Source organism: Zingiber officinale, chromosome 6A, assembly GCF_018446385.1.
Source record: "Zingiber officinale cultivar Zhangliang chromosome 6A, Zo_v1.1, whole genome shotgun sequence".
NCBI lineage: Eukaryota > Viridiplantae > Streptophyta > Magnoliopsida > Zingiberales > Zingiberaceae > Zingiber > Zingiber officinale.
This window is the reverse complement of record NC_055997.1, coordinates 78,900,847-79,045,025: the sequence shown is the minus strand read 5'-3', so window position 1 is coordinate 79,045,025 and position 144,179 is coordinate 78,900,847. Positions and strand designations below refer to the sequence as shown.

At 39.9% G+C, this 144,179-nt stretch overlaps 5 protein-coding genes and 1 long non-coding RNA gene across 10 annotated transcripts; 4 read left to right on the top strand and 2 right to left on the bottom strand.

Moving 5' to 3' along the window:
• The first annotated feature begins 27,346 nt into the window (after positions 1–27,346).
• On the top strand, positions 27,347–33,240 carry LOC121996678 (calcineurin B-like protein 1). Its single transcript, XM_042550719.1, has 9 exons — positions 27,347–27,497; positions 27,567–27,718; positions 29,017–29,099; positions 30,328–30,387; positions 31,234–31,342; positions 31,416–31,468; positions 32,313–32,393; positions 32,470–32,582; positions 32,915–33,240. Exons 2-9 carry the CDS (start codon positions 27,640–27,642, stop codon positions 32,976–32,978), a joined length of 642 nt encoding a protein of 213 aa, XP_042406653.1. The 5' UTR covers positions 27,347–27,497; positions 27,567–27,639; the 3' UTR covers positions 32,979–33,240.
• Positions 33,241–33,595: 355 nt separating this feature from the next.
• On the top strand, positions 33,596–36,688 carry LOC121996677 (putative casein kinase II subunit beta-4). Its single transcript, XM_042550718.1, has 5 exons — positions 33,596–34,053; positions 34,207–34,425; positions 35,532–35,641; positions 35,718–35,883; positions 36,359–36,688. The coding sequence occupies exons 1-5, from the start codon at positions 33,843–33,845 to the stop codon at positions 36,487–36,489; spliced, it is 837 nt and encodes a 278-aa protein (XP_042406652.1). The 5' UTR covers positions 33,596–33,842; the 3' UTR covers positions 36,490–36,688.
• A 692-nt stretch (positions 36,689–37,380) lies between these two features.
• On the top strand, positions 37,381–85,331 carry LOC121996676. The gene is made up of 24 exons (XM_042550717.1): positions 37,381–37,619; positions 40,693–40,862; positions 40,962–41,736; positions 45,991–46,103; positions 47,225–47,433; positions 57,393–57,512; positions 63,590–63,718; positions 63,804–63,929; positions 67,685–67,740; positions 67,827–67,926; positions 69,629–69,746; positions 69,891–70,103; positions 71,992–72,316; positions 77,736–77,829; positions 79,687–79,795; positions 79,913–80,181; positions 80,314–80,441; positions 81,305–81,539; positions 82,450–82,638; positions 82,726–83,018; positions 83,109–83,310; positions 83,397–83,636; positions 84,588–84,670; positions 84,847–85,331. Exons 2-24 carry the CDS (start codon positions 40,796–40,798, stop codon positions 84,992–84,994), a joined length of 4,341 nt encoding a protein of 1,446 aa, XP_042406651.1. The 5' UTR covers positions 37,381–37,619; positions 40,693–40,795; the 3' UTR covers positions 84,995–85,331.
• A 1,694-nt stretch (positions 85,332–87,025) lies between these two features.
• LOC121994105 (E3 ubiquitin-protein ligase ATL4-like) lies at positions 87,026–88,210 on the bottom strand. Its single transcript, XM_042548262.1, has one exon. The coding sequence runs from the start codon at positions 88,125–88,127 to the stop codon at positions 87,099–87,101; it is 1,029 nt and encodes a 342-aa protein (XP_042404196.1). The 5' UTR covers positions 88,128–88,210; the 3' UTR covers positions 87,026–87,098.
• Positions 88,211–127,602: 39,392 nt separating this feature from the next.
• LOC121996675 lies at positions 127,603–132,067 on the bottom strand. Of its 5 annotated transcripts, XR_006116138.1 has the most exons (5): positions 131,444–132,067; positions 129,667–129,814; positions 128,784–128,832; positions 128,247–128,312; positions 127,603–128,151 (listed from the first exon to the last, which is right to left on the bottom strand). It is a non-coding gene; the product is annotated as an uncharacterized LOC121996675 (long non-coding RNA). The 5 variants fall into 5 exon arrangements; XR_006116137.1 differs by having other exon boundaries at positions 128,247–128,832; XR_006116136.1 differs by having other exon boundaries at positions 127,603–128,312.
• A 246-nt stretch (positions 132,068–132,313) lies between these two features.
• Positions 132,314–135,587, top strand: LOC121996674 (ATP synthase subunit delta', mitochondrial-like). Its single transcript, XM_042550715.1, has 2 exons — positions 132,314–132,675; positions 135,026–135,587. The coding sequence occupies exons 1-2, from the start codon at positions 132,400–132,402 to the stop codon at positions 135,368–135,370; spliced, it is 621 nt and encodes a 206-aa protein (XP_042406649.1). The 5' UTR covers positions 132,314–132,399; the 3' UTR covers positions 135,371–135,587.
• Positions 135,588–144,179: the final 8,592 nt, after the last annotated feature.

Below are 144,179 nucleotides of genomic sequence, written 5' to 3'. Positions count from 1 at the left end.
TAAATATGTGCAAATTCTAGAATTGATTCAAATTGAATTCTTACCTCAACAAGGTCAACTAAGCACTTCCATTTGACTCACATTACAAATTGTTTTCATCTAATTAAATCAAGAATTGAATCAAAGAAGGTTCATTCTCATCTAAACATAATTAAACTCCACCTCATAAAGTTAACAACAATTGAGCATAATTGATTCAAATTCTTAAGCTTACTAATTAACCAATCTTATACATGATCAACAACATTTCACTGAAGTAAACAATCAATAGCTCAAATTAAACATCCGACATTTAAACTTCATCACAATCACAACAAATCTAACGAATAGGACTAAAGGTTCTTCTAAATTCATGAATTGAACCTAAGCACCAGCTTATAGAAACCAAAGTATCATTCAATTCACATTCATAATAATAGTTAAACTCAAAAGCTCAAACAAAGTGATGTTGAACAAAGGATGAAATCAAAATCTCAAGATAAGCATTCAACAATCAAACATGATCACCGTTGGTGCAATCGACCTCCATGGTTTTAATGTCAGACAAATATGTTTAAGTATGTTTAAGTATGGAGCTTGATCAAGAGAAGTCCTAGTTGTAGGCTAGGCAAGGAGAGAAATCTCGATATGTCGTGGAAGCCAGGTGGATAGGTCTGGAGGACCTGATCCCTGGGTAGCCGAATACTGAGTCCTAGTTGTAGGCTAGGCAAGGGGAGAAATATCGGTATATCGTGAAAGCCAGGTGGATAGGTCTGGAGGACTTGATCCCTGAGTAGCCCAATACTGAGTCCCGGTGAGTGAAGCCATGTTGAAAAAAATCCTAGGGGGTGGTAACCTTAGGTAATGAGAAGTCTTGGAGGAGTGAACTCCAAGCAAGGTTGATCGGATGGTTTCCCGTCGACCGCGCGCGGTCGACTGGACTAGCGGATCTCGGTAAATCTAGGTTTAGGTTTATCATTGTATCCTGTATTACTATTATTACTGTTGGCTAATGTAGTATTGCAGGAAAAGTCTTAGTGGATCGAGCGATCAGACACTGAGCAGGCAAAAGTCCAAACAGGTCTGGAGGACTATGTTAGGCAGGTAAGTTGAGGTAAGCAACTGGAGGAGCGACAGTGAGGTCGAGTTCCCGAAGGGAACAACCTAAGGTCGCTGATCCAACTGAAGAAACCGTGAAGGTTTCCAAGTTAAGATCAAGACAGTTCTACTGTATAATATTACTTATGCATAATATATTATTACTGTTCTAACTTTTGTTTTGCAGGAATATTGTTTAACTCTGTTTTGCAGGTTTGGCCTGATCGGTCAACCGAATAGGAGGATCAGTCGACCGAACCAGCTTGACTCAGACCAGAGATCAGTTCAGATCAGGAAAAACAGAGTTCAGTCCAGTCAAAGCTGATCGGTCGACTGAACCAGAGGATCGGTCGACCGAACCATGAAGACTCAGCACTGGACAGCTCATCAGCAGTGATCAGCAGAAAAGGGAAAATGGGCTGATCGGTCGATCGAACCGGAGGACCGGTCGACCGATCCAATCAGAATTATTTGCGGCATTAATGAAGATCTCAGCTTATTTCGACGAACAGGGAAATAGACTGTTCGGTCGATCGAAAAATAGGTCCGATCGACCGAACCATTTATGAACATTTACTACAAAAGATCGAGCCAGCTTCTATTTTCGGCGAGGAAGGAATGGAGCCGGGTTCGGTCGACCGAACAGAGGGATCGGTCGACCGAACACTCAAGGAACTTATAAAAAGTGCTCGAAGTCAGAGGCTACGATGAGACTTTCTGATCAACTCAAGTTCTATTCTGCAAGCTGTTCGTGCTTCATCAACTCTGCAAGTCATTCCGATAGTGCCGACCCAGCTTCGACTTTCAAATCTATTGTCGGTATCTTTTATTTTGTATTACACTTAAATTCATTTAAGTTAGTAGGAGTGTTACTATCTTAAACATCTTTGTATCTATACGATCTGCTTCTTTCCGAGGATTTCGGAAAGAATGGTTATAGTGCTTTGCCCATCGGTGCGGTCAAGGACCGCAGACCTTCGAGTAGGAGTCGAGCTAGGCTCCGAATGAAGTAAATAATTTGTCTCCCTTTTACTTTCCTTTGTTCATGACTTTGATTTAAAAGATAAAGAAAAGTTTTAAAAAGACGCGATATTCACCCCCCCCTCTATCGCACTAATTCGATCTAGATATAACATAGATTGAGAACTAATCTTGTAGATTAAGCAAGATCTACATTGCAAAAGTTCAAAGAAATCAGATTACAAAGCTAAGAAACGGAATTACAAAAAATTCAAACAAAAATTAAATTGCAAAACATAAATTGCAATCTAAGCTATCAGATCTGAAGATCTGAGCAAAGGTAACACAAATGAAAAAAAAACATAAGAACAAATAATATTCCACAATCTAAATCCAGAACCAAACCTCTCCTCTCTGTTGTGAAACAGAATTGCCTCTGGGAACACCCTTCGGGCAATCTCTAGCGAACTACATGCACTCCTAGCTTACTCAGATGATGCTCGTAACTTCTGGGAACGCCCTTCGAGCTGGGAATCACCTAAATTCGTCGGCCATCGAAGAACAGAGATGCTTCAATCAATTGATCAGATCGATTCAATAGCATGCTAATGAAGATGGAGGGGAAATGATGTAGAAGCTTCTGGGAACACCCTTCGAGCCTCTATGAATAACTAGAAACCACAGATCTGGGGAACATCCTCTAATCTGTGATTACGATGAATCGCAAAAGCAGAAATCCAATTCACGGACTGGGGAACACCCTCTGTCATTCTCTACCCTCGTGTGATGAACGTTGGCAGCTCAGTAATCGTCGGCGATGAAGAAATCCAGCTCACGGATATGGTTATGGGATAGAAGCTTCGGGCGTCGCTGAAGAAGAAGAAAGATGAACAGTGCCGAAATCACGAAAACACCCGAGCTCATCAAAGTCACTGTAGCTTCTCAGGTTTTAAATCTTTCTCACATATGATCGGACAGTCCATATTGCTTCGAGTCTTGATCAACAATGAGAACCTCTTAGATCTAGATCAAAACTTCTGGATCTTCATCAAGGGATCTGCTCCTCATTAGGTTGGATGGGTCAGATCTTCAGTAGATGACTTAGATATGCTACGATCGTGGATGAATGGTCCAAATCACTCCAAGACTTGATCGTCTTGGATAACCCTAGATTTGAGCCCAAATGTGGTCTAATATGATCGAGTTAATGTCCCTTTTGATACCTACAAAGAATATATCGAATATTAACATCAAATACCATGATTATAAGCTAATTTGTAATTAAATTCAAGATTAAATGCAATTAATGGAATATGATGTAAATATAAGTTCAATCTATGATAAGATCATTAAAAATATACATTATGAATCAAAAGATTGTAGTAAAATCATGGTTATCAAATCCCCCACACTTAGTCTTGGACGCCCCATTCAAGTCAAGAAAAAACCTAAAAATCATCTCCACAATAATTCCCTAGCAATACCTAGAAGATGGTAAAAGATAATTAACTAAGGTCATCTTAAGATCACAAACAATCATGAATACAATCCAAATAATAATCAGTAGGTATGGTAGTTTCAATCAAATTGGAAAATTAAGCAAGTTGCAATCTCACAAGGTATTCCCCTATTCTAACTCTCACACTCAAGCATGCATATAAGTGGAGCTCAACTCAATGTCACTCACAACATTTCACTACCATAAGCTTGCTTATTTTCTAATTCTCCACCACTATAAAACATAGCATACATGAATCAAAAGGATTTATCAAGAATTGAAATGGAATAAAAAAGAACAATGAAAGTGAATGAAATAGGCAAAAGAAAAGAATTTAATGAAGCAAATGAGAAGATGAGAGTATTGGAGAAATATACTTGATGAGTTGACCAATTTGATGTGAAAAGAGATGAATATCATTTGTCGTTACCAATTCAAAAGATCAAGCTAAACTCTCCTTCAATTTGATAGCCATCCATAATTCTTGATACTCTATCTTCACACTTGATACTCTTTGTCTTGCCACTATTTTTTTTTCACTTCAATTCTAGCACTTTGAAACTAAAACAATCTCACATCAACTTATGAAGAAGAGCTCCTCCCCCACACTTAAAATGTTGTACGTCTTGGACAATAGAGCACAACATCCAATCCAAGTTAATACACCTCTAGCCAATGTTTTTTTTCTTTCTTCATTTTAAAGGATCTATCTACTCAATTGTAAATGGTTCCTAGCCCTTGCTTAGCTGGTATAGCACAATCACTTCGTTTGATTGAAATCCCAAACAAAATATATGCCCAGCAGCAGCAACATCCATAAATTCAGCATCTCAAACTTTAAGTTTCTTCATGTTTAGAGAACTACACAAGGAAGTGGGCACTCCACAGATTGAAATTAGCATAAACAATGTTCCAATCCAATTCACAGCTCAACTCTCAACTCTTAAGCCTCTGTTTCTATTTTATTCTATCAGCAAATGTCATTTATGTCTTGAATATCTTGAAGATTTGAAATCACCTTGTATCACTTATGAACCAAATCAAAATACTGAAACATCAACAACTCCTCACAACTGATTTCACAGCAACTCACAGATTTTTTTTTTTATAGATAATGCTCTCCCCTTGCTTTGCCTATTAGTTTGGCACCAATTAATAAAGCTCCAAATTTCTTGATATAAGAAAATAGCTTCACAAATCTACATTCAGGATACCAGTTATGTAATTCCTGCACTAAAAACGAGTTCAAATCAACCACTTCTTCTCTTGCTGCTCTTGTTCTATTTTATTTTATAATGTAACTTTGTAGGAAAGGTAACTGCATAAACCGATGCCAATTGAATACTGCAATTACAAGGGTTAAAGTATGTTGTAGAATAGTAGGTGATGGAGGGAGTGCAACAATATAATTCTCATCTTGCTGATTTCTGAAACTTCATAATACTGATTTATGTTCAACTGACAGGGTCGTATTTCTCCTTCTTCCAGATTTTTTTCTTTTGTTTCTTTGCACATTTAAAACTGGCAATGAGACTTTTTAGGAGTCAAAGTTTAGTTTCAAAGTTTCAACTTCCAGCTACAAATCTGGGCACAAATTTAATCCATCTCGAACAATAAAACTCATCAAGATCAATTCCAAGTTGATACATCAGTTTCCAAAGTTGATCTGCAGCTTCCTGTTTTTTTTTCTTTTTCATTTTGTGTAAACTTATCCTTCAGATGTCACTTGTTTCCTAAACCTCTTGAGAGTTGCCTCAACTACAGATCAATTTGGCACACAATAGACCAAGTTAATGTTGTTGCAGATTTACTGATAAAGAACAGGTCCAAAGAATTCTGATTCAGCCTTGGTGTTCCTTATATGATATCATATCAGATATCTACATTTCCTGCCTTTTTAGTGTCACACCATCATCATAGAATCCCTAAACTAGCTTATAAACATACTCTCAATTTAGCACCATATGAATCAACCACACTTGTGTTGGTTGCTATGCGAAATATCATACCGATTCCCCTGTATAAAAATTTTGTACAAGTCCTGAACCTTTACTAACAACCTATTGTGTTCTTTAGAAATTAAATTAGGAATCGCAAACGGAACTTAAAATTATTGATTCCAAATTTAACTTATCTATTCTTAATGGTTTAAACTTGGATCGCAAACGATGCTTAACATTATTGATCCAAATCCACCCATGTTACAAATTTAATTAAATATTAATTTCTAAAATTAGCTTCCAAGACTGTATGGCGAGACACTAAGCCTTCTTGAGTATGAGATCATCTACTACCGCCTAGACAAAGCTTTTTAAAGAAATTTAATATTTAATTTCCTTATATAACCCTAGGTTTAACCAAAAGGAACAATCGAATCACAAATTTGAAAAACAAAAAAAAACACAAACTAGAATCACAAATTCGAAACCTAGAATCATATGCCTCTTGTGTTTGGTATTTCAAAACTATACAAAGAAAACTAGTATGATGCGGAATAGAATTACTAGTTATACCTTTCTTTGTAAACAACAACCTCTTGATCTTCTATCGTATTTCTCTTCTTATCTTGAAAGTTGTGTGGGCAATGATCTACCAAGATGAGAACCACCAAAACAACTTCCTTCTTGCAAGTTTCAGCCACCAACCTTCAAGCTCCAAGGGATGCAAGAGCAAAGTCTCCTTTCTCTCCTTCTTCTTCTAGTAAGAATCGTCCACCAACAAGAGCTCCAAGAGAGGGATGCACCAGCCACTAAAGAAGAAGAGAAAGAGAAGAGAATTGGGCCGACCACACACCAAGGAAGAGAGGAGAAATAATAGAAGATATGTTGTGAGGTGAGGCACCTCTACCCCCTCTTTTATATTCCTTGGTCTTAACATATAAGGAAATTTAATTATAATTAAAATTCCCTTATTCTCCTTGCCATTGGTTAATAAGGAAAATTTTATTAAAAATTCCTTTTAACCCTTTACATGGCCAGCCACATTAATTGCTCCAAATAAGGCAAGTTTTAAACACAAAATTAAAACTTCCTTATTTGTTTCCGGAAATTTTAAAATAAAATTTCTCTATTAATTTTTCCCTTCATGGTTGGTTATAAAAGGAAACCTTTATAAATTAAAATCTCTCTATTAAAACATATGGATGATTTCCAAAAAGGAAAGTTATCTTTAAAAATAAAATCTTCCTCTCAATCAACAAATAAGGAAAGATTTCAAACCTTTCTCTTAATCATTTGTAGAAACTATAAAAGGAAATATTTAATTTTTAAACTCTCTTTTAAATCATGGCTTCCACATAAGGAAAGATTTTAAAAAATAAAATCCTTTTAATTTTTACATGGTCGGCCACACTAAGCTTGGACTCCAAGCTTACTTGGCCGACCACCTAAGGTTGGGTAAGAAAGTGGATATAGATGGGTATAACTCTTTATAAATAAGAGGCTACGATAGGGACCGAGAGGAGAAATTGGTTTTGATCTCCCTATGAAATTAAGTTTCCCGTGTTCGCCTCGAGCAGCCAACTTAATTTTATCAATAATAATTCATACCACTAAAGAATTATTATTGAACTACCGCACCAATCCCAAATTATATTTTGGGTTCCTTCTCATTATGAGTGTATTAATCTCCCTGTGTTTAAGATATAAAATATCCACTAATTAAATGAGTTACTGACAACTCACTTAATTAATATCTAGCTCCAAGAGTAGTACCACTCAACTTCATTATCATATCGGACTAAGTCCACCTGCAGGATTTACATGACAATCCTTATGAGCTCCTCTTGGGGGCTTCATCAACCTAGATTACTAGGACACAATTTCTTTCTATAATTAATAACACACACTATAAATAATATCATTTCCCAACTTATCGGACCTCTTGATTTATCGAACTAAATCTCACCCATTGATAAGTCAAAAAAATAAATACTAGATATATGTGTTTGTTATTATTGTTGGGATCTTAGATGGCTAGAGGGGGGTGAATAGCCTCTTTGAAAACTTAAACACAATCTTTCTTAAAGAAAAACTTGTTAGCACAGCGGAAGTAGAAAACTAAAACGAAGGAAGAAAAACACACATAGCAGACACAAGGATATACGAGGTTCGGGGATAACTTGCCCCTACTCCTCGGCGTGTCCGTAAGGAGGACGACTCCTTGATCTTTCGGTAGATCACACCCCGGACAAAATCCGGCTAAAGATGTCTCCTTCTCGGTGGAGCAACCTCTCAACAGAGTCTCAGTTGATTATAGAATTAAGCACAAGACTTACAGTGGTTGAGAAGAATAATTAGATGAGCTTACAGCCACGCGGAGAAAAAACAGAGCAGAGAGCGCACAACGACCTTCTTAGCAAGGAGCTCACAGCTTCACCAACTTGCTTTCTCAAAGGATTGATCGAAAAGAAAACAGAGAATTCAGTTTTTTTTCTGAACCTCTCTTCTTCCTTTTTATGTCTCTCTGCTTTATTGGCTCGAATCACCGCCGCCTGCAGAATCGCTGCTGCCAACAAAGCGTAGCCAATCACCTCTCCTCCTCATCTGGTTCTCTGAACCCATGCCAATGGAAATCACTGGCGTCTCTGGATACGAACCAATAAGTAGAGGTCAAACTGAGCGCAGCCTAATCGCAATCAGATTCGCCAGTGAACGTTGATACCTCAAATGCATCTGTTGCAGCAAATCACAGTGAAAAGAGCACTTGCCTTCTTCTCTTAATGAAGCTCAATTTGAATTCAACCATGAGAGTGTGACCTGCAATCTGCAAGCTAAAAAGACTCACAGCAGATGGTTAAAAATAGATGGGTGAAAACAAATACGGCAATCAGAAAAAGTGCATGCAAAACAAACAATACCGTGGGTCGGTCTGCAGACCGATCCACGCTTCTGATCATCGCCGATGCGGCGGGCCGATCGGGAACTAATCTGATCGGTCCCGGACCGATCGGATGTCGCTCTTTCAAATGCGCACGATCGGTCTCGGGCCGTCGGTAAAATCCTGATGAACTGCGATCGATTTACGATCGATCTGCGACCGATCGATGTCGCTCGGTAGCGATCGATTCACGATCGATCGCCGGACCGATCGGTGTCAGTTTCCTTTGGATCGATCGACCGATCCGACTTCTTGACTCGATTGGTCGAGCCCTCTCGACCTAGTCAGAAAGCGAGCTCCTAGCCCTCTCCGACTTCATCCGGTCCTAGAGAACGAGCCGAGCCCTCTCGACTTTGCATGCCAAGCTTCCTTCTTGGACTTTTCAACACGGATGTCCGATCACCCTTGATCCATCTGGATTTTCCTTGCCAGCTTCACTCACGGGACTTGCACCTAGCTTCACTCACTAGGGTTTCACTGGTTTCACTCACCGGGATTTCCAATCTGCTGGCTTCACTCACGGGACTTTCAACTCTGGCTTCACTCACGGGACTTTCCAACCGCCTAACATCCCGTTAGGACTTCCTCAATCAGGTCAACCAAGTCAACCTAGATTAGTAATTAATCTGAGTTAAATATCTGATACAAACTTAAATCAGTGTCAACAGCAAAAGAACATCCAGGTCAGACTGTATCAACAATCTCCCCCTTTTTGTTGTTTGACAACACGATTTAAGTTTAGATCAGAAATGCTCATATACCCATAATTTTTAGGGAAATCAGGATCCTCCCCCTAAGACGGATATACCTTAGTTATCTTCTCCCCCTTTTTCATATTGACTCGATGAAGTCAATTCATCACTTAACTTAACTTAGTCGAATAGGTGCGAATTAGGTAAGAGGATTCAAAAAAGACTCAAAGTCATCCTCTCCCCTAAAATCAACCTTTCATTCATTTCTAAACTTAGTTATCTTCTCCCCCTTTGTCAAACAACGAAAATGTGCGAATTAGGTAATAAGACTCAAAAGACTCCCCCTTAACCCATACTGTCTTGCACCTAGAGTTCCCTCTAAGTGTATAATATGACAGTAAGAAAGAGATAATATACAATCAAGTCATGGCATAGGAACAACATATTAATATGAACTGAAGCATAAGGAAAAATGAGAAATGGACAAATGAATAGCAAAAATATATGAGTAGCATAAGTATCCAGGTCAGACAAAGATATCCAACAAATATCATCCAACATACAGACAGGCAACATAACACATAGAATGTATCAATCAATTTCATCAACACGAGGAACATCATCATCATCCGCGGGAGGCTCGTAACCCTGAGGCGGCATGCTGGAGCTCGAAGGTGGATGGCCCGAGAAATGCTGCGGAGGTGGGTAGTTGGCCATCCAGCCCAGAAGTAGCTGCTGCGTCACCAGATGCTGACTGCGCAAGTCATCGTAGCGCTGGTCGATCCGAACACGCAGTCCATGGAGCTCAGCAGCCAGTAGCTCATCGTGTCGATCAAAGCGACTCTCCAGCTCGGCGATCTGCCAGCGCAGATCAGGATCGGCCTCTCCATCGTCAGCAGCAGGAGCAGCAACAGGAGCAACCTGTCGTGGAGGTCCCCGTGGTAACTCACCTAGTGCTCTTCCATCCTTCCACCGAACATCCCCATTTTGTCCTATGATTCCAGACTTGGAAAATGCCCGTTTCCCAAGTCTGCAATCCTGTCTGACCATCTTGAGTATTCTACCCTTAGAGACATCAATCTGAAGGGTCTCGAGCCAATCTGTAATTATATGCCCATAAGGCATATAAACAGTGGAGCTGCTAGGCTGAGAATAAGAGATGATCGAAGAGTAGATACTCGACATGATATCAAAATCGAGACGCCGACGTAAACCATAAAGCATAAGGCGGTGGTATGGTGGGATCTCCGATAATGGTTTAGATGTGATAGGTAGAAGGCAGTTCGTGACAATCTTAAAAAGAATGTAGTCTTGAGGAGATAATCTCAAGGCTGCAAAAGTAGGGAAGTCAACATCTAGCTCATCTAGTCCATCAGGTCTAGGGTGTCCAAAGAAATACTCATAGATAGAGTCAGGTGATACATCAAGTGGAGGAGGTAATGACTCTGGTAAATCAGGATAAATAGGAAAAGGATCTCCTGAACACATACGACACCCTAGATACCCAAAGAATTCTCTGATGGAGAAATCGATAGTTTGTTTAGCGACTCGGGTTTTATAAACACCATCACTGTTCTGATGAAGATTATTATAGAACTCAGAAACTAGGTCAAGGTTGATGTCCCTTTCTAAGTAGACTACCGAGTTAAGTTTATAATAGGCTAGGGTTTCGGATACAGAGGGACAAAATTCATCCATGTACTTTCGATCCACAGATCGACATGGAAGCAGCTTGAATGTCCTCTGTTGAAATGCTTGCTCAAACTGGCGGTTCAGGAATCTTGAAGAAGAAGAAGGTTGAGGTCGGGAGGGTGCCTGGGACTTGGATTTCTCAGGTGACTTAGATTTAGAGGTCCCTTCACCCACTACTTTCTTTCTAAGGGTTATCAAAGTGGTAAAATGGGGCAATGAGTGAGCACCGGAGCCACCAGCACCAAAAAAAATATATATATGTTGAGAAATGAAACCGAACTGCCAAAGTTTTAGAGAGGTAGAGAGTTACCTTGGTGCCATTGAACTTTTGGCTAGAGTTTCAGAGTGCTAGAGCTTCAGCTAGGGTTCGGCTAGAGGTCCGCGTGCAACGAGAAGAGAAAGAGTGAGGTGAGGGAAGGAGTCGGCTAGGGTTCTGCGTGAAAGAGGAAAAGAAGAGATCGGGAAGTTTTAATGGTTTACTGATGGGTATACAGTTGATGAAATGATCGGACGGCTGTCCGATCAGGAGAAATCCTGACCGATCAGGGAACGTCCTGATCGGTCAGGGATAGTCCTGATCGGTCGTGGAGACCGATCAGGGAAGCTCCTGATCGGTCCCCGGACCGATCAGAGGTGGATCAGTGTGCCAAGCCTCCTGATCGGTCGTGGAGACCGATCAGGGAAGCTCCTGATCGGTCCCCGGACCGATCAGAAGTCGATCAGTAACTGCTGATATGTGCCAGAACCACTGATCGGTTTGCAGACCGATCAGATATCGAAGAACTCTCCTGATCGGTCGTAGAGACCGATCAGTGTCTGATAATCAGTGACTTTAGTCTCTGAAATTCGTATCGACAGCTCTGAAACTTGGTTCAACAACTTCCAAGTTCAGAACCTAGGATCTGAAGAGCCCACAGATTATATTCAGTGATACCAATGAATATTTCCTAATGATGAGCTCTAATGATTTTGAATTATCAAGGGCTCGAAAGTTTCAGACACTTTATAACAAATGTGTTGAATCTCAAAGTTTTAAGAGAGAAGTTTGTGTTAGTTGTTTGCTGAAACTATGATTTATAGTGAACCAAGGTAATAAATCTGACTCAGGCTATCGGTTCACGATATATCCTTCCTATGAGTAGCTATAAGTTTGTCAAAATATGTCACATTTCTTCACCAACTTGTCCTATTTTCAAACAAAATCAGGAAGGTATCAATCAAGGGTATCAATCAACACATCAACCAGGTTAGATGATTTCTAGACACAGATCCAACCAAGATTCCTTGGTTGGAATATATGAGTAAGATCTAGGAGCCAAATACACATGAATTATGTAATGGCCTTCCCCATACTCAATTTATGTCTCTTCAACCTAATTATTCAAGGGATGCATGATACATTTTGAATAATTTGGTTGATCCTAGCATCTCACCCCATTTCTAGCAAACAAAAATATTTTGTTAAACCTTATAGTTTGTGTGAGATGTCCCCAAGTTGCCCAAATTAATTTTCCAATTTCTCTTGTCATTTTAATGGTCCTTATTGATCATGATGTGGTCAAAATGACTTATTGAGCCAAACACATTCCCAATTCCCTCCTTAAATGACTAAATTCATTTTCCGGAAGGGGTTTGGTGAAAATATCGGCTAAGTTTGACTTTGACTCAACATATGTGAGTGCAATGTCTCCCCTAGCTACGTGATCTCTACTGAAGTGATGACGCACTTCAATGTGTTTGGTCCTAGAATGATGGACTGGATTTTTCGTTAGGTTTATTGTGCTAATGTTGTCACACAACACTTGCACTCCTTTATATGAAAGTCCATAATCTTCTAGAGTGTGAATCATCCACAACAATTGTGACACACTCTCTCCCATGGCAATGTATTCAGCCTTGGTCGTGGAGAGAGCAACACAATGTTGCTTCCGACTTGACCAACTAATCAACGATGAACCTAAAAATTGGCAACCCCCACTAGTGCTTTTCCGATCCAATTTGCATAATCGGAATCGGTATAGCCTATCAAATCAAAAGACTCCGTACGAGGGTACCACAGTCCTACTCTAATTGTGCCCTTGAGATATCTTAGAATTCTCTTAACTGCAGTTAAATGAGATTCCTTGGCACAAACTTGATATCTAGCACACATGCCCACAGCAAAAAGTATGTCCGGTCGACTAGCTGTGAGATATAGAAGACTACCGATCATGCTTCTATATTGCGTTAGATCAACTGGTTTCCCACTCTCATCATTGTCAAGATGAGTGTTTGTCGCCATTGGAGTGGACACTTCCTTAGAGCCACTCATGTTGAATTTTTTGAGCATCTCTTGAGTGTATTTCGTTTGATGGACATAAATTCCATCTCGAGTTTGTTTGATTTCAAGTCCAAGGAAGAAAGTCAATTCTCCTACTAGACTCATTTCAAACTTACTTTCCATGTGAGAAATAAATTTATTCAAATAGCCCTTGTTATTTGAGCCACAAATTATGTCATCGACATACACTTGGGCTACAAAAATGTTTTCACCATCTCTACGCAGAAATAGTGTTGGGTCTATTTAGCCTCTTACAAAACCCTTTTCTAGTAAATATGTTGACAACCTTTCGTACCAAGCTCGTGGTGCTTGTTTAAGCCCATAAAGTGCTTTCTTGAGCTTGTACACGTGGTTTGGAGCTTCGGTATTCACAAACTCCGGTGGTTGTTCAACATAGACTTCTTCTTTAATAAAGCCATTTAAGAAGGCAGATTTAACATCCATTTGATAGAGCTTGAAACCTCTATGTGCAGCAAAAGCTAGCATCAAACGAATGGACTCTAATCGGGCCATGGGAGCATAAGTCTCATCATAATCGAGACCTTCGACTTGACTATAGCCCTTGGCTACAAGTCTTGCCTTGTTTCTTACAACTTCTCCCTTTTGATTTAACTTATTTTTGAAGACCTATTTAGTTCCAATAATGGTGGTCTTCTTAGGTCTCGGAACTAAGTCCCATACTTGGCTCCTTTCAAATTGACCTAATTCGTCTTGCATAGCTATGATCCAATCAGGATCGTGCAATGCTTCATCAACTAGTCTTGGTTCAATCTCTGAGATTAAGGCAACCTCATTGGACTCATTTCTAAAGAATGATCTAGTCCTAACCCCTTGTTGGATGTCTCCCACAATCTGGTCTTGGGGATGACTAGAGGCTAACCTAGACTGCCTTGGTGTTGGCGGTGCCTCATGAGTGGTCTCACTCGGCACAGGCGAGGACTCAGTATCAGGCAACGGGTCTGCCTGAGTTCTTTGTTGCCCTTGCTCATCATCATCAGAGTCAATTTCGACTCTTTCCATGTTTGGATCATTCAAACCTAGCCTTCTAAGTTCGAATTGAATTTCTTCTACATTCCTTGATTGATTATCAGGGATTTCTTCGAAAGCTACATCCGAGGACTCTTCAATCAATTTAGTCCTCTCATTGTAGACTCGATAGGCTTTGCTGGTAAGAGAGTACCCGACCAGTATCCCTTGATCAGCCTTAGCCGTGAACTTCCCAAGATGATCCTTGGTGTTCAAGATAAACACCTTACAACCAAACACCCTAAGATGTTTAATTGTAGGCGGTTTCCCAAACCAAAGTTCATGGGGAGTCTTTCCTAAAAACCTATGTATTAAAACTCGATTTTGCACATAGCAAGCTGTATTCACAGCTTCAGCCCATAAGTAGCTCGGTAGTGAGTACTCATTGAGCATGCTTCGTGCAACCTCTTGTAGGACTCGGTTCTTTCTCTCCACAACCCCGTTTTGCTGTGGGGTCCTTGGAGTAGAGAACTCATGCCTATATCCCTTTTCTTGACAAAACTCTAAAAACCTATGATTTTGAAATTCCCCACCATGATCACTTCTAATGGTTTTAATTGTTGTCGATTTTTCATTTTCAGTTCTTCTACAAAAAGAAATAAAAATATCTATAGTTTGGTCCTTATGTTTCAAGAAGAAAGTCCATGTGTATCTAGTAAAATCATCAACGATTACCAAGCAATATCTACTTCCATTCAATGATATTACACTACTGCAATCAAATAGGTCCATGTGCAATAAATCTAAAGCAGTAGATGTACTTACACCTTTATGAACAACTTTTGTTTGCTTACCCTTTTGACATGCATCACATAGTTTGGTCTTGTGGTACTTGATGCTGGGTAAGTCTCGCACTAATCCTTGGTTGGCCAACTTCCGGATGTTCTTCATGTTTACATGTGCCAACCTTCTATGCCATAGCCAAGACTCTTCTTCTTTCGACATGAAACACTTAATCAAAGCATTAGTAGCACTTTTAAACGATACTTGATAAATATTATCAACCCTTGTGCCTACTAGTACCGTGTCAAGTGTGTCAATGTGTTTAACCAAACATTGACTTGAATGAAATTCAATTGTGTAACCCGTATCACACAATTGACTGACACTTAGGAGATTAAAAGTCATCCCCTTGACTAGAAGGACATTCTTGATATGGAGACATTCGGATATATGAATGTCTCCAACTCCTACAACCTTAAGGCTACCATTATTACCAAAAGACACATTACCTCTACTTTTGTTTTGAATGGTTGTTGATTTGTCCCCGGTCATGTGCTTGGAGCATCCACTATCAACAAACCAAGTTGATAGATGCTCCCCCTCGACCAATGCCTACAAGACACGGAAGATAGAGGTTTTAGGTACCCAAATCTTGGGACCTAACGCTTCTACAACGAAAGACCTAGGAACCCATGCCTTGATCATACCTTTCCTAGTTCCATGAGCCCTAGAAACATGTGATCTACTATTTTGAGTTCTAGACATTAGAGAAATGAAACTCGACTCCTTGGGTTGATACCCTAGCCCGGCCTTGTTGTAGACTGCCCTTTGGGCATTTAGAATAATGTCTAGAGTCTTAGAGCTAGTTGAGAACTTCTCAAGCATTTTCTTGAGTTTCTCAACCTCACCCATTAAAGCCTTGTTCTCATCCTCAAGGACTTCTAGATGTAGGTCATCGACGTCATCTTCCCTAAGGGTCCTTAAGGTTTTTACTTCTTCTTTTAACAATTTATTTTCTGTTTTTGACTTTTTAAGCAATGTAGATAAGTGAGTGATAGTCTTATAACACTTTTCTATATGAAAAGAGGTTACCTCTTCATCATCCGACGATGATGAAGCCGCGGTTGAAGCGTCGCTCGAATCTCCCTCACTTCCGGAGTCCGAAACCTCCCTTGCCATGAGTGCTAATTATCGTGTGCTCTTTTCCATCTTCTTCCTCCGATGAGCTTGATGAGGACTCATCCCAAGTGGCCTTGAGAGCCTTCTTCTTCTTGACTCTTTCCTCCTTCTTTTTGGCTCGTTCCTCCTTCCTCTTTAATTTCGGACACTCGCTCCGAATGTGTCCTTTCTTGCTACACTCATAACATATAACATTAGATTTATCAAAATTTTGATCATTAGTTTTACCTTTTCCTTTGTATCTTCGGCTTCTTCTCATAATCCTTCTTACGAAGTTCGCCATCTCACTTGATGATGATCCACTTTCATCATCGGATTCGGAGGAAGAGGTGGATGAGGAAATCTCCTTTTCCTTCTTCTTTTCCTTCTTCCTTCTTCCATCCTTGCTCTTTGGTCCTGCAAATAAAGCAATACCCTTCTCTTTTTGACCTTTGTTAGCAAGCTCATGAAGTTCCATCTCACAGAAAAATTCATCTAGTTTAACAATGGAAAGATCCTTGGATACCTTGTAGGCATCCACCATAGATGACCACAAGGCATTCCTAGGAAAAGATTTAAGAGCGTACCTTACTAGATCGCAATTCTCCACTCGTTCGTCCACAGAGTGTAGACCGTTGATGATCTCCTTGAATCTACCATGAAGTTCACTTACCGTTTCATTGTCCTTCATGGTTAGATTTTGGAGCTGATTCAAGAATAGGTCCCTCTTGGCAATCCGAGAATCTCGAGTTCCCTCTTGAAGCTCGATGAGTTTGTTCCATAGGTCTCTTGCACTCGAGAACGGACCTACCTTGACGAGTTGGTCCTTGGCGATTCCACATTGCAAGGTGACCATAGCCTTGGCATCGGCTTGTGCTTTGCGGAGTTGTTCGGTAGACCACCTTGACGAATCGAGTTCCTTACCTTCTTCATCCTTTGGTGGTGTGAAACCTTCCTTGACTGAGAACCACATGGCAATGTCGGTCTTAAGGTAATACTCCATGCGGCCCTTCCAATATTGAAAATCTGCTCCTTCGAAGTAGGGTGGTCGATTTGTGCTAAAGCCTTCCTTCATAGCCATCCTTGTTTGCTCTTTTGGGTGTTAATCCGAATCAAAGAGCTCCTTGCTCTGATACCACTTGTTGGGATCTTAGATGACTAGAGGGGGGTGAATAGCCTCTTTGAAAACTTAAACACAATCTTTCTTAAAGAAAAACTTGTTAGCACAGCGGAAGTAGAAAACTAAAACGAAGGAAGAAAAACACACACAGCAGACACAAGGATATACGAGGTTCGGGGATAACTTGCCCCTACTCCTCGGCGTGTCTGTAAGGAGGACGACTCCTTGATCTTTCGGTAGATCACACCCCGGACAAAATTCGGCTAAAGATGTCTCCTTCTCGGTGGAGCAACCTCTCAACAGAGTCTCAGTTGATTATAGAATTAAGCACAAGACTTACAGTGGCTGAGAAGAATAATCAGATGAGCTTACAGCCACGTGGAGAAAAAATAGAGCAGAGAGCGCACAACGACCTTCTTAGCAAGGAGCTCACAGCTTCACCAACTTGCTTTCTCAAAGGATTGATCGAAAAGAAAACAGAGAATTCAGTTTTTTTTTCTGAACCTCTCTTCTTCCTTCTTATGTCTCTCTGCTCGAATCACCGCCGCCTGCAGAATCGCTGCTGCCAACAAGGCGTAGCCAATCACCTCTCCTCCTCATCTGGTTCTCTGAACCCATGCCAATGGAAATCACTGGCGTCTCTGGATACGAACCAATAAGTAGAGGTCAAACTGAGCGCAGCCTAATCGCAATCAGATTCGCCAGTGAACGTTGATACCTCAAATGCATCTGTTGCAGCAAATCACAGTGAAAAGAGCACTTGCCTTCTTCTCTTAATGAAGCTCAATTTGAATTCAACCATGAGAGTGTGACCTGCAATCTGCAAGCTAAAAAGACTCACAGCAGATGGTTAAAAACAGATGGGTGAAAACAAATACGGCAATCAGAAAAAGTGCATGCAAAACAAACAATACCGTGAGTCGGTCTGCAGACCGATCCACGCTTTCTGGATCATCGCTGATCGGTCTGGAAGACCGATCAGGAACTAATCTGATCGGTCCCCAGACCGATCATATGTCGCTCTTTCCAAATGCGCACAGCTTCTGATCGGTCTCCAGACCGATCAGTAAAATCACAGTAGACTACTGATCGATTTCTGATCGGTCTGCAGACCGATCAGTAATCGCTTAGTAGCCACTGATCGATTCCTGATCGGTCGCCAGACCGATCAGGTGTCCAAGGTTTCATTGGATCGGTCCAGTCCGGGTCGAGCCCTCTCTGACCTAGTCCGGAGAAACGAGCTCCCTAGCCCTCTCCGACTTCATCTGGTCCTAGAGAACGAGCTACCGAGCCCTCTCTGACTTTGCATGCCAAGCTTCCTTCTTGGACTTTTCAACACCAGATGTCCGATCACCCTTGATCCATCTGGATTTTCCCTTGCCTGGCTTCACTCACCAGGACTTGCACCTAGCTTCACTCACTAGGGTTTTCACCTGGCTTCACTCACCAGGACTTGCACTTAGCTTCACTCACTAGGGTTTTCACCTGGCTTCACTCACCAGGATTTCTAATCTGCCTGGCTTCACTCACCAGGACTTTCAATCTGCCTGGCTTCACTCACCAGGACTTTCCAACTGCCTAACGTCCCAGTTAGGACTTCCTCAATCAGGTCAACCAAGTCAACCTAGATTAGTAATTAATCTGAGTTAAATATCTGATACAAACTTAAATCAGTGTCAACAGCAAAACAACATCCAGGTCAGACTGTATCAACAATTATATTAGGATTAAGAGCATACACTTCCATAATAACAAAGGTCTTGTTCTTTTATTCAGTCAGTATAAAAAGAACTTACCTTTAATGATCCTGCTCAATACACTCAGAGTGTATTAGTGTAATTTTATAGTTAAGATAAACTAATACCAAATTACACTACGACTATTCCAATGGATTGTTCCTTTCCATTTTAGTCGTGAGCTACTGTTTATAATTTATAAGGAATTGATAACATGATTTTTTGTGTGTGACACCACACACCATGTTATCTATAATATAAATTAATTGAACCACTACACTTAGCATATAAATGTTGACATTTGACCAATGTGATTATTTATTTCACAATAAAATATTTACAAAAGGCTAGACTTTTAGTATACACTCTAACAACTTGTTACTTCAAAATCCAGGGCATTAGATTCAGCTTCACTTATCTTCACTAATGACCAAGAATTCTAGCAATCCAACAGGCTTTTTACACTCCTTTCCACTTCACTTGAAAATTGCAATAAGAATTGATGTTTAGTTTTTGAAAATTTCAGAAATTGTGGTCTTGAGGTTTGCAAAAGAAATCTTAGCACAAACAACTTCACATCACTTGCAAATTTTGCTGCATCTTAGTTGTCAATTGTAAAAATCAGAAACATGTATGAACTTTTTGGATTAAGTTTCAAAAATGTTGCTCACATGTCCATTTCAAAATGGCTACAGATTCTTTGATACAACTAACAACAGGGTTAATTATAACGTCTATCCCTTTTAAAATTTTCTTGTCACCGATTTGATTGTTGAATTGATTGTGATACAAATATGATTCGATAAGATATGGAAACTTGACAATTCCGTACCAATCCAATTAGGCATTTTCAGAAATCACAGCCACTAAATTCCACACTGCTTCCACAGCAATAACAATCATTCTGCTGATTTTTTTTTAACTGCAGTTGAGCTGGACAATTCCAGCAATTTCTTCCATTGTTCATGCATGCTTTAAACCATACAAGAGTTCAACTCTAATCCTTCAATTTCAGAAAACTACCCCTAGCATTCAACAGATAAAGGATCAAACTGCATTCTACAGTAATCCAACTGATCCTTGAACATGTTACTTAGTTCTTTTCCTGAACATATTGATCAAATTGAATTGTATACAAACACTTCAGTTTCACACTGCTACATTCTGAAATATAGAACTCCAATAGTTTATCATTTTGATAAATTATCATTTAAGACGAGTGTCAATGAGCCAAAAGAATTGTAAGTAAAACTTGCTGATAAACAAATATAAATCTTTTATCCTGGTCGAACGGGTAAGAGACTGCGGACGCCTTTATTTCCTCGATCAGTCGATGTGAGAGGTTGTGATACTTCTGGCAGGACAAGCAGATGACAACCGTCCGAGTGGCATCCTCTTGGAGGGTCTGCCAGAAGTATCCGACCAGCAGGATCTTTCTTGCCAGTGATCGACCGCCTGGGTGTACTCTGCAAGATCCTTGATGAACTTCTCGTAGTATGTAGTCGGCATCCTCCGACCCGACGCATTTAAGTAGAGGCCTAGAGAAAGCCTTCTTGTAGAGCTGATCTCCGATCAGGGTGAATCGACTAGCTCTCTTTCTTAATAAGTGGGTCTCCTCCTGATCGGACGGTGTAGCTCCCTACCGTAGAAACTCTGTCAGCACTGTCCTCCAGTCGTTTGGGAAGGTAAGTCCCTCCATTCAATCAATGTGGGCCACTAAAGACACCTGCTCGATCGGCTATGATATGACGATCAACGATAATGAGCTAGCTAGTTTAGCCAATTTGTCTACAGCTTGGTTCTCCACTAGGGGGATCTTCTGTATTACAACCTCCCGAAAGTTGGCCTTCAACTTTTCGAAAGCCTCATCATAGAGCCTGAGCCGTGTGTTGCTTATCTCGAACGCCCCGACCAGCTGATGAGCGACCAACTATGAGTCCGAGTGGATGAGAACCTTGATGGCTCCGACATGTCGGGCAACTTGTAAGCCAGCTATAAGTGCTTCATATTCGGCTTCATTGTTGGTTACACGGTAGTCTAGCCGAACGGACAACTGCATCCGCTTCTCTTAGGGTGAGACGAGCAATATTCCGATCCCGCTCCCCTGCCGAGTGGCCAAGCCATCTACATATATTTTCCAAACGGCCTTTGGTTCAGGATTCTATACCTCAGTGGCGAAATCCGCCAAGGAATGCGCTTTAACGGTCGTTTGGGGCTAGTATTGGATATCGAACTCGCCGTCGTCCATTTGATTAGCCGTCCGGACACTTCTGGATTGAGAAGGACCCCTCCCCAAAGGACTGTTGGTCATCACGATGATGGAATGTGTGAGGAAGTAGGGGCGAAGCCTCCGAGTGGCGAGCACCAACGCAAAAGCTAGTTTCTCGAGACTAGTGTAGCGGGATTCAGCATCTTTCAATATATGACTCAGGAAGTACATCGGCTGTTCCTCGCTGTTCGGCCTAACTAGTGCCGAGCCGACCACATGCTCGATCGAGGATAAATAAATTCTGAGTGGATCGTCGACAGTTGACTTAGCCAATACAGGCAATGAATTGAGATACTCCTTCAATTTTTTAAATGCCCGGTCACACTCTTCGTCCCATTGAAATTTGGTGGTTCGATGTAATATCTTGAAGAATGACAAGCTCCGGTCAGCTGACTTAGAGATGAATCTGGACAGTGCTATTATCCGACCTATGAGCCGCTGAACTTCCTTCAAATTTCGGGATGGCGACATGTCTTGTAATGCTTTCACCTTGCTGGGGTTTGCCTCTATGCCCCGCTCGGTGACAATATAGCCCAGAAACCGTCCGCTTTTCGCGTTAAACAGACACTTGCTTGGATTCAGTTTGATTCTGCACATATGTCAGCTGCTCGGAGGGATTTAATTAGTATGCCGTCGATATATACCTCTATGTTGCGGCCGATCTGTCGTCGAAACACTTTATTCATCAACCTCTGATAAGTGGCGCCAGCGTTCTTTAGTCCGAATGACATGACATTGTAGCAATAGGTTCCATCGGCTGTGATGAAACTAACATTCTCTTGATCTTCTAGGGTGAGTGACACTTGGTGGTACCCTTGATACGCATCCAGCATGCATATTAGCTCGCACCCGGCAGTGGAGTCTACCATCTGATCGATCCAAGGCAGCGGGTAGAAGTCCTTCGGGCACGCCTTGTTGAGGTCCTGGAAGTCGATGCAGACTCGTCAATTGTTGCCCGGCTTTGAGACCAACACTACATTCGCAAGCCAACTCATGATTTGACCCTCACGTATGTGGCCGACTTCCAAGAGCTTCTTTATTTCCGCTCGGATGATCAAATTTTGTTCAACACTAAAGTCCCTCTTTCTCTGCTTCACCGGCCGAGCGTCTGGTCGGACATGAAACTCATGCTACGCGATGCTTAGTGAGATCCCAGGGAGCTCATGCGTTGACCACGTGAATACATCGTGGTTTTGTTCGAGACATGCGACCAACTCTGCTTTCTGCTCAGCTCCCAGGTCGGACGTGATGAAAGTAGTTGCCTCCACTCGGCAGGGGTGGATCTATACTTCTTCCTTTTCTTCATAGACTAGAGTAGAAGGCTTTTCAGTGATGGCGCTTACCTCTAGTCGGGGAGTCTTCCGAGTGGACTGGGCTTCGGTTTTGACCATCTCGACATAACAGCGCCGAGCGACCAACTGGTCACCTTTGACCTCTCATACCCGGTCTTCTACTGGGAATTTGATCTTTTGGTAGTACGTTGAGACTACCGCTCGGAATTCGTTGAGGGTCGGACAACCCAGAATGACGTTGTAGGCTGAGGGGGTATTCACCACAATGAAGTTTGTGGTCCTGGTCCTTCTAAGCGGGTCCTCTCCTAGTGATATGACCAACTTGGCTTGGCCGATCGGCAGAACTTCGTTGCTGGTGAACTCATATAGTGGGGTCATCATCGACAGTAGTTCGCCTCAGTCAATCTGGAACTGATCGAAAGCCTTCTTGAAAATTATATTCACCGAGCTCCTTGTGTCAACAAAAATCTGGTGAATTGTATAGTTGGTGATTACAGCTCGGATGATGAGAGTGTCATCGTGGGGGACTTCTACGCCTTCGAGGTCCCGGGGTCTGAAGCTTTCGAGCTCGCTCGGCCTCTCCTGGCTACAACCTATGGCGTGAATGTCCAATCGCCGCGCGTATGATTGCCGAGCTCGGTTAGAGTCTCCGCTGATCGGCCCGCAGACGATGATGTTTATTTCTCCACGAGCGGCGTTGCTTCTGTTTTCCTCCTCCCGAGTGGATGACTTATTTTGCTCGCGAGAGGCTTGGGGAAGATCGACACTTCCCTCCTGCTGATGGCGATGGTGCCGCTCGGCTGGTCTTCTCGCGTCCTCTCGTCGTCAGGCAGATTGGTGCTCATGTCGTCGATCGGGAGAGGGAGATTGACGCCGATAGACCCTTGGGGCCGGCTTGGCAATCGACCCCAGGCTACGACAGTCCTGTGTGTTGTGTGACGCCGATTGATGAAAAGAGCAAAACATAGGCGTCCATACCATGCCTTTTGGTGCCTTTTGCCGATCGGAAGCCACATGCTGCACTACATGGGCCCTCATTTCTTGGTGCGGTGGACCTTCAGCTCTCGGCCCCTTGGCGGTTGGTGGCTGACCGACGGTCACCGTTCGATTGTCACCGAGGGCTCGGATGGTGGCTCCTTCCTTCTGGTTGCCTGGGCCTCCTCCACGTTTATATACTCAGTAGCCTTCTTGAACATATGGTCATAGTCGCGGGGCGGCTTCCTGATGAGCGACCGGAAGAAGTCTCCCTCTACGAGCCACTAGGTGAAGGCATTCATCATGGTCTCAGATGAGACTGAGGGAATATCTATAGCTACCTGGTTGAAGTGTTGGATGTATGCTGGGAGGGTTTCTCTCGGCCCTTGCTTCAAAGAGAATAGGCTGACGCTTGTCTTTTGGTAGCGCCTGCTGCTTGCAAAATCCTTGAAGCTTTGTATTGATCCGTCTGACAGTCTCATGAACCATCGCTGGGCCGAGCCGGACAGCTTTGTGAGAAAGACTCGGCACTTCACCCCATCTGTGTATTGGTGAAGTGTAGCAGCATTGTCGAACTTTCCCAAATGATCATCCGGATCGGTCGATCCGTTGTATTCTCCGATTGCCAATGGAGCGTAGTGCCTTGGCAATGAGTCTCGAAGTATTGCTTCAGAGAACTGGTGGTTGATCTACTCGAGAGACGCGTCGGCTCGGGGCGCCTTGCCTTTCCTTGCGTCCCGAGCGGGCGCTTCGTCTAAAGAAGATCCCCTCTCCTGATTTGCTTGCGCAACCTCTTAGGGCGTTTGGAACAGAGCCCGATGGAATGGAATAGGCGTGGGTGGATCTTCTCCATGCGTGCTGGTTAGCAGTCTATTTTTTCCCCACATAGAATATTGCTCCGGTCGGTCGTCGTGAGCCACTCGGGCCCCAGAGGCCAACGTTGCTTGTTGCGCCAATTGGTCGGCTAGTGCCTTTTGCTACTATTGCTCTACTATATTTGCCGCTCATGCTTGTATTAGTGCGTCGAGCTCCTCTTGAGTAAGCGTCACGGTATGAAGTCATCTAGTGTCCTCCATCTTCTCGGATCGGATGCATGTGCGTTCCCACAGACGACGCCAAATTTGATCCTGTCCGAGAGTCGAGGCGATGGATGCTGGGGACGTGGCACTCCCGTTGACCGTTGGACTTCTCGTCAGTGAAACCTGCAACTACAACAACGTCAGTGCCGAGCCAAGGAGGGGTTCCTGGACGATGGTCCTCCGACGCTCAAGTCAACCACCGGCGATGTAGAAGGAACGAGGAAGCAAAATGACAGGGTAACTGTAGCTACAGTAAAGATTATGCATACCTCAGTCGAAGCTTGGAGCTCTTAATATAGGGCTCCGGGGAAGTGCGTGCATGATCTTCGAGGCGGGTACACTTCTCAAATCTTCCTCTGAAAAGACATGTCAGGAAAGCGTCCCTGACACCATACCTCAATGACTCGGGCATATCCCTGACATGACAGTGGAAGCTTGCGTCGTACGATTTTCTGCCCGTCCATGCCGCCAACCATGCCGTCTATCGGTGGCGCGAGTCCCCACGAGGATATCGGCTGATCCTCTTTTTGTCTGTTCGTGGGCCAAGTGGGATGGTCGTTTGGCTAGCCCTTGGCCGTTCGACAGGTCCGACCCTTTGGAAGCTCGGTCAACGCTCAACTGTCCCGAGCTATGTCTGAGAGTGAACGCCGGTTCTGAGGCTCAATGCGAGTCCAAGCGGGTTGGCCACTCGGCGTGTATCTTGTTCTGAGCGTCGGAAGCTCGGTATGCGACCGAGCTGTGATAATCATCTGGTTGATATCAACTCAGCTGTCCTTCAAGCCGGTTGGGCGAGTGGGTCGTTCGATCGGCTAGCGGTACGGGGCGTTGACTGCTTGGACTTTGACCTCCACCGTGTCATTGACCTCTCCGCTGAGCGAGCCCCTCCTCATCACCGGATCAAAAATATATATACAAACTGGTTCTTACACTTTCAACTATAAAAAAATGTAAGGTTTTAAGACCCATTTCCATAATTCATTTTAACCTAATCCACAAAAACTAACATTCAATTCAATCATATAAAAACCGAAGATTAAAACTTATTTGTATACAATTTAATTTTTTCCCCAAAGATTTTCTAATGATTTAAGAATTTTTTTATTCAAGAACTAAAGAATAAAAATTTGCTATCAACTCGTCTTTGAATAACATAAACCCAATCAGAAAACTAAACTTCAAATCTTATCTTATTCACAAATATACTTTTATTCAACCGCACAAATTTTGAGCATCATACTGCTTGAATTAGGTACAATACTCTGTTTATTGATAATCACTACAAAATGTCCACATATCTAATTCTTTCCTTGAATTGAGAAAGATACAATACAAACTCATTTATAAATTTACAATTTCAAAATAGAAATCGAATTTTATTCAACCTCAACTTCACAAAATTGAAAACATCCATGACCTAAAGCTTCTATTTTTCGCATAATAATAATAAATTAGTCAAAATCTAGGGTAAAAAATTATAACTTACCGATGATTCTTGGGTTGAAGGTGAAAGTAGGGTTTTGACGATTCTCCGATTTCTACCTTCAACGACGATGAAGACTTTAGGGTCGGAGTAAGAGGAGGTTAGGTCATCGCCGATGGTTTGAAGGAGAAGTTGGGAATTGTGTCATCGATGGCTTAAAGTCACGGTGCCTCGAAGTAAGGGGAGGGAGTGTGTCAACAGCTGAGAGAGAAATAAGTAATATTTGAGAATTTTAATTTAATAGAGGGTAAATTGATAATTTTATATGAGTTAGAGAGTTGAAACAAATAAATTGGTTTGATCATGTACACAAAGACTAAATATAAATGTCCAGATTTGCATGATAATTTGCTATGAATTCAAATTCTTATAACTTTAAACATTAAATATTATTATACGAAGGTATTTACTAACTTAATAAAAATTATTATAAATGGATTAAAATCACTCTAAAAATAATTATAATAGCTACTTAAACTATACAATACTAAAATAATATGGTATTAAGTATTGTAATACTACACTAACTGTTATGTATTGTAATAACTATCACACGTTATTACAAATAAAGTATTATTTTAAGAATTCTTAAAAGGAAGTTACTATGTTTTTTTTACTTTTGTCCCAATTAGAATCGTTCCATATGATAAGGAATATTCTCGTAGAGTCGACTGTCCAGTAAAGTTTTATTGAGATGCTTACATTTGAAATCTTACCCAGAAACACAACCCGCTTTGTTATTGATATCTTTGTTGGGACCCGTCTTTAATGACAGAGGTAAGATTGTGGAAGGGACGAAATCCACCAACCCACGTGCAACGACTCCAGTCGCGACTCTGCAAAGTTCCAAGCTCGGCACGAAGAGCGGATGGTTCGCCAACGCTGTTTATACCCACCCACCAATTGGCCATCGGCGCTCGTCCGGCCCCGGTGTACGTCGCTCTCTCGTCGACCATTCCTTGGTGTTGGGGGACCGCCGTTCCGGTCGAGAGGATCCAAATTCCAACCAAGCTAGGGCACTCTCGTAGAAGGGAAAAAGGCGCAAATATTGCTACGTTTCGCTTTCCTCCTCTCTTTCTCTCATTGTCTCTGTCGCCAGTCTCGTCGCTTCCTTCGGCGAAGTCATCATGGAAGCCCGTCAGGTCGGCACTTGATAGAGATCATTCTAGGGAGGTTTAAATTTTTTTTCCTTTCCGTTCTGATTGTATCCTTGTTTTTTTTTGCACTCCCTTTCGAGTATCAAGACTGTCATTAGGTTTTTTTTTTAATCTCTGTTTGTCCCTTATTGGTATTTTTTTTAACCTTGTACGGTTAGATGATTGAGAAAGTAGGTTGTTTTCTTGTGGTTTTTATTTTTTATTTTTATTTTTTAATGTTTTAGTTGGCATTTGGTCGTTTTCGAGCATAAAGCTTTAGCTTGATCTATTGTTCGCCTTCGATTCTTCTTTTTGGTCCCTGAAAAAGGCTTCTGCTTTTTTTAATCTAGGGTTTATAGTAGTTGTGGAGATCTAGAAGATATTTGGTTTGATCTTTTTTTCTGTTAAATTTGATGAATGTAATTTTTTTCTTATTTTTTTTTTGGTACTTTTAGATGACTTGGCTGGATCATCGAGAAGGCTGCGTGCTGTGAATTCAAGGTCTAGGGCAGTTTATAGCTGTTCTAAATGGGCTGTTTTCAATCAAAGGGTCGAAGGCAATTCCCAGGATACGAGGACCCCGTTTTTCTGGCTTCTGAGACAGCATGTAATTAAAATTTATTCTTGGTTTCCTTATCGTTGGAAAATTCAACTTCAGATTTATGAACGATAGTTTTAGCTTTCAACCCTGAGTTTTATCTTAGTTTTTGATTAAAAAAAAATTGAACTTTGTTTTTTCCAGATTGACTGCTGCAGAACTTTAGGCATATTGAAGTGATCACATGTTTTTGATCTAGGTGTTATCTTCTATTAGCGACACTGGGATGGGGTTCCATTAGTGAAAATTACTATCTTTCATTTGTAGTGAAGAGAGAACACAAGTCCTCCTTGGATTAATTGAGAAGAAAATTCAAATTTTGTTGATAGATGAAGGAGAAGTTAATGTTTGAGATTAAACTTGCCTTGAATATTACTGTAAACACATTACACTTTTCCCTACTCCTATAAACTTGGTCTCACTCAAGATAAACTCATTCCTAAATACTTGGCCCATGGTGGACCAACGCCCTAAAAGAACCAATTAGAAATGTGACAATGTGACTTATCCTGACAATTATCCTGCTCTTGTTGATTTAGAACTGAAGTTTTGTTCAAGCACTCATCCATAGTTGAATTGGTTGCTGAAATGAGAAAGAAGCACATAACATCTATTCTCATGCTTAATAAAATTATTCTATTTTCTAGATCTCATGCTTGATGTGTTTCAATGAGTAACAAAATTATGTAGCCAACCAAAAATAGTTCCCTGTTACTAATATATGTGGTCATGGTTTGAATTATAAACTTTAGCTTTCTTTTTTATATGTGGTCATGGTTTGGATGGTATCATATTGTGTAAATTATTTCACGATTTCCATTGTGCGCCATAGCTGGTAATTGGGTAGGACTCAAAATAGGTTATAGTGAGTCAAAATTACCATGTTAAGTGGATTCCTCTCATGCCACTAGCCTAGATTTTCTGATCGATGTCTTTTCTATTGTCTATACTAGTGGAAGGGATGGAGCTCGCACAGAGGGGGGAGAAAGAGGATTAAGAGAATTAGGATTTAGGGTGGTGGGGAAGGGGGAGGTCACACCATTGTATCAAACTGCTTATGTATTGTATTATTGCTGTAGAAATACTACAGCCTAGTCAGTGTGGTATAAGTTAAGATCCTCATGCACCACATTTATGGGTCAAGCGTATTGTGATCTAAACTGCTATTCTTCTTACTGCTTTGATTTGTTTGTGTGACAATAATGCACATGGAGATTGCTAGATGCCATTTTACTGAAATCCAGTTCTCTTAGTATTCTTCTGATGGAACATAAGCTGGAGTATTCATGTATGTTCTACTGTTACAGTCACTGTCAGTGAAGTTGAGGCATTGTTTGAACTTTTCAAGAGCATTAGCAGTTCTGTAATAGATGATGGATTAATCAACAAGGTAAACAAGATTCTGCCATCTGTTCCTGCTTTCTTCCATTATGGTTATGTTCCTGAGCGTTATTTTCATTGATGAATTGTTATTTTCATAAATATTCTGGATTACTGACTTTTATAACTAATTTTATCATTTCATGTTCTCTTGAATGACTAGATAGGATTATGGTTTCCCGTTTTCATTGCCATAATTACCAAGTTTTCCCCTCTTAAAACATAATGCTCAATGTTGGTGCTTCTTAAATTAAGCTGATCAAAGATGACATTATGACGCTGGGAGTGTACACGCCATTCATGTACTCCTTGCAACTACTTGAAATGCTATGTAAATGTAATCTTTCTGAAGATTAACCAGTTGCAGCTGGCATTTTTTCATCCACAAGGACCACAGCAATCAATGTGACTAAAGACTCAGGTCTTTCATAGTTTACTGGCTTTGTAAAGATTTCTGACATCCCCAGATGAGATTCTGTGTATCAATATTTGAGCACGTAGTTACTAATATAATTACTTTGCAGATAATTTATATTTGATATACAGCTACCAAAAATGACAATGTTATCAGTTGACACTATCCTGTATTTCAATGAACGTAACCAATTTTAGTCCCTTCGAGACGGTCTAGTGGCTAGCGCATGAGGTATTGCCACCATGAGGTCTGGGGTTTGAATCTCGGCATAGCTGAGGTAAATGCCTCTCTCATGTGCCGTTCATTATTCCAAAGGCTAGTAGCCACCTGTGATTTACCTTCTCCGTGTTGGCGGAGGCGCTGGGGGCGAGCGTTGTCGCCTTTTGCCACCATGAACGTAACCAATCTTTCACTCATTCAATGAAATTTCAGCAAGCTAAACCAACACTCACAACATCAGCAATTTGCTTGCTGCTTTATCAAAGTGAGTTGAAGATGAGATATCCATAAGTTTATCTCAGTTAGTGATGCCAAATGGCCATACTTAAACATTTCTTAGGTTGGTTGGTGACGTTTGTCTTATCAATAATTACATTTTTCCTCTTTCTTGTTTTTTCCCTGTTATTTCATGTAAACTTGCTGTATATTTATATTTTCAGTAGGGCTCATGTTCTGCATACCTTGTATAGCTAGTTAGTGTATGCCCTTCTTGCTAGTTGCTTTGTATATGCTGATTATGTAATGCTGATCTGTTGAGGTTTCCCTTGTAAAGTAACAAATTATTTACTATTTAGAGTGTCTTGATTACATGCCTTTTATGCAGGAGGAGTTCCAACTTGCGTTATTTAAAACTGGAAAGAAGGAAAATCTTTTTGCAAACAGGGTACTATGTTATAAAGAGCTCCTAGTTCATATTGTCCACATTGCTATCCAAAGTTATCAAGATCTGTTTTAATGTGAATAGGAATTTTATCAACATTGTTTCATTAAATGGTATGCAAATTTCTTGTCAATTGTGAATTGCATGTAATCTAGTATCATATTGTGATCACTAACACAAACTGCTTCCTCTTCAAGCTTTTCTTGTTTGTTGCCATGATTTGAGGATATTTAGGTTTGTGAAAAGCTAGAGAAAGATTGTCTACATAATTGTGAGATATCAACATGCTAATGAAATCTATTTATTTTTGATCAGATTAAGAATATGAATTGCAAAAATGATTATGCCTTATTCTGCTGGGAAGCATATTAAACCAGACCTTAATTTTTCCAAATATAACCATCTTTTTGGGGGCATGCCACTACGTTGTGGATTCTGACAATATGCTACTATATTGTAGAGGCTGATGACAGAGTGTATCCTGTTAATTTGTCACAAGATTCTCAAAATGACACTATATATATCTTTCTTCTCTTCTTGCTTTTGTCATTTAATTAATAAAAGATGCCATAAATTGGGTAAATTAGAGCTGTTCTTACATTTTCTATACTCTTTTGCTAGTTATCACTTACATTTTCTGGCAATATGCTACTATATTGTAGAGGCTGATGACAGAGTGTATCCTGTTAATTTGTCACAAGATTCTCAAAATGACACTATATATATCATTCTTCTCTTCTTGCTTTTGTCATTTAATTAATAAAAGATGCCATAAATTGGGTAAATTAGAACTGTTCTTACATTTTCTATACTCTTTTGCTAGTTATTACTTAGAAATTTTGTTTGCAGATCTTCAATCTATTTGATGTAAAGCAAAAAGGTGTTATTGATTTTGGGGACTTTGTTCGAGCGCTGAATGTTTTTCATCCAAATGCTCCACATGAAGACAAAGTTGATTGTAAGTATTTATGGGTTTTATGGAATATTTGAATCACTAGGAATCTTATTGCAAACTTCATTTTAATCTACAGTTTCCTTCAAGCTTTATGATCTTGATGGTACCGGCTTCATTGAAAGGAAAGAGGTATCTTGATGAATGGTTAATTGTTGATTAACACATGGATTATGGACAGTTGGTAGATGCTAGATACAACTGTATAGAGGACTTTATAAATTGAACTCTGACATTTGAATTTCAAATTTGTTTTATGTCTAGGTTTATTGATCTAGTTTTTCTATAGGTCTGAGACAAGCAATTACTCCTTGTAATATGCTTTAATGTTTTTGTAATGCTTTATGTTCTATTGCATAGGAGCGACACCTTCTGAGCGAAGAATTGGTAAGATAAGAGGAAACTATTTGAGAAAAGAACCAGATCAGTACATTTTACTGAAGTTGTAAATATATAGTTTGAAGACAGTAATATAAGAGCAAATTATCAACTTTTACCATGTAATAGAATTGGTGAGGATAAACATTGGCTGCAGAACCCTTACTATGGTTTGGTAGACTAGATCTCCCTCTTAATAAGCCTGTTCTTTCTAAAATATTCTGGTTGGCTGTTTCTTGCCAGATTTTGTATCAACAACTGCATATAGGTTGAAAAAATTAGTCCAAAGGAAATGGCTATGCGTTACTTGCTATGGAAGTATTTAAGAACACTCCCAGCAGTTGTATATCAAGATTAAGATGGAAACTTATGAACTCAATCCTCATATCTATTTCTTTCCTTCTTCTTTTCAATTTCTATATTCTGTAACTCCTGCTGGATCATAACATGCAAAATGCACGGCAAATGCTAAGTTTCCCAAATGAAGCACTAATTAAGCTCATGCATTTATGATTAATCTTATTGATTAATGCATTAATCTTCTGTTTTATTTATGATATATTCAAACATGGGCCTTGCCATTTAATCTGGTTGGCAGGTGAAGCAGATGCTGATTGCTCTGCTGTCTGAATCAGAGATGAGATTGGCTGATGAAGTTGTGGAGTCAATTTTAGATAAGGTTTGTTGCCACATCTGATTTCACAATTGCAAGAAGTTAGCAAAACCTCTAACAATTCGTACATTTTCTTGAACAGACATTTCAAGAAGCTGATGCTAATCAAGACGGAAAAATAGATAAAACAGAATGGGAAAATTTTGTCTCTCACAATCCATCGTTGATGAAGATCATGACCCTTCCATATCTCAGGCAAGTGATTCTGCTGTTAGGAAGTAAACTGTATTGCTGAGGATTCTTTGTTCAATGATTGATGTGTTCCTTTTCTATACCTTTCGTGGTTCCGCACAAATACCAAAATTATCAAAATGATAATTAAATCGAAGAATCTGCTTATCGCCTTTAATTATCACAGAAGAATTCTGTTGATGTTTCTTCCATATTCATAAACCATTTCTTGTTCATGTTCAAAATTAGCTGAAAATTATCCTACATTTGGAATAGTCAATATTCGATTTGGATTATTGATACATGTGCAAAAGCACTTCACTCTTAACTCGATGTGCGACAAATCAAATGTGCAGGGACATAACTACAACTTTTCCAAGTTTTGTGTTCCATTCTGAGGTCGAGGACATTGCTACCTGAAGAATATTGTGTTAGCGTAGACTAGGAGTTTATAAGACAATAGGCAGCTGCTATCCCATGAAGAAAAGGATCAAACTAGCAATGAAATGATCGTCATTCTGCAAAAGTTTTCCAGCCAAAAGCTTCATGATACATTTGTGTATTAGATACGCACAAGCTTCCAATATTTCTATTATCCATTTGGAATGAACTGAGTGCTTTGGATTGATAGTGTTGTTTAAGTTTTTTCAACGAGGTTATACAAATTTTTTATTTCTGAATTTGTTCTTTGAATTTGAATTTTAATTCTGAAGAGCACATGTGACCTTTTTCTTTGTTTTTTTATGCTCAATTTACTACCATTTTACGTAATTCTTCGAGATGTGCTTAGAATAATATACAATTACGTGAAATTCATACTAAAGAAAGATTAAATCTAATGAGAAATTCACAGTAGGTAATCAATATATTATATATTTATTGGGAAGAAAATTCTTCGCTCGGATTTTGCCCAACTTGGACTTGAGGGAAGCTAAAAAAAAATACACGGCTAAAATGACATGACTACGTAATGGGCCGGGTCATGAATCGCAAAATTCCACGTACAGCCGTACTCGTTATTAGATCGCTACCGCTCGTTCATCAAACTTCGTCCTCTCCCCCGTTTCTCTTCCGTGAGAAAGAGCCGGAGATTTGTACCAATATCCGCTTCTTCTGCCTCGAATTCCTTCTCCCGTTCATACAAATCAATGGTTCCATGGCACCAGTTATGGTGATTTCTTCACACCATAATGGTTTCGATCGTTTTCATTGCGTAATGGCGCTTTGAATCAATTTTGAGCTGTGGTTTGGGATTAGGGTTGGCCTGATCGGCCAGTGGGAGATATGTACAGGAGCGGGAACGGATCCAAGGTGGAGGCTGGATCCTTGGATCGGAAGCGGATCAATGATGCGCTCGACAAGCACCTAGAGAAGTCCTTGCCGTCGGCCTCAAGAGGCTTGGTTGGCAAGGATAAAGACAGGCTCCCACTAGCCTCTTCAGCCTCCGGGAAGCAGCCGGAACACCTTTCCGTCCCAAAAAACAAGGGTTCCGACGGTAAAGTTTCTTCCTTGAGAGGTCTACTTTTGAAAAAGTTGATTTGGAACCTTATTTTGGGACATTAAGCTAGAATCAATGAGTAGTCAATCTAGATATTGGTAGAGTTTTGTCTGTGCTTTGCCTAAATTTATTTTGCATATGTTATCGCAGAAGAGTCAGAAACAGATAGTGAAGAATCTGATATCAATGGTTCTGACGGGGAAGACACATCTTGGATTTCATGGTTCTGTAATCTAAGGGGGAATGAATTTTTCTGTGAAGTTGATGAAGAATACATTCAAGATGATTTCAACCTATGTGGAATAAGTAGTCAAGTTCCTTATTATGATTTTGCTCTTGATCTGATCTTGGATATCGAGTCTTCTCATGGTAAGCTTCACTAATGCGTCTACAGAATTTCATGAATGAACACTATTTTTCCCATCTGAATTTAAAAATAGGTACATTGTAGATATCTACCTTTTCAATTTTATCAATATTTTTTTTTGTTCTTTTTAGTCCTTCATTCCATATTTGGCGAAATACAATGAGTGGATAATCATTCTTCCCTATATTCATGTTTTGAAGACATGCACCTTATGTGCTAGTCATTATTCCAAAGGCTAGTAGCCGTCCGTGATTTATCTCCTCCGTGTTGGCCCTGGGACGGGTTGGCGGGGGCGATGGGGGCGAGCGTATTCGCCTTTTGCCATCATGTTTTGAAGACATGCATCCTTTATCTTTTATTTAGTTTTATTTTTTTCATGTATGTTTTTGTTCCCAAAAGTTTCATCAACCAATGTGAGCAGAGAACATAAATTGCTGGACACATGTTCTGTATACTTCACTAGCTTTGCCACTATTACAAGCTTAACAAATATATATTCTCTAAGTTTCATGAAAGCACACTGGTCAACGATGCTCTCTAGAGAGACTAAAGCATTTACTGACTAGAGAATTGCTTTCCTTGTCATGAGTAGTGAAAATTGTTTCTTGAACATTGCAAATTCTTAATGTTGTGTCGAACAACCAATAGATTTTGCATACATAACATTTGCATGCATGACATCTAAAAGCATAGTAATGAAGAATAGTAGTATGATAGATTAAGTGCATGGCCCAGATACGTAGCATGATAGATTAAGTGCACGACCACATACTTTTTTTGTTTGTAGATGTTTGAGGAAGGGGAGCCTTGATGCAAAAGTTATTGCTGTGTGACCTAGAGGTCACGGGTTTGAGTTTTGGAAACAACCTCTTGCAAAATAGGGTAAGACTGCGTAACCCTTCCTTGACCTGCATTGGCGGGAGCTTCGTGCACCGGGCTGCCCTTTTTTGTTTGAGAATGCCATATAACCCTTCTCTGACCTGCATTGGCGGGAGCTTCGTGCACTGGGCTGCCTTGTTTGAGAATGCCATATATGTGTCAATTTCATATAAGCTTTTTTGTGCATATATTTGTGGATAAATCTCTCCCTGGATTTCAAACTGACCAGGAGACATGTTTACTGAGGAACAAAATGAGTTAGTTGAATCAGCAGCAGAGATGCTCTATGGCTTGATACATGTTCGATATATATTAACTAGTAAAGGGATGGTTGCCATGGTAAGATCTTGATGCTGTCAATGTTTTATCATTACTTAATTGTTCAATTGTGATGACATAATTAGTGGCAACCTAGCTAGAGAAATACAAGAACTATGATTTTGGAAGATGCCCTCGAGTTTACTGTAGTGGTCAACCCTGTCTTCCTGTTGGGCAATCAGACATTCCTCGATCAAGCACTGTGAAGATTTATTGTCCTAAATGTGAAGACGTATACTATCCAAGATCGAAGTACCAAGGCAGTATCCTTTCTCCAACTAGTTACTTAATTTTCAGTTATGTTTGTCTATGATAAGTGTTGAAACCAACTGTTTCCCTAGTACAATATTTAACCTTCTAAATTTCAATGCATAATAATTTATTTATGGTTCTTGTCCTACAGTCTATTGATGTTAAGAGAAATGGTCCATATGTTCTTATAGCAGAGTATAAATTTAGCAGTAACGCATATGTGAATATCTGAGAAAGTATTTTGCCTCTTAAGAGTTTCAGAATCATCAAATATCCTCCTGTGTTTTCAAACTCTTGCTATTTCACCTCTAATCGTTAATACTGTTATTTTACTTGACGGAAAGTGATGAGGCATATATGTGGGGTATGCAACCCATGCCATTATTCTGTTGTATTTTGATGATTTAAAAACTCAAGATGAAGTGGTACGAAGTTATCCAACTGCTAAGCTGCCCTATGAAAGTTTCCTTGACCTTGCTTGCACAGATATTGATGGAGCTCACTTTGGGACAACGTTCCCTCACTTGTTTCTGATGACATACGGGCACCTCAAGCCGCAAAAGCCATCTCAACGGTACGTTCCAAGGGTTTTTGGCTTCAAACTTCACAGGCCATGAGGAACAAGTCAGGCAGCAAGATGAATCATATAGTAAACTCCTGACTTCAACCAGCATCAACTATTCTCTCCATGATTTAGGGTATTTACTTTGTTGAGTTGCCCTATCACAGCATCATTCCGCTTGCATCTTAGTCCTGTTAAAGCTACCGAACGACTATAACATCGTATGGTTTATTTATTCTATGGTTTGCCATATATATTCGTCTTTAAGATCTCGTCCTAAGTCTTATTAGTTACTTTCCACACAAACCGATAGTTCAAATAACACCCAAAGATAGGGTATGGCTTCATCATCAGAAGTATGGCTTTACTTTCTTCCCTTCCGCTTAGTTTGGTTTCAAAATGGTCCGAGTGATGCACAAGAATGAACAAAATGATTTAGTTACTCCATTGCGTCTCCTACTCATAGATAGACAAGGTGACACAAATACATAAAAATGATTTATTTGAATACTAGGAAATAAAGCTGACCACATTAATTGGGAATTAACAAAATGGAATAGAGCAATTGAATTAAGGACGTTAAAGTTAAACGATTGATAATGAAACACAAGAGAAGCATTAATTAAGGATAAATGGGAAGGAGCAGCGGGGTTAGGAGAGTAACGGAGCTGACCACATTTTTTTGTCTCTATTTCTACTATGGCCCAAAGTCCCGATTAAATAAAATTTTATCTTCGTGAACTAATCAAAATTTATACATCGTCCAATGCAGGGCAGCAACTTAGTTATTTTTCTGAACGTAAAGTCTATATTCTGACGTCCAAATCGGACGACGTCACAGTAGATAAGCCACAGCGTGTAGAGGATCTGATCGTCCACGTGTAATACACGTGCAGATCCCAGCAACGTATGACAAGTATATGCGAACTTGCGAAGGAAAGCCAGCTCTCAGTTGGACTAACGCCGAGACCAGGAGAGGAGTGGAGAGAGAGGAGAGAGAGGGAGAGAGAGAGAGAGAGAGAGAGAGAGAGAGTCTTCAGCGAATGCCTATCTATAAGACGGGGGCGGCGAAGACGGAGCACAGCCGGCTGGAGAACTGACGTCCAGAGCGGGAAGGAGAGCCGCGCCAATCTAGGGTTCGCATCGGTCGCGTGATTTTGTTTTCTTGAATCGGAACCGGACGAGGTGAGCTTGTTCATCCTCGCCGATCGCTTCTATTTTCTTGATGAGGTGGTTGTCGGGGCGATGCCATTCGGCGTCGCATTTTTTTTGGGATCGCTCGTTCATTTTCCTTCGTCAATTTTTTTCTGATGTTCGCTAGGTCTTTTAATCGCACGCTTGTCGGATTCACCCTTTCGATGTTCTCTCTCGCTCCCTTCGTATGGTTTACGAACTGTGTATTCGGTACTTCGTAGTGTAGCTTTTGGATTTCCTAAAAAGTTTGCTGTTTATTGGCAAAGGATAAGATAATAAGAAGAAAATAGGACCAGAATTTTACTCTCCGAGTGTAGTTTTGGTTCCATAAAATAGTTTTAGCGTTGATCGAAGTCTTGTGTCATCTCACTGTTTGGTGTGCGATCATGTTCAACTAGCGAATAAGGCCAGAATTCAAGCGATGAGTGGAGACTATATTCTATTCTCCCTCTCAAACTGAAGGTGCTGCAACTAGCATCTTCAGTTTGCATTCATGATTCAACACATGAAGTTATTTTAGACGCATGAAGTAGATGTTTGGCCTGAAAGATGAAAGATGATCTATTGAAAACCTTCAAGATTACAGGATGCTTGCGAATTCTCAACCAATTAAAGATTTAAATCAATGCACAATGTCAGATTGAACAATCCACTTGGCCTGGATGAACGAACTACACCTTTTCACAGGATTACACGATAACTACTGTACCAGTACTTCCGATTTACTGCCCCCACTAGATCAAAAAGCTCTCTTGGCCTATTAATGCCTGTCTGAGCATTTTCACAGGATTATGGGATAATTGCTACACTAATGCAGCACTTTTGAATTACTTGTTTTTCTCCAATCGTTTATCTGCATGTTTTTGCAGCATTGTTGAATAACTAAGAATCGTCTGATGAAGTGATTGATAATGTGATTCATCGGATTGAGAGGTGCATTGACAGTGGAAGATTCTGATCTTCAGTTCAATGTGCCTAATCTCTGAAGATAGTCATGAGATAGCCAATGACGGCATGGTTGATGTTTAAATTTGCTGATGAAAGACAACCGTGAAGACACAAATCAATTTGGGAAACACTGATGAAGATGGAGTAATGAATGCCATACGCTGTGAAAAGATAGGTAAAAAGTGACAGCTGGACCAAATTACCTGAACTTATCAAACCGAGAGATTGAGATTATGACTCCAAATAACTTCCTTTTTCTTAATAGTTTCTTTTCATTTGCTCTGGTTCAATCAACCATAATTTTCCTTCTAACCAAGGTTGTTTTCGATTTGCCTCCTTTTCATCAACTACCTATTAATAGTGTAGTTCATCATCTGCCATTATATGCATAAGAACCCATTGATGATGTGGTCACATAGATGTCAAAAAGATGCAAGTAAAAGTTGGTGTCTTAGTAGCACACAGTATGCCCTTGCTATGATGATCTCCAATGCATTTAAATATGTGCAGAACTTGTGATATGCTTTGGGAAGCTGTAACTGGAGGATGACTGGCTTGCCGGTTTAGTCAAAACACAACCAAGAAAAGTAGCTGGTGATGGCCTAGGTTGGAGACATGATGTTGCCAGAGACAAGTGCAGAATCTAGGAAGTTTGTCTTTCCCCTTCATTAACTCACAACAAGAGGACAATAGAGAAGGATCTTCTCCCAGGTTGGAGGTTGGCGTTGACGCCTCTACAAATAACATTGACAAAAACCTGGTTCAACAGGAAGTTATGGAGTTCATCACCCTTCAAGATTGCATGAATATCTTTTTGAGCAGATTTGGTTCTTTGCAGCCACAACAAGGCAGGATCTACTTAAGCAAATCAAAGAACTGGACAGTCATAGGGATCAACAGAATCAATCTAAATATGACTAGTTCCCAGTGTTTTGAATATGACTTTGATGAAGTTTTTTCAGTGCTTTAGTATGTAAAATCTCTCTCTCTCTCTCTCTCTATATATATATATATATATATATATATATATATAGGGAACTAAGCATTCACCTACTCAGTTTTCAATTAGTTACAAGTAGTATTTACAAAGACACCAAGAGTTTTAAGCAGTCCTGAAACAAATCTGCTAAGTTATTACAATACTTGTCATGCAGTATCAGAGAAGTTGTGAGCACTACTCAGCAATGTGGGAGCTCACATAACTTGGATAATCTTTAGATGTGTCATGAACACCATCAAGCAACTTGGACCCAACCTCTTCAGAGCCAAGAGCAATTTGGACCAAATCTGCATAAACTCTGGCATATCAGAACTGAACACCATCAAGCATCGAAAGTGCTAGATGCTATGAAGCCTTGCTTGAATAGAGTTGACCACGTTTCGTTTCTTTGCCCAGATGCCGAGCAGCATCCACCCATGCTCTAGTCGATGTTCAGCTCATTCATCAGAAAAGAAAGAGCAGAGCACATAGCGCCATCCTGCTTGAACACATGGACAGTAAAGAAAATGTGATACCTGATATTCCTCAATCTGCTAGTGCACAGCACAAGAATTCCCCAAGTGTTACTCCCTTTCTTCTGAGTATGCCCTTAGTATTTAATCTACCATACAAAAACTTTAACCTTAATTGCAGAGTTGGAAAACCAGATCACCTTGTTCCAGGGATCCTCCAAGCTCCCCTATGCATCAAGAACTGATATGGTCAGGAAATAGAAAAATTTCCTACCAAACACCTCCAACTAGCTTCAACAAATTGCCCCAGGTCCAAACTTCTCACCATTCCACGTAGGGATAGCAGTTCTTGATAAGGAATAGACCTGCTGAATATGAGTCCTAGTTGTATTCCTTATGAGAAACAAAAGCTTGCTTAGATTTTCAATCTTGTGGTCTGAGTGTGAAACATCTTCACTGTTCTAACTTTGCTTAGGAGACATGCTTTATTTAGATGATCGAACATTTTGATTTTGAACTACTAAATAATTTATTGATGCTTTTTGAAAACTCTAAATTTTTCATTCGAATAGTGTCATCCATTTTGTAGTTATATTTACTTGTCTATATATTGCTCAGAAACATTTCTATCAATTCACCATCTATGGAAATGAACAATTGATAGGCCGAGTCTGCTAGTGAGCAGAGGATGCATGAGCATCTGAAGTTCCCTGTTTGTACAGAGGGCGCATCACCGTTGAGAGCACCTAGCTTTTCAAAGCTATCTCATGCCTGAAGCACTAGAGAAGAGGAATCTCCAAACAAATAAGCAAAGTCTGAATTTCAGTGTTTATGGTACGAAGGCAATCAGTTTGCTAAGTATGCAGTATGCTTGTTTAATTTTTTTCCTGTATTCCACTCTAAAATTTGGGTGTTTGTGGTGGTATCATGCAGGAAAATTTTGTATTTTTATACTTTTACTTGGACTTGAGCATTCTAAGGGTATAAGTTCTGGAACCCTGTTTCCGGATTTCGTTGGAGCATACAGTGAACACCTAGTGTATGACAATGAAGATCCGTTCTGTTTATCATATGAGGATACTTCTGTCTCTTGTCAGGAATTAAAAGGATTTGGAACTTTCAATACAACTTGCCTACTAAACTCAAGTTTGTATTTAGATGGAGATCTCTGTGTATATGGGTCAGGTAGCATTGAGATTTCCCCTCACGTTTCCATCACATGCCTTATTAAAGGATGCTCTGTTATCTTTCACATGTCTGGAAGCATTAAAATTAGTGAACATGCAAACATAGTAGCAGGCTCTGTTAGGTTAGTTGCTAAAAATCTTGCTTTGGATCACCATGCTACAATAAACACGACATCCTTGGGTGGATCACCACCTTCCCAGACAAGTGGCACCCCTATTGGTTATGATGGTGCTGGTGGAGGCCATGGGGGTCGTGGTGCTTCTTGTGTAAAAAGTAACAAGACTAATTGGGGCGGGGATGTTTATGCATGGTCAACGTTATTTAGGCCAAGGAGTTATGGGAGCAAGGGAGGTAGCATATCTGCTGAAAACCAATATGGAGGTGATGGTGGGGGCTGCATTCTCTTCAACATTAATGATACATTGCAATTGGATGGATCAGTTACTGCAGAAGGCGGACAAGGAGGTCTCAAAGGAGGAGGTGGATCTGGAGGAAGCATCATTGTCCATGCATTCAAGCTGTGAGAATCCCTGCTGCTCTATACAAACACTTTCTATTTGCTTTCTGTTATCCTTCTAGGTTTACTTGTGAATTTTGATAGTTGCCTCTATTGGAATCCATATGCTTGTGAATTTGATATTGTAAGATTTTAGTTTCTTGTCAATAATATGATATGTTTAGTAGCGCTATTCATCTTTGTTTGACATTAGTTGCAGGCTTTTAGAAAGTATATGCAGGCAACATGTTGTCGGGCTAGTGCATAGTTCATGTCTTTTATGGATGCAGATATATTTACAATCATTGTTGAATTGTTTTTTGCCATTGCATTCATCTTGTTTCAACATTAGATGCAAGCTATTGGAAAGTGCATTATAGATAGGAAGCGTGTGGTTGCGTTTACACTTCTTGATGCATATGTTATACTAAAGCATTTGCAGATGAATTGCATTCAATTAAGAAAAATATTTTAGTATTAATTGCATTTGGGAAAACGTAATTTTTATAATTAGTAAGAAGTTTCTCAAAATAAAAAATTATATGAATAATTTATTATAACAAAATAGAAATCATATTCAAGTTTCTAAAGCTTATCTGTAAAACTTGTTTTTTCTAAACTATTCTCTTTATAGCAGTGGATCTTTTCCCTTATAAATGCCTCAGTTCTTTATTAAATTGAATATGAATTTGTTTGATCCAGTTGGTTCGTTTGCCTTTTTTTCCCTTCTAGTCTATCTAATCTATTTCAAGTTGTGTAAAGTTTGACTTAATTAATAAACTAGCTTAATATTAGCAATAAAATTTGAATGTGATTGACTATATGTTTATGCTGGTATTTCTGGTGCCGTGAAGCACTGGGTACACATTTGGTGCATATGCAGTTGCATGAAACACTTTTGAAACATTATTGGATTCTTTCTAGTTAGTCCATCTGCATCTGTTTATTCTAATATGATTCATCCTCTCCCTGTAGAGTTCTGAGGATGGTGACTGTCCTAATGATTAAAGAGATCGGATTTTTTTATTTTTTTATTTTTAAAGTTGATTGCATTTTGTGTTCTTTGAAATTGTTGCATTTTTAAGCAACACAGTTTCACATCTTCATTTCTTGTTCATATTTATGTACAATTTCAGAGTTGTTTTCTATCTTGAGAACTTACCTTGGAAATTCTTTGTAAAGAGTCATGCAGCCATTACTCTTCTCTTATATTTTCAGGAAAGCTAGTTATCATGTTTGACATTGTCTTGTAATTAGGGAAGACACTCCATGTTCTAGTAGTGTTCTGCACTACTTTAAGATGTGATGCTTATCGAGCTCAGAGCAATGACCAAAGCAAGAGTCCAACCTTGTGATTTTTTCCTGTATTCTGTTCAATAACAAAAACTACCATAAGATCTGAATAAATGAAAAATCTATAAATTTATATGGGTTAAGCGTTATGTAAGACTCCTTTCATCCCAGCCCTTGATCAACTCTTTTCTACTAGATCTTAAATGTGCATCATGCTAGTTGCATGCTTCTTGTCACAAAAAGTAGATATAAGAAACAAAGCTACGTATGAAAGTGTGTATTTCAAGGATGCTGTTGCATTGTTTGCCCATTCTCGGAATAACTGACCTTCACCTTGGGTTCTGCCTTCAAGGGATCTTCAGGATCAATTGCTTTTCTCTTGAGCATATAAGGGATCCACACAAAGCATTTGTTCCCAGTCACCAGTTGCATATTCACAACAAGATTCTTGTTCACCCTCAACAAGAGTTTCAATTGCTGATCATCATTCAATTGACAGTCCAGGCGCATCATCTTGGCATATCAAAGCGTTTACATTTTCCATTTTTTTTTGCTGTTATCTTTGTTCTTCTCAGTTTATCGAAGTGCACACAGATCAATCAGTAACAATTGTAGTCAGTGGTACCTCGAGCATAGAATCAGTGATCATTGCTTTCAAGTCTGACATTTGCCTTTCATGCATCAACTTTGATTGTTTGGATCATTGTCACCTGTGGCTCTAGGTGTTGATGGTAACCATCTTCTCTCTAATGTTGTGTTCTAATGTGTTCCTGATTCCTTTCGAACATGAATTACTGTCCTTAATTCCATCACCAAATGCCTCTCTCATGTCTTTATTCAATTAATTATACCATTAAAGAGAGGTTAGTTTCTCTCTCTTTCTCATTCAACATCATAACCTCTCTATTCCATCATCTTCTCTCTTCCTACATGTTTCCTAGTTGCTCTTCTAATGGAGTACATGCCAATTTTTTTTCTTTCACTCGCTTCTACCCTCTTTTGCTTCTTCATATTTGATGTTTGACCTATTTTTCGTCTCTATATTTAAAATACATTAGAATTTTTTTTTTTTCATATTTGCTTACTCCAATCCTTGGGGGTATTAAGATTAAGAGGTACTAAGGAAACTAATGAATTAGTAATACCTTCACCAAGCTTCTCATCTTATTTAGAATATTTTTCCTATTTTGACTAGCTAAGCACGAATGATATCTACTATTCAGTTCCAAACTGTTAGTATATGTACACCTTAGAGAATGCCAGAATAAAACTTTCAAATTGCATATTGAACTATGCTGATGACACTTGACATCTGATGATGTGGCTACATTAGAATTATTTATTCTTTGCATCACACCTTATGATGTGATATCACTGACCACCATATATAATGACATTATGCATGACAAAATCGCCCCCACGGGTTAGCTGAGATGGTAAGTGGTAGGGTTGATGACACATAAGGTCTAGGGGTCGATTCTCAGGGTTGGTGGGGCGTAAATCCCTACAACCCGTGTAAAACTCACCCCACCTACCATTTGCCTTCTCAATCACCATGATTTACCTCCTCCGTGTTGGTCCTAGGGCGGATTGGCGGGGGCGTTGGGGGCGAGCGTATTCGCCTTTTGCCACATTATGAGGCAGATTGGCGGGGGCGTTGGGGGCGAGTGTATTCGCCTTTTGCCACATTATGCATGACAAAATCTGATGCTATTGATTACTTCTAATCTCATTGTCTCTTAATTGCTTTCTGTGATGTCTGATGGTATGTGCTTTTGCTTGCCAAGTAGAGTACCCATCAAACTCCTGGGGACATATGTAGTCACAACAAAGAAAAGTTTATACTTCAATCAAACATCCTAATAGAGATCCCTCATATTTCTGTTGAAGTCTCTACCATCGGATGAACACTTTGTCTATCTCTTATGCTAATTGCTCCACCCTCTACAAAGACCTACATGCATTACTCTAAGAATTTGGCAATCTACACTTTGATACCACTTGTACATCACAAATATTCTAATACCACTTATTGTGTCGAAAGCTGCACTACGATTGCTTGTCAAAATCAATACTAACAAAAGAGCATTGGTAAGGTTACTTTCTATAAAAGAAGATACTGGAAGTCATGCCTTCAAATGACCCACTCTATATGGAAATCCAATTCTTCTAGAAGGTATAATCTTCAGTATTGTGAATCAGTGCGGTTGAATCTTTCTCCTGTGGTAGAAAAAAAACAAATGCACAATGAAATAACAAAAACAATACAAGGTGGATCAGTCTTAGTCTACTCCATGGAGAAAAGATATCAAGTGTATATAATATGCGAGCAAAAGTAGGCTTCTTGCCACCTCATTGGGCTACTACACTGGCCGACCCTTCTTGCTGTAAAACCCCAAAGCTTTTGGATAATGTCAAGTAAAAATACTGCTATTATCTTTAGGAAGGACTAAAAAGAAATGAAAGATTATGGAAGCTAATTCATTCTAACACTAGTATGTATCCAAATCATGCAATCAAAAAATGTAGCACTTGAAAAGTTTGTCGTTAAAAATTAAGGTCTCATAAGTTGAAGGGAAAACAGGTGGATTCAAGTTTTTTTATTACTTCCATGATTAAGGATGCTGTGTAGTCAGTGGAAGACAGCTGGATAAGCCTAGTTAGGTTCACAAAAATTATGCTTGTTTCATTCTTGTAAAACATCCACCCATTGAGGGTATGCTCCAGCTATGGCTTTAATAATGTTAAAAATGGTGTCTAAATAGGCTCATAAGAATGACACATGGAATGGCTTTTCTAAAAAAAGTAGCATTTCCACATCTTTTACTCTTAACTCCATTCATGTCACTTATTTTTTGCTGTAGAATTACATTTACGCTATAGTCTTTCTATTGTTGTAGTTGTACATTACATTCTTGCAAATCATACTGTGTCTTTTTGAGTTCTATAATTGCACACTCATCCACTTCCAACCTCAATGCTTAGGAAGGGAACTGGTATTATTAGTGCCGCTGGTGGAAGTGGATGGGGTGGAGGTGGCGGTGGACGAATCTCTCTAGAGTGTTACAGCATACAAGACGTTAAGATCACAGCTCATGGTGTGTACTACTTGATGTATTAAATTCAAAGGATATCTTTCCATGATATATAATTAATATGCATATTTGGTATAAAAATCTTTATCTTTCAATTTTCAACTCTCACTTCTGTTTAGACAGGTTATTGTTGAACTACTTTTATGTGGGATTTGCTGAAGGTGAACTGCTGGTTGATATTTAACCTCTTAATTGGTTCTACAACTCAGCATGTTTCTCCCAAGCACTCCTCTAGCTGTTTGGGTTGATATACTGACTGTAACTTTAAGCTTGCATGAATGTCTAATTTGGTTAAATTATGCCTATCTCATGTTTTTTTAGGCCTATTTCTTCATCTGTTATCGTGCATTCTCTAACTAGTAAGCTGCAAAGTTTCCTAACTTTTTCTTTGTTTTCCTAAATTCGAATTGCAAAAATCAGATTGAATGTTAAATTTTATTAGTGAAAATGATACTTGAGACAAAATTCTGATGCCACTCAATCTGAAATCAATTTTTGATGCTTTTATGGACATTGTTTAATAATTTTTTTAAATCCAATAATTTTTATTCTTGATATATATTCTTGTATGTTATATTCTCATCAGGAACCACTTTTACTATCCTTTTCTCTTTGAGCTCTTTCAAGGGTATCTTTTGTGTGTTAGTAGTGCTTGACAAAGTCTTTGGCTTGTTGTCCACTTTGAAAAATATATTCATAGTATTTAACTTTGCCTTATTTTCTCATATTATCCTCATATAGTAGTATTATCCTTTCGAGTTTGTTAAAGAGTATATCTTTTTATGCTGCTTAGTTACTCCATGAATAAAATTTGTGTTTGCTCAAGTGCAAAGGTTTGTCGTTTTTATACCTCTTTGCTACAATAACATGAACAAGTTTATGTTGATGTGTCTCAATAAAAAATTGTCAGGCATAGTACTGTTCTTACTTGCTTCTGACATTTGGGAGATAGATTGGGCATAGATCCCTTGTATTGGATTTGTTTTTCTTCCTGATTGTAAGAGTTAAAAATTGCATAGTTCTTGATTTGTTACTTTGCTTAAATTGTTTCAGTCATAATCTTTTTCTTTTTGTTGCATAGTTATTTTTCTGTTTCATCTCTTGCAATTACTTTTTTTTTTCAGGTGGTTTCAGTAATGGCTGTCCTGAAAATGCTGGTGCAGCTGGCACAGTTTTTGATAAGGCCCTAGAAAGTCTTAGGGTCAGCAATGACAACTTCACAACAAAAACTGAAACTCCGCTTCTTGATTTTCCTGTGTCTACACTTTGGTCCAATGTTTTTGTGGAGTCCAAGGCCAAGGCTTTAGTTCCGTTACTTTGGACAAGAGTGCAGGTTCCCTCTTTTTATCCTGCATCTATTCTTTTGCAAATTTGCTTAGTGTCTTATGCTTTTCTGTTAATAGTCTTGTTTTGTTGTCTTGGTCTTAGATCAAAGCGTCTTTACTTGAATATATTTAGTCACCTTATTATCGGCTAGTTGTTGATGATGAGCTAGTAACATTTGATACACTTTCAGCAATCACTGTCACATGCCTTTGTCTAGGTTTATGCCATATCTAGTAATCATGCTAATCCATTGCTGTTGTTACCATACTTTCTAAATTATATAGTATTGCTTCGAGTTTTTAAATGAGTCAGTTCCTTTTCTCTTAGTCTCTAAGGTATTTGTTATTAGATTATGTTTTGTAACCAAATCCCTTTTGGTATGTGACAGGAGTATGGTGCAAGCATTAACTTTTGAGGTTGTTGTAAATTATTTACTGAGAATCTTGAGCATCCTAGCAGGAGTTTTACCCCAGTAGCACTTTTTTAGTTATTTATTTTGTACTAGAGTTTAATTTTTCTTACCGCTGTGAGGTAAACATCAGATAGCTATCACTTAGCTCCGTTACTTGCTTTTGTTCAAGTTTATGTCATATCTAGAAAACATTGTTACACTGGCCATGCTTGGATGATTACCCACCACACTTTGATGGTGTTACCTAACTGAGCTCAATTGATCAATATGTTTGTGACTTTGATATTGAAATACTTGCAAGTAGATACAGCAATATTCATCCTGTTGGCACTCTCGATAAAAGCAGCAAACTAATCACTTCGGCCTTAGCCAATTAGTAAACAAGATATTCGGAGTCAAGGGAATCTCACACTAAATCTACCATTTGTTGCCCCCACCTAATATCCACTTTTTTTTATTAATGTCCATTGATTCATGAGGACACTATTTTTTTTTAAAGCTAGCACTAGGTATCTAGCCTTTTGGGCTGACTAATCTTGGGGATAACCGGCCCGACTCTACGGAAGTTTCTCATTGGCCATCAGGATAAATTCGGAAGTGCTTGCAATGGGCGACCCATTAATCCAACATCTCAAATTTATCATCTCACCGAAGGAATATGCCTAGTATGCCGTAGCTGAGAATTGAACCATGAGTGTTTGGAAGACTGTATTGGAGCCTGAGGTGCATGATGAATCTCTTGACTACAAATCATGCAACTTTGGATACATGATTCAATAACTAAGATACTATTGCTCCTACTTGTATAACGAACGATCTCCAGAGCTGAAGAATCATGTAAAATGTTAATGGAGGTGCACATCTACCTCATTCCAACTCCAAAATCATGGGCCATTGTTTCAGGTCAACACAGGGATCCTTTAGTGTCACTCCATCTTCAGTTTTCCACTGCTAACGGTTGTTGATTAATTATTATTGACCCCCCACCACAGGCTCTATCATTTGTGACTTATCGCCAAGTAGTAGATACTTGCTAAATGTTGCTTGCCTCACAACCTCTCCTCAGAGATTATCTATAGTGTCACCGTTTCCATGATTGGTTGTTGCTCAGAAAACAGTAACATAGGATCATATGGATCAATATCCGATCCCTTTTGGTTAAGGTATAATCTAATCATTATTAATATATTGATATTGACTTACTCCCAAATCAATCCGATTTGAAATGTCACTCACAACCTTTATTTTCACAATCAAACCATCTCTATCATACTGATACAATCTCCATGTGACATCATTAGCCTATGATTCCACATCATCAGCCTATGGGGCCACATAAGAAGAACATCATATGTTCTATAATGCATAAAATAAAGAAGATGGTTATAACATCCATTGATAACTACCACCTATTTACAAATAAGGAAGATGGTTATAACTTCCATAACTACTATATATATATATATAGAACTTAGGACTAATAAGGAGATTGTCATTGAAAATTGTTGTTTATTTCAATATTAGGAGGGTTGTCCACTCCATAAGGACAAATATATTATGAGAACTCTACATGAATTTAGTGAAATATATTTTTGTTTTCCTTCCGATAAATTCTCTAACATTTTGGTATCAAAGCCATAAAGTCCTTACCCACATCCGCATAGTGCTACAATGAAGAATACTCTTGCAACTCTGTTTGCCAACGAACTTGTACACTCTTCTCCTCCGCCCATACCAGAAGCCATCATACAACAACTTTCGGCAATCACAATCCCATATTCCTACGATGGGAGATATGAGCCGCAAGAATGATGGGCGACAACATTCACTCCATGCTGACAAGTTTGAGGCTGAATTAGCTTCCTGGGAGCATAATTTTCCACATCGACATCCCACCAAAATGGATTTTCCAAAGTGGCGAATTCTAAAAGCTGAAAAATATTTTCGTTATTACCAAACAAATGAGGAATTGAAAGTAGATTTGACTGCCATGTCTTTGGACTTTGGTGTGCATTAGATCTATTCACCTAGATCAATAGCGAGTGGACGTTAGTCTATTGGGAAGAATTAGTTAAAGCCTTACAAGATAATTTTGGTTCAACAAAAATTTTAGAATCCTGATGAACATATTTGCATTATTGTGCAAACTCAGTGTTTAGGAATATTGCCAGGAATTTGCCAAAAGGGCTGCTCGTGTAAACACAATGGCCAGAGCATTGCCTCCTCGGGGTTTTCTTGAATGGATTAAAGGAAGAAATAAAAACTGATGTTTGAATCCACAAACCATGGAGCGTTTATAAATCCATGAGTCTAGCCTTGGAATATGGAACAAAGTCAAAACTGGATACAAGTTTCAAGGGTGTTACAATGGCTGTGCAAGGTCGAAACAACACCAATTATATCTCTCGCGACAATCACCAGAATTCCAACTTCGATGTTAGTCGGTCTTTTCAATCGGCTAATCTTTCCAACACCACTACACCAGCAAAATTCTGGGATGCTGAAAAACCAGCATGACTAGACATGGGCCTTTATTTTTGTTGTAATGAAAAATTCAGTCCGGGACATTTGCTGTGGACCATCAACATTCTCATTTTTAGAAGTGGATAATGCCAACGATTGGGCTGTCTAGTTAGGAGAAATAGATGAAGCAGAAATAAAAGGAAGAGAGGAAGACATGGCAACAATCTTTTTTCATGCTATTCTTGGGAGTTCATTGGGCACTACAATGAAAGTACAAGGAACTAGTCATGTCTGTCAAGTGCTCATCCTCATTAACAGCAATTCCACACACAATTTCACATCTTCTAAGTTGGTTGACGAACTTCGATTGCAGGTACATTCAATGACTACATTTGGTGTGCAGTTAGGTAATGGTGAAATCATACGTTGCAGCAAAATTTGTCGAGGAGTTATCCATGATTATTAAAGCGCAGATCTTGTATTAGGAATAAAATGGTTAGCATCTTTAAATACGGTGCAAGCAACTTGGAATGAGATGTTTTTGATTTTCCATGTAAATGGAAAACAATACAAACTTCAGGGGGTATCAACACCATCTTCTTTAGACGCAACATTCCATGATCTGGCCAAGGCACAACTTGCAGCGTTGTTTCCTATTAATTCCAACTGGGAGTTGACACTTGCCACTGTCCAGAATCATTGCTCGATAAATGAAGACGGACTTCCATCTTTGGAACTCTTAATTCAATGGCAATATAGACTTGTTGAAGAAGCTAGTCGGGAGAATTATGATTTACTCATTGCACAATTTTCATCATTCCGTCTTGAGGACAAGCTTCTTTTGAAGGAGGGGGTATTGATACAATCTCCATGCCACATCATTTTTCTATGATGCCACATCATTAGCCTATGATGCCACATCATCAGCCTATGGTGCCACATAAGAAGAACATCATTTATACATATTCTAGAAGAAACAAGAAAGCATAGGCATGCAATGCATAAAATAATGAAGATGGTTATAACTTCCATTGATAACTACCACTTATTTACAAATAAGGAAGATGGTTGTAACTTCCATGATTACCACCTATTTACATCTATATATAGAACTTAAGACTAATAAGTAGATTGTCTTTGAAAATTGTTGTTTATTTCAATATTATGAGGGTTGTCCATTCCATAAGGACAAATATATAGTGAGAACTCTACATGATATTAGTGAAATACATTCTTGTTTTCGTTCCGATAAATTGTCTCTAACACATACATTCAAACTCTCACGAGAGGAAACTTGTATATATTTCAAGGCCCTTATTGTGCATAGATATTTTGCACATATGGATCATATATAAAAAGTTCACATTTCTTCCAACGATGTAGTCCTATGGATACCAAATCATGATCCTTTTCAACCATCAACTCTAATGGAATAATCTTTATCAAGTGATATAAGAATAACTTTGGACCTTGACAGTGTTATACTGTTCATACTAACCCATCACACTTTGACAACATCAACATAAACTATATTGACAATGTACACCAATATTGACCCTATTGGTGCTCATTATAAAAACAGCCATCAGTCTTTTTGTCCATCGCCAATTACAAACAATTCTACAAATGGTCATACGCTGACCCTAGGCGCCCTCGCACGGCTTGCCGCATAGACATTTATAGAGAGGTAAATCAGGAAACCGGTTAGGCCACCATGTGGGAGGGTATCTCCGTCGGCTTCCCCAGGATCAACCCTTGCTCAATTCTGCAAATCTACCACGTGGTGACACCCTCTAGGTATTGCTCCACCCAATCTCTGTGTTTTCCAATTATTTTCACTAATTCATAAGGACATTAATGACTTATATTTGGTTTGCAAATTTTGCACCTTTTATTGTCTTATTCAGTAAATAGGATACTATTGATCCTACTTCTTTTATGGTGATTTCCAGAGTTGAAAAAAACATGATAAAATGTTTTTGGATGTGTGATTCTACCTTACTCTAATTTCTAATCACGGGTAATTTCAAGTCAACACAATGATTGTTGAGCGTCCACAATCAGATTCAGATCACTGCTATTGGCTGCTGCTCATTAATCAATGTTGGCACCAATCACCATCTGCCATCCATGTGACTTAGATTGCCAAGTTGTAAGTATTTAATTTCCTCATTGTTGCTTGCCTTGACCCCTCACAACCACTTTTGGGAGTTTGCCTTCATTACCACCCTCTCAATGATCAGCCACTCATGAAAAAGAGTTAGTTGGTTCATTTAAATCACAATATGGTCTGTCATGCCAAAGCATAATCTAAATCATGATTACATTATGGATATTGATTCAACTCTCAAATTGATCAGATTGGTATACTATTACTACTATTTTAACACTCCAACCATCTCTCCCACATTTTGGTACGCATGCGCGTAAAACTGCCTATTTTTTCAGCACTCTCTCCTTACGTGCGTAATATCTACATTTTCTGATTAATGCTATTGAATTAATATGGATACTCATGATGAACCTCTTGATGGAAAATCATGCATCCCTAATTCAATATTCAGGATACTAGTGAGTGATCTTGTTGGTACCCCAAGGTTGTTTTGATGTAATCAAACAAGTTAAGCTAGGTCCTGTTATGTTTAACCCAGTGTCTAAGTGTGCAGGAGCTTATGAGCACAGGAAGTCGAGCAAAAGACGTAACTAGTGAGAAGGACGACATGGGAGAAAGTCGACGGGCTCGATGCGTCTGAGGGACGAGGTGCTGCGGAAGAGTACGCGGGCGGACGAGAAGGAGGCGCGCGACGTTTTCGAGGGACGAAAATCCGGAGCGGAAGGTTGCTCGAGAAGGTCGGAAGTTGGGTTCAGGCGGCTCTATTCCGGATGGCCGAAATCACTCAAGTGAGCGGAGCCGGAGCGGAAGACCTGGACCGAGACGAGCAGAACCGGAGCAGAGAGCCTGGACCGAAAAGTCAACCAGGTTGACTTTGTGGGTCCGGACGCCTGAAACTCAAATATTATCATATTCGACGTGGACTTTAACCGACGTGCTGGGGGATAGAATTCTATCCCCCTCCAAGCGCCTAGAACCCTTTCAAGCGCCCCAACCAAATCTATAAATATAGCCTTGGTCCAGAAGCTAAAGAACAACAAACATTCTTGCAACAACACTTGTACACATTCTAGTTTTCATTTAGCTTCTTTTTTTCTGAGCTTTTATTGCTGTAAAGAGGCTATTCAACCCCCCTTCTATCCAGCAAACAGATCCTAACTGATCCTACTTCTAAAATGTAGGATCTTATGAGCTAAAGAAAAACACAATTTTTTGGAGGTGAATATTTGCTCAATCTAACTCCAAGATCACGGGTCTATGATTGCAGATTGGCATGAGGATCATTGAGTGTTACAACCACATCTAGAGCTCTGCTAGCAACCATTGTTTATTAAGCACTACTGGGTTGAACCACTTACTAAGATCTATATGACTTAGATTGCAAGGTTGAAGGTATTTGCTTTTTGTTACTTCTTGACCTCTCATGACTTCTATCCAGCACCACTCTACTTTATGATTGGTTTCTTCTCATAATAAAGAGTAAGATAGGATCAATATGATGTAGGATCATTGCGTGCTAAGAGAGGGGGGGTGTGAATAGCATTTTTCACTTATTTCGGAAAACACAGAATAACGCAGTGGAATAAAGAACAAGTAAAACAAAAGCAATGTTAACAAGGTTTCTTTTATTTGGTTCGAAGCCTGTGACAACTCCTATTCCAAAGCCCGCGATCGTTGATCACTTTCGTTGGACAATCACTATAGATTCGGAAATAAGTACAAATATTAAGTACAATTGCAATATAATAAAGTTACCGACAATACTAGAAATAAAAGTCGTTCGTTGATTGTCGGAGTAGCGTAGGAGAGAGCAATAGTTATTCATTCTTGATATTGGAATTGTTGTTGAAGCAATTGGTCGAGCCCTCCTTAAATAGCCAAGCTAGACTTGATCCAGATTCACTTATCTCAGGATCAGGTTTGACTCGTCGTTGATCGGCCGAAACTTCATAAATGTTAGTTTCCCTGCAAAAATAGCAAATAATAAAGCAATATAACTTTTGACAGTCTTTGAACTGTTCGGGTCTGACTTTTGGATTTCCTCCTAAAACCTCCCTCTTCGAGTAATGCGTCTTCACCTACTTCTCTAAGGAGAGTTACCTTTGCCAGACCGGTCCTCCAGATTGACTAGACTTTTGCTCAGTGCCCGAGACTTCAGGTCTTCATACTGAACTTCCGCTCACAACCTGTCTAGGCTTTCACCGTGACCATCAGGATTTTAACCTAGAGTCCTGACTCTAGGATTTTCCCCAAAGTGCTCGACCCGCCAAGACTTCGCTAACCTACGGTTACCACCCCCTAGAATCTAGGGTTTACATCCTCCTAGGGTTTTCCTCCCCCTAGGATTTTCTATAACCTAGGGTTACCACCCTCTAGGACCTAGGGTTACCTCTCCCTAGGGTTTTCCACCTGCCTAGAATTCACTGGAACTTTTGTCTAAGAACACTTAGGACTTTCTTGCAAGCTCATTTATACTTGTTAGATAACAAGTAACCTTAACTTTGAATCCTTTGTCATAATCAAAACTTAGGTTTGATCATATGGTGCTCCCTACACCAACATATGATTCCTTGAGGTTTAGTGTATTTTGAATCATTATTACTATATCGGCATCGTTAATACGATTGGATATACAACTTACAACCTCTATTTTCACACTCGAATCACCTTTCTTATTTACTTGGGTTCTCAAAAGAGTAATAGTCTGTACATTTCATCACCCTATCTCTCACACACATTAAAGCTCACAATGTTTCATAATTCACACAATGTAGCCGTATCGACGCTGTATCTTTTCCTTATCGACCATCAACTCTGATACACCATTTTTTTAATCAATATAAAAATAACTCTGATAATCCACCACACTTAGACAACATCAAGCTCAACTCAATTTTCTCGACCAACCTGTTTCTGACTTTGATATCAAAATACCCAGAACTTGATGCCCTCTAAATTGCTCCACCCAATATGTGATCCACGAGGACACCCACTACGAATAACTAGTTTGGAAATCATGGACCTTTGTCAACTCCGATTCAGTGAATACAATGATAGTGACCCTACTTCTATGATGAAGGATCTCTATAGTTGAAGAAAATCAAGATAAAGTATTATTGGCGACGCGTTCTTTAATCTAATTCTGAATTAATGGAACTATAATGACAGGTTGATATAATTGTCAAGTGTCACATACATCTTCAGATCACCTTTATTGACCATTGTTGGCCTCTACGCCTGACTGCCATTTGTGTGACTTAGATTGCTAGATTGTAGTTACTTGTTGTTTGTTGCTTGCCCTTGACCCTCATGACCTCTCATATGAAATAGCCTTTAATTCCACCTTCTCAATGATTCACCGCTGCTCATGAAAAATGGGAATTAGAATCATATCGGTTACATTATTATCTCTTCACTTTATAGCATAATTTAAATCATTATTACCATATTGATATTGACTCAATCCTCAAATTAATCATTCTACATTCCAATTCTTGTGAGAGTAAAGTTACAGCCATCAAGACACCCCCAATTATTGCCCCAAGGAATATCTACTATTTCCAATTAATGTTAATTATTTATAATGACAACTGGCTATGAATCTCTAGCTGGTAAATTATACACCTTTGCATACTCTGATTCAATTCCTACTTCTATGACGAAGGATCTTTAGAGATAAAGAAAATCATGATAAACTATTATTCAATGCACATTCAGTCTAATCCCAAAATCATGGGTCTATAATTGCAAGTCAACACAAGGATCATTGAGTGTCACTACCACCTTTAGATTATCAGTATTGGTCATGGTTAATTAACCAATGTTCACCCAATCAAAAACTCCAACCATTCACATGACTTAGATTGCTAGGTTTTAGGCACATCTTATTGATTGTTGCTTTCCTGGACCCTTCACCACCTCATCTGAGAGATTGTCTTCAGGATCAACCTCTCCATGATCGGTCACTACTAATGAGAAAGAATAAGATAGGATATTATGGATCCGTTCAACCCAAAGCCTATTTTGCTGAATATACAATTTACCTGGAATCATTGCTATTGATTATTATTGATTAACCAATGTTGTCCCTAACCATAGACTCTGCCATCTATGTGACTCATATTACCATGTTGTAGATACTGAAGTTGATGATTGCTTCTTGGTTAGACCCCTTATAATCTCTGCTAAAAGATTTTCTTGAGTACCACCGTCTCCATGATTTGTCCCTGCTAAGAAAATGAGAAGGGTAGGATGGTATATTGTGTCTAATTTGGTCTAGATTTATACTAAATTAGCCAATTAAATTCAACTTTATTGAGTCAGTTAACTCTATTATTGTTTTGCTTAAATGCTTATTGAGTCAATTAAATTCAACATTAGCCTTTCTATGAAATCTCAAATTTGTTTACATAAACACCAAACTAAAAGAAAAAAAAAACTTTAAGTAGGTAGCTTCCATTATTTCTTGATTGTATACTTTTGGTTTTGTGACTTATAGGGCCTTTTGGTGCCTATTTTTAGTTATGTACCAAACCATACTGGAAATTTAGTGGCCAGCCATATAGTACTGGTTCATCCAATTACTAAAATGTATAAAAATAAGAATATTTAGTTATATCTAGTCATATGTTCTGATGTGAATGTTTTTGTCAGAGTTGGCAAATACAATAGTTTAATAGCATTCAGGATCCATGGATGGATCTTGGAAGAGGTGTTTTTACCCATAAATCATTTGCGAAAGATTAACTGGCCTACAGGATCCATGGATCTTGAAGAGATGTTTTATCCATAAATCATTTATCGACAGATGATTTGCTGTACATATTAGTGTTGTGAGGCATACTTTGAATGAAAAGTATTTTTCTCTCTACATTTTCATTCATAAATTAGAGATTGGATCAATGAATGAATTTTCCGCTTGTTATTTCCTCAGAGTATATTGCTATTTTTTTTGTTTTTTTTTCATTTGTTGAAAAAGGTAAGAGGCCAAATTAAACTGATAGATGGCGGCAGCATTTGTTTTGGGTTGATGGATTACCCAGTTTCAGAATTCGAGCTTGTTGCGGAGGAGCTTCTCTTAAGTGATTCTGTAATAAAGGTATGTGATTTCATTATAAACCTTTTCAGTAGTAGTAGCATGACTTGAGCTCAATACATATTTATTGCTTTCCTCATCTTTTTTTGCTATTAATTGACTTCCTTTTGTGCATTTGAACGACCACTATAACTGGAGCTCATCCCACTAATTATTTGGGATACGTAACAATTATTTTGTCCTGCCACTGAATTCCATGCTAAGCTGCATCATCAGTTACATCCGAATCTTCTATATTATAATTGATTTATTTTGATTAGTCCAACTCTATTTGACGCAGTTTGTCTTAGAATTTATTGGTTGTCTTTAAACTACACAAACTACTGTCCTAACTTGTTTTCTCTTATTGTATCTTCTATTGTTTTCACATCCTGATGAGTTTCTATCTTCATCTAGCTTAAGCTTTTTTAATCCTCATAATAAGTACAATGTCAATTGATGTACATAAAATGAAATACCACAATTATCTCCATAAATCTCAAACCCCTTTAAGACTGGCAAACAAAAGAATACAGTTGCAGATACTTTCTCAAAATGTTGCTTGTCAACAAGGGCATTTTCATCAAATTTACTATCACTAGTAAGTTATTCATTAAATAACTTTGATCAGAAAATTCATAATAAATCTGCAAAAACGAGGTAGTAGAAATGCAGCATGAACACAATTTTCACTATAACCTCACTGACATAAGACCAGTCTAAAACTGGTAACCACAGTGAAATTAACAATCACTTTGTTACATGTTGCCAAACCCATAAATAAGGACCTACTCATAAAATATTTGGCAGTAACATATAGATAAAATGTACTGAAATTGGGAAATAATAAAGACATTTCTGGCAAAATCACTCCGCAGATGTTGTTGTTGTACTTGACATATGCATGCTGCACCAAGGATATTGGTATCTAGTACTCACAATCGAATATGTGCAGAACAAACAAGAAGCAAGGAAGGTCGCTTAGCTTTTAAGGGAGTACTAGTAGTAACAGTAATATAAAATATGTGAAGTATTACCCAAATGCATCTCTTTACTCATTTCTGAGTATGTCACATCTATGCATGCCACTGCATTTGCCAACTGCAACCTCTCCTAACGCAAGTACTCAATCTTAACTCAAACAACATGATAGCCTACCATGATTATTTAGTAAGGTTGTGACTTGTGCATGTGAAACCATTGGCGAATCCCTACATTGAGGAGAAGTAAAAAGGCTTCTTAAGCAAGTTTTTGACTATACTACACATACAGAACGTGTAGTTTGATTAATCGTCATACATTGACTCAAGTACATATAACAACTGTGTATTACTAAATTAGCAATATTTTGTCTCTGGTATAAGCAATACATATGTACTGCTCATGAATAGGCTAGCTACAATTTGAATTGAGATTGAAGCATATCCAAATCAGATATGAGTTCTAACTGGTCTAGTTGAGCTTGAACCAAATCAAACCAGGTAGGGGTAGGTTTTTGTTGGAGCTTTTTCTCTCCAGGTTTAATCCATTTGATTTATTACCTTTCTAAGAGTGAGGTACTTTGATGCCATTCTTTGCAATGTTGCCTTTCCCTTTTTCTGTTGCCAAAATTATCATAAATTGACCCAAATATATGTAACAACTGCATATAACTAGATTGGTGATATTTGTATGTCTCAATTTTAAGTAATACACAGGTACTGCTCATAAATAGGTTAGCTAGGATTTGAGTTGATCTTGAACCATATTCAAATCAGAGATGACTTCAAACTGGTCTATTTGAGCTTGAACCAGATCAAACCAGGTACACTGACTGGATTTTGTGAATTTTTCCTAATCCAGGTTTAATCCATCCAATTTAATACCTTTGGTTAGGGTGGCTACTGTCTATCCCACCCATTGCAATGTTCCCAACAAAGTCCCTTATCTTAATACCCTCCTTTGCTATGCTAACTCAAGCAGATGCCCTAACCTTCTCAACTGACACCATCCTACGTTTGATTGTAGCCCCTTCAATCTGACCATCATTTATTGAACCTTGTAGCCTCCACCAATTTCCTCTTGCAACCAATTTGTAAGTTCTGTGGCAAAGGGCAGGAATCAATGATCAAGCAAAGTAGAACAGGTGAGGAGTTCAAAGGTTGCTAATCTATCATGTGTTAATTAATAGGTATTATATTATATGACTGCTCTATTCAGCTTGTATCATATCTTATAAAATAACCCACTATGGTGTGATCTTCATATCTGTTTGCTTGAAAGTGAACATAGATCGAGCCTTGATTTAATCTTAATATCACCCATTGAAGATCTAATGAGGCTATAATTGAAATCAAGTAGGTTCAGTGTTCATCGAGAACTAGGTCGGCATGGTCCAATTGGTGTTAAAGATACGGAGTGCTGGAATAACTCATATACTGCAACAATAGTATTCTGGCAAGTTATCAAATCCGGACAAAAATCAAAATGTTAAATTTCTATTAGAAATAGAAACCTAAGCAACCTATGATGCCAAAGTTTTTTAATAGTGGGCTTATTTACAGCTGAGTCAATTGCATGCTAAAGTATTATGTTTGATTTTCATGTATACTACTACAATTCTCCTTTAGTAAACTTGTTAATGGTGATATCTATGATGAGTTTTGCATACCTACTTTATTAGACAACTCTCAAAAGTATCTTCTGGATATCTGATTAAGTGAACTAATCATTGATCTCTATGAATGTTTTTCAATCATATTTTCTTATGGATGGTATCTAAAGTGATCAACATCTTGGTCAGCATCTTATCCAATCATCAATAGGTATTGAATGCCAAGGCTTAAAATTTTGATATCAGTCTGGAATGGTATCATTTTGGTGCTGATTCATGCCTCGATCAATATTAGCCCGAGATGAATTGGATTATGCTTACATGTTTTTAGGCTTGCTCCAACCTTTTGATCCCTTCCATTTGATTCCCTTTACATGCATAATCAAGACTACAGTAATTTCGTAGTCAATTAAATTAAATTTTTTAGAAAATACAGAAAAAAGCAAACATCTTAAGTTGTAACATGCCTTACGATAAGAATTTCTCTCTTAGTGTATCATAGTGTATCGTTACTAATTCCAGAATGAGTATTTTGCCAAATGGATGGATTATTGCTACTTCCAGCCATCTGAGATTAATTGTACAATTTCTTATCACTGAGGAAATATTGCTTCCCAGACAATTGGAATTGGTTAATTCATGTCATCCAATACATCATGTTTGTTAGAAGTTGGATTGATGCATTTGAAAATAAATTATAGGCACGGGAAATGGATACAAGATCTAAAATTCTAATATGATTTTCAACCATGTGAAGTATCATGACCATAATAGTGAACTGGTAGGAATAATATAAGTATGATGAACCTCGGTTGTGGGTTTCAGATAGTATCTCATGGATTTATTGATAATAGACATTAGATTTTCCTATATAGATCCATGTTTGCAGTATATAGTTTTTGCTACATCCGTGTCTTTGATAATGTGCGCATATGTAACTGAGTAATTATTTGAAAATGGACTTAAACTAGGTATTTGAGTTTAAATGACATAAATGTAATTATTTGAAAATGGACTTAAACTAGGTATAATTTGAGTTTAAATGACATAAATTTGGTTCATAGGGTTTAGTTTTCTCTGGCATGGTATCAGCTTAAACAAAGGTTTATATTGTTTTATATGGGTGACATATGTTGGCAACACAAGTACAACAGGTAATTTTCTCATGTCAATTAGTTTCAATTTTGGGTCATATGCAAAATGTTAATTTCACCCATTCAACCCAAATAGAACAGAATTTCAAACTACGGTGAGGATTATCTTTGTCGCTCAAATATGGATCTCTAACTTTACTATGTAGTTGATGTAGTAAATGGATACATTCTTCTGAGAAAATTGATGGTTTTAGTTATTGGAATTTTCTTACCTACTTTTTACTAGAACTTCTCAGAAGTATCTCAGGCACATCTGAAAAAGACAACTAATCTTTAATATCTCTGAATGTTTTTGGTATCATTTTATCTCAAAGATATTTCAATTCTTAAGTGATCAGCGTATCAGTCATATCTATTCAAGGATTAGTGAGCACTGTGTTAATTGCTGAAATATTGATCTGCCTTTCTGTGGTTGATATTCTACGTGAATAGATGATCTTGTGAAAAGTCCACTGGAGGTTATTCACCACAACATTTTTTTGTCTTACAACTCAAATATAAATAAGAAACTTTATGAAAAAATGCCTTCAGTTTAGAACTAATGCCATTATTTCTTCAATGTTTAGATACTTGAACCCATGGATTGAGATCGTGTTGAGCTGGTCGAAACGGGCAGACAATTTCATTCCGACTGGCACTGGCACGAACTTGGCACGCTTCCAAGCGGCAGCCGTGGAGGCGTCGTGACAACCACGACCGTGCAAGAGGGGTGTCGCGATGCCCACGACCGCACAGGAGGGGCCGCTCGACGCCCGGGGCTGTGTAGGAGGGTCGCATGACTCGCACGGTCACACTCGAGAGGCCACGTGACCCCGCGGTCACGCGGAAGGGGCTACGTGACCCCCACAACCGTGTGGAAGGGGCCGCACGACCCTCGCAGCCGCACCAAAGGAGTTGCGCGACCCACGCAGCCCCTCCGGGGCCGCGCGAGCCCATGGCCGCTGTCGATTTTTTTAATTAAAACAATTCCCAGGATAAATGGGAATAATTCAAAGAGGCTTACACTCTAATAAAATTATTTAATTAATTAAATATTTTATTTATTTTAATTTTAAAAATATATAATAAAATTTTTATCTATTTATTTTTTTAGTTATGTTATTATTTTTTAATGATCTAATTATCTCTAATTTAAATAAATAATCAAATATATTTTTAAAATCCTAATTAAATTATCCCAAAAATATATGAAAATTAATTTAAAATTTTAATAAAATATTATATATTCCTAAAATCCTCTCAAGGATAGCGGTGCAACGATGGTCTCCGCGGATTACCGCGACTATGATTTTTAAAATTTTTTTTATTTAGTTATTTTTTTTTATTTAATTAATTGAAGGGGAGCCTTGGCGCAACGGTAAAGTTGTTGCTATATGACCAAAAGGCCACGGGTTCGAATTCTGGAAACAACCTCTTGCAAAAAGTAGGGTAAAGCTGCGTATAATAGATCCTTCTCCGGGACCCTGCATGGCGGGAGTTTCGTGCACCGGACTGGCCATTTTTTTTTATTTAGTTAATTTTTTATTTTTAAATATCTATTTTTTATAAATAAACTATTATTAATAATAATTATAAAATATTACAAATTATTTCAAAATTTTAAATAATTTTAAATTTTAATAAATATTTTATAAAAGAATCATTTTAAAATTAAACAGAAATTTAAAATAATCTAAAAAATTATAAAAAAACATAATTCTTAAACATTTCAAATATTTTTTTTTTAAATTAAAAATTTACAGATACATTATTTTTTTAAAATTTTCAAATAATTTTGTAATTCTTTTTATAATTTAAAATTTAGTTTTGAATTTTAAGAATTACTTATGTTTTAAAATATTTTTATAAAAATTTAATAGGCATTATCTTATGAGAAAATATTAAAATATAAATTTAGCATCTCAAAATGTAAAACATATTTAATAATCAAATATTAATATACATTTATATTTATATTTAAAAATTACTGAAACTACATCGGCACGACACGATACGATACCGAAACTGTATCGTTCTAGTCCGGGACCGAAACATCGGCACGGGTCAAGATTTTAAACTTTGCTTGAACCTATCCACTAAAAAACTCAGGATTTAGTCTACATTTCAAATAAGTTTTCCATTCACATATCCAATTTTCTGAAAGATATTGTGATTCCCCTTCGAGGAATAATCAGTTTAAGAGACCAAAGAATTCTGACAGTTGTGGCAACTATTACTTTATGTCTCTGACTTCAGTTGCATGATTTTATTTAATATTTCTTTTTAGCGACACATCTGATTTGTATATAAAATGTAATTTTTGATTAGGATATGTCGGTTTTCTAAGTAAAACATCTTTCTTCTTTTTCCTTAAGGTTTATGGTGCATTTAGAATGTATGTAAAAATGCTTCTTATGTGGGACTCAAGAATCCAGATAGATGGTGGGGGCAACAGTGAAGTTTCTACATCTTTGCTTGAAGCTAGAAATTTAGTAGTCCTCAGGGTAAGTTTTTTTAACACATTTATTTATTCAGTATAATTTAGCATTCTGCTTCATTCTTCCCTACCAAGAAATGGATCTCTGTCAGCACAATTCTGTCATCTCCTCAAATGCCAACTTGGGCGTTTACGGTCAAGGGCTTCTCAGATTATCTGGGCGTGGTGATGAAATCAAAGCACAGAGACTTTTTCTGTCATTGTTTTATAACATTGAAGTAAGTTTTTCTTTTAATTTATGTTTTTTATTCGTATTGGCAACTTACATCATTGAACAATGATTTATTTTCTTATGACGCTTCATTAGTTTCTAGTCTGTCAAAATGTTGTATGCTCTATGAATAATGGAATTATATGATATGCATCCTAGAGAGGTTTGTTTTGCTGTATGACTAAATTAGCAGACAGTACTTTTCCTAAAAAGCCTTTCTAGTTGTGGCTATTCATAGTGTTTCTTCATAAATGGAATAATGATGGAAATCTTTAGATTTGAATGAATTGTTAAAAGTTGTCTATGGTGTCACCAATAGTAGCTAGATAACCTCATTTTTGTTAGTGTGTGTGTCTGCTGCTTTGTCTCAACTGTGTTTTCACTAATTAGGAGAGACCCTTAACTCAGTTAAATATTTGATGTTCCTGTTAAGATAGTTCAGAGTATAGGATCTCTTACACATGTGAGCTATGGAGTTTAGGGTTTGTTTCACTACATCGCGACTGTGTTTTGATCCTAATTAAATTATCCCAATAAAATATAAAAAATATATTTAAATTTTTTAAAAAATAATCAATTTTATTAAATAATATTCTGAAATTATTTTTACTATTTTAAAATTTTTAAAAATTCTAAAAAAAAAATATTTTTTTTTAAAAAATTCTATTAAATCAAATTTATATTCTTATATATATATTTTAATTATTTTATATTTTTTACTGATTTAATGTTTAAATAAAATTACCGAAATCGGCACGGCACGATACGATACCGAAACCGTATCGTTCCGGTCTCGGACCGAAACCTCAGCACGGGTCGAAATTTTAAACCTTGGTGCCTTTATTACCTTACTTCAATGACTTGTAATTTACAATCCTTTTTCTCATCTTGTCGTCATCTGTTAACTTTTGGAACTTGATCATTTTGATTTCTTACTCTCGTTCATATCTAGTTAAATGAATTTGTTCCTTCTTGCTGTGAAGTTGTGATGATAAGATAAATGATTATAAGTATGGTCATGAATTTATGTCATCATCAACTAAATGGGCGATGGTTACTATCATATCCAAGTATTTAATTCATAGTTGAAAGTTATCACGATGTGTAGTGTGGGAAAATATGATTTTGTAACCATGTATATCCCTAAAAAGTAGGTTGAAAATATTCCATTTGATAGCATAACTAGTTCATAAAAGATTGGTTAGTGTTTAAGAAAAGTTATTAGGATAATTGAGTTTTTTTAGAAAAATATCTTATTTTTTGAAGAATAAGTTTTATCAATTTATAAAAAGTGGTTAGGATCCATGTATTGGAGAAATTTTTGAGTTAATACAATTTTCACTTCCCATCATGGTATGGGACTTGATGATGAGTTCATAGTTCTTTGATCTCTTCTTGTTGTTTTAATTTATCTCTACTGCCTTTTTTTTTGCTCCTAGTGCAATTATATTCTAAATCCTTCAAATCTTAATTTGTATTCTGTGTCACCCATATACCTTTATCCACTGTTACTAAATCACTTAATCTTATTAAATTTCTTGATTAACTTTCCTGCATCACTCCCATCATCTTAAAGATACTATTAAATTCCTCTCTTCATAATTTCTTCTTCTCTCTATCCCAACAAAATCTTTCTTTTCTTTTTGCTCGAACAACATGCTATTTCCTCCATAGTATCTCTTTAATTCCTCCTTCAGCTTTGTTCTTCCAATGGCAATACAACCACTTCCCTTCTTTGAGATCCTTGGTGCCTTTGGCATCATCCGTCTCTACCGTTGTATGTCCTCTATTATTCCTTTGCTGCTGTGGAGCCACTGCCTTGCCACCTAACTAGAGCCCCTCATTCCTCCAAATCAACGACATCGAGCGTTCGATCGAAGTTAAAAGTGTTGGATCGACATCAACTTTGACATCCCTCATATTGTATGGCTTTCGTGCCTCATTGATCTTTCTGGTCAAAGCTTGTACCTACAACATGACTTGAAATTTTGAACTTTGGTGCCAAGTGGTATCAAGTTTTGGTGATTTACTAGAATGATATGTTTCGACCATTTAGTTTGGCATGGTACGAGATTTCAAATCATGGATATAATAGTGGTAGGAAATGATAATAAGTAGAGAACCTCTAAGTTAAGTTTGGCAAAGGAGTTTGAAATCAAGTATTAGGAAGTTTGAAATACTTTCTTGGGATTGAGGTGACTCACTATAAGACATTTTATCTCCCAACATAAATATGCATATGTCTCCTTAAAAAAATAGGCAAGATAATATGCAAATAGCTCACAGATATTACCGTATCTCAATGAAACACTAGGAAAATGCATTCCATTTAAAGGAGAAACAAGAGAGTAGGTTGATTTGTAAGCTTTACGTATCTACACATGGACAACTTTCAAATATACTTACTAATGGATAGTTCATTGTTTTAAACTGTTGTATCAAAGTTAGGAATTATATACACTTATTGGGTTAAAAAAATCCATAAATCATTAATCATGATTTCATAAATTATGAGATATGATAGCATAGCTAGTTTCAATAAAAGGTCTTCGAGTTCTTTAAAAAAGTTTGTTAGAGCTTTTATTAGGATAATTAGAGGTTTTATTAGAAAAGTAAGATTATATTTTATGAATAATAAATTATGTTATCAATCTATAATAAAGGTTAGGATCCATATAGGATTTCATATATTGAAGTATAATTTCAATTTCTGTCATGTAATTTTATAAGATTGTTGTATAATCTGCTATGGTTTGTAGATTATGAGTGAGGCTGTATGGAAGCAGCTCATACAAAAAATTGATATGGTAAAATGCTAAGATGGATGAATGAGTTATTCAAATAGAATAAAAATATATAAGAGCAATTGGATGGAACTTCAGGATGATAAAATGGGAGGAAGTATTTTTAGTTGATATGGATATGTTTTTAGATGACAAATAGATAGGTTCCATAGTTAGGAGTGTTGAATTTATTGGAGTGAAAAGGGCAAGGGGTAGATAGATGCAAGAGAAAATATTAGTCAATTCAATAAAAATGGTTTAATTAATTTGAATATTATAAGGGATACAATCTTGTGTTGGTGTAATATTATTTTTGATATAGCCTTGAATAGAGCTTAATGTGTCTTGGTGTCGACGATGACAATGGTGGTGTTTTGAATTTTTTTACTTTGATGATCTTTAGTTTTTTTGGAATGGATCATGGTTTATCTTCCACAAGTTTAGAGAAAATCATAGGAAAATTGGGCATTAAATAGTAAATTGAAGATGTACATCTGCTAGTTTGTGGATTTTCATTCTTTTTTAATAAAAAAACTTTTAGCTATTTGTGGAAAGAGATGAGAAGGGTTAGATGCATCCATGAAAAATTGAAGAATGTTATTGTTCTTGAAGAGTCATATGCAACCTTATGAGACTGACACTAAATAGTTGGGACTATACAAATCTTTGGAATTATTGAAATATACCACCTTGATGCATCCATATTCTACCAGTCCCATATCCTGTATGTTGATGCTTCACAGAACTACAGAAGAATTTGTTTGATATTTGGAATTCATTCAGAGCTCATTTCATTTGCTTTGTTTGGCCATCTAAGTTGCCTGAAATGTTCTAGGAGTGGACATGGTAAATCTGGGACATGTTTTGGCCTTCTGTCTTCATCATGTTTGACATTTCCTTTAATCCTGTAGATGCTACTAACTGCTTAGCATTTCTAATCCAGCATTCCATATTCATCATCTATTTCTTTTCTGAGCAGGTTGGGTCAGGTTCATTATTACAGGCACCATTAGATGAAAATGTGGAAAGCAGTTTGTAAGCTTAAATGTTGATTATCATCTATACATTACAGACTTGGAAAAGTTAGCAATCAATTTTCTAATTTGTTTTTGTTTTGCCAGGGTTACTCAGTCACTATGTGAGAGTCAAACATGCCCAAAAGAACTACTCATGCCTCCTGATGATTGCCATGTGAATGATTCTCTATCTTTGACTTTGCAAGTAAGATATTGAAACTTGGCATGTGATTGATTGACTACTTGTGTCTTTTGCTGTAGAATGCAAATTACAATCCTTCTGGAGAAACTAGAGTTAGTTGAGAGTATTATTCTTTTTTTTATCCAAGTTGGTAAAAGCCTAGAGATGTTTTGTGCATTCTGTTACACACTTTCTACATGATTATGGTGAAAACACAAGGTTGTCTATCTCTTTTGTGGCAGTGAGAATTGTTATGTTATTGGTATTAAAAATCAAGATATTAGAGGCAGTTCCAGGTGGTAGGCAGTATGCGGTCAGCCTACTACCTAGGCAGGAGGCGGGTGCCTAGGCCAATCAATATTTAAATAATATTAAAATATGAAAGAGAAGAAAATTAAATTAAGCAAATTAACAAGTCATTATTGATAAATAAACATTAAACACGTAATAACGACATAATTTTTGTATTTCACATTGTAACCAAGAATATAAAATTCAATAATTACCATATAAAGCCCCAAGTAGATATCATCTGGTGTTTGGCCATTGTTCTTACATGCTCGACATAGGTGTTCCCTGTGCATCAGTCTAAAATTATCGTTAGTGCGCCAATATAACTCCTCCACCTCTCCATCTCAGAGATCCCCAACTGCATAGGTTGTCTGTAGGATAATTTGGCACAAGTTCCTACAATTTTAGGTGTCTAATTGTTTGGATCTCGGGCATTCATGGAATTTTCAAATTTATGCCTCATCTAAATTGAAAGTACAAAACAAAAAGATGAAGACATTAAATGCACAATAAAAATCTAATGAGTTAAATTGTAGTGATAGGCCAAATTACCAACAGTAACAAAAGTTTTATCCTACTAGGTGGGGTCGGCTAAAGTCAGAATAGCATGACCTAGAAATCCCAGACTTGAGAGTAACTGAGGATTGAATATGTTTAGTAAAAGTGACAAAAATTGAAGAACTGGATCATTATGATAGCAAAATAAAACTAAAAAAAATAGAAGAATATAACATGCATTCCATATGCCTTGGAATGATGGATACATTTGTTAATTAATGCCAAGATACAAAGTGATACTGTAGATGTGGTGTAATTGGCAAGGCATTTCCAGTGGTCTAGAGATATCTAAAATCTTGTACAAGATTCTTTTTTGTACTAATAATATAGGCATAGTTGCATGTATTGTTATTCACACTTTAGGATAAGTGCATATGTTTTATCTTTTGGGGAAAGGTAAATATATATTGATGTCAAAATGACAAACAATCAGACATACAATCAATGGAGATCCACAAATCCGTAGACATATGTATGTAGTTTGTGGAACTTCCTATCAACATCAGGTACATCGCTCTCAAAATGATATCTATTGTGACATTCCCACAAAGATAAATCATACATGAAACAACAAGGTATCACACTTTCATGATGCGCCGTCGCCTCTATAGTGCTGCTGGAATACCTGCAGCAGTCTCTCCATGGTTCCCACAAAGTGCATATGTTTTATCGCATATGTAGTGAGTGGTCTTGCGGAAGGCAAATGATTATCAAGCAACTTTCGGGACCTTTGAATGTTAAATTATTATTAATGATTGTAGTTGGTCAATAATCTGCCCCAGACTTTGCTCGATATGTAAAATTGCAGTTTATTGAAAGTATTGCTATTGCTTGGATACCTTTCATTTAGTGATTTACAGTTTATTTTGTTTTCTAGATCTGCCGTGTTGATGATCTTACTGTCAGTGGCATTATTCGTGGTAGTATCATTCATATTCACCGAGCAAGGACTGTCACAATTGATACAGAAGGCATTATTAGCGCTTCAGAGTTAGGTGATGTAACCTTTTTATATTTGGAGGTGTTACCAAAAACATTTATAATACTTTACCTAGCTGTTTTTCTTCCCAGTGCACTCTAATTAAATTCTTCTGTTTGTTCTTTTTCTAATATCATTCTGTCATTAAATCCTTCTCCAGGTTGCAAAGAGGGAATTGGAAAGGGAAAGTTCTTAAAATATGGAGCTGGAGGTGGCGCTGGACATGGAGGGAAGGGTGGATCTGGATTTTATAATGGCTTGCTAATTGATGGTGGGCGGAAATATGGTGATGCAGATCTTCCTTGTGAGTTAGGAAGCGGAAGCAGTGGATCGAGTGAGTCTCTAGTAAATGTGGCTGGAGGAGGAATGATAGGTATCTTCTATTTATTACATTATTTTTTGGCTTTGTGTTCTGTTGGTGTTGGTGCAATGTTATTGTCAAAGTTTGCCTTGCCAAATGACTCTTGTTGATATGTTTTTAAAACATTCATGCAAGAACTATTAAAGCTACTAGCTATAAACTATTTAGTTCTCTTCCTATGGTCACTAGTCAGCAAAGGGGCTCGATGGGGACACTAGGATCATGTTGTGGTAGTGTCACAATTAAGGTTTTTGGTGTCATTCTAGTGTCAATTTTGGCTACTTGTTGAATTGAGATCAATTTGGTTCTAGATGCACCATGTATTGGTATGATGTGGTGCCATTTTGACGGTGACTTGGTGGATGGAGGAATATTAAGAAGATAAGGGAAAGGAATGTTAAGTAAAAAAATACCTGTTGTTCCTATCTTCTAAGGCTTCCACAATGGCTGCCTTTTAGGATTTCGCAAATCAGTTGACCACCCTTCCATGCTATTGGGAACACATGCAGACTTCATGTACGCCCCCTGGCTGAGATTGCCTGAACTTAATCATCTGCTGGCATGAAATAGATGCGTTGGCTCTGATTTTGATCTCGTCTTCATCTTAGACGGGTTAACACCAAGACCTCAACCCTTCGCAATACCCTGTTACATAACAGCAATTGTCTAGATATCCCATAATTTCATTTCTGGCAATGTAGGTTCTGAATTATCTTATTTAGTGCATCCTTGGTTATTGCAATCACTTGCACAATAAGCGAGGATCATTTCATGAATTATAGGTCACAAGGAAGACACGAGAATCATTAGACAGCGATTTGTTGCATGTTATATATTTTTTTTCATGCATAATAGTAGGATAGATCTTAAATTTTCATGTTTTGCTTTCTTTGCAAATGAAGGACTTCATTTTTCTGTTTTCTCTTTTCTCCAATTGACTTACTGTGATGTTCTATTAGGGATTGCAAGACCAAATTCGGATAATTATGAACTAGTAAATTGTTTGCAAGTTAAAATCATGGTATCAAATATCATTGTGTGTTGGTCAACATGGGCGAAATATTTAGGTAGTGACCTTCCATGATGATAGCACACCCGAGGGGATCCCCGAGGCACACAAATTGGCTGCAAGCACCACAACGTCATGTGAATCTTCCTTGAGCATTGCAAGGTCGGTGCAAGTCTTATGCCAGAGACGCAACCTTTGAAAATAGTGAATAACAAAGTTGACCCTTTTATGATGACTATGCATCAAAGGGGAAGTCATGAGACTTTTGAGAGCATTGCAAGGTCTATGTGAGTCATTTGTGGGTGGTGCGACCTCCATCAAACCTCACTAGCAACTTCATCTCTAGGCCCTCAACACACCCTTGGACACTCGGTGATGCACCGAATGTTCTTCCTTGTCTCCTTCCCCCTTCTCCTTTTGTGTTCGTCACACACTTCATCACCAACAATGCACCTAATCTTCTTCTTTCTCTCCACCTCTTCTCCTCTTTTGGTGTTTCATACACTCTCCAACTCCGACACCCAGTATAGGCGGCACATCTTGAGCCAGTTGCAGACTGAATCCCTAGTTTAGGTCAAGATTTCATACCTTTGTTAAAATGCAAATCCAAAGCCATTATACATATTTTCTTATCCTGTCATGTAATATATTTTTCCCTAATGAAAAAATAAATGGCTAAACAAGCACCTCTACATTCACACAAATGGGATGTTGCTGGATTTTCTGCATTGTAGTTCTTAGTTTTAGTACCTAATTGGAACTAATCGTTCCTCAGTGTTCCCAGATTTTGAGACATAAAGAAATGATCTCTTGGTGTTCATTATCCATATACATACTAATCAGATTTTTATTCTTAATGCTTTTGTCTTTAATACATTTTATTTATTTTAGTTATGGGCTCCATCAACTGGCCTCTTTTTAGATTAGAGATACATGGTTCTTTACAAGTGAATGGTCAAAGCCATCGAGAATCATCAATGAACTATAATGCAACAATGATGGGTGGCGTTGGTGGTGGTTCTGGTGGTACAATACTTCTCTTTCTGCAAGCTTTTATTCTGGAGGAAAATTCATCATTATCAGTAGCTGGTGGGAATGGTGGACCTGCTGGTGGTGGGGGTGGGGGTGGTGGAAGAATTCATTTTGATTGGTCAAATATTGCTACTGGAGAAGAATATGTTCAAGTTGCTTCGGTGAATGGCTCCATTATGTCAAGGTATGACTAGTTCGTATAATGCTTCTGATGAAGTTATAATCTTATATGATGTTCCTCATACTGCAGCTCAAATTCTTAGCCTACGAATTACTGTTTTAATATGATATTAAATTACCTGTTTCTCGATCTATTTATGTTGATGTAATAGATTTCTATTGTAGCCTTCTTTGTTGCAAGAAGATTATTTTATCTATTCATTGCTTAAATTTTCTATCTTCTAAGAGACTGGGGAGACAATGAAGTTTATGAGTATCCTAGGGACTTTGACCAGTGGTTCGGATCACCTTGATCTTTGCATGGAGTGTTTAACAAATGCATAAAATGTTTTTGTGGAGTAACAAAATTCAGAACACCTTGTATTATAAATTCACAGGTCAACTATAGAGGTAATATTAGTTCAAAATCAATTTTCATAAACTTGACTACGACCTCAGATAATTAAGTGATTGAACTCTAAGGACGCTTCTCCTTTTTATTTTAACAGCAAAGAAAAGAAGCATGATTCTCCTTGACTATTTGTCAAAACACACACCTAATGATTGAAAACTCATTAAACTAAGTAGTACTTTTTGATGGAAAGAGTGGGATGATGAGTAGGAAGATAGAGACACAGTAATTATATCCTTGATAAAAAAAACATTGTTATTGGTTCTAAGGAAATGACTGAGCATTCCAGTACCAACCAATGTTTGGTATGATATGATGATGTGTATTGTACATGTCCAAGTAGGAAACAAGACAAATTTGATGCATTGTGATTGTGCAATAGTTAAAGGATCAGGCAATCCCAGAGTTCACACTGCATGTATTGATCATGTCTTCCGATGTAGCTACAATCAGCTAGTGTTAGAACTTTCTTTACTTGTGTACACTATGTGATGCAAATTAGGCATTGTTTTTTTTAAAAAAAAAATAATAAATTGAAATTGATTTTGGAAATTGTCCTATTTTAGTCGTCAGATTTGGTAGCTTCTCCAAATTACGAGTGCTTAGGTATTTCAATAATCATGTAGTTTGATACGATTTTATATTTTCAAGTTGTAGTCATTTTATTTCCCAAGTTTAAATCCAAGGTAAGTAGGTATTTTTAAATCAACAATATTTTGTGGATAAGTTTATTATTCTAGAAGCTTGGTCTCTCATGTTTGTCTCTTTTTGTAGTATGGTGTTGTGTCAATTATTATTAGAGCCAATGTTTAGTGGTTTTGTTCTATACTTTCTTTTTCAATTGGATTCACATTTCCATCCTCATGTTCACATACCTATGCAATCTAACAATGTGTCTAACATCACATCCCACCTCTTCACCATTCATAGTCGACCACATTACTAAACCCTTTCCACCACAATCTCCATCTTTCACCATTTTCAACTTCCAATTTCTATCTATAACTGGAGGCTCTTTCTCCCACAACATGGCCCTCAACCCTCGCCCTCACCCTCCTTTTTGCCATGTCTCATCACCTCACCATGTTGTTGTATAGTAGTTCCTTTGCTTTCCTCTTCAACGTCCAACACCACGACCGTTGACTCTAGTTTTCTTTTTATAAGTAAAATAGTATAGCACAAATCAAGAGTACAAGAATTGACCTTTTAGTAGCTACTTATGTCCGACATAGTGTCAGATCTTAGTATACTCCCAAAGATCGATATACATGAATTTGCACTCCTTAAAATTCTCACTGTCTAATTGTCTCCCACCAAAGAAACTACTATTTCTAGCCCTCCACATATAATGCATCATAGAAGACAAGGCAAGATGATAGGCCTTTGTCAACATCTTACTCTCAGGTAATACCTCCCAAAAACTCCCATCATCCGTTGATATGTGGGCATCTCTTATCACATGTGAAGCTAGTCTCTAATCCGCCTCCATAACTGTGCTATAGGGGGCATCCAAAGAATAGATGCTCCTGTCTCTGACATCTATCTACAGAATGTGCATTGTCGATCCTCCATGTACTCCTTTTTGTCTCTAATGGGAAGACACCTCTGTGCCAGTCTAGAGGGTAACTGCATAACTTGGCTATACATAGGTCTTCCACACTATCCAGACCTATGGCTTCTTAGCACTAGGATGCCTAAAGAAGTCATATGCTCGAACCATACCGTCCTTCCTAGCAAACCAATCTGCTAGCCTCTGTCCAACCTCCGGTGATTCAACAGCTGATAATATAAGATCACGTATTAGCAACACACGCTTCATTAGAAGGGAATCTATGTGGGCCGCTTTCCAGGTCCATTACATCAATCACCTAGTGTCTAGTATCTCTATCCGATGCCACATTTTTTCTTCCTCTTGTATCAGCTTACATCAATCGCCTCCCCTTGTTGTTGGCTGAGCTCCTCGATATTGGTGCCTAGTTTTGGAACATTTCTTCATCAATGCTTTTTCCGCCAACAAGCTCCCTATCTCAATGCTCTTAGCTCTAGGGCTATAACCCATTTGTCTATTGTATGGAGAACCACTTTTCCCATTGTTGGATCTCCAACTCTTCCGTTGAACTCAATCCAACTCTACTTCGATGATGTGTTACATTGCATTCTCTCTGGTCACTAATTTCGCCCTTTATCAGACACATTATGTTGGTACCACAAAAGATAGGCCGAGCATCATCTTCTAGATGCTTCCCTCTTATCTTTGTTCCTAGTTCGACACCATGCAATGAAGAACCAAATCCCAGATAAGGATCCAATTTAGCTAAAACAAAAAGGAGAAACAACAGCCAAGGAAAATAAATAAATAAAATATTGCAGAAAAATAGAGTGAGGAGAAATGTTGAGGGTCCCACCATTTAAGTGGGATCCCATTCATGGGTAGCACCTTTAGAAGAAGAATTTAACTATGTGCATGTCATCTTTAAAGAATCAAATTATTATCCTTAAAATCATGATTGAATAGACCTCAACATGACAATCTTAGTTTTGATGAACAGTGAGACTTTAATAGATTTATAGATTCGTTAGATGATATTGTAAATTATTTTGACCAACATAGCTTCACCTCAATAGACAAGCATGTTTTGTCAACAACAAACTCATAGAAACCATAAAGGAATTTTTGTAAAGAATTCAGGACCATCATGTAGGGGAGACTTGACGTAACGATAAAGTTGCTATCATATGACCTGGAAGTCACGAGTTTGGGTCATTGAAACGTCTTGCAATGCAAGGTAAGACTATATATAATAGACCCAATGTGGTCCAACCCTTCCCGCGATCCAGCATTGGCGGGATCTTCGTTCACCGGATTGCCTTTTGTTTAGAACCACCATTATATGATAACAACAAAATCTATAAGGTACAATTGCCTAATAAATTTGCACAACCAAAATCATCATCCTTAAGTGAGCCAAATTTAAAGACAACATCTCAAGATTCTAATTGAATTATAGTTAATGAACTTTAAGTCAAAATAAAAGAATTGGACTTAAAAAGTCTTTTATAACTCGAACCTAGGAAAGTGTACAGATAACATTTTAGAGGTGCTTTATAACAACAAGTGGATGAATCTCTTAATGATACAACTTAAGGAGAATCATCTAAAAACATTTTCGAAGAATCTCTAATAGTATGTTAGACACCCTTTAATAATATAATTTTAATAGAACCTTCTATTGACATAATCCCTTCATAAAACAGTCAACTTGATGTTGATCTAATGTTAGGTTCACAAATTATGTCTTATTCATGTTGTACAAAGAAACCAAAAGAAAAAATGAATAAAAAAAATATATTGAGCTAGTGAACTAGAAATACAAAACATCAATTTAAAAAGTTTGCAAATCAATAAAGAGTTTCATTTACATATTTTCTTTGATCTATCAATAGTAGGAATGAAATTGTATAGAGCAATGATTATTTTGAAGTACCTGCCCATATGGTAAATTTACATGCTGCATTCATGCATTTAAATTTTCTCATAGTTTCTACTTTTAAGTATGCATATCCATTATATCTAAGATTGTTTGTCATTTTTCTGAGGCAAATTAATTACAATGCTGATTTGTTTAATTTATTAATTTATTTAAGCATTAATTTAATTTTAAAATTGGAGGATATTGAAATTTATATGGAGAAATTTAAGCACCCACCTTTATATGCTATCTTTGTCACAACTTTTTTTTTGCAGCTTCATCCTCGAATTTATTACTTTCACATATTGTTTGTATTGTGAAGGCGTGAACATTGTTATCACCCTATGGTAAACAGAAATGTTTTTCTTATTTGTTGGAATGTGCGACCAAAAAGAAGGAAAACAAAGTCAAAGGTTTGAAGGAAAAATAAACATGAACTTATTTCTTACCCAATGGAAGTGACCATCCAAAGAAGAAATTGAAAAATACTTTATTATGTGAATGACAAGACTGAGACAATATTGTTATTTGTCTTTACACATTGAAACCTAATTGGAAATACCTACAACTTACCTAAAGTCAATCTACTCAGTTCAGGAAAATGATGTAAATTAGGAATTAAAATATCTTTTAAACTTTAAATTGTAATCCATTTTGCAAAATTTTCTGTTTTAGGTGTCAAAGGCTTGATAACCTTTTTATACAGTAATCAATCCTAATTAGAAGAAAGTTTTTAGGAATTTGGATAATTTTTCTAGTTTGGTAGGGGTTTATATTTCCTTCTTGTCAATTTATTCGTAAGTTGTCCAAGTCTTTTCAGGTAAGTGTGTATTTATTTGTTTAATTTTATTTTCTAATTTTGGTTGGTGCCTGGAAACAAACAACTTCCCATTATAATTTATATTTGAGTTAGTAATATTTTCTTTTGATAAAGTTGGTGTTTGGTGTTCACCTCTTTCGGAGCCTGGTGCTGTGTTACTATGCTTCTGTAAAAGCCCTTGGAGGTTGAAACTTATCACCATTTTTGTCAAATAGTCTATTAAATCATTATAGAATTTAGAATTTCAATCCAACCATTACCTTATTGCATCTTTTTGGCACATCTAGTTATTTCTGTTAACATAGTAACAATTGTAATTAGAACATAGAATATGTTTTAGATTTTCTTCACAATGTCATGACAACTAAAATGCAGTTGTTATCTGTTAGACATCCTTTTTCCTCAGTAATTCATGAGTGAAAATGTTTAGAATCTCCCTTATCAGCTTAACTGTCTGTGTAGTTTATCATCTTGTCCGGCCAGTTGTCTTGTCAATGTTCTGTTCTGATGCACCCTATCACCTGCAAATGATGTTTTCTTTTGGTGGTCATCAATGATCACCAATGATTAACTATGATCCCTAGACTAGAAAACTGGTATGTTGCAACTTGTTAGTTGTTACTGGTATGCCTGACATGCGTTGTATAGTTCCTAGAAAATTGCTTTGTTGTACATATATATATTATTTGTAGCTTCTCCTCAAATTAACTTATATTTCTTGTGGAATTTTGTATTCTTGAAGTGGTGGGACTGGAAGCAATGGTGGATTTGATGGCGAAGTGGGAACAATCACAGGGAAGAAATGTCCCAAGGGACTCTATGGCACATTCTGTACTGTATGTGCATTCAACGAGATATTTCGTTACCTTCTCTTTGCAATTTCAATTATTTGAGTTTAGAATGTCTATCAATTCTCAGCTTATCTGGTTTTATGCTGATTTATTTATTTTTTCTTCACTTTTTCTTTAGACTGTCAATTTGCTTTTTGTTTACTTTGCTACTTATCACATTGATATTTTAATTTGCATCCCTCAAGCAATTTCAGACTTTATTTGTTGGAGGAGCTCTGCAATGGCAGAGCTCTTTGGAAAAAAGATGAAAAGGAGGCTGTGTTATTCACAGGCTTATGTTCTATTTTTGCAATGAAAAAGGGAAAAATAATGAAGTTCAAAGTGATAGTAAAAGCTGGGATATACAAAATGCTTAGCTCGTCTTGTTCTCTAGCTTATAAAAGAAGAGTGCTTAAGCTGCAACTAATTGTCATGGTCAAAATGTTGAGCAAAACATTTGTGGGAATCTATCTAGGATAAAGGTATTCTTACATTGCCATTGTGCTACGAATTGATACAGATATTGCACTTTTAACATGGACACTAGAAGCCTTCTAGTGTATTTTGGATAGGCCTAATTATCAGACTACTTGTGAAATCTATCTAGTATAGAAGCCTTTTGAACTGTCATTGTCCTGTGTGGTTGCTTTAATATTTAAGTTTCTGCATTTCAGCACCTTGTTCTTTCAGATGGGGAGAAAGTGTAAAAATTTGAGGAAAGATGAAAGCTGAGTAGGATGAAATGAATATCTTATTTGTGTAGATTTAGCTATGAGAAGTACAGGGAAAAAGAAAACTAATCAAATAGATGATTTAGAAAGATTAAGGATTACACTCGATCCTTCCTATGTTCGAATCCAATGTTGGATGGTTGAGCTTGAAAAAAGTTGTATATGGCTTTAGGGAAAGGTAGGATAGGTAATTGTGCTTCAATTAATGAGATATGTAAGTTGGGATTACAAAAATGGAAGAGAAAAGCATTGTGTATTTGTGTTGCTGCTGCTTCAACTAATTGTCATGGTCAAAATGTTGAGCAATTAGATTGTCCTATTGGAATGATGGTTATGGTACAAATAATGCACTTAGAAGCCTTTTAATTTATCTAGTAGTATCCTCATCGACAAAACATTTGTGGGAATCTATCTAAGACAAATGTCTTCTTACATTGCCATTGTGCTACGAATTGATACAGATATTGCACTTTTAACATGCACACTAGAAGCCTTCTAGTGTATTTTAGATAGGCCTAAGTATCAGACTACTTGTGAAATCTATCTAGTATAGAGGCCTTTTGAACTGTCATTCCCCTGTGTGGTTGCTTTAATATTTATGTTTTTTGCATTGCAGCACCTTGTTCTTTCAGATGGGGAGAAAGTGTAAAAATTTGAGGAAAGATGAAAGCTGAGAGGATGAAATGAATATCTTATTTGTGTAGATTTAGCTATGAGAAGTACAGGAAAAAAGAAAAGTAATCAAATAGATGATTTAGAAAGATTAAGGATTACACTTGATCCTTCCTATGTTCGAATTCAATGTTGGATGGTTGAGCTTGAAAAAAGTTGTATATGGCTTTAGGGAAAGGTAGGATAGGTAATTGTGCTTCAATTAATGGGATATGTAAGTTGTGATTACAAAAAAGGAAGAGAAAAGCATTGTGTTGCTGCTGCTTCTGAACCCACCCGTTTCATAGCATTTAGTTGTCAGGAGTGTATCCAATTGCATTAAAAGCATAGCCCTTCAATTCCTTCAAAGATAGTGTTGTTATTTGATTCACTCAAGCAATCACTACTTTTGTCTCAATTTGATTATTTTCCATGTATACCAGTTCACATGTTTTCTTCTGTTATGTGGATGTATTTTCAGGAATGCCCTGTTGGCTCATACAAGGATATGGATGGATCTAACTCATCACTTTGTATTCCTTGCTCTTTAGATGTACTTCCGAGACGGGCAAGTTTTATATATGTCAGAGGTACTCCCTTTATATGAATTTTTATATATAGCACTCTGGCGGAGAAGATTTGATTTCTAATAGCAAAAGTGTTATGGATTGGCACTTTTACCATTGAATGTTAATAAACTGTTTCAGGAGGTGTTACACAATCATCCTGCCCATATAAATGTCTATCAGACAAGTTCAAGATGCCAAACTGTTACACCCCTCTTGAAGATTTGATGTATGCTTTTGGTGGTCCATGGCCTTTTGTTATTCTTCTCTCTACTTTTTTGGTTCTATTAGCACTTTTATTGAATATATTAAGAGTTAAGATGATTGGGCGGGATCATTCTTATTGCCCTACAAGCTCCATCCAACATGATTGTTCTGATTCTTTCCCCTATTTGCTCTCTCTTGCAGAGGTATCCCTATGCATCTGAAAAATTAATTTTGATGGATGTTAATGGCTTCATCTCTCTCTCTATCTTTTATTTGTTTCAATTTTTCACCTAAATGGTAACATGATATTTCTGTTATACTGATCTGAAATTCAGGTTCCAGGTACTAGTAGAGTTGAGGAAACTCAAAGCCATGTGCACAGAATGTACTTCATGGGTTCAAATACGTTTAGGGAACCATGGCATCTTTCTTATTCTCCACCTAATGCAATTATTGGAATTGTGTAAGAAAATTTTCTTCTATTTAGCAAAGACGAACAAGCTAATTGTGGGTTTGTCTATGCTTCTTGTTTTATGTCTTTACCAACTACATGCACCAAGCATGCAATATTCTTATCAGATCATCTGTAAGTTTTTTTTTTCTGGTACAGGCACTGATCCTACACTTGTTGGTTACACAAAAATTTTCCTAGAGTAACATCAAGTTATCGACCAATAACATAGGATTCAATATTTATTTATTCATGTGTTCTTACTGTAGTTTAAGACTTTAAGTTGCATCTTCAGATACATGGTAGACATGATGCTGCGACAAGAGCAAGGCCATATGCCTCAGATTTATCAGATCTTGTTGGTGCAAGATAATTCTATTTGTTTGATAGTGATCATATGGGGTTGCCTACCTCAATGAAGCCAGTGATCACGTGAAAGAGGAAAAATTATTTAAATATAAATTGTACTATTGATTGAATAATGTAAATAATGAGAGAAGCACTTTAGTAGACCTATTAACTCAACCTTATAAGACTCTTGAAAGTTAGATTAAGTTAGAAACAACAAAAGTTGACTTAAAAAAATAAATAGAATTGAAAACTAGATTATGATTTGGTTTTATTGGGTTGATTTATATAAAATAGTTATTGTCATGTATAATTCATGTTAAAAGACAATTTCAACACATTTGTATTAATTGTAATTTTTTTTGGGGGTTATGATAAACATTGCATATCTTATTGTATTTATTCTAGAAGGTCTGGATGATTTGGCAAATCTCAATTTATCCACTTGTTTGTCTGAGTATAATATGTTTGTTGGATGCTAGTCAGGCACTCTTCTCCTAAATATTTCTTTTGGCAAATATCCACAGGTATGAAGATGCTTTTAATAGGTTCATTGATGAGATCAATTCCGTTGCTGCATATGAATGGTGGGAAGGATCTGTACATAGCATACTTTTCGTTCTTGCATATCCTTGTGCTTGGTCTTGGAAGCAATGGCGGCGAAGAAAGAAAATTCATCGCCTTCAGGAATATGTAAAATCAGAATATGACCACTCATGCCTTCGTTCATGCAGATCACGAGCTCTTTACAAAGGGATGAAGGTTTGCCCTATTTTAGACATGAATTTCTTGAATTGATATGTAAAACAATTTGGCATTATGGGTTTGATTTTGGGGATTAAAAACAAAGCCATATCAGATAAGATACTGACTTCGTGGTTTTCCCAATAGTAGAATCAAACAAGTACCTAGATAGTATGAGACTGAAAATGCATTTGACAATGTGAAAATTGGCAACTTTGCTAATCAATCCTATTTAATACTTTGTTTAATTCTGAAAATGGGATGGAAAACTTGTTCCGTAATCCCATTTATTTTTTATCATTTAAAGTATATCTTTGAATTTTAAGATTATTGGAAGCAAATATGTTGTGCTGTGACAAATTTTTGAAATGTAGGGCAGTTGACTATTTTGAGTACTCAAGCACATTGATGATCAAATGACTAATAGTAATATGTTTGATTTACTTCAAATTAGACTATAAATTCATTAATTGTGCAATACTAGTTGACTGGAATACAGCTACTTGTTCAAGATGAGCTGACCTTTTCTATTGGCCACTAAGATAAAAGTAAAACTGAAGTCGAGCTCAATTAAAGTTGTATATTTGCCTGACTTTTGGTCGGGTTTGGACTTATTTTACCATGCTTCAGCTGTATTCAATCTAATATTTTTTGTAGAAACCAGATAAAGGATGAAATGATTGGCAATCAAGAAAGGAAAAGAGGAATTAAATTCTTAAGCAAAGACAAGTACATATATTTCTTGAGCTTTCTTACTCTGACAGCATAATCTTCTTCCTTTTATGTTTCTCTGCAAGCAAAAGAAGAGACCTTAAAACAGCAAATTGTCTTCCTACTCTGAAATTAATCATGATGTATTTACATAGTAAGCTAATGTTAATAATGGGGTTATTTGGAACATCACCTTTCTAGCACCGTAAAAATGTAGGTTGGTTCATCACCTGATTTGATGGTTGCCTACATTGATTTCTTTCTTGGTGGTGATGAAAAAAGACTTGATGTGGCTTCAACTATCCAGAAACGGTTCCCTATGTGCATAATCTTTGGTGGTGATGGTAGCTATATGTCTCCTTACTATCTCCATAATGATACACTATTGACCAATCTAGTTGGTCAGGTATGTACCTGTATTCACTTTCCAATTTGCATCAATCAAGCATTATTCTTTTTGTGACTGTAAATCTATTGTTTTTCTTGTTCCTAGTATGCATCAACAGCAGCTTGGAATAGACTTGTAGCTGGTTTGAATGCTCAATTGCGGACAGTAAGACGAGAATGCATTCGTTCTGAACTGCGTCCTGTTGTTGCTTGGTTGAACAGTCACACAAATGCGCAACTTGGGCATCATGGTCTGAGAGTTGAACTGGGTTGGTTTCAGGCTACTGCTTCTGGCTATTACCAACTTGGAATTTTGGTTGCTCTGCGTGAAGTTTTCTTCAATAGTGTGTGCCAGTCAGATATGATAAATACAAGCAGTCCAAGAGGCAGTAAAAACAAGTATGAGGAAGTTTAAACTATCTTCTTCAACAAGTTACAAAAGTCGGGTTGCTTTCTTACACATGAACTGTTTCTATGTACATTTCCCAGGAAAAATATGCATGTTTCAAGTAACTCTAAGCAATTGCAGCAAGGACAACTGAATCCTAGCCACACAATGTCAAAGGGGTTGACTGGAGGAGTAAATGGTGGGATAATTAATGAAGTAACGTTAAAATCATTGGATTATAGAAGGGACTATCTGTTCCCACTTTCTCTTTTACTAAAGAACACAAGGCCAGTGGGATTCCAGGTAATCACATTTGTTTTCTCAACTTGAGCATTTATATTCCAATTTTGTGATGCTTCTGTAAAAATGAAACTTGTTTTCTGTTTCAGGAAACGTTGCAGCTGCTAATCTGTATCATGCTCTTAGGAGATTTCACTGTTACTGTTCTTACACTTGTTCAATTCTATTGGATGTCTCTTGGGGCTTTTCTTGCTGTCTTGCTCATACTTCCCTTGTCTATGCTTTCCCCTTTTGCTGCTGGTCTCAATGCTTTATTTAGTCGAGGACCAAAAAGATCATCTCTTGCACGGGTTTATGCTCTGTGGAATGCCACGTCAATAGTTAATATTGTAAGTTCTGCATATGACCAAGCTGATTTTATCAAGAGCCCATGGGTAACTTATAAACATTGTATATATTCTAATGTTTGTGAACTAGGTTTATGCAATGTGCCAAATCAGGTTACATTTTAGTTGGCTTCACTTTTCTGTTGAACGTAAATATTCAAAAGTGAACATGTATTTCCATCTTTTTTCTATGAAATTTATCATATTCTAGACACTGGATTTGTCTACCAAGGAAGATTTGACACGAGATAGATAATGAGGGGAAGATAAATAAATGAAGGGGAGTAATCAACAAAGTTTCCTCTTGTTTACCTGGAGATAGGAAGATATAAATTCCTTTTTTTTTATTTATATTTCCCCTTGTATTCTTTTCTCTGATGCATTTCGCTTCCTATTCTCACACAATCTTTTCTCTTTCTTCTCCTCCAGCTAGCTCCTTCTGTATCTTTTTCTTCTTGTTTCATACAACGTTTCTAGTTTCTAGTTTTCTTTTCTCCTCATCCCAATCACATTGAAGAGGAAGAGTGGGAAGAAGAGCGTTGGTAGAAATGAATAGAGAAAAGTGAGTTGGTTTGGAGGGGAACACAAAGGAGGGCATGGGTAAAATGGAAAAATATTGAATAGATTTTTGCCTTTTTTATTCCAATATCTGATAAGACGAATTTGGAAAGAATATGATCCAATTTGATTCTCTTCTCCAGTAAATCACATTTTTAATTGATCATCCTATCTTTCAATCTTGATCTTTTTTCTCTTCCCAAGTAAACAGGTAATTTTTGCAATTTTAATATTTAAATTTCAATTCAAATTTGACTAATTGTAATATCATTATAAAACTTGTACCTTTGACTATGTGTCCATCAAATTTTGCATTATCGGAGTTGAATCAGTGCAACTAAAAAGGTCCTTTGTTGTATACTTCATATGATTTTCATCTTTTTCCTTTTTATACAGATGGTGGCATTTCTCTGTGGAATTATATATTGTGGTTTGCCTCTCTCAGAATTTGGTAAAGATCTTGACACGTCAAAGTTAAGGTGTGCTATGTTTTAATTCTCTTCATTTTTGTTAACTGTCTTGGAACATTGTGCAGAAACTATTGTTTTACTTTCCGCATTTAATATTATTAGTTTCTGCTTTCCTTAAGAAAGAATTTTGTCTGTAATATCTAAAGAACTAATCATGGAATTGGATGAATTTCGTTGCTCAATAGGGAGGACAATGAATGGTGGCTTCTTCTGATGATCCTCTTCCTGGTCAAGTCATTGAATGCCTTCCTAGTAAATTGGCACATAGCAAATCTAGAAATCCAAGACCTCTCGTTGTTTAGCCCAGATCCAGAGAAATTCTGGACAATGTGATTAAGATGCATCTCAAATAAGAAAAAAAAAAAAGAAGTGTGGCAATCTACACAGCAGATTGATCTCCATCATAGCGGATAAGCTGATAACTCTTAACTGACTATCTCATATGTATATGCCTTGTAAATTCCCATATATCCTCTTTTTTTTTCGTGGTTTACATCAGCAGAGAGTGATGGCACAAATTGGTATTTGGGATTTTGTGTTGCTTCTCTCCATTTTTAGGGAGCATGGTGATCTTCCCGGTCTGCATGTTGTCGTGAGTTAAAATTGAGTTTTTTAATGTAGAGTTTCCTGACGTTTTGATAAAAGCTATTTATTGATTGCTTATAGTGAATTTGCTCGATTCTGATAACTCAATTATTTAGTTAGACTTGGCATAACTTGAGTGCCCTGAATAGAGTTTCCATATGGCTAAACTGTGTGAGCATGCTCAAATGCATCATTGAGTAACATACGCTTGTCTGATGTTCTACATGAGAGAGGAATACGGTTGCAGCTCAAACAAATATTTGCACTGAATGCTGGGGAAAAAGATAAAATTTTGAACGAAAGGTATCCTCACGCGAGGTTCCTGCAAGGCCCCTTCATTTTGCTTGGCCTTTGTGTAAATCGCCTGAAATTCCGGCTTACAGTTGCCTAAATTTGGCTGCTTTAGTTTCGGCTGCTAGCTCCTTGGGATTAAATCCAACGTTGGATGTTACCAAGGGGTTTGCGATTTGCACTCATTGACCACACATTCTCTCCATTCCTTCCATTGGACCACCACCCTTCAAAGCTACTGGTAATTTGACGCCTCTGGGCTACGGTGCAGTCGTCATTAGCTATGACGTATTAGATTTTTCTTTCCGATGGAACATACAACCATGGGTTGTTCGACTTTTTTGTCACTTGTTGAGTACTTTCGGTAGGAAATTTTTATAGGACTGCATTGGTTGTCTCAGATTCAATGTTGTGTTGCCTATGGTTTATCATGTAGACCTAGAGCAATATGCTATAATTCCATGTTAATCAAGTCGCCTTCTAGCATTTAATGTTGATAGTTTACGCACTGTCGCCTAGTGTCTATGTATTCTTTAAACACAAAAGAGCTAAGTCTTCTCGAGTGGGATACGTAATCTTATTCGGCCCAAGGAGAAGGAATACGCAGTCTAGACCACGTCATACACGGTAACATGGACAGTCATATGGTTATCTCATCACGGATAAAGTCATGAAACGCCGATGCCTCCATTGACCTGGCCTGGAGATGGCTATGGTGCCATGGAATCCCCACGGAATTGAGAAGCCTTGACCTCCGAGTCATTATTTGTCTAGAAACACCATTTTTCCACACGTTTAAGTGCACGAAACTCCGTTGATGCATATCAACGGCAATTTTCCATACGCATGACGTTCAGCTACATGCATTTATTTTGCTACAATTGCCATCGGCAAACACTTGCGCACCCTGAGTGACCGGTGAAAACGGCACTAATTTCCGATGAGCACAACAATAGACAAACTTGAGATAAGCACAAGAATAGCAGTAATATAGGAAGTGTATTTTACATGTACTACTCAGTGACCGTAAAAATCTCATTTACTTTCCGGTTCTTCTGTAACAGTTCTCTGAAGAAGTAGAAGAATTAAATGAAGGGAGCAACTCCAGCGCTCAACCATCACTGCCTTCACTTCCATCGACCCCGCAGCACTTAAAATGAGCTGCAGTGCGTAAGCAAGCAGCCAAGCAGGTATTAATGAAAGCATTTATGCCTTCACAAGCACTGCAGTCGTGTTTATATTCAATCTTTTTTCTTTAAATTCCCTCGTCCTTTTACTTTTTCTTGATCATTGAACACAAACACGCACAAAGAATGCGTGTAATTGAATGAATTCCCTGGCTTTCAGGAGCCAGATAAAATGTATATAAAAATTGTACACATCCCCAATACATTTCCGACGTCACTTGTGTTCTCTGTCATGCCGAGTCTGGTTCAGCCAGGGTCGGGCAGTCTTTTTCGAAAGAAAGATCATCGTGGGGCATTCCTGTAAGATCAAGGGTTTATTCGAAAGAAACATTCGGGGCGGCAGGCGAGAGCAGGGGTAGCCTACGGAATGACGTTTATGCCCCTATTAGCCACTGGTAGAAGCCGTAATAACCGCCCTCCTCCGCCTCGCGCCGCGCGCTGCCTTCCAGGTCAAAAGAATTCCGGCCGCCGACGCCGTCACCGTCGCACCGGTAGCTCCACCGCCCGGAGAAGATGCGGGAGGAAAAGGACGAAGAGGCTGATGAGGCCAGACGATCCACATAGTCCTTCAGCCACCCCTCGGCCCCCGCTCGTCCTTCTCCGCCCCCAGCTGCAGCTGCCACAGCTTCCCCTGGCTCTGCTGCCGCCTCCGTGGATCCGGATTCTTCGCGCCGTTTCTTCACCTTCTCCACACTCCGCGTGATCCGGGAAACCACTGCCTCCAACTCCTCCTCCACCGTGTACTCGAACGAAGATCCTATCGAGTACGTCCTCTGGTGCGACTGCGTCGGCAGTGGCGCTGGTGGAGGAGGCATTGGAGGATACTCTGCCGAGAGGGTCCTTCGGTGACTGACGTTGCCGATCTCTATCCGGAGGCTTCCGGACCTCGAGGCGCTCCGGTCGCGAGTGATAGGCGGCGCCGTCGGCAGGGTTAGGGGAGGAGCCGGGAAGGCAATGGAGGAGCGGCAAAGCGGGCATGAAGGGGTGGTTTGAAGCCAAGGGACGACGCAGGAGGAGTGGAAGGCGTGGCGGCAGGCCGGGAGGAGGCGGAGCTCGTCGTCGGGGCGGAAAGGGCAAAGGCAGACGGCGCAATCGGGCGTCGATTTGGGCAGGGAGGCCAGGGCGGAAGCGAGAGTGAATACCGGAAGCGTATCGATGAGTTCCACCGCGTTCGCCTGGTCGTCTGATTCGGCCGCGCCGGTGGTGGCGGTGGAGGAGGAAGAGTGCGAATCGACCACAGCCGCAGCCAGGGGAAGGGCCGCGACCAAGGAGTTGGAGCGGCGTCGGGAGGAGAGAAATCGGAATAGGAGTTGGATGGAAAAGGAGATGACGGCGACTGCGGCGATGATGGCGGCGATGATGAAGAGGCTCGGTAATAGGGAGGGTGAGGGAGAGGAGGCCATGTAAGTGGAGGTGGAGAGAGAGAGCGAAAAGAGCGCTCTCTCTTGTATTCGTTGGCTTCTTCTTTATCTAATTCATACTGACGCCCCCTTCCTCACATATGATATATATAATTCACAAATGTATTTGTATTATCTTACTTACTATTTAATTAAATTATAAAATATAAAATTGAATTATGTTAATACCCTTAATATTAATATATTCATAACTCACATACTTATTGAAATTTTTATTGACCCTAAATGAATTTAATAAATATAAATTATAAATTTAAATATTCATTAAAATTAAATTATATATTTTAAAAAAATTATAATATTTTTATTAAAATTTATAATTTTATTCTAATAAATGAATTTAATATATTTGTTTAAAATAGAGTGTAAAATTTATAAATATAATATCAAAATTATTATTTTTTTATTTAAAAGTTGATTCATGAGCTTACTAACGAACATGTTCACAAGCTAACGAGCCAAGTACTATGAAGCTTGAGTTTGATTTATTTATCTTAACGAGCCTCATTAAACGACTCAAATGAGTTTTTATCGAATCGAACTTCGAATAACTCACGAGCGATTTGGTTCATTTACACCTCTATTAATATCTAATATAAAAAGCTAAATTAATTTTTTATTAGAGAGAGACAGTAGCTTGATGCTGAGATTCTTGAGCGAAATTTGAGTCACTAATTTACATGTATTCATATATTATATTATAAGTGCAATGCATGTACACGATCATGCACGATGGCTAGTTGTTGTTGTTGTTGTTGTTATTATTATTATTATTATTATTATTATTATTATTCAAGATTTTTATAAATGTATTTGTATAAAGTTTTAATTGTGCTCCTAGGGTAGATCTGTTATCTTAACAGCCCTCTTAATATCGGGCTCATGACTATAGAGGGAGGTAAATATAGGTACACATATGTTAGTCGCATGATGGAATAAATCTCAGATCGTTAGTTCATGAAAATCATTCCTTTACTATTATGCCAAAGATGTCATGTGTCTACTATTTGTATTACACCCTTGGGGCATTTAATCGTGCTCCTAGATAGGGATAATGATAGTCTGCACACACATAGTAGGCACTTAGCATGGGCGCCCTCACAGGGATTTGAGGTGTCTCGATTAATTTTTTTTATTTATTTTTTTTAAGCTCCCAGTTGTGCTAATAAAATTTATCTTTATCATTTAGAAGTTGAGTTATAACAGTAAGTAAAAAATTAAAATAGAAAAAAAAAATTAAGTGTACACAAAATGTGCGAGATAATAAAACTATATATATATGTTCCTGTCGGGAAGTTGAGAAGACGAACCTGTCGGTGTGTCATGTTTGGAAGGTTGACCGCATCCCCATGACCCGGTGGTGGGTTGTCTTCGGTATTGACCAAGTCATCCGAAGTCCCTTGGTCAACGATACCTATAGCCTGTGACCAGGTTGCCCCGGTCTTTGGTACCCCGATGCTCGAAGTGGGTCCCACGAATATATAAGTAAGTAGCCGCATAAATAGAGCAATAAAATGAGTGACGAGTACGAATAAGGAGTACAATAACGTACCCTGGCCCCGAGGAGGCGCCCTCGGATGGATGAGTAAGCTGATCACGGTGCTGATCGAGCACGACTCTGTAATTTGTATATGATGCCAAGCTCCATGCCTACCCAGACAACCAAAGGGAGGTGCCCCTTGTTCAACTCTAGTCATGAGTCAACGAGAAAGCATGAGCATAAAGTGGAAATGGTCAGTGAATGACATCAAATTTTAATGATGCATGAATTGATTCCAAAAATGTTGGATTGCTGTGAAACTGGAACTTCTCTTGAATACGAAGATGGATGTCAGTGGTCAGCAATGAGAAAGTGCGACTTTCCTAAGGAGGTAGACAGCCATAGAAGTAAAGAATAAAACACAAAAGACTATGAATCAACTTGGCCTAGGGTTTGCGGCGTAGTGTCCACAGCCGATCTCGATCCGTCACTCTCATCAATCTCATATCTTCCACGCAAGGCCAATCCACAAAGGGGAGCAGGAGCTTGTGATCGGTCTATTCGGCGGCGGCGTCGCGAGGAGGAGAAGAAGTCCGACAGCGGAGTTGCGAGGGGGGGAAGTCCCACAGCAGAGTCGCGAGGAGGAGAAGGGAAACGGCGGCAGCCGGCGGCCGGTGTCGGCGCTGGCGAGGAGGGAGGAAGAAGAAGTGCGATGGCGGCGGGCCAAAAAACACGAACCAACCCCCCTTCTCATTCGTGAACAGCCAAAACCCTTAATGTGTCCAAAGACCCAGATGCCCCCTTCCTTCTCCCTAACTCCTCCTATGCCCTGAGCTGCATCCGGATCACAAGCCTCCCCTTTAAGTCTAGTTGAAGGAGGCGCAAGTCCGACTGACTGGACAATCTATCGCAAAGGGCTGAACCGCTCTCGATATCAAAGTCAAACCGCTGAGCTCATCGTATAATGGTACGCGAGCGATTGCTGTCAAAATGATGTCGCCCGAAAGAGGGTGGCGATGCTGAGCGAACCGAGCGACATGCGGAGTAGCGAGCGGACCGAGCGGACCGAGCGGACGAGCGGACGAGCGATGCCGAGCGCGCGACCGCGAAGAGGTCGATCAGGCGGTCGGAAGGATGTCGATCGGGTGAATAGATACTAGGCGGATGATGCCGAACGTGCGATCGCGAAGACACCGACCGGACGATCGGAAGAATGTCAATCGGGTGAATAGATGTCAGACGAATGATGCCGAGCGGACGCATCACCCGTGAACTGAATGGAAGCGTATCCCGGGAAATGCAGGCGCACAAACACGAAAGTCTTTAGCTGAGCGGGCATAGAGCCCGTGAGATATCTTGGTCCGAAACCAGTGGACCTACTCTCGCCCGCGATAATTAAAGATGCTTGACCCCGAACGGGTGAGATAAGAAATCTGATAAGCTGACCCGAGCCTAGTGATGACCACTCGACTCTGAACGGGGGAGATACAATATTTGAAGCTGGTCCGAGATCAGTGATGATCATTAGACCCCGAACGGGGGAGATACAGTATCCGAAGCTGGTCCGAGACCAGTGACGATCACTCGACCCCGAACGGGGGAGATAGAATATATCTGATTAGTTGGTCCGAGACCAGTGAAGGCTGTTCAACCCTGAATGGGGGAGATAGAATATATCTGATAAGCTGGCCCGCGACCCGTAAAGACACTCGACCCCGAATGGGGGAGATGGATGCTCTGATAAGCTCGACCCCGAACGAGGGAAAAAGAATATCTGAAGCTGGTCCGAGACTAGTGAACAACGCTCGACCCTGAACGGGGGAGATACATGCTCTGATAAGCTCGACCCCGAACGGGGGAGATAGAATATCCGACGGACTGGTCCACTAAGGCGGGGGTTTAACGTCGCCGCTCGACGATCTTCAAGCCTAGAATTGATAGTCGCCGGTTTGACTCTAGAGTTTAACGTTGCCGCTCGACGGTCTTCAAGTCAGAGTTTTTATAGTCGTTTGTTCAACTTTAAAGTTTAACGTCGCCGTTCGACGGTCTTCAAGCCAGGGTTTTTATAGTCACCGGTTCGACTCTAGAGTTTAACGTCGTCGCTCGACGGTCTTCAAGCCAGAGTTTTTATAGTTATCGGTTTGACTCTAGAGTTTAACGTCGCCGCTCGACGGTCTTTAAGCCTGGCTTTATATAGTCGCCGGTTCGACTCTAGAGTTTAACGTCGTATAACTCAAACCCGGCCAATCAGCGCAGGAGTCCCTGACAGAGCTTGGGGCTCGGATTATATACACCCGGCCGATCGGCGCAGGGCCTTCGTCAACGAGTTAGGGACTCGGATAATATACACCCGGTCAATCAGCGCGGGATCTTCGTCAACGAGCTCGGGGCTCAGATAATATACACCCGGTCGGTCTACGCGGGGTCTTCGTCAACAAGCTAGGGGCTAGGATAATATACACTCGGTCGGTCGGCGCGGGGTCTTCGTCAACGAGCTAGGGTTCGGATAATATACACTCGGCCAGTCGGCGCGGGGTCTTCGTCAACGAGCTAGGGGCTCGGATAATATACACCTGGCCAATCGGCACAGGGTCTTCGACATCGAGCCGATGACTCGGATAATATACGCTCGGTCGATCGGTACGAGATCTTCGACATTGAGCCGATGGCTCGGATAATATACGCCCGGCCGATCGGTACGGGGTCTTCGACATCGAGCCGATGACTCGGATAATATACACCCGGTCGATCGGCATGGGGTCTTCGACATCGAGCCGATGGCTCGGATAATATACGCCCGACCGATTGGCACAGGGTCTTGGGCATCGAGCTGGTGGCTCGGATAATATACACGCCCGATCGATCGGCTCGGGGGCCTTTGACATCGAGCCAGTGGCTCGGATATGATGGAAACCCGGTCGATCGACACGGAATACCCGTGGAGTGAGGAGGATATGATATACTCGTCGAAACCCCTTAAGGCCATGAGGATGTCGGAACTTTCCAGGTCGTCCGTCTTCACGTTCCAGACCAGGTGCATTCCCACAGACGACGCCAAATTTGTTCCTGTCAGGAAGCTGAGAAGATGAACCTGCTGGTGTGTCGTGTCTGGAAGGTTGACCGCATCCCCATGACCCGGTGGTGGGTTGTCTTCGGTGTTGACCAAGTCATCCGAAGTCCCCTGGTCAACGGTACCTATAGCTAGCGCCCAGGTTGCCCCGGTCTCTGGTACCCCAATGCTCGATGCGGGTCCCACGAATATATAAGTAACCGCATAAATAGAGCAATAAAATGAGTGACGAGTATGAATAAGGAGTACAATAACGTACCCTGGCCCCGGGAGGGGGGGCGCCCTCGGATGGATGGGTAAGCTGATCGCGGTGCTGATTGAGTCGTTGTGGCCCTATAATCTGTGTATGATGCCAAGCTCCATGCCTGCCTAGACAACCAAAGGGAGGTGGCCCTTGTTCAACTCCAGTCATGTGTCAATGAGTCATCAAGAGTGTGAAAGCATGAGCATAAAATGGAAATGGTCAGTGAATGACATCAAATTTTAATGATGCATGAATTGACTCCAAAAATGTTGGATTGCTGTGAAACTGGAACTTCTCTTGAATACGAAGATGGATGTCAGTGGTCAGCAATGAGAAAGCGCGACTTTCCTAAGGAGGTAGTCAGCCAAAGAAGTAAAGAATAAAACACAAAAGACTATGAATCAACTTGGCCTAGGGTTTGCGACGTAGTGTCCACATCTGATCTCGATCTGCCACCCTCATCAATCTCATATCTTCCACGCAAGGCCAATCCACAAAGGGGAGCAGGAGCTTGTGGCCGGTCTATCCGGCAGCGTCGTCGCGAGGAGGAGATGAAGTCCGACAGCGGAGTCGCGAGGGGGAGAAGTCCCACAGCAGAGTCGTGAGGAGGAGAAGGGAAACGGCAGCAGCCGGCGACCGGTGTCGGCGCTGGCGAGGAGGTAGGAAGAAGAAGTGCGATGGCGACGAGCCAAAAAACACGAACCGGTCCCCTTATCATTCGTGAACAGTGCTCTTTAAAAGAGCCAAACCCTTAATGTGTCTAAAGACCCAAATGTCCTCTTCCTTCTCCCTAATTCCTCCTATGCCTGAGCTGCATCCGGATAAAAATATATATATATATATCCATTGTGCGCGTCATATATATATATATATATCCAGCGCGACGCGCACAATGCGCGACTGTGCGCGTCGTGCAGGAAATCAGTATTTTGTTTTTCTTTTTATTTGTTTTTAAATTTTGAATTAAAAAAATCAATATTTCTATATATATAAATCCTTAATATATAAATATATCCCCTAAACATATTATAATACTCCATAAATATTTAAATATATTCCATTTTTATTATTTTTTTTACTAAATACTTTAACCCAATTGGAAAATCTAAACTCTAGAGGTAAAATCTTAAAACAAGAAAATAACTTACAAAATATAACCCAATTGGGAAGCATGAATCATAGAAATAATTTTTTTAAAAATATTTTAATTTTTTTTTCGCACAAGTTTTTTCCTTTTTTATTTTTTTTAAATTTTGAATTAAAAAAATAATTAAAATATTTTTAAAAATTTTATTTCTAGGATTCATGCTTCCCAATTGGGTTATATTTTGTAAGTTATTTTTTTTTTAAGATTTTACCTCTAGGGTTTAGATTTTCCAATTGGGTTATAGTATTTAGTAAAAAAACATTAAAAATGAAATTTATTTAAATATTTATGGAGTATTATAATGTGTTTAGGGGATATATTTATATATTAAGGATTTTTATATATAGAAATATTGATTTTTTTAATTCAAAATTAAAAATATATATATATATATATATATATATATATATATATATATATATATCATTCGTTTTATATTTTTTTTTATTTTTGAATTAAAAAATAAATAAAATATTTTTTGTAAATTTTATTTCTAGTGTTCAGGCTTTGGGTTATAGTTTTTAAACTATTTTTTTTAGATTTTATCTATAGGGTTCAGACTTTCTAATTATGTTATAGTGTTTGGTTTAAAAGAAAAATAAAATAAAATAAATTTAAGTATTTATTGAGTATTGTAATATGTTGAGGAGATATATTAATGTATTAGAAATTTATATAAAGAAATGTTTACTTTTTTAATAAATAAATTTTTTTTTAAAATTTTATTTATAGGGTTCAGACTTTGGGTTATAGTTATTAAGTTATTTTTTTTTAGATTTTATCTGTAGGATTCAATCTTCCCAATTAAGTTATAGTGTTTGGTTTTAAAAAAAAATTAAAATAAAATAAATTTAAGTATTTATTGAGTATTGTAATATGTTGGGAGGATATATTAAAATATTAAAAATTTATATAAGAGAATATTTATTTTTTTAATTGATTTTTTTAATTTAAAATATTAAAAAAATAAAAAAAACCGATTGATATCCTCTGCGCGCGTACCGTCGCGCACTGTGCGGGCGCGCATGATATCAATCCTCTATATATATATATATATATATATATATATATATATATATAACAAATATTTTTCAAGTAAATAATTAATTATAATCTCAAACCTATCCCATTCCATATTCTCTAGTTGAATTAGTTAATGTCTCGGAATCTAGATCACGTGACTCTGGAAGGAACATAAACCGCTGATTGAATCTATAAATGAAAAAATATTATTTTTTTAATGAAACTGTACGTCTTTTAGAAATAAAATTACCATTTTGTTTAAAGTGAGAAAAATAATTTTATTTTTTACACATTTTTCTAATACTCCCCAATACTCAATTATGTATAATAGGGTGCCGACATTTGTTTCCTATTCATTTTGAATTTAATTAAATTTCAGAAAATATTACATTTCATAAAACATAATTTACCCTCATAATCCATAAATTTACCATTATTTTAAGTTTAAATAATTTATAATATTAATTGAATATAGAAATTGATCCTGCCTGAGTGTTGAGTCGACAGTCGCTAGGGACGTGGTGCTCTCGTTGACTTCGCGTAGCCCTGTGAGTGACGTAGACCTTCGGCGAGAACCTGCAAGCACAAGACGGAGCCGGGAAGGGGTTCCCAGCGACGACCCTCCAACGCTCAAGTCAGCCTCCGGCAACAAGGAATCAAAGTAGAATGACGAGAACTGTAGCTACAGTGATGAATCGCGCATACCTCCGTTGAAGTCTGGGGTCCTTATATAGGGCTCCCTGAAGGGGCGTGCATGCTTACCAAGATATGTACGTTTCTCAAGGCATACCTGCAATGAGTGTGTTAGAAAAGCACGTCTGACGCCATACCTTAACAGACCGAGCCTATCCCTAACGTGACAGTGGAAACTTCCACCATACGATTCTCTGCCTGACCATGCTGCCAACCATGCCGTTTGTCGGTGACACTTTCCCCGAAGAAGATATTCCCTCCTGCTCTTCTTGTCATCTGCGAGGCTGAGCGGGGAGTTTGCTCGGCCGAGCCCCCGTACTATTGAGGGAGTGACCGATCCGAGTGGGAGGCCTGCTCGCCCCCTAGTGCTTCATCCTACTTCCGGCCTGCCGCGCGTGGTCGAGTAATGTCTATCGTCCGACCGAGCGGGGATTCCGCTCTGCCCCTGAGCGTCGGAAACCCGACGTTGAGCTGGGCTGTCGCACTGCCGCTCGGGCAGGTACACCAGCTGCCCAGCGGGGCACTAGATGTTGACCGTGTTGACTCTGACTCCCACGTGTCATTGGCTGCTCTACCATCCGGGTCCCACTTTACCACCGGATCACATGCCTCCCCTTCAAGTCTAATCGAAGGAGGTTGTAAGTCCGACTGACTGGACATATTAGTTTAGTGCTTTGCCGACCGATCGGAAGTGATGCTGAAGCGGCCCAAGTGGGCTTGAGCGATCCGCTCGGCCGGGCCTTCGTCGATCGCTCGACCGGACCTTCGTCGGCAGCTCGGCCAAGCATTCGTTGGCACTTTGTTAATCTTATCGCTCCATGTTCGGGTTTGCTTGTGGTCAGAGCTGTCGCCATCGGAATCTCCTCAGAATTCATGCAAATCACTATCATTAAACCCGTGTCTGTGGCCACGCCGAGTAATGGGCTCCATTAAATGCCGCCCTGTAACCTGGCGCCACGTGGCACTGTCATCATCGTACGGCGGGGGCGTCTGCCATGATGGGGCATGTGGCGGTTTGAATTCCACGACAGGATGCAAGCTTTGATCCCCGTGACCTAGATCGGACAGCTACGGTTGGTCGAGATCGATCTTTATAAAACCCCGAGGTCGACCTCTACTCCATTGCTGCTACCTTCGTGCTTTGGCGACCTCCCTCACGCCCAGTGCTCTGGCAACCTTTTCCTCTGGCGTTCCGGTGAACCCTCGGCACGCTTTTCTCCCCTACGTTTCACTTTCTCGTAAGTCCCTTCATTGTCCTCCTTTGTCGTTTGCTTTGGCTTTCCTTCCTGTGCGCTGTTTCTACTCTTGTCGGCCTTTTCCCGTTGATCCTTCGGTGAAACCACCCAGCTTTTCGTTTTCCGGTCATGGCCAGTTCCTCTGACCCTTCTCCCGGCCTTTGGTACCACAACATGGAGAGTCGGTTCGACTCGGGTGACGCTGCCAGCCTGATAGGTGCTTTCAATCTTTCTCCTGACCATGAGATAGTTTTAGCCGAGTCGTCCGCCCGACCCCACGACCCGCCGGCCGGCACTGTCACCTTTTCCGAGACCAATTCGTAGCGGGCCTTCGATTTCCCATCCACCCGTTCATGATAGAAGTCTGCAACTACTTTCGCATTCTGCTCACCCAACTTGTCCCTAACTCCTTTCGGCCGTTGTGCGGCGTAGTTGTGCTTTTCCGAGTGCACAACATTCCTCTAAAGCCTCAAGTTTTCCATTACTTTTATTATTCGAAACAGTTCGAGATAGGTACCTTTTTGTTTCAGTCTCGGATCATCCTCGTATTCTTTGATAACATGTCATCCTCCAATAAGCATTGGAAGGATTACTTCTTCTTCTTACGATTCCCCGAACCACCTCCCTTCCGGACCCAATGGCAGACCGCTCTGCCTACCCAGCCCGACCTGAAGCGGTATAGGACCGAGTCATCCTACCTCCACGCAGCTAACCTGCTGGTCCGACTGAAGCTGGATATCCATAAACTGCTCCCCGAAGGAATGATGTATATGTTCCGCTTAAGTCCGACCCGAATGAGGCTTCCGGGCGGCCCTGGTAAGAAATAACTTTCTCCTTTTTTCTTTGGGTCTAACTAATTTCTTCTTTCTTTCTCGCAGCTGCCACTATGATGAAGTCGATGTTGCTCGGCATGATAAGACTCAGGCTACCGAGATAGAGGCAGCTATAGCGAAGGAGGCGGAGAAACTCGGCATCGCTCCGGTCGGCTCTCATGAAGGTGAGAGTGAAGAGGCGCAGACGGCGGGTGATGCGTCTGCTGCTCGGACCTCCACTACCGAGGCGGCAGGAGAGACCGCTCCGTCAGGTACTCAACCGGACATTCAGGCCGAGGAAGCCGGGTCTTATGGTGATGAACTTCTGTTGTCTGGACGCAAACGACGCCGAACGGGCACACCAACCCGCTCGCCCACCTCTGCTGTGCGTGTGTCCGAGCAGACGGACGCTCCCCCTCCGTTGGCTCCTGCGACGGTGGAAGCACTATCTTCTGACCAGACCCCTTCTCAAGGCGATTGACCTTCTGACCCCATCGCTGTCCAGCCCCTTAGCTCACTCCCTCCCGCTCAGCGGAAAAATCAGGCGATCTCTTATCCGCTCCGATCCAATCAGCCAGTCCTCTGCCCGTTCAGTGTCTGCTCAATCTACACCGGGCGGGCGCATGACTATCAAGGCCATACTCCATCTACCGACGGAAGAAAATCTGCAGGCGACCGACTGGCAGGCGAGCCCCGAACACCAAATAACCATCCGGGGACTCCTGGCGAAGGTCTGGGAGGACACTCGAGCGCACGTTGCTTTGATGCACCCGAGGCTACTCGGCAACAGCCACCTGCAACATGCCACCGGGGTAATTCTCAACCTTTTCTTTTTTACTTCTGTTCGGCACTGATGTTTTTCCCTCCTATCTTGTTGCAGTATTGGGTGGAAAGTATTGCAGTGAGCAACCGCCTGACACTCCTAGAAGAGGAGTTCAAGAAGCTCAAGGTTTCTGGTGCAGGACAAATCTTCTGGCCTGTAGACTATGGTGGATCGGCGCAAGACCGAGGTTAAGACATATGACAAAAAGATCAAGTAGGTTAACACCATAAAAAACACAGCTATCTCCGATCTGGAGATAAAGAACACTGAGGTCCGGACCCTTGCAGTGAGCAACCGCCTGACACTCCTAGAAGAGGAGTTCAAGAAGCTCAAGGTTTCTAGTGGTGCTCCCCCTCAAGGCCCCTCTTATGCTGAGTTGAAGGCGGACCTTGACAAGACCAAGAGACTGCTGGAGGCCGAGCAGCAAAAATGTTCTGGCCTACAAACTATGGTGGATCGGCTCAAGACCGAGGTTAAGACATATGACAAAAAGATCGAGCAGACCAACACCATAAAAAACACGGCTATATCCGATCTGGAGATAAAGAACACTGAGGCCCGGACCCTTGCGCGGAGGGTCAAGGAGTTGGCAGACTTGTTGACCGCTGAACAGACTGCCCGCTCGGTAGAGGCGACTACCCTGCGAGAGGAGTTAAAGAACCTCCAAGACGCGCTGGAGGCCTCCTGAGCTGCGTTCAAAGAATATCAAGAGGCCGAGCTGACCTGCACCGCCGTCCTGCGGTAAAACTATATCCGCTCGACAGAGTTTATTGAAATAGCGAGCGCTCGGCTCGTTCGTGCGTTCAAGTTGGCCGTCACTACCACGGTCAATTATCCGAAGACAGAGGGGCATCTCCCTGAAGACTTCACCATTCCTGTTCGTGACCATGCCGGGCTCCTTACCACAATCCCTGATGATATATTTGATTATCTAGAGTGAAGTCGTTGATATGTACTTCCTGTTCAACCTATTTTAATATATGTACTCGTCGTTCAGCTTATTTTGATTAATGAACTCTTTTTGGGCCTTCCATTGCTTGCTCTCTCGCTATGTATATCTGAGCGGGTTACCTGTTCACTCGATCGCTACTGATCCGGATGCAGGTTATGACATAGGATGGAAATGGGAGGAAGAGGAAGGGCAAGGGGGTCTTTTCATAAGATAAGGGGTTTTGTCTTTAAAGGGGGTCACTGTAGCAATCGGGAAAAGGGGGGGCCGATTCGTGCGTAGTGGGGGCACCGCCACTAGGAACCAGTGGTTCCTTCGTCCATCACCGACACATTCCAGGAGCTTCACCGGCGATGAACTCCTCGAGGATGACTCCTCTACTTCTCCAGCCCACCGTCGACAACACCTCCGTCAACCTCCGCCTCATCCCCTTCCTGTTCATCGTCGTCAGCCGCCCACTTGGCCATGACAGCCTCGCCAGCGTCGACTCTCGCTAGCACACGACCCTCTTCGAGGGAATATACATGTGGGAAGATCCCTTCCGTCGCGGAATTCCACCTTCCCCACCTCGAGTTCCTTGGTCGTGGCGCCTTCGTGTTCTACGCTATCGCGTACCTCCCCTAGAGGCTACTGCCATCGGTATCTCCTGTTGTAGCCACTGCTGCAGCCACCTCCGGAATCCAGCGCCGTCGCCTCTGGCAACCACTGCCGCAGCCGCCTCCGGCCGTCAGCTCCATCGCCTCAGTTGCCGTCTCCAGCAGCAGCGGAAGCCGCTGCCGACACCTTTGAGCAGCATCGTCACCCTCCGAGCAGTCCAAGGCTGTAGTCGTTGTCCGAGGGCTCAGGTATCGTACTATGCCTATATTCCGGCCTGCGAGGCGAGAGTGTGTTCGACCTTCGCGCCGCTATTGTATTCCGGCCTGCGAGCCGATGGAGTGTTCGACCTTCGTGCCGCTGTTGCATGCCGGCCTGCAAGCAGAGGTTGAAGTCAGACCGTCTGTCACCTTGCGGATCCATATCGCGCTCTGCTTCGATCCCCCAGGGCCAACTACTCATCTGGCGGTCGTCTATCTGCTCTTCACGGCCGCGGCGACTCGATCAGCGCCGTAACCAGCTCATCCATCCATCTGAGGGTGCCCCTTCGGGGCCAGGGTACGTCATCGTATCTTTCCTGCATTTATTTCACTATTCTGTTAGTAGTGTTCGACTACTTATATATTTGTGGGACCCACCTCGAGCATCAGGCCGCCAGGGACCGGGGCAACTCGATCACTGGGTACAGGTACTGTCGGCCCGGGGACTTCGGACGACTTGGTCAACACAGAAGACAGCTCTTCATCCGGGTCATGGAGATGCGGTCAACGTGCCGGACATGACACACCATCAGGTCCGTCTTCTCAGCTTCCCGACAGGATCAGCCGACGAAAACTTTGCCATACTTTGTTTTTTGTTTTACTCCTGCAATTGAAAGCGCAGGAAAAACAGGAAAGACACGACACTAAATACATTAACGCACCTTTCATCCAGCTCGTTAGAGCTAGAGATGGTTTACGCTCCAGGGACGCTCCAGTCCCCGTTTGTCCTCATCTTCTAGGTAGTAAGCCCCCAAACGGAGCTTCTCCACGATCTTGCTTCACCTTCTTCCATACTAGGTCGCCGACATGAAAGGATCGGGGAATCACTCACCAATTGTAGCTTTGCCGCATCCTTTGCCGATAGACCGTGCCCCCGACGTGGTCGAGCCGATCTCATAGAATCCACAGGATCTCCCGATTGGCTACCTCATCTTTCCTATTGCTCTGGGGGTAAACTACTGAGGTAAATGCCTGCTGGATGTCATATCCCTTGCACCACTCTTTGAGTTGTTGACCGACGAATTGTCTTCCATTGTCTAAGATGAGCCGGCGCGGGATGCCGAACCGACAGATAAGGTGCTGCCAGATGAACTTCTTGACCATCTGTTCGGTTATCCTGGCCAGCTGCTCGGCTTCGACCCACTTGGAGAAGTAATCAACGGCAACGAGTAAAAACTTCCGCTGACCATTTGCCATGGGGAAGGACCCCATTATGTCCAAGCCCCACTGGTCGAACGGGCAGGATACTATGGACGTCTTCATTTCTTCCGTCGGGCGGTGCGAGAGGTTGTGGTACTTCTGGCAGGACAGGCAGGTGGATACGGTCCGGGAAGCATCCTTCTCAAGGGTCGGCCAAAAGTATCCAGTCAGCAGGATCTTCCTGGCTAGTGAACGACCACCCGAATGTCCTCCACAGGAGCCTCGGTATACCTCCTGCAGTATGCATTCTATGTCCTCCAGCCCGACGCACTTGAGGAGCGGTCGGGAGAATGATTGCTTGTAAAGTTGGTCCCCAATCAGAGTGAATCTGCCGACTCTCCTTCTCAACAGGCGGGCCTCTTCTTTATCGGCAGGCGCGGCCCGGATCGGATCACAAAAACTCTATCAATGTTGTCCTCCAGTCGTTTGGAAAGGTGAGTCCCTCCATCCGGTCGATGTGGGCCACCAAGGATACTTGCTCGATCGTGTGCTGAACGACGATCGGTGATATAGAGCTGGCCAGCTTCGTTAGTTCATCCGCCGCTTGATTTTCTGCTCGGGATATCTTCTGTATAACCACCTCCTGGAAATTAGCCTTCAGCTTTTCGAAAGCTTTCGCATAGAGCTTGAGCCGAATGTTGTTAATCTCGAACGTTCCCGTGAGTTGTTGGGTGGCTAACTGCGAGTCCGAGTGAATCAAGACTCTAACAGCTCCTACGTGCCGAGTGGCTTGCAATCCGGTTATGAGAACCTCGTATTCAGCTTCATTATTGGTTGCCTGATAGTCCAACCGTACGGCTAGATGCATCCGCTCTTCTCTGGGGGAGATCAGCAGTATCCCTACCCCACTTCCTTGCCGAGTGGAAGACCCATTCACATATACATTCCAGGGGGATTCGGGTTCGGGGTCTTGCACCTCGGTGATGAAGTCGGCCAAGGCCTCCGGATTGAGGAGGACTCTGCTCAGCGGACTGTTAGTCATCACTATGATGGTATGAGCGAGGAAATACGGTCGGAGCCTTCGAGCGGCAAGGACTAGAGCAAAGACGAGTTTCTCTAGATAGGTGTAGCGGGATTCAGCGTCTTTTAATATATGGTTCAAGAAGTACACAGGCTGTTCCTCGCCGTCCGGCCTTACAAGTGCCGAGCCGACAGCATGCTCAGTGGAAGATAGATAAATCCTCAGGGGCTCACCGGCGACCGGCTTGGCTAACACTGGCAAGGATCTGAGATAAGCCTTGAGCTCCCCGAACGCCCGGACACATTCCTCATCCCATTGGAACTTTGTTGCTCGACGCAAGATCTTGAAAAAAGGCAGGCTCTGGTCGGCAGACTTCGAGATGAACCTTGATAAAGCTGTTATCCGGCCGGTCAGACGTTGAGCCTCCCTCAAGTTTCTGGGTGGCTGCATATCCTGGAGCGCTTTGACCTTGCTGGGGTTGGCCTCGATGCCTCGCTCAGTAACAATGTATCCTAAGAAACAGCCACTTTTTGCGCCGAACAGACACTTCTGGGGGTTGATCTTGATTCTGTACGTCCATAATGTCTGGCAAGTCTCCTTTATATCTGCGCAGAGATCAGTGGCTCGGAGGGACTTAATTAGTATACCATCTACATATACCTCCATGTTGTGCCCGATCTGCCGGCGAAACACATTGTTCATAAGCCTTTGATAGGTCGCTCCGGCGTTCTTCAGGCCGAACGACATTACGTTGTAGCAGTAGGTGCCGTCTGTCGTGATGAAGCTAACCTTCTTCTGATCCTCTCGTGCTAGTGGCACCTGGTGGTACTCCTGGTACGCATCTAGCATGTATATCAGCTCGCACCCGACGGTTGAATCCACCATCTGATCGATTCGAGGTAGCGGATAAAAGTCCTTCGGGCATGCTTTGTTCAGGTCCCGGAAGTCGATACAGACCCTCCACTTGTTGTTTGGTTTGGAGACGAGTACTACGTTCGCGAACCAACTCGGAAACTGAACCTCACGTATATGGTCGACCTCAAGGAGCTTTTCCACCTCCGCTCGGATAATCTAGTTATGCTCAGCGCTGAAGTCTCTCTTCCGTTGTTTCACTGGGCGGGTGCCCGGTCGATCGTGGAGCTTGTGCTGAGCTACACTTGGGGAAATGCCAGGCAGTTCGTGCGTCGACCATGCGAAGACATCGTGGTTTTTTTGAAGGCATTTGATGAGCTCTTTCTTCTGCTCCACTTCCAGGTCGGATGCTATGAAGCTGGTGGTCTCCGGTCGACCAGGATGAATCTGCACCTCCTCTTTTTCTTCATAAATTAAAGTAGGAGGCTTCTCGGTTATAACGTTTACCTCGATCCGGGAAGGGGGGGGGGTCTTCCGTGCGGCTTTGGATTCGGCTCGCACCATCTCCACATAGCAGCGCCGCCGAGCTACTAGCTGGTCCCCTCGGGCCTCTCCTACCTGGTCATCAATGGGGAATTTCACTTTCTAGCAGAAAGTTGAGACGACCGCTCGAAACTCATTGAGGGTGGGGCGCCCCATGATCACATTATAAGCAGATGGGGCGTCTACCACGATAAAGTTGGTGGTCCGCATCCTCCGGAGCGGCTCCTCCCCTAGTGATATAGCTAGTCTGGTCTGTCTGATCGGCAGAACTTCGTTTTCGGTGAACCCGTACAGTGGGGTTGTCATGGGCGACAACTCGGCTCTGTCAATCTGGAGCTGGTCGAACGCCTTCTTGAAAATGATGTTGACCGAGCTTCCTGTATCAGTGAATATGCAGTGAATAGTATAATTGACTATTACCGCTCTGATGATGAGGGCGTCGTTGTGCAACACTTCAACTCCCTCAAGATCCCTCGGGCCGAAGCTAATCTCGGGCTCGTTCGCCCTCTCTTGGCTGATGCTGCTGTTGCTCGGGTGAATGTTTGCCCCCCTCTCGTCACCCAGCGTGGTGCTGCCTATACTGTCTGTCCGGGGAAGGAGATCGGCGACGGTAGCCTCTGGGGGTCGGCTGAGCGGCTGTGGGAACTCCTCGGTAGTCGCGTGTGTTGTGGGTGGCTGATTGGTGGAAGGTACAGAACATGGACGGTGTGCGGCTTGGCCTCGTAATGCTGTTGGGCCCCCTCAGCTCGGGGCCCTCTAGGGGGTTGATGGCTGATAGGTGGCCTCCTTTCAGTCGGCGCGGATGGTTCTGACGGCGCCTCCTTCCTTCTGGCCGCTTGTGCTTCCTCCATATTGATGTATTCGCTCGCTTTCTTCAGTATGGTCGTAATCGCGGGGCGGCTTTCGGATGAGCGAACGGAAGAAATCCCCATCGACCAGGCATTGGGCGAAGGCGTGCATCATGGTCTCAGATGAAACTGTCGGGATGTCTATGGCTGCCTGGTTGAATTGTTGGATGTTGGTTCGGAGAGTTCATTTGGGCCCCTGCTTCATGGAGAACAGGCTGACGCTAGTCTTCTGGCAGTGCCTGCTGCTTGCGAAGTGGTGGAGGAACGCCGTCTGGAAGTCCTTAAAACTCCGAATCGATCCGTCCGGCAACCTCCAGAATCATCGTTGCGCCGAGCCGGACAGGGTAGTGAGGAATACCCGACACTTAACTCCGTCAATGTATTGATGGACAGTAGCGGCGTTATCGAATTTACCGAGATGGTCGTCCGGGTCAGTCGCACCACTGTATTCTCCAATCGCCAGGGAGGCATAGTGCCTCAGGAGCGGATCCTGCAGAATCGCCTCTGAGAACTGGCAATTGATCCGTTCGGGAGAAGAATCGGTCCGAAGCGCCTTGCCCTTCTTGACGTCCCGCGCGGGCGCTTCATCGGCTGACGATCCTTGGTTGGCCTGCGCGAGTTCGGAGGGATTCTGAAATAAGGCCCGATGGAAGGGAATTGGCGCGGGTGGTGCATCTCCTGGCGTGCCGGTCTGCCCTTTGTTCTGTACCCAAGTAGAAAATTGTTCCGGTCGATCTTCCAACATCGCTTGGCCACTGGATGCCAAGGTGGCCTACTGCGCAAGCTGCTCGGCTTGTGCCCTCTGCTGCTGCTCCACTATTTTTGTCGCTCGTGCCTGGATGAGCGTGTCGAGTTCTTCTGGAGAGAGCGTCACGGTGTGTGAGCGTCCAGCTTCCTCCATCTTCTCGACTCGGATTCAGGTGCGTTCCCACAAACGGCGCCAATTTGATCCTGTCCGAGTGCTAAGTCGACGGTCGCTGGGGGCGTGGTGCTCTCGTTGACTCCACGTAGCCTTGTGAGTGATGCAGACCTTCGGTGAGAACCTGCAAGCACAAGATCGAGCTGGGAAGGGGTTCTCGGCGTCGACCCTCCGACGCTCAAGTCAGCCTCTGGCAACAAGGAATCGAAGTAGAATGACGAGAACTGTAGCTACAGTGATGAATCGCGCATACCTCCGTTGAAGTCTGGGGGTCCTTATATATGGCTCCTTGAAGGCGCGACACACTTACCAAGACGTGCACACTTCTCAAAGCATACCTGCAATGAATGTGTCAGAAAAGTACGTCTGACGTCATACCTTAACAGACCGGGCCTATCCCTAATGTGACAGTGGAAACTCTCACCGTACGATTCTCTGTCTGACCATGCTGCCAACCATGCCGTTTGTCGGTGACACTTTACCCGAAGAAGATATTCCCTCCTGCTCTTCTTGTTGTATGCGAGGCTGAGCGAGGAGTTTGCTCGGCCGAGCCCCCGTACTGTTGAGGGAGTGACCGATCCGAGTGGGAGGCCTGCTCGCCCCCTAGTGCTTCATCCTGCTTCCGCCCTGCAGCACGTGGTCGAGCAATGTCGCACTATCGCTCGGGCAGGTACGCCGACTGCTCGGCCGGGCACTGGATGTTGACCATGTTGACTCTGACTCTCATGTGTCATTAGCTGCTCAGGGATGGCAATTTTCCCCGCGGGTTTGGGGCCCCGCGGGGAAAACCCGAAATGGGGATGGGGATCCCCGATTTTTCGGGGATGGGGCGGGTTTGGGGCGGGTATGGGAATAATATCCCCATCCCCGAACCCGCCCCGAATATTATTATTATTAATATTAATAAATAATAATATGATTTTTTTAAAAAATATTAATAATAGTGTTAATATTATTATTAAAATTTTTGAAAATATTATTAATAATAATATTATTGATATTGATATTAATATTAATATTATCATTAATAATTATTATTAAATAATAATAATAATAATATAAATTAAATTTAGAAATGAGGCAGGGATGGGGAATCCCCGAACCCGTGGGTTCGGGTTTGGGGAATCTCCGAACCCGAAAAAATGAGAACGGGGCGGGGATGGAAATGACAAACCCGCCCCCGCCCCGCCCCATTGCCATCCTTAGCTGCTCTACCATCTAGGTCTCACTTTATCACTGGATCAGAAATGATCTAATTCTTTCAAATTTTTATATTTTAAACTTAAGTTTCATGGAATGCAATACTTGTGTGAAAATAATAATATATTTATACATTTTAATCATTTACTTAATTCAAAAAAATTATAAAAATAATCTGTACAATAATTTGTATGATATTTTATTTCTTAAAACACTTTCGCTATTTTATTGTTTTTTTAAAAAAGATAAATTTATAATCTTAAATTACTAAACATTGAAAATATTAATTTAAAATTCATCTTAGTTATTCATAAAAATCATCATTCTCAAAATAATTATATTAGTGTAGAAAAGTTAAAAAGAGATTACATAAATATTTCTAAAAAAAATAAATTACTAATGTAATATTTAAATGCATTATTTTGGTTATGTGTATATAAGTAAGGGGTTTAAGTTCACGATCACAAAGATATTATTCGATGGATAATTAAAGATTTAAGATTCAAATCAGATTTTTCTCTCTCATAAAAAGTTGGTCTAAGAATAATAATCCATTGAATGGATCTCCATGAGTATTTTTCAATTTATTTTTATAGTCAATGTAAAATTTCCAAGAAATTGGGTTGGTTATCTTCAAGATTAGTCGAAAAAACAGATACCTAACTTACAAAATAAATAAATAAATAAATAAAGGTCATATATTCAGTCGGTATTTATTTGCAGGTTTTTTTTTGTAGTGGTGGTGGTAAGAAGCAAGATGTATTCTCAAACAATCATGATTTAATTCTCACACACGACACATCTATGACAATTAAATTATTGGTGATACGTCACGTCAGGAGTCATTGCCCTTCCTGGATCCACTTGGTGAATGAAATATGGGATCAAACCGTTCATCCCAAAATTAGTTAGCTCGCAACCGTAGGATCTAAGAAGCACTAGAGGAGGAGGGGTGAATAGCATGTGTCGCTTTTTCACAATATAATTTTCATAAAACTCGAGAGATAGCAACATAAATAAGAATGAACAATACTAACATGTTTCTTTTTTACTTATTTCATAACCCGACGACTGCTAGTTCAAGGTCTGCGATCATTAATCGTTTTCGTTAGATAATCCACTAAAAATTCGATGATTACAAAAGAATAAACAAGTGAATTAAAAACATAATTACACCGACAAGAAAGAGTAAGACTTTTGATGTTGTTATTGGAGTAATGTTTTGGTGCCATAGAGTGGTTTTCAGAGCAACACGTGAGTATGAAAGTCGTAATGGATGATGTCTTTGAGGTGTTGGTCGAACCCTTCTTTTATAGGTCTTTCTAGGCGCTTGGATACCTTCTAGGCACCTCAATCAAAGCTAACATGGCGTGATCTCGGTGAAGTTCTATCCATCAAAACTTATCTTGATCCTGTAAGTACCATGGGTTAGTTTTGATGTGGTCAATCGAGTTAAATTAGGTCCTACCAGTTTGATGTCTTGTGTCTAACTGTGCAGGGACTTAGGAATACAAAAAGTTCAACGGAAGACGCAGCGAGTGAGAAAGATGACACGGGAAGAGAGTTGATGGGCTCAATGCATCCGAGAGATGAGGAGCTACATAAGAGTACACCAGTGAACGAGAAGGACGTCCATGGCGTATCCGAGGGACTGTCGTGCACCTTCGATGTGGATCGAGCTTCCGAGCCCTCGTTGTCAGTGGGCTTCGATCTGATCGTGCTCCGCCTTTACTGTGTTCCGGCGTTCGAGCAGTTTTGCCTTCACATCGTTGCTGTGTTCTAGCATTGTAGCCCTCGAGTCGTTGTCATGTTCCGGCCTTCGTGTTGATATCACATCCCGGCCTACATGCCCATATCGTATCTCGGTCTGCGTGTCGACTTTATGTCTTGGCCTATGTGCCGACCTTATATCTCGATTTGCATGCCAATGTCGCATCCGGCTTCACGCCACCGTGTCCTGCTCTATGCCATCAGACACAGCTCCTCATCTAGCTCGTTCATCTACTCTTTCGAGTCATGATATCTCAAGTAGCGTCTTGACCAACTCATCGATCCACCAGAGGGCACCCCCTGGGCGAAGGTATGTCATTGTACTTATTTTTCATTTATTTTATTATTTAACTATTATCCCACTCCTTATATATCCGTGGGATCTGCCTCGAGCATCGGGGTGTCAGAGACCAGGGAAACCCGGGCCCTGTCTACAGGTAGTGCTGACCGGAGGCCTTATGATGACTTGGTTAACATAGAGGACAGCTCATCATACCCTCCACTTCTGGGGCATGGCGACTTGGTCAGCATTCCATCCACATCACATTAGCAGTTCCGTCATCTCAGATTCTTGATAGGATCATATTGACACCGTTTGTGGGAACTCTGCTTGATCTGAAACATGAAGATGGACGACGCCAGAAAACTCTGCCATCATTATGATCCCGATGGATTTCGATGAGCATATTATATTCTTCCCTCACTCTACGGGTATTCGAGAGTCGAGGAACCGAATCAGATCCTCAACCGGTCAGCAGGTCAATTTTCTTTATTATATTTTCCTTTTGGCTGTAGGATCCGCTACAACTCCTCGATCAGAGAGCAAGAGTCTAGCTCCATGATCAAAGACCAGGGGCACAGCTCCCCGATTAGATACCAAGGGCACGACTCTCCGATTAGACACTAGAGACACAACTCTTCAGTCAGACACTAGGGACATAACTCCCAGGTCAGACACTAAGGATACACCTCCCCGATTAGGCACCAGGGGCACAACTCCCCGATTAGACACCAGAGGCACAACTCCCCAATCAGATACTAGGGGCACAACTTCTCTACTGGATACTCATGCTACATCTTCCTGATCCGAATCTAGGGACCTTGATCTTTGATTACAGACTAGTGACCTTAGTGTCTGATCCGGGACTAGGGCCTTCACCTGGGGAGCTTTGCTTCCTCCTATTGCTACGGGCTCTGATCTCTAGTATTGTTATGGGCTTCACTCCCTTTGACTGTCGAGACTCAGTTTAATTTTTCCTTGACTTTGTGAAAATTTGGGAGTCAAGGGATAAATGTTATCTATCTCTCTGACTCCACGGGCATTCGGGAGTCGAGGGACTGAGTCATACAGCAATCGAGCGGCGACTATAAACCCTTGCCTGCGTCAATCAATAGTCGAGTGACGACTATAAACCCTTATCTACTCCAATCAATAGTCGAACAACGACTATAAACCCTTGTCTGCGCCAATCAACAGTTGAGCACTGACTATAAACCCTTGAGTCAGAGACTCCCGAGTCGAACGGTCGGGTTTAAGTTAATCTGAGCAACAGGCTTAATATCAAAGTCGAGCAGCGACTATACACCCTTGAGCCAGAGACTCTTGAGCCGCTCGGGCAGGTTTGAGTTATATTTGAGCTACGATCTCAGCATTAGAGACTCCCATGTCGCCCATTCGGGGTCGAACGATCTTCACTGGTCTTGGACCGGCTTATCAGATCCTTATCTCCCTCGTCCGAAGTTGAGCGGTCTTCACTGGTCTTAGACCAGCTTATCGAATCTCTTATCTCTCCCGTTCGAGGTCGAGGGATCTTCACTGGTCTTGGACTAGCTTATCAGATCTCTTATCTCTCCCGTTCGGGGTCGAGTAGTCTTCATTAGTCTTGGACCAGCTTATCGAATCTCTTATCTCTCCCGTTCGGGGTCGAGCAATCTTCACTAGTCTTGGACCAGCTTATCAAATCTCTTATCTCTCCCGTTCGGGGTTGAGCGGTCTTCACTGGTCTTGGACCAACTTACCAGATTCCTTATCTCTCCCGTTCGGGGTCAAGCGGTCTTCACTGGTCTTGTTCTAGCTTATCGGATCCCTTATCTCACCCGTTCGGTGTCGAGCTATCTCCACGGGTCTCGGACAAGATTATCTCCACCGGTCTTGGACCAGAGTATCTCAGGAGATCTACGCCCGATCGGCTCATGACTTTCGCTTTTGTGCACCTTCGATTTCACAGGCTATACTCCCGTTCAGTTCTCGAGTTCTACCCTCGCTTGGATCATGACTTTCGCTTTTGTACACCTTTGATCTCATGGGATATGTGCTCATTCGATTCGTTAGATCTGCATGCGCTCGGCAACGGGCCAATCATTTACTCTGCGTCCTCTCCACATCCATTCGGCCGCCTACTTGATAGTTGCTTGATAGCTCAGTATTCGCCCACTCCACATCACTCGGTATTCACCCAATCGTCTACTTGGCATCCGTTCGGAACTTGTTTTTCTCGCTAGTCGGCCAGGAGCGTGTCGTTTGGTCAGCATTTGCCTCACTCATTGCTTCGATGGCACTTGGCTCATTCGACACTCGTGCAGGATTATTTTTTATTTCTCTCTCATCATTGTTATCATTGTTCGATCGACATTTCTCTTGTCACTTGCTCGACACTATTTCTGTTGCTCGATCGACATCGTCATAGATATGAATTTTAACATTACATGACTAATCTAGCGATCTGACTCTGTACTCGGGAGTGATTCAGCCTTGGCGATGGACTGTCTAGTCTGTCGGACTTGCACCTCCTTCGATTAGATTTAAGGGGTACGCTTGTGATACAGATATATTAAGGGGGCCCAAGGTAATTAGGGAGAAGGGTGAGAGTATTTTTGTCAAATTTCTGTTTAGGAATTTAAGAGAAGGGAGGAAGCACGGTTGAGGAGAGGGGGTTTTTCCGTGTCTTCGCGCGGTCGCCACCAGAAGAGGGGGGATGCAGATCTCTCTCTCTCTCTCACACTATCGCCATCGTCACCTTCTCCCTTGTCTCCGGTGAGCCACTTCTCCCTTCCTCTCCTCTCTCCTTCTCCTCTCGCCGGCAGACTCCTCCAGCCGCTGCCTCTACCAGGCATGCCGACGCCACCTTCGCGAGGACGCTGGCCGCCACTCCCCTTCTCCTCCTCACGCTGTCATTGTCATCGGACGGACTCGACAAAACCTTCATCACGCAGCCACCTCCCTTGCATAGCCTCAAGAGCGTCGATACCACCATCTCCTTCGCTGCCTCAATTGCATTGGCCTCCGTCGACTGCTGCCTCAAGCCACCTTACAGTCCCCATTGCGGGTTTGACTACTGCCACACCTGTCGTCTCCCTCTCCCTTGGCACACCAGCGCCCACTGCTGCTTCCAGCGGCCACCGCCCTCCGGGCCGCCGGCAGCCAAGCACTGCCTTCATCTCCCTCTTTTCCAGCATTAATAGCCGCCCACCAACGGTCTCCTCCAAGATGTCATAGCACTGCCTCTCTTACCGCCTCATCGTAGGCCACCTCCGGACTGTCCGCACTCTCGTGTGCCTTCGATGTGGATCAGGCCAACCGGCCCTCGTTGTAGCGGGTTCCGAACTGGTCATGCTCCGCCTTCACTGTGTTCCGGCATTCGAGCCGTCTGGCCTTCACACCATTGCTGTGTTCTAGCATTGTAGCCCTTGAGCTGTCGTCGTGTTTCGACCTTCATGCCGATATCATATCCCGACCTACGTGCCCATATCGTATCCTGGCCTACGTGCCGGCTTTATGTCCCGGCCTGTGTGCTGGCCTTATATCCCAACCTGCGTGTCGATGTCGCATCCGGCTTCGCACCACCGCATTCGACTCCACACAATCAGACCAAGCTTCTCATTCGGCTCGTTCATCTACTCTTCCGGGTCACGACAGCTCGAGCAGTATCACGACCAGTTCATCGATCCACCAGAGGGCGCCCCCTGGGCCAGGGTATGCCACTCTACTTATTCTTCATTTATTTCATTATTTAACTATTATCCCACTCTTTATATATCTGTGGGATCTGCCTCAAGCATCGGGGTGTCAGGGACCAGGGAAACTCGGGTCCTGTCTACAGGTAGTGTTGACCGGAGACCTTATGACGACTTAGTCAACATAGAGGACAGTTCATCATACCCTTCACCTTCGAGGCATGACGACTTGGTCAGCATTCCAACCACATCACACCGATAGTTCAGTTATCTCAAATTTCAGACGGGATCAATATCAATGAAGGGGAACATTCACTTATGAATCCAAGATGATAAGTGAGATATGATTTTTACCCTACGACAAATTATATGATGTAATAAAAATGCTAAGTAGATCTCTATGCAAAATGAGGAATAAGTACATTGATATAAAGAAACAAAATGCATGCTTACAAGTAGACCTTGATAAAATTAAGGTTCAAAATATAAACTTAAAAGTAGTAGAAATATTAGAAAAATATTTAGCATGTTCAAATTTAAATTTTTTACAAGGTTCAAAATTTAGATATTGTTGAGGATTAAATTGGTATTTAAAAAATTATAAAGGTGAAATTGTAAAAATTGTAAAAAATGTTATTTTATGAAAATATTTAAATAATCCAGTAGAAAAAAATTTACTTTGAATTCTAAAATCTGTTATAACTTATTAAATTAATTATATATATATATACTAAAATTAGTTTAGTTGAATTATTAAATACATTCATAAAATTAAATTTTTGTAAACCTTCGATTTTAATTCGGTTTAATTTTTTTTAATAAAAATAATATTTTCCATTGCTAAAAAAAATTTAGTAAAATTTGACCATTATATAATTTTTTTATGTATTTTTTTACAGAAAAAAATGAGATTTTAATACTGAAAATTTTCGACCGTAATTTTTTTAAAAATTATTTAGATTTTCCAAAACTAACGGTTAAATTTTGAATGCTTAGAAAAATTAATAAGTTTTTAAAAAATATTTTTAAGCATTTTATTTAAAAAATAACTATTTCTGTAGAAAATATTTATTTTGTTAGAAAGAAAAATAGTTTTTTTCGTGAAATTTTTCATCATGATCCAAATGTATCTACTTGACATTGACAGAAATTTTAAGAATTTTATGAAACTTAAAAATAATTTTTAAATTATTTTTATCAAAAATACAGTTTACTTCTTAAAAATTATTTTATTTACAAAATAATTTTTGAAAATTATAACAACATTGCATGATAGATGAAAATGCCTACGAAAAATTTTCAGATTTTTGTCTTTTTTTAATTTATTCTTTTTTTTATGTAATCAAAAGAGAAATTATAGGGTTTAATTTAAGGGAGAGATTGATTGTTTACTTGTACTTAATTACATAATTTATAGTTTTTAAATTGTTTTCAAGTTTTGTTAATCTTAACTTCAACTAAGATTGATGCATATAAAAAAGGCGGATATTGTAAGTACCCCGATTTATTTGATGTGATCAACCGAGTTAAGTTATGTCTATGTCTTATGTTTAAGTGTACAGGAACTTACAAACATAAGAAATCGAGCGGAAGACACAATGAACGAGAAAGATGACACGGAAAGGAAGTTGATGGACTTAGTGCATTCGAGGGACAAGTAGCTGTGGAAAAGTAGACCGGTGAACGAGAAGAACTCATGTGTCGCATTCGAGGAATGAAAAACAAGGAAGAAAGTATGCTCAAGGAGAAAGTGGGAGTTGGATTTAAGTGAGCTCAGTTCTAGACGGCTAGAGCATCGCCCAAGCGAGCGAATGGAAGATTGACCATTCTAGATGCCTGGATCGTGTTCAGGCACTCGAATTTCAAGCGTCTAGATCCATTCCAGGCACTCAGGAAGGGCGACCACATCAATAAACCTGTTGCCGAAGCGGGTCATCACAGAATGCATGTCAGCAGACTCCAGGCGCCCAAGAAGCCCAGGATCGTGGCAGAAACTCATTACCAAGTGAATCAACTCGACTGAGTCTAGGCGCTTGAATTGCTTCTAGACATTTGAGAAATGCCACATTAGCAAATGACTATCTCGACCATAGGGCTATAAATAAAGGCCTTATCCTCTAAGTTTGGACAACAAACTCTATATTTCATTTCTAGAATTTGTATTCTCAATTCATTTTTTTCATCTTCTATAAGAGGCAACTCCCCCTTTTGCTCGAAGGAGTTTTGATTGGAGCTTTCATATAGTTCTTGGACTAACGATTATCTAGTTGCAAATCAAGTAATCTCTAGTCTCTTACCTTGTTTTTATGTGTTTTAATATTGAGAAATGTTTGTGTGTCCTTACTAGTTAGTTAGAAAGAGAATTGAATTTTAAATTGTAGATTATTTATCCTCCTCTAGCTGACCTACTTCGGCCAATTAGAAGATGGCACCTTATTCTACTGTCAAGCTAGGTTTAGGGTGCTTAGGTCCATTCCAGGTGCCTGTATCCCTTTCTAGCATCTGGATCAACTGATTCCAGGCTTTAACTCCTATATCACAGAGTTAGCACAATAAACATAATATAAAATCAAGACTTAAGAGATTTGGCAGTCTCGTGATTGTTTGGTCATGACTTTGGATTTCACTGAAATTCTAGGTCGGACCGATATCTATTTTTCCCTCAATGAGGAACGCATTCTCACCTACTTCTCTCAGGAAAAATTACCTATTTGCCAAACATCCGATCCTCCAGACCTATTTGGACTTTTGCTCAACATCCGATCTTAACTTTCGGGACTTTCCACTAGACGTATGATTCTTGACCCGTCTAGACTTTTGCTTGATGTCAACGACCCCCAGGGCTTTCCGCCTAATGTCCTCGACCCCTAGGACTTCTACCCAGCACCCTCAATTTGTCAAGACTTCTGCCAAATCCACTCGACTAGGGCTTCCTTGTCTACTCCACTCGACCATGATTTCTTTACCCAGTCCTACTGACTAAGATTTTTTTGCCCAATCTACTTGACCAGGACTTCCTTTTCCAATCCATTCGATCAAGACTTCTTTGCCTAGCCTCAATTAAGACTTTCTTGCATACCTTGTCAAACTCGTTAGATCATAAATAAATCATAACTTTGAATCATTGCTAATATCAAAATCAAGTTCGATTATCTGATGCTTCCAGCATCAACAATAAAACTTGACGTGTGTTCACTTAGTGGGTAGAATATAGAACTTTCCATCTCAAGATTAATATTATATATATAGGAAATTAATTAAAGGGCCTTGAACAGGGAAGTTATAAGCGTTGTCGTCTGCCTTCTAAGTCGTTCCTCGAAATAATGCATGGCAAATTTATGTTATACAGTCCTTGCTGTTCTAGTTAATTAAAGTAGGTATAATTACATATGAATTCTTGTAAACAAAATTTAAGTTGTTCTTCTTGTAAATATAATATTTTACTTGTTTAGAACTTTTAAAATTTAAGTCTGGAAACATATCATGTGAAGCTTAATAAATTCTTGCATAAACATTGTCTGAGGTTATTTCTTTATTAAAAAGCATGATGATAAATTTAAGAAAGCTTTTCATTTAACCTTACAGAGTTCGATTCATTTTCAAAATATCCGCTAGAGTTTTAAAATTTTCAAATACTCTTCAGTGTAACTCCACCAATTTATTTAAATTTGGCCTGTTAGTTTCCCTAATTTTACCTAATCATATTTTTCGGAGATTATAGGTTTGAAATTACACATGTAATATTAAACTTTGTAATAGTTTTAGCTTCAAATGTGAATGTCAAGCATCTTGTTAAAACATAAATCCATAAGGTATACAATTATGAATAATCTATATATATATATATATATATATATATATATATATATATATATATATATATATAGATGCCACACTATTTTAGGGTATTTGATTTCACCCTTATTTCTTAATTATTTTAGGGACGGTCTCAATCTCCTCCAACCTTAAATGGATATCGATTCTAATAGGAAATGCACACTAGTTCCTAACATTCGAATTGTCAAGTAGGGCACACTCATAGCACATCAAATTTACCTATTAAGTGCACGTTATTAAATAACCACCCTCTCTCCCACCCACTTATGTACCTCGAGGCAAAGGAAGAGTAAATAAAAATGATAATCTCAACTATTCCTAAGATGATCGGTCTGGTCCTATTAAAATTTTTAACGGTCATCAAGATAAATCGAAAAGTACATACGACGGTCAGTCCAAAAGCTCAACATCTTTTAGTTACGTCCGCTATTTGAAAAAAAATTCTATAAATATATCATAACTGAAGATCGAACCGCGAGTATCTGAATGACAATCTGAATATCCTATCATAATATCATAACTCCAAAAACACTTGCTAAAACCAACAAATTAAGAAGCAAAGAGTTGTTTGTTTGTTTCAACAATAAACACCTACAAATTTACATAAAACAAAGGTTTCAAAATAAAAATAAATAATAAATAATAAATAATGTTCTGTACTTGCGATAGCAAGTATAGTTGTTTAAATACACGCACGTGGAAAACCATGGGAGCAAGCAACCTTGGTTTGGTAAACCGTAAACATAAGAGCAAACAACCATATTTCATTGTGAGGTATTAGAGCTATGTTTGTTTGGAGGGAGAAAAGACTAAAATCTTATTTAGATGGAAAGGAAAGGAAAGCAAAGAATGGATTAGGGATTAAGTGAGTGAATCAAAAATTGAGTGAGTCGGTAAGATGTTCGAATTGGCACGATCAAATAAATTTAGTGTAACAAATCATGTCGGTTAGTTGGGTCGATTCAATCAACCAACCCAAAAGATCTGCACTAGCTTGTAAATTACTAACACATGTTTAGTAATTAAATTATTCTGCAAGAAATAAATTTAAGACTATCTACATCAAATGCAAATAGAGTTCCACTATAAAGCTCTATATATCGTTAGTGTGTATGGACTGGGGCGAAGCTCACATGAGAAGTCATGATTTGAAATTGTTGCATAATAGTTCATTATCAATTTCATTAAAAATAACTTTCTCAATGTAGGGAATCATACAAGTATTAAGCCAATCATCTTCTATTAGGTTGTATAGCTGATTTTTCATGGTCTTCATTACAAAAAATGTTTCTTTGTACTCGCAGTAGCAACAAAGTCAATACTAAAATAACAAGTATATAAATCGAAGGATAGACCACATGTCTTCATGTTTCTATTATTTTCGTAGCAAAATCTGTAATTTCATCAACTGTTGAAAATTCACTACTTATACGTACATCAATAATATAATTCTCAAGTAACACAATATTGTGTGTAGAAAATTTTTTAAAATATAATCTAGCAAAACTAATAAGATTTTCCTTATTAAAAGTAAAGAATGAGTCCCTAAGATTAAGATATCTTACACAATGAAATAATTCAATATTTGTCTCAGAGAAATGACTATTATGTTCCATAAGTTGTTTATCTAAAAAAACACAAAACAACTCGTAACGATAATAAACCAAGTTAGTTTTTTCTTGAGTTCTTCGTCTTGGACCAAAACTTCATGTGTAGAATAAAATGAAGAAACTTCATTCAATAGAGAATCTCATCCATAGTTTCTCATAAATTGTGATCCTTGTTTTAATATATGAATTAATCTCCTAGCATTCTCAATATCCTGCTCTTTTCTTTGCAATGCCAATGATAAGTCATTAGTAAACCCTAATACATTTTTTTCATTAAATGCATAGTGAATATAAACTCAAATGATTGCATTGCATTTAACAATTTGTGTGCTTTAATTTTCTGCTATGTGCTTACCCCATCCTCCATAATAAGTTCAAGTACTTCAATTACGAATAATAACATGGAAGTGAACCTAACTAGTGTTATTGCCTCGTTGCAAGTTAGTTTCTTGATTCCATCCACATCCACTAAGAATCTCCCCTCTCCTTAGTATTTCTGTAACTTTTTCATGTCGTTTGGCTCTAAGAATATCTTCCCTCTTACAAGATGCTCCAACAACATTCATAACCTTTGATGTGATCTCAAAAAGATATTGAACATGAAAAATGATATTAGTGCAGCGAGGCCGTCAAGAGGGGGGTGAATTGCTTAAAAAAATAAACCCCTTCTCGTTCTTTTGATTTGATCAGCAGCACAATAATAATAAATAGAATAGTAAAACTGAACAAAAAGTAAGAGGATAATCTATTTACTTGATTACAATCTAGATGGTTGTTAATCCAAGGCGTTGAAGAAGGCTTCACTAGAAAAACTCCTTTGTTGAAGGCGGAGTAGCTTCTTACAGACGTTTACAACTCACTGAATGATTAGGAAGTAAATACTGTTGGAACCCCAAGGTTGTTTTGGTGTGATCAACAAGTTAAGTTAGGTCCTGCGTTGTTTCTAACTTGATGTCTAAGTGTGCAGGAGCTTAGGAGCACAGGTACTCGAGCAGAAGACGCAGCTAGCGAGAAGGACGGCACGCGGTGCGTCCGAGGGACGAGGTGCTGCGGAAGAGTACACCGGCGGACGAGAAGGAAGTGCGCGTGGTTCCGAGGGAAGCCGGAGCGGAAGATTGCTCGGGAGCAAGAGACAGCTAGCGCGAAGGTCGGCATGGGGTGCGCCGAGGGACGAAGTCTGCGGATGAGTACGCTGGTGGGGAAACACGCGGCAATTCCGAGGGACGAGAAGCCAGAGGGAAGCACGCTCGAGAAGACCGGAAGATGAGTTCGGGTGAGCCCTATTCCGGATGTCAGAGATCACCCAAGCAAGCGGAGCCGGAGCAGAAATACCGGACCAGAGGCGAGCTGAACAGGAGAAGAGAGCACGGACCAAAAGTCAACTGGGTTGACTTTTGGCTCCGGGGCGCCCGGAGCTGTCCTAGGGCGCCCAGAAGTGACTTTTTCAAAGGATCGAGCTTTGACTCGATCCAACCGTTGGGGGATAAATTTTATCCCCCCCCCCCAGGGCGCCCGGAACCCTTCCAGGCGCCCCGACCAAGGCTATAAATATAGCCTTGGTCCAGAAGCTTTTCAACAATCACGATCATTCTATTTCCAAACACTTGTATGCTTTAGTTGTAGTTAAGCTTCTGTTTTCTGTGCCTAAACGCTGTAAGAGGCTTCTCCGCCTGAAGGAGTTTTTGAGCTTAATCTTCCTTGGATTAACAACCACATCGGTTGTAACCAAGTAAACATCTGATGCCTCGTCTTTTCTTTTATGCTTTTATTTATCTGCTTAATTCATTTTACAAGTGTTAGCTTAATCGTTCGAGGAAGGGTTGTTTGTTTTTTGACAGGTTATTTACCAACCCTTCTAACCGGCCCAACGGTCCTACAAGTGGTATCAGAGCCGAGACGCCTCAGAAGGACTAACCGCCGTCTGAAACAACAATGGCCGGAGCTAGCGACTACCCACCAACATTCGAGGGGGAGCTTTCTTCATGGAAGCAACAAATGAAGGTATTTCTTAACTCTGATATTGATATCTCTCTAATAATGAAAATAGGTTATGAAGCACCGAAAGACACGAACGGAGAGAAAATCGACATACGCCTCTGGAACGAGAAGCAACGTGAAGAGTCCATGGCGAATGCTCGGGCAGAGTTTCACATTCTAAGCGCAATACCAACTAAAGATTTTGACAGAGTCGGAGAGTACAAAAGCGCGAAAGAACTTTGGGAAAAGTTCTTAATGCTATATGAAGAACCGGTTGAAGTCGTCTCCTCAATAGACATCGAGCCGTCATCAGAAGAATCCGAGACGGAAGAAATTACCAAAACAGCCGAAGTACATCCCGAGATCGATGAAGGGGGAGAATCTTTGGAAGAAATTAATTCAATAGGGGGAGAACCTACGGCCAAAAAGGTAAGTCAGGTATGGTCTCCATCTTCTAATCAATTGGTTAAACCAGTCGAAAAGCTGCCTAAAGATTTTTTCGAATTAGAAATTGATTCATCAAAAGAGATTTTCGGTTCAGAAAAACTTTTGTATAACAAATTTTGTAAACTAGATTCTTGCGAATTAAGTACTTTATCAAAAGATTTATTTCCAAATATGTTATCGAAAGAATTTTTCGGATTAAGAGATCGACTGTTAAAAGATTTTTGCAAGTTAGAATTTTTATCGTCAAATTCTTGCAAATCACAAAATAGTCTTTCGAACGAATTTTGCACTTTTCCGAAAGAACTTCTTATATTGTCAAAAAATTTTATCAAGTTAAAATTTATGCTATTCAAATATTTTTGTGAAGTAAAAATTCAAAAAATAGAAATTAACATGATACAAATTTTTACATGTTTAATACTTGCGGTTTTAAATCTGAAAAAGATTGATTTAAGAAATTATGATAAGTTAAAATGGAAATTTAAAACTTTCTGATAAATAGAATTAAGAATTAAATAAATAAATAAATGCATAGAAATTTTTTTAATGTTTAAATTTTCTTGCATAAAAGTCTTTTTGGGCTTAGAAAGTTTGTTTTTAACTTAGAAACTTTTCAAAAAGCTATTGCTGACTTAGAAATATTTTAACAGATAACTTTTCAAAATTTCCTAAGTCTTTAAACCCTTAGAATTTTTAAACCCCATTTTATTGTGATCAAAGGGGGAGAAGGAAAGTATAAGTCTAGAGGGAGGTACAAATTGAAAATTAAATTGAAAATTAATAATTTCGGAAATTTAATTTTTTCTATCTTGTTGCACATTATTGTTAATTTCATATCTATTGTTGACCCTAGCTTAACTTGGGTTGATCACACCAAAAAGGGGGAGATTGTTGGAACCCCAAAATTGTTTTGGTGTGATCAACAAGTTAAGTTAGGTCCTGCGTTGTTTCTAACCTGATGTCTAAGTGTGCAGGAGCTTAGGAGCACAGGTACTCGAGCGGAAGACGCAACTAGCGAGAAGGACGACACGCGGTGCGTCCGAGGGACGAGGTGCTGCGGAAGAGTACACCGGCGGACGAGAAGGAAGTGTGCGCGGTGGTTCCGAGGTACAAAAGCCGGAGCGGAAGATTGCTCGGGGAGCAAGAGACGCAGCTAGCGCGAATGTCGGCACGGGGTGCGACCGAGGGACGAAGTCTGCGGATGAGTACGCTGGTGGACGAGAAGGGACACGCGGCAATTCCGAGGGACGAGAAGTCGGAGGGAAGCACGCTCGAGAAGACCGGAAGATGGGTTCGGGTGAGCCCTATTCCGGATGTCAGAGATCACCCAAGCAAGCGGAGCTGGAGCAGAAAGACCCGGACCAGAGGCGAGCTGAACCGGAGAAGAGAGCACGGACCAAAAGTCAACTGGGTTGACTTTTTGCTCCGGGGCGCCCGGAACCCTTCCGAGCGCCCGGAAGTGACTTTTTCCCAGGATCGAGTTTTGACTCGATCCAACCGTTGGAGGATAAATTTTATCCCCCCAGGGCGCCCGGAACCCTTCCAGGCGCCCCGACCAAGGCTATAAATATAGCCTTGGTCCAGAAGCTTTTCAACAATCACGATCATTCTATTTCCAAACACTTGTATGCTTTAGTTGTAGTTAAGCTTCTGTTTTCTGTGCCTAAACGTTGTAAGAGGCTTCTCCGCCTGAAGGAGTTTTTGAGCTTAATCTTCCTTGGATTAACAACCACATCGGTTGTAACCAAGTAAACATCTGGTGCCTCGTCTTTTCTTTTATGCTTTTATTTATCTGCTTAATTCATTTTACAAGTGTTAGCTTAATCGTTCGAGGAAGGGTTGTTTGTTTTTTGATAGGTTATTTACCAACCCTTCTAACCGGCCCAACGGTCCTACAAATACAAGATTTGTAGTTAAGTTCTTCTTTCTTTCCTAGGTTTAGGGATTTTTTTATAACTACTGGAAAATCTTATCCGAGGTTAGAAGGCGCCTTCAATAGACTTGAAGGCGCCTCAAGCGTGGCAAAGCTTATCACTGAAGATAAAATCTTATCTTCGGCTAACGGCTACTGTTTACCCAATCTAAGGTGCCTTCAAGGGGTTGAAGACATCTTCCATAAAGGCTCGAAGGCGCCTTCAAGGGTTGAAGGTGCCTTCCACCAGAAAGGCGCGAGGGCGCCTTCAGCAGCTACTGCCGAGCTCCACACTTCTCCATTGGCTCTTCCGTTGCTCTACTCGCTTGGATGATTTTGACCATCCGAAATAGGGCTCACCCGAACCCATTTTCCGACCTTCTCTCAAGCAAACTTCTGCTCTGACTTCTCGTCCCTTGGAAACGCCGCGTGCCTCCTTCTCGTCCGCCAACATACTATTCCGCAGCACCTCGTCCTTCGGACGCACCGAGCTTGTCGGCTCTCTCTTGTGCTGTCCTTCTTGCTAGTTGTTGTCTTCTGCTCGACTTCTTGTGTTCCTAAACTCCTGCACACTTAGACATAATGATCAAACACAACAAAACCTAACTGAACTTGGTCGATCACATCAAAACTATCTCGGGGTTCTAAGAATCTCCCTTTTTTTATGTGTATTAACCCAAATTTAAGTTAGTGTTAAAAATACAATGAAATAGTAAAACAATGAATTTAAACAAGTTAATTGTAAAAAAAATAAATACAAGGATAACAATTCTAACTTCTCCTTAATCCCCCTTAACTTTTACTTATATCTCCCCCTTTGATCACATAAAAAAGAATTTAAAAATATAAAGTAAATTGTTAGAAAAGTTTGATGGGTACATAACAAAAGTTACCAGTAAGCTAATATTTTTCTAATTTAAGACAATTTCTATAATAAAAAGAATGACGTTTTAATCTAAAAAATATTTTGAAACTCAATATAGGTTCCTGCTTACTGGATTCACTAAAAATTTGGGAGGTACATAATTTTTATGGATTTTCCTAATTTATACTTGATGATTCCATATGTACCAATTAATTCTATCATTATTTTTTAATATTGATTTTCGAAAGATATTTGAATTCAAATGTGTATTATCATTTTCTAGTTTTTCTATTTGTACTTTTAATTTTTAATTTTCTATTTTTAGATTGCCAAACATTTCTAAGGGGCATGACTTTACTAAGTTTAATTTTAACTTAGCATTATCTTTTTCTAATTGAACTAAGTTCTTTGAAAAGATTTTAATAAATTGGAAAGACTTATTGGTAGAAAGTGCACGTACCTCACTTACCTTGTGTTCTGACGCTCCCCCTTCATCGCAGGTTTCCTTTGATGATCCTCCCCCTTCATCAATGTTCATTTCTGAGTTGTTTTTATCTTCTCCTTGGTGGTCTGCCATTAGAGCTAGTCGGGCGTAAGCTTCAATCTCAGACTCGGAGGACGACGATTCATCTCATGTGACCTTCAAATTTTTGTACTTTGATTTTGTTGGTCCTTTTCCCTTGTCCTTCTCCTTCTTCTTCAGTTCAGGGCAGTCGTTCTTGATGTGTCCTTCGCCTTGACAGTTATAGCACTGAACCTTCCTTTTGTTTCGAAAGTGTTTTTTGCCTACGACTTATTGAATTTATTAGATTTAATAAATTTACTAAATTTTCTTACCATTAGGGTCGCTTCGTCTTCATCAATTGATGTTTCAAAGTCTGGATCATCTATTCTTGCCTTCAAGGCGATGTTCTGTCTGGGCTCCTTTAATTCTGCATATCTAGATTTATAAAGTTCCAAAGTGAAAAATAAACTTTCTAGTGTACTTACCTCTAGGTCTTTAGAAATATAATAAGAGTCGACAATTGAAGACCATTCGGGTGTTCTTGGAAAAATATTTAATGCGTACCTTAGGGAATTTCAATTTATTACTTTTTCTCCGAGACTCGTAAGTCTGGTGATTAGCTCCTTTAGTTTAGCACACAGTTGCACTACTGATTCTCCTTCTTTCGGTCGGAGGTTGATCAGTTGGCTCCGGAGTAGATCCTGTTTTGAGAACTTGGCTTCGGACGTACCTTCATGTAGCTCCAGGAATTTCTCCCAAAGTTCCTTTACTGATTCGTAGGCGCTGATTCTGCTGACTTCTTGCGGAGGCAGCACGCTCAACAGATGAAATTCAGCTCTTTCATTTGCTACGAAGTCCGCTTGCTCCTTCTTAGTCCACATATACTCTTCTTTTTTTACTCCTTGTTAGTCTTTGGAGGCTACAAAATCATATTTAATTATCAAAAGAATTTCAAAATCAGTTTTAAAAAATACCTCCATGCATTTCTTCCACAATACAAATTCTCCCTCGAATTTTGATGGATAGATACTTGGTCCGGCCATCATCTCGATGCTTCAGTCAGTGGTTAGTTCTTTTGAGGTATTCTTATTCTGATATCACTTGTTGATGCAACGAGGCCGGCAAAAGAGGGGTGAATTACTTAAAAAAAATAAACCCCTTCTCGTTCTTTTGATTTGATTAACAACACAATAATAATAAACAGAATAATAAAACTAAACAAAAAGTAAGAGGACAATCTATTTACTTGGTGACAACCTAGGTAGTTATTAATTTAATGCGTTAAAGAAGGCTCCAATAGAAAAATTCCTTTGTTAAAGGTGGAGTAGCTTTTTACAGACGTTTACAACTCACTGAATAACTAGGAAGTGAATACAAGACTTGTAGTTCAGTTCCTTTTTTTTTCCTAGGTCCAGGGGTCTTTTTATAGCCCCTAGAAAATCTTATCCGAGGTTGGAAGGCGCCTTCAATAGACTTGAAGGTGCCTCCAGCGTGACAAAGCTTATTACCGAAGATAAAGTCTTATCTTCGGCTAATGGCTACTGTTTGTCCAATCTAAGGCGCCTTCAAGGGGTTGAAGGTGCCTTCCATAAAGGCTCGAAGGCACCTTCGAGGGTTGAAGATGTCTTCCATCAGAAAGGTGCAAGGATGCCTTCAATACCATTGAAGGCGCCTTCAGTAGCTGCTACCGAACACCACACTTCTCCATTGGCTCTTTCGTTGCTTTGCTCTTTTGGGTGATTTTGACCATCCGGATAAGGCTCACCCAAACTCATTTTTTAGCCTTCTTCTCGAACAAGCTTCCGTTTGGCTTCTCGTCCCTCGAAAACATCGCGTGCCTTCTTCTCGTCCGCCAGCGTATTCTTCCGTAGCGCCTCGTCTCTCAGACGCATTGAGCCCGTCAGCTCTCTCCCGTACCGTCCTTCTCGCTAACTGTGTCTTTCGCTCGACTTCTTATGTTCCTAAGCTCCTGCACACTTAGATATAAGGATCAAACACAACACGACCTAACTGAACTTGGTTGACCACATCAAAACTATACCGGAGTTCTAAGAAATGATACTTTGCGGCAACTACTAAACTCAATTAGAGTTGATGAGCGAAACAATGAACAGAAAAGATGCATGAATTTTCTTGTAAAATAAGAGTTTTCAAGCCTTTAAGCTCACCTTACATATTGCTCACCCCATCGTAGCCTTGACCATGCAAACTTGATGTGCTTAAACGATGATGAGAGAATAACCAATCAATGTCATCCTTATATGAAGCTGCACTTGTACTAGGACCATGTTCAATACCAAGAAAATGTTCTAATATCTTTCTCTCTTTGTTCATGTATCTTAAAACAACGGTCATTTCCTCTTTTATTAATACATCATGAGATTCGTCAACCAAAATAGTAAAATATGCCTCATCAATATCTTTGATAATAACACAAGTAATTTCAGCAGCAACAACAACACAAATATAATTTTGAATACTAGATGATGTTAATTGATAATTTTGAGGACCATTTTGAAATAAGATTTTCTACACAAGTTCATTGTGTTTAGCAAGCAAATGAAAAAGTTTCAAATAATTGTCTTTATTTGTTGATAAATTAGATTCATTAGGACCCCGAAGTGCCAATCCATGTCTCAATAGAAAACGAACACAAACATCAGCTACATTCAACCGAATTCGATATTCAACTCTCTTTATTTAGCTTTTCAGTAAATAATGCAGAAATACTCCCAGTAAGATTTTGATTTATTAGATCATTGCATTTCAATTTTACTATGATGTGAAAACTATTATACTTGCCAACATGTTGATCAAACTTCTCTCTTTTTTTTCTCTCTAATTTTTAAATCCTTCACCAACAAATGAATCTCCCCCGCCTTGGTTACTTGGAGTTTTAAAAAGATAACAATATAAACAATATGCACTATCTTTAGATATGCTATATTCCAATTAATCAGGATATTTTTGAAATCAATTTACAACAAACTTTCTTTTTACCTTTCTTATTCCAGTTTATGGAAAGTCATGAAGAATAGACTGACAAAGTCCCTTTAATAAATACATCTTTCGCACTTGATCCATGTCATTAGCATAGTAACTTCATATTGTTAATCGTTGTCCAGGGTCTGTTGGAAGGATTTCAAAATCAATAACCCTAATTTGATTAAGGGGTGCGAAAATTCAATAGTTAGAGATTTTCTTTTGAGAAATTTCTCCATTTATCTAGTACTATTGTTCAACTCACGAATAATCAAATCTGAATGCAAATTACAATTTACAACTCAATGTAAATAGATAAAAACTTAAATAGAATTTAGAAGAGTTAAGAAAATAAAAAAAAAATCTTATGGATGGAGAGTTAGGAGAGCAGTTTCACACAAAGAAAATTTTTTTACTCCTTTTCTGTCGGCTTCCCCTTCCCTCCACCTCTTTGTCGTGTGTGTCTTTCAAACAAAAAGAAGACAAATATAACTTCTCATGCAAGCCTCCTCACATTTAATTGAGTTTTTTTTTTATTTTCCTTTTTTGTATTATGGGCCGACTCTCCTTTTCACAAAATCAGCTGATTAAATATTAAAAATCAATTAAATTTCACTTGAAACTTAAAATATACCTAAAAAATTAAATTTCACTTAAACATTAAAATATACCCAAAAATATATAAAACTATCTGGAGGGGCAAAATGCGTACAAAAATGGTTAGTTATTGATGACCAACTACAACAATGAGATCCAAAAGTGAATAAAAATTGATTGAAAGTCAAGCTCAAACAATGAAATGCTCGACATATGAGGAACATTTACAAATTCGCAAATATGTAAATATTTAAACTATCCATCCAAGTATGCACTTCCAAGCCTGTTCCATACCAATGTCGAGCATTTATCATTTTGCTTAAACTCATTCCATACTTAATGAGTATTCAAACTCAAATTAAATAGGTCCAATGGTCATGAATATTTGAAAGAAAAAAAAAAATTTTCAACCCCTAATCTGATTTACGAGTACTGTCAGGATGGAAAAGGTATGCCAAAAGAAAGCCTCTAATTGTAGAGTTAAATGATAAGTGAATCTGAGAAAAAGTGTTCAGTCTTCCTTGGAATGAAACATTTGTTTTGTGATCAGAGATTGAACCTGAAATATATTCATGAAGAAATATTTGAACTGCTGCATCTTCATCAGATTCTTGGCTTGCAGACATATCTACTAGGTTTTATGTAAAACAAATGAAAGCCATCATGAGTACACTGCAGATGGAACCAGCCTTTCTCTCTGTCATGGTAAATGCTAGTTAGTGGGGCACAAAAAGATACAAAAAGTCTTTTTTTCACCAAAAGCATGATACCACAGAGTCATTCATGCCTGACCTTTAATTTGCTACTTGACTGCTCCAACAAGGCTTCTTTTATAGGAAAGGTTAACTTTGTTGTCTCCTATTATATCGACTGAAACTTCTTAAGAAATTAATTTAAACTAAATTTTTAGCTTCATAAGCTAAATATTCTAATGAAAAAGCAATGAATATCCAAGTTGTTCAAGTTGAGTTCGCGTACCTAATCATGCTCAGTAATCTATTTCAGAATTTGTTTAAAATTATAGTTACTCAGCATATCACACCCACTTAATTTGATAAAATCATTTTTGTGAGATTTTCGGATTAAATTGTGAGATTTCAACCAATAATAATTGAATAGGGTATCTAAATTCAAACTAGTTCATTAGCAGGGTCGATCTAGGTATTTGCTCTCCTCCATATACTGTCATGATGGTCTGTTCACTAGTGGATATTTTTTGCTTTCGTTACCATTTTGGTTCCTTCTAGGCTTCATAATGAAGCAAGAACAAAAACTATATAAACAAATCGTATGATAGATTAATAAAATGATTGCTTTTCCTGTACTTACAAAGCTTTTCGTGCAGATGAATACAAAGAGGAAGCAAAGCATGCTCTTCCTGCAAACAAAAGCAAATAATTGTTATCTTCTGCTGCAACAGAATGCTGTAAATCAAACTATTCGTGACTTAATTTATTGTCTGTCTCAGGTTATTACATACTGAGCTTGTCTCAAGCTTACACAAAGGCCAAGGTCCAAGGACAATATTGAGGAATCGCAAGTACACAGTTTAAACATTTGATCAGCTGCAGTGTGGAAGTTAGTGCTGCAGTTTGACTCTTGAAATAAAGTTATTACAGTATACTATTAAGCAAAACCGCTGTAAATCAATTTTTCGATTGTCAAGACTATTTCCAAAACTTTCAATGAATAATGACATTATTCTAGTGTCTAACTTATATGTGAGCAGATACTAGTCATACTTCTCAAACTTTTAAAAATCTGATGCATTAGATAATTAGGTGACTCCACACTCACACTCTTTCAGATTGTATAGAAATTTAAGTATCAAAATTGCAACAAACAATCATGCAAATCAGTGAAGATCTTCCCTTCATCTCTATGCAATTAGGAAAAAAAACAAAAGAAATACTTCAATAGGTCAAAGGAGCTTACTAGTTCCACAGTTGAAGGTGATGTGTATGCAATTATATAGAAGTTACAAGTCTATGAAGTGAATTACGCATGTCAACCATCAAAGAACCTTCACTTCTTTGAAGGTTGAGTTCAGATTTTCTAGTTCTCTAACAAAGTCTATGCCTATATAATTTACTTATAGAAAACACAAAATATTCTAAGGTAAAAGGTCACATCACAATTTATACAAGAAGTGAAGACCGTGCTATATAGACTTTAAAAATTCCACAGCATTGAGGCAGACATCAAAACCTACTTCCAAAAATATGTGGGTCCAGTTGGTGACCCCATAACTCCAGGTCCAGAAATCCCAAGATAACAATCCAAATAATCTGGTAAATGATTGCTTCTTATCCAAAGCACGTGAACTTTAGTCTTTAGTTAGTGCAGGAACAACACGTAAACTGAAATAGAGGAAAAGTCAATTCATATGAGGAAGGTATGTGTCTCCGTAGGATATATCTAGGTCTAAAGTAGTAGAGAAAAACATGGATTAACATGAAAATACCATGCTATAAAGGAAATGCATTTAGTTGCAAAATCAAAGAACAGATCACTCATCAAAGATACTATCAGAAAAGGCTCTAAGATTCAGGTTTATATAAATAGAGATGCATAGGCATATAAGAAGCAACTGCAGCACAAAAGGACTATCAAAATAGTTTTATGAAGACAATTTATTTACTTACAGTTATTATGAATACATCAATGTGTTCAAAAAGTTTAGTGTGACAAAAATGAGAATACTGACTTGGACGTGCGGAGCTACTAGATAGGGTAAAAATAAAATATTACTCAAGGGCAATTAGGTGTAGTTCAAATAAATGAAAAAATGGAAAAAAAAATAGATTGAGATGGCATAAAGATATTTAAAGGTAACCAATAGATTATGTGGCTATAGAATTAAATCAAATAGAGTAGGTGTAAGAGGTTGGAGGAAATTGAAAAGAACTTCAGTAAATCTACAAAAAATGATTTAACTGAAATGAATATGACAAATGATATAGCCTTGAAGAAAATTCAATCAAGGGAAAAGTTTCATCCTACCGACCCCAAATTTACAATGACTGTCATGAGGATTATGATGATGTGAGACAACATATACAATCTTGGTCAAATAGAAACAGAAACATAAACTTCATTCACAAAATGTGTTTTTAGCATATATATTGGCAGCAAGAAATAACTCTCACATCGTCCAAACTACTAATTAAAATTATAGAAGACACAGGTGAAGGCTTAAGCAGTCCTTCTGATCAAGCGTTTTAGTGCATCTTTGGAAGGCCTTGGTGAGAAATTGAGATATGCCAAACAAAATAAATAGTTCAAAGACGGCTGGTAAATATTATAATTAGATGTTTGCCTGATTATAATTAAAGGAATGAGGGGTAGAGGAAGATTTTTTTATATTATAAAAAAAAAACTCAAGATGAGGTAACTAAAATTGATTTAAGAACATTACAAGTAAAACAATCTTGGACAGAGTTAAATAGAGAGATAGTAGTTGTCTAGCAATTTGCAAGCAATGGTGGTAGTTAACATTTGATCTATGTAAGTATCAACTATTAACTGGTAATCACGAATAATCTAAACAAGATTTTTTTAATAACTTCAAGTAGGCACTCAATTGTTGAAATCGAAGACGAGGAAAAACTTGATCAATTCCTAACATAATGTCATGACATGAAGAAATACAAATTGCAAACATCAATACCTACATTCACTTGAAATCTTGAATCTCTTCCTAATACCTATAATCCAATCAAGATGTACTTCTGCTTTCTCACTTGAGCCTAAAGTTCTAAAGCTATGTCTTCTCAAAGAATATGTTGAGCACCAAATGAGAGAACTGGATGTAGAATAAATGCTAAAATATTCTACATTCATGAGGTTATCAGATTGAGGGCTCCGTAAATCTTAATGGGCATTTGAAAACATACAATCTAATTTGCATGGTTTATATGAATACAAAGTCCTGCATAAAAAAATTCAGACTTCACACTTAAAATAGTTCATCTAACCACACGTTATACCTTCTCTGATTAATTTTGATCCCAACAGACCAAGGAAGGAAAACGCCAACTTGCCAGAAACTTTCTTCAACCTTCTGTGGTCATTGCAACAAAATACAAGAAAGCTTTATGCATGTAGATTATGAATCCGCATACCAAAGATCAAATTTTCCAATCACTTTTTTTCAGTGAAGTGCAGATCAGAACTAACTCGATACAAGAATTAACAAACCACATGTACATAGTAGAGAATGGACCAAATGCACTGAAAAGACATCTCCCACGGCGGCGCCAATAGTAAGAAACCTTCCCATCGCCTTCGACAGGCTACCCCCTATAGCAATGCCTCAGGAGGTATAAGCAAAATGGCGCCGCGACAAAGAGAAGGTGCTGAGTAAATCGAGACTGCAAACGCGATGAAACAGGAAGAAAATCGTTCCCTTCTTCCAAGGGATAAGTCGTTGAAGTGGAAGTGGATGTGATGAACGATGATAGGAGCGGCAAACAAGAGATGGAGGGAAAGTACGATATGTAATCCAGCTATTGGGATTCTGCGAGGGATGGGCACTCCGCCTTCACGAACGCCACCACCGCCATCGCCACCCTTGGCCGGCGTCGCTCCCGTCCGGTTTGCGGGAAGACACTCCGTACGAGGCATAGCCATCAACTGGGCTAAATATTGGGCCTTCACAAAGCCTAATTAGTGGGTTCATAGTAGTTTCTAGACATACATATGGGACACGAAACAGGAAAATACGACTTACTATCGGTGGATTATCAGGGACCCGTAGTGTGACCTCGATGATAACTAATGATTAGGATTTGTTTTTCCATTGGTGGCTTGATGGAGACAGTTGATCTAATCTACCGTGGGCTTGCGTTATATTACGCCGGACCAAGAATTGAAATCGCAGAGTGTTACTGCCTTTTTGGATCGTCCAATTCCGCATCCATCGAGCGAGCAGCAGCAGCCAGCCATGTATCGCCGCGCCCCGTGCCTCCTGAACCGCATCATCGCCGGAGGCGGTCGTCGTAGCGCCGCAGCCGCCCGCCCATTCTCGACCGACCTCCCGGCCGCCCCAACGGAGGACACGGCGTTCGTGGAGGCCTGGCGGAAGGTGGCTCCCAATGTTGACCCTCCCAAGACGCCTTTGGCCTTCATGAAGCCCCGCCCCGCCGCCTCTCCTTCCATACCCACCAAGCTCACAGTCAATTTCGTCCTCCCTTACCAATCCGAGATCGCCAATAAGGAGGTTTGCCCTTCCGTCCTTGATAGATCTACGTACATCTCACCTAGGGTTTCACTCTGTTATTTGGTTGGTCCTGTTTATATTGATCCATTTGATTTGCACGTTATAGGATCTGATAGTTTTTAACTGAAGTCTACTTGATAATTGTTCAAGGATTCAAGTGGATACATGATGATGATTTTCTGGTACTGGATAAAGTCTATCTTTAGAAATACATGAAATAATGCAGCTTTGAACAATCCTGTTGATCTCAAGTTGTAAATGAATTGTTTTGATAGGAACGACTCATATTTGATTGCCCATCTTTTGATTGTTCTCAGACAATCTTAGTATGGGGTTGATTTGAAGCTTGACAATTTCTGTATTTCTGCAAAACAAAAAACTGGAATGCTAAATAGATGCTTGTTTGTGATTGATATGTTTGCTTCAGAGGTATGGACTGTGGAAGGCTTGATTAATTTAGACTTGTTAATTTCTTTTTTGATGTTAATCTGCCAATTAAACTGTCTCTGGAGTAAGTACTGCACAAAGTAATGGATTTGTGTCCTTAACAGAGGGATCAAAATTCCGCACTGACTTTTTTTTTTTCTGAACATCTGTAATATTACAGGAGGCAATATTTTTCTAGGTATAAAGTTTGTGGTTTAAGTGTGCCTTCCCTTTTAGGGAAATAACTCATGCTGCAGAAGTCCATAACATTCTATGAAATCAATATTTCTTTGACTATGCGTTACTTTGTTGCTCAGCATGGACATTGTAGACTTTCATCTCAGACTAGCTTCCAGGTCTAATTCAAACTTGGAAAAAGGTTGCATAGAATTGATGCCTTAGGAATTTTATGCATATTCAATCAGTAGAACCTTTTTCATAATTTCTACCTTGGCACATTTGCTAGAAGGAAGTTTTTGTGAATTTAAAATAAATTTACATTTTTGTGAACTACATAAAATCTTACTCAACATAGTGGAAAATTTCTTTGTGAATATAAATTAATTCATATTTTGTTGGAACTACGAAATCTCCTACTCAACAGAGAGAAACAAGGAGGATATAATTTTCATGGTTAATTTATAGACTACATAGCCCTTGCAACTTATTATGTTGTATATATTATGAAGTATGAACTAGAGCTGAAGAGGAAATTTGTCAACTTTAGAAGGCTTTCCATATCCAATCTGATTAGTCTCGTAAGGCTGCCAGTTAAGTTTTTCTTCATGGACAGCTGAGAATACATGAGTGCTGATCGTAGAATACATGAATAGGTGGGCTTCTGGTGATTATGGTAACAATTACTTTTGGCATATCAATCACTAGAAGTTTACTAAGAGATATCTTGCGCCTGTGAAAATTCTACTGATTGATGTGCAGTGTGTGAGTATATGGAGCATTAAAATAAGGATGTCTTATTTATTCCACATTTTGCACTTATCTTTTATCTGTACTTTCCAGTTTCTCAGTGCTTCTTTCGAATCTACAGCCTATGTATTTATCCAACCAACACCTTTTTTCCTCATAAGACTTGCATCCTTTAGCAATTGTACGCAATATCGGATAATTTGTAATAACCTTCAAGGATATTTTCTTTTTAGGCATTCCTTGATACCAGATTGTGATAATTTATTTTGAATTTTTTTTGGCATATCTGATCCTAGAGTGAATATTTTTACTAGTCAGGAAGCTTTCCTTTGAAACATGTATTGTTCCATGACCAACTACCAAAGACAATAGTTGCTTGCAAAAAACAACACAAATGTGCCAATTCTTAAATGTAATTCTTTACATATGGTTAGTATCATAATATCCTTAGATGAGGCTAGTTCAAATGGTAGAGTTTAACATTTATTGTTATAAATGGTCCAGAGGCTTGAATCTCCTAGACAACTATAATTAATGTGAAATTCCATAGCCTTCATTAGATGGGATCAATAACTGAATAGGCTCAAATCTCCTAGACAACAGTAATTAATTTAAAATTCCATTGTCTTCATTAGATGGGATCAATAACTGAATAGCACGGTTTATGTAAACATAGACAGCTTTACTCCACACTTTGAAATGATTTCATCGGCTATGAAAAAATAAGGTGCTGATGGTGTTGGGTAGAAGGTGTTTATTGTGCCATGGAGCACTCTATCATCATCATCATTATCATCAAGCTGGGATTCTCTGAAATATTTATGATCAACTATTATTTATTGATTGCTATATTCTAAATGCTTGGCGCATCCATTGATGTTTTTCGAGTGCATGAATTTATGAAGTTTAGGTGGTGTATAAATTCTAGTATATTATTTAAGCTGCTAAGTGTGTTAACTATTTTTCATTTGGTGCTTCAAAACTCGACTATTTTCAGGTTGATATGGTCATTGTCCCTGCAACTACAGGGCAAATGGGTGTTTTGCCTGGACATGTAGCCACCATTGCAGAGCTGAAGCCCGGTGTTCTATCTGTACACGAGGGGAATGATGTTACCAAATACTTTGTTAGCAGTGGGTTTGCATTCATCCATCCTAACTCAGTTACAGATATAATTGCAGTTGAGGCTGCTCCTCTCGATAATATTGATCCAACTCTGGTCCAAAAAGGACTAGCTGATTTCACCCAGAAGCTGAACTCAGCTACAACCGATTTGGAAAAGGCTGAAGCACAGATTGGTGTTGATGTTCATAGTGCATTAAATGCAGCACTATCTGGTTGATGTTATTCTCCATTCCCATTTTGAGCACAAAGAGAAGTCAAACTCCTGCACAAGCTGAAAGAAAACTTGTTAAATAAATTTTACTTTCTGCTGCAATCGCATTGTACTCTGGCAACTTCATTGTGATACCGCAGTAGGATTGTGAGTTGTTTTGGCTTTCTGTGTTTCTATTTTTTCAGATTTATCAGTCATAAATGCTTAATATCATGTTGATGAAGATTTGTCAGATTCTTTTATGTTGTTTCAATCCCATTTTTGTTGTGTTTGATAACAACAACAACAACCAAGCCTTTTCCCACTAGGCGAGGTCAGGTTTATTGTGTTTGATCACTCAGTCTATTTGCCAAAGTTTTCGAGGGATTTAGAAATTGGTGATTTGTGGAACTTTTGCTTAAAGGGGAATTCACCAGGATAGTGTTTTGGATTGATCTTTAGACTTGTTATGATGCTCTGTCATCAAGTCAACATGAAGTGATGCAAAGTGTGTTTTATATTATATCATGTGTTTTCTGTTACACAAGGACTGAATTGTGTTATCGTGTTGGGCTCAATTTTTTTATCTTAAAGGAAAATATTTGGGGTGTTTCGACCTTTGTTTCCTCGCATATCTGTCATTTAGCCTACTTCATGTTTTTTTCTTATTGTAATTTCTCTTGGTGACTGCTTATCAAAAACTAGTTGATAGAGGACCAAACTTTTGTGGAAAATCTGTTTGATACAAACAAATAGTTCACAATAAATTTTATATTACTTTAGATAGTTTTATATTGATATGAATATCGCATTTTGTTACGACACGTCTTGTCTATGACAAGATCCGCATTGTTACTAGTGATACATGCTTGTGCATAAATTCAACAGACTAGATAGCTTTTGTAGCTGAACTGGTTTGTATAGATAGGGACTATTTGGAATTGTGAAACATAAGAATGAATTGGGTGGCATTTTTTTTAATTAATTATAAAACATATTGGATGGCTAATTATTCTTCATCTGAGTAGAAATGATAGAACTATTATGTTTTAAATAGTGTTGTACATATTTAAAATATGCCAACAAAACTATAGGATGGCTAATTTTCTTTCTTTTTTTTTTTTTTTAAAAAAAAATCTAACCTACCCAAATAAAACAGGTACTTTTTATTTAAACCAAAAAAGAAATCATTATGTCCTATTAGTAAGAGTTTTTTATTTGGAGTGATAAAATTGAACTGTCTAAGAATATTAGAATGGATTTAAATATCAAAATATGTGTCTTAAAAAGTAATTTAGAAAATTATTTATATTTTCTTTCTTTGAATGTATATATTTTATGAAGTACTATTAGTCAACTTATGGACAACTTCAAGGAAAAAAAACTAAAAACACAAAATACAAATGGGTCAATGAGTTATGGTTTCTTTCCTTGAATGTGTATATTTTATTAACTCCAAGTTTAATTAGTGTTCCAAATTAATTTAAGAAGAAAGTTGATATAAAAATATCTTCTTTCAACTTCCTTTTCCTCGTCAAATTGTGGCCTCTCATGATTCATACATTTTGATGACGATGATGTGATGGATTTTCTTTTAGGAAAACTATGGCATTGTAATTATTGAAAGATTAGGTGCTAATTAAATTCCAAACAAATTATTTTTTTATAAGAGTTTTTTCCTCGTAACTTTTTACCATGAATGATGAAACACTTAAAAGAATAAATAAGAAGATTAGAGATTGAATCTTAATATGGATAAATATTCTAAATGTCTACATTTAAATCTGGGTAAGTTGTGTTTTCAGATTTATTTCATAAATAAACTAACAAGAAGGTCATGTTCTCTAAAATTAATCTGACAAAGCCTAGTCACTAATTATAAACAATAAACAATAAACAATAAATAAAATATAATAAAATATGACACACATTCTAAAACAATATTAGTTAAAATAGTACTCTCATTATTTGTGGGGAAAAATCATAATAAAAGCATTTCAATCTTCTAGTGAATTAACATTGTCAAATCTATCAAGATGTCATTAGTTAAGTTGAAATTTAATAATCTTAGCTAATTAAAATATTAAACAATACAAGTGTTTGATAAGTTGGGCTTGTATAGTGGATTGTTTTTCTAAATCCCTGACAGATCCCTAAGAAATTTCTAACGTAATAAATTAATAGTGGATTGTTTTGCTTGACATATATGTATTTGTGATAAGAAAAAAATGATTAACTAATAACACAAAGCTCGTAAATAAACGTTAATATTATTTTAATTTAGTTTAATATATATATTTTTAATAATCCAGGTATGGTATCGAGCATACCAACTCTTACAATCAATTAATCCTTAAAAGGATTTATAAGTCTACGAAAATTTTTGACTGGCTATTAAAATAAATCAAAAATCATAATACGATTCGAGACCATAAATTTTTTAAACTCCCGTATGTAATGTGGTGAGATTTTTAATTTAATTTAATATAAGTATTGACAGTGGAAGATAATAATCAGTATGCATCCGAAGATAATAATAAGGATGAAGATGAAACATGGAAAATTTATGCGTCAGGAACAAGAAGGAAAGCAAGGGACGAAGGAATCGCCTGCCCACACCAACCCATTTTTATCCTCCCTGATCCGGCGGTAAGAATAGGGACCCCCTTCTGAGGGAAGTCAACGCCATGTGAAAGTCAAAGGGTCAAACGGCCGACCGGAGAAGGGGAGACCGGTCGGCCGAACGGGGTCTCAGCAGAATCAAAAACAACCCGACGGGGAGTCGGGTCTCCGACGCTCATGGGGAATAGGTTGCCGGGCCGATAGGAGAGTCCGCTCGGCCGAAGGCATAAAGTAGCATTACTGTGAACAGTCAGCAGAGCACACGATCAGGAATCTCCCGAGCGGACCAGCACATACGACCGGCCGGACGTGAGGGGAGGGCCGACCGGCCGGACGCTCGGAATGGGGTAAGAAGAGACAAAAGGACAAGGGAACATCTTCTGACAGCAGGTATGTTCAACGACCAGGCCATACACAGGATCTTACGACAGAGGGTTCCGCTGTCCCATCAGAGATGTGCTCGGACTGTAGCAGTATGGTGTCAGGTAAGCTCTTCTGACAAGCCCATACTGAGGTATGGTTAGAGGGCACGTATTTGCTTCGGTATGTGTGCGTGAGACTCTTCACAGCTCTATATAAGGAGCCTCACACTTCGCCGGAGGTACGCCTACTCTGGCATATTCGAAGCCACCTCTTTGTTGTCCACTTGCCTGACTTGAGCGTCGGAGGGTCGTCGCCGGGAACCCCTTCCCGGCCCGACTTCCTTGCAGGTTCGCCGGAGGTCCGTACGACCGGTCGGAGATCTACGTCAGCAATTCGGAGAGCGCCACGTGCCCAGCGTCCGTTGATTCAACGTTCGGACAGGATCAATTTGGCGTCGTCTGTGGGAACGCACCTGCATCCGAGCGGAAGCAATGGACGAAGCTGGACGACCGCACTCGGTGATGCTCTCCACAGAGGAGTTCGACGCTCTGATCGAGACACGAGCAGCTAAGCTTGTGGAACAACAAAGGGAGAAGTCGCAAGCCGAGCGGATTGAGCAGCAAGCAACATCAGCATCAGGGGGCCGAGCGAAAGCACCGCATGCCACGGTTCCATTTCATTGGGCCCTATTCCGTACGCCTCCTGAAGCTGCAGCAGTTAATCGTGATCGAGGATCTTCATCAGATGAAGTCTCAATACGAGACAACAGAAAAGGCAAGGCCCCCCGAGCGGACGCCTCCCCCGAGCGAATCAACCGTCAATTCTCAGAAGCAATCCTGCGGGACCCTCTGCCAAAGCACTATATGCCCCCGGCAATCGGTGAATACAACGGAACCACCGACCCAGACGATCATTTGGGTAAGTTTGACAACACAGCTACCCTTCATCAATACACAGATCGAGTGAAGTGTCAGGTTTTCCTTACCACCCTCTCGGGATCGGCTCAATGGTGGTTTCGGAGGCTGCCGGACGGATCCATCATAAGTTTCAAAGACTTCCACATGGCCTTCCTCCACCACTTTGCAAGCAGTCGGCATTATCAGAAGACAAGTGTCAGCCTGTTCGCCATCAAGCAAGAGCCCAGAGAGCCGCTCAGAGCTTATATTCAGCGATTCAACCAGGTGGTCATGGACATTCCAACGGCTACCTCAGAGACAATGACGAACGCATTTACGCAAGGCCTCGTGGACGATGACTTCTTCCGTTCGCTCATTCGGAAGCCGCCCCGGGACTACGATCATATGCTACACCGGGCCAATGAATACATCAACATGGAGGAAGCCCAGGCGGCCCGAAGAAAAGAGGTTCCAACTGAGCGGCTAGCCCCTGTCGAGCGGAAGCCTATCACTCGCCAGGAGCCGCCCAGAGGACCGCGGGCCGAAGCAGTCTGCTCTCACAATGCGAGGTCCCATGTCCAAGAGGTAGCTGCCGAGCGGCCCAAACCAAAGAAAAAGATATGGACCCCCATGTTCTGCTCTTTCCATCGGACCGATACACATAACACAAGAGATTGCCGAAGCCTTCCCTTGATCGCCCACCCCGTTCCCCGGAGTGGCCGCCGTCTATCGCCATCATCCGACAGGCGACAGCGACCTCGTGAAGCCGATCGGATGATATCCGACAGGCGACAAGGACAGACTCCCGAACGACATCATACTCCAAGGCGTGAGGACAATCCCCGGATGTCTAGGGAGCGGCCTAGGCCATCCACTCGGGAAGAGGAAAATAGAAGTAACACTTCCCGAGGCGAAATCAACATTATTGCTGGCGGGCCGACCGGAGGCGACTCCAATAGAGCAAGGAAGGCAAGCGTTAGGCAGCTTCAGATTCATGCTATCGGCTGTAGCCAAGAACGGGCGAGCGGTCCCGAAATCAGTTTCGGGCCCAGAGACTTGGAGGGAGTCGAAGTGCCACATGACGACGCTCTCCTCATCAAAGCGATAATAGCTAACTATACTATTCACCGCGTTTTCATTGATACAGGAAGCTCAGTCAATATCATATTCAAAAAGGTCTTCGACCAACTACAAATTGATCAAGCCGAGCTGCTGCCCATGACAACCCCCCTCTACGGGTTTACGGGCAATGAAGTTCTGCCGGTCGGACAGGTCCGACTGGCTATTTCGCTAGGAGAAGAGCCACTCAGGAGGACGCGGAAGGCAAACTTCGTCGTGGTTGACTCTCCCTTAGCATACAACGTTATCTTGGGGCGACCGTCGCTCAGCGAGTTCCGAGCGGCCGTCTCCACCTTCCACTAGAAAATCAAGTTCCCGGTGGAAGATAAAGTGGGAGAAGTGCGAGGAGACCAGCTGGCAGCTCGGCGATGCTACGTCGAGATGGTCCGAGCTGAACTAAATTTCGCTCGGAAGGCGCCATGGATCGAGGTAAACGCCATAACCGAGAAACCACCCTCTTTGGTGTATGAAGAAAAAGAGGAAGTGCAGATTCACCCTACCCGATCGGAGGCCGCCACATTCATTGCTGCCGATCTGGAGGCGAGCCAGAAAGAGGAAGTGATTAAATGCCTCCAGAGAAACTGTGATGTTTTCGTTTGGTCAACACATGAGCTGCCCGGAATTTCGCCAAGTATAGCGCAGCACGAGCTCCACGTTCGACCGGACGCTAGGCCAGTGAAGCAAAGGAAGAGGGACTTCAGCGCCGAGCAAAATGCCATAATCCGAGCGGAGGTTGAGAAGCTTCTGGAGGCCGGCCACATACGCGAGGTTCAATTCCCGAGCTGGCTGGTGAACGTGGTATTAGTCTCTAAGCCGAGCAACAAGTGGAGAGTTTGCATCGATTTCCGGGATCTCAACAAAGCATGCCTAAAGGATTTTTATCCTTTACCCCGGATCGATCAACTGGTGGACTCCACAGCCGGCTGCGAGTTGATATGCATGCTCGACGCCTATCAAGGCTACCACCAAGTGCCGCTCGCCCGAGAAGATCAAGAGAAGGTTAGCTTCATTACAGCCGACGGCACATATTGCTACAATGTGATGCCGTTCGGACTGAAGAACGCAGGGGCGAACTACCAGCGCTTGATGAATAAAGTGTTCAAGGAGCAGATTAGACGCAATTTGGAGGTGTACGTGGACGATATTCTCATCAAGTCTGTCCGATCAGCCGATCTTTTTAAAGACATGGAGGAGACCTTCCGAACACTGAGAAAGTATGGAGTCAAGCTGAACCCTCAGAAGTGTCTGTTCGGAGCAAAAGACGGGCGTTTCTTGGGCTATATAGTGACCGAGCGGGGCATCGAGTCAAATCCCAGCAAGGTGAAAGCATTACAAGATATGCCGCCCTCAAGAAATCTGAGGGAAGTACAACGCTTGACCGGTCTGATAACAGCATTGTCAAGATTCATCTCGAAGACGGCCGATCGGAGCCTCCCGTTTTTCAAAATTTTGCGCAAGGCTACCAGGTTTCATTGGGATGAAGAATGCGATCGGGCGTTCGAAGAGCTGAAGACGTACTTGAACTCTCTGCCTGTGCTAGCCAAACCAGCTGTGGGTGAGCCGCTCTGTATCTATTTATCTTCAACCGAGCTGGCCGTAGGCTCTGCATTAGTAAGGACGAGCGGAGAAGAACAACCTGTGTACTTCTTGAGCCATATATTAAAAGACGCTAAATCTCGCTACACTGGGCTCGAGAAACTGGCTTTTGCCTTGGTCCTCGCCGCTCGAAGACTTCGCCCCTATTTCTTGGCGCATACTATCATCGTCCGGATAAATAGCCCTTTGGGAAGAGTGCTGTTGAACCCAGAAGCGTCCGGATGGCTTATCAAATGGACAACGGAGCTGAGCAAATTTGACATTCAGTATCAACCCCACTCGGCGATAAAGGCGCAGTCCTTGGCAGATTTTATCACCGAAGTGCAGAGGCCAGAGCCCGAAGCCATGTGAAAAATATTTGTGGACGGATCATCCACTCGGCTCGGGAGCGGGATTGGTGTGTTATTACTCTCTCCTCAAGAAGAAAAGATGCACTTATCCGTCCGGCTGGATTATAGAGCTACAAATAACGAAGCGGAGTATGAGGCCCTTATAGCCGGCTTGTAGGCCGCCCGACATGTGGGAGCCGGTCGGGTAACACTCCATTCAGACTCTCAGCTTGCCGCCCAGCAGCCCTCAGGCACTTTTGAGATTAACAACGCTCGGCTCAAACTCTACGCTGAAGCCTTCGAAAAGCTTAAGGCCAATTTCAGAGAATTCATTATCCAGAAGATACCCCGAGGGGAAAACCAAGCGGCAGATGAGTTAGCCAAACTCGCAAGTTCAATAACGCCGGTCGTCATCCAGCAGCCAATTGAACAAGTATCTTTGGTGGCACACGTCGACCGGATGGAGGGCCTCGCGTTTCCGAGCGATTGGAGGACAGTCATCATAGAGTTTCTGCGCTCGGGTGCGACATCGTCCGACCGAGAGGCTGCCCAGCTATTAAGAAGGAGAGTCGGCCGGTTCACACTTATCGGAGACCAACTCTACAAGAAGGCTTTCTCCCGCCCGCTTTTGAAATGTGTGAGCTCGGAAGACGCGGCGTACATCCTCCAAGAAGTGCATCAAGGATCGTGCGGAGGGCATCCGGGCGGGCGATCGCTAGCTAAGAAGATCCTGCTGGCCGGATACTTCTGGCCAACCCTGCAAGCAGACGCCGCTCGGACCGTCGCGACGTGACTTTCCTGTCAGAAGTATCACAACGTCTCCCACCGACCGGCTGAGGAAATGAAGGCATCTACCATATCATGTCCGTTCGATCAGTGGGGAATGGATATAGTGGGTTTGTTCCCTATGGCGACCGGTCAGCGCAAGTTTCTGCTTGTGGCGGTCGACTATTTTTCCAAATGGGTGGAGGCCGAGCCACTAGCCAAGATCACCGAGCAGATGGTCAAGAAGTTTATCTGGCAGCATATAATTTGTCATTTCGGCATCCCTCGTCGGCTCGTGTCTGATAATGGACGACAGTTCGCCGGGAAGCAGCTCGAAGACTGGAGCAAGAGTTATGGCATTGAACAACACTTTACTTCCGTGGCGTATCCCCAAAGCAATGGCCAAGCGGAAGTAACCAACAGAGAAATCCTTAGAATTCTTCGGGCTCGACTGGACCACATGGGAGGAAGCTGGGTGGACGAGCTGCCAGGCGTCTTATGGGCTATCCGCACGACTCCAAAGGAAGGAACGGGCGTCACGCCATTCCATTTGGTGTACGGCGGCGAAGCGGTTATTCCGGTCGAAGTTAGCGTCGAGTCCGTCCGATCCAAAACTATGACGAGGACAATGCCGAGCGGAGGAACATGGAGTTGGACTTGATCGATGAAGAGCGTGCCAGAGCGTCCGTCCGGCTGATGACGTACCTGCAGAGGATGAAGCAGAATTACAACCGGCGCGTGATCCCTAGAGCATTCCAAGTCGGTGACCTAGTCTGGAAGAAAGTAAAGCCGGTCGGCGATGTTGGCAAACTGGAGGCTCCTTGGCCGGGCCCCTTCAAAGTCGTCGAAAAGCTTCGCTCGGGTGCTTATTATTTGGAGGATGAAGACGGATGGCGACTGGATCGACCATGGAGTGCGAATCATCTCCAGCCGTACCGAGCTGGGTAAGAGGTGCGCTGATGTAATTTTATATATGTTTTGGTCGCCTATGTCCTTGTAATGCAGGAAGCAAAATGATAAAAGATGACAAATATCTTCGCCGAACGGCAGTGTTAAAATTAGCCTTAAAGATCGTCGAGCTCCGACGTTAAAAATCGAGAGTCGAGCCGGCGACTATAAACCCTCCGAGCGGAAGACCGTCGAGCT

Coding starts and splice junctions, on each gene's coding strand:
- LOC121996678 (XM_042550719.1), top strand. CDS start 27,640: ATGGGCTGTTTTCAATCAAAGGGTCGAAGGCAATTCCCAGGATACGAG. Junction 30,388..31,233: donor AAAATCTTTTTGCAAACAGG/GTACTATGTTAT, acceptor TTTTGTTTGCAG/ATCTTCAATCTATTTGATGT. Junction 32,394..32,469: donor TGGAGTCAATTTTAGATAAG/GTTTGTTGCCAC, acceptor TTTCTTGAACAG/ACATTTCAAGAAGCTGATGC.
- LOC121996677 (XM_042550718.1), top strand. CDS start 33,843: ATGTACAGGAGCGGGAACGGATCCAAGGTGGAGGCTGGATCCTTGGAT. Junction 34,426..35,531: donor GGATATCGAGTCTTCTCATG/GTAAGCTTCACT, acceptor CAAACTGACCAG/GAGACATGTTTACTGAGGAA. Junction 35,642..35,717: donor GTAAAGGGATGGTTGCCATG/GTAAGATCTTGA, acceptor GTGGCAACCTAG/CTAGAGAAATACAAGAACTA.
- LOC121996676 (XM_042550717.1), top strand. CDS start 40,796: ATGCCTGAAGCACTAGAGAAGAGGAATCTCCAAACAAATAAGCAAAGT. Junction 41,737..45,990: donor ATTGTCCATGCATTCAAGCT/GTGAGAATCCCT, acceptor CTCAATGCTTAG/GAAGGGAACTGGTATTATTA. Junction 81,540..82,449: donor CTCTTTACAAAGGGATGAAG/GTTTGCCCTATT, acceptor GTAAAAATGTAG/GTTGGTTCATCACCTGATTT.
- LOC121994105 (XM_042548262.1), bottom strand. CDS start 88,127: ATGGCCTCCTCTCCCTCACCCTCCCTATTACCGAGCCTCTTCATCATC.
- LOC121996674 (XM_042550715.1), top strand. CDS start 132,400: ATGTATCGCCGCGCCCCGTGCCTCCTGAACCGCATCATCGCCGGAGGC. Junction 132,676..135,025: donor CCGAGATCGCCAATAAGGAG/GTTTGCCCTTCC, acceptor GACTATTTTCAG/GTTGATATGGTCATTGTCCC.